A 144,179-nucleotide genomic window follows, 5' to 3' on the forward strand; every position below is an offset into this window, starting at 1 on the left:
TTGACAAACCCACATCGTACCATGAAACCCAAACTATGCACGCTGCAGAAACAATAATGGTTGAAACAGACCCGGCTGTCTCTGGTATGATTTTTCTTTACAAAATTAAAATGTCTTTTGGCTAATACACTGTATATTTCAGTTATGAAAGGCCATTCTTGGGAGATGAATAGAAAAGAAAGGGGAACTGACAGATTTAGCTGATGCGAGACAAAAATAAGTTGCCATATACAGTAGTTAAACCCTCCAGTTCCTCATTCTTTGGGGAAAAATATGTTGATTTTATCATTTTTCCTTTAGTTACATTAGCAGAGAGTTGACAATTCTCCTCTGAATGACTGCGAGTAGACACGTTCGTATCTATTACATCTGGGAACACAGACTTTCAAAAAATGTAACTTTACTAGACACTCAAAAAGAAAAAAGAAGCAAGTCCAATGCCATTGAAATTACACACATTTTCACATTACTGACACAACACTATTGATACCAAATGACAAAAGAGTTTCTAACCTCGATTTTCACTTTGTTCATTTTTAAAGATGTTTAAATTGGCGTTGTGGCACATCTAAGTTCCTGTTTTAAATTTCTGCGTATATCTGAAGGCAGAGGCAGACTTTTCAAAAATGCACGAGCAGGCACAACTGTGTTCTGACTACTATCATCCAAAGGCGATGACAGCGCTGACGAAGCCCCTGGATCCTGCCAAATTTCGTCCCAGAGACGCGTCTCTCAGCCCCCACTGACCTGCAGCCTGCTGGTTCCAGATTCAGGCAACCAATGGTCTCCCTTAACGTTCAAAGAGGCAAAGATAAATCATTCCGGCTACCTGATTCTCGGCACCACCTGTTCCAAATTATTCTTTGCTCTCCAAATGTTTAAAATCTAACCCCGAAACAACACCCACCCATAGCGATCCAGCACCTTCCGGTAAACTTGACTTGGGCTGTGCCTACCGTAATGTTTTAGGGCCTTTCCACTGCCGGTAAATTTATTGACTCTTTTTAGGACCTGAAACGCGTAGCGTTAGTATCGAAGGAATAAATCAAATTAGCCCTTAAATAAACCGTCATTTTCCTTTACAGAACCCAACCGGCTAAGGGTCATGGCTCACAGAGGTCTGTATCTGTGTTTCTAAATATTTAATATGATTCTGTTTCCCCATTTCAAATGACAGTGGCAAAAAACGTCAGGGCAGGTTCAGAAAATAACTGTGTTCTGCACATTTAAAACCATCCAAATTCAGCGTCTTCCTTCAAAGGAAATGATAGCAGAAATGTTTTGAGCCAAAGCTTGTACTGCACATGGATAAGGCATATTTTGCAGAGAAGCAAAAGCCTAGATTTCATTTTCACTCAGCCTGGCCCTGTGATAGTCACTTGACCTGCGACTCAGTTTCCTTGTTAACAAAGTTGAAATGATGATAATAATACTCAAAGGGTTGCAGCAAGAATCGACTTTAAAAATACACGTGAAGAGCTGACTGCAGGCCTGGCATACCAGTTCTCAACAAACAGCAGCTATTTTCATTGTTACTATTAAACAGAAGGATACAATTTGCAAGTCAGAGAAATGACAAAGGAACCCAATAGGATGAAAATGAACAGAAAGAAATATGCACTAAAAATAAATGTATAAGCCTTTGGCTTCCTTCATGACTTTTCCTCTAAATACACCTGGCAGGTACCTTGAAATTGATTTTAAATAACATGCCGTAAAGAACAAGGTCCTGCCCCTCTAATTCATTTACAATGACACAAGTGGGTCTGCAGCCTCAGTCACTGTCACTTCAAGTTTTTGCCACCTGACGAGGGGGCTTATCCTGCTCTGACTAGAAGAGGGTGTTAGTCAAACACCATTAGGCCAGTTACGATCTTCAAACAGTGAAAATGAAGCATTGTCTCCAGCGAATTCTCTGCTAATTGTTTTCTTACCAGAATCTTCTTTTTGTTTTGTATGTTTAGGACCCTTTGAACTGCCACAAATGATGGCGGGGGGGAGGGGGTCATTCAGGAAGTTGTTACGATATTGGGGGATGGAGATCAGGGAAGAGGATTGGGAGTGAGCGAGGAATTGTGGTGTGTGTGCGTGTGTGTGTTTTCAGTCAACAGGTTGTGTTTTCTTAACTCTGGGATTAATTCTCTGTAAAGAGATTCCTTTTGAGCAGAGTCTACCAATTCCTTTTTCAGAACAGTTAACTAAAAAAACAAAAACAAAAACAACAAAAAACAAAACAAAACAAAATAAAAACCCAAAAAACCCGGTTCCTTCCACCAACAAAACACAGTCTTGGTAACACTCAGAAAGTCCAGCCTTTGGAGGTAATAGACTAACCAACTCCTTCGCCCTCACAAACCTCACAGATGAGGAGAACCACATCATTAGGCAAATTCTCCCTTTATCAAAAGTCTCTGGGGAAGCAGGTTCTCCTCTCTCCCAATGAATTTACGTCTGGCCAGGCAGTCTTTCTTTTCATCTTGCGCCCAGGTGGGAAGCAGTTAAGTTTTTTACCCTGCCCCACACATGACACCAATCTTTCTCCCCAAGCCTTTGCACACAAGCACACAGCATATACCTAAGACCTGAAGACACTGCCTAATACTTCTAATTTATTCTCCCCCAAGCATCTTTGTGTGAAGAAGGCCTGCCCAGTAAAGACAAAACTCTACCCCAGTCACAACTTCCACTCCTCCACACTGAGATCATGTGCATGGATATTTAGGAAAGGCATGTGTCTAAAGAAGGCACCTCCACTCCCTTCATTTTCTCCTGACAGCCACAGGCTCTCTTCTCTTCGCTGCCCAGAAAGGCATCTGTCCTAAGCAGCTTGGAACCTCACTTATTCACCATTACAGCCTGCGATTTTATTATACAAGGAGTTTATTGCTGGCCTAATTAGTTTCAAACTGGGCATTCCAGCTGAGGACACCTAAAAAACATCTGGTGGAAGGAGCGAGAATGAGTCCTCGCTCTGAGCTGGTTACGGTTGGATTTCTGCATAACTCTGGTCTCTTGCGCCCGGCGCAAGTTGTCTTTGGAAAAGTAACTGAAAAAATAAGGAAACGGTTTCTTCTTTGTGGGAAAGGAGTCATCTTGTCACGGAGGATCCAACAACGTCTTAAAGTGGACGTGCTTGGACTGTGTATATTTTTTCACAAACGCCTGGGGTCTCCATAGCTTGCTCACCCTAACTCAAAATGTGCTTAGTTACAACACAGAGCCTTTTTGCTGAGGGCTTTTCCATTCTCCCAACAGCAGCTAGCATTTTATCAATTTATCCATCTGGAACAAAGTTTGCAATCTCTTACATGCAATTTAAAGCAGAAGTAATACCACATATTTGAAACAGCGTGTCTTGGGCGTTTTTGCCAAATGGTAATCCTATAACAAGTCAACAAATCATACCTCTTTATGATGTGTTTAATGCAACACAAAAGACATGAAAAGAAGATTCTAAAACTTACGCGATTAAAACTTTTTAAAAAATCCTAAAGTATTTGAATACACATCTTTTTATTTTATTTTATATTTCCTATAGTTTTCTGATATTGGAGGATTGATTTATGTGTTGATAGAGTATTCTTCTACACATGGTCACTACACCAGGTGAGCTATTTTAAGACAGAAAAGAAAACTGCCAATTCCTTTCAGATCAAATAGTGAATAATATTGTGAAGCTAAAGTTACAAGAGAATGGGGACATATAAATTGCTTTAAAGTAAAAAACGTTCAGGCTCTTTTGGACCTAACCACATTGGTCTATTCACAATGGCAAAAGCTAAGAGTTTCCTACGAGGCAAGGAGATTTTTTAATACCAACACGATTTAATGCTTAGTCAAAAGCAAGATTCAAACCACTATCATTTGTTATTTGTTATATAAATTATAGAAGAACTTACCCAAGCGTGAGAGTGTCTAAATGCAGAGATATGTAAAGGATGAAGGGGATTAAGGTGATGAAGAAAGAAAAGTGGAAAAAAATGAACATTTATCGAGTAAAATTGTGAAAGATTCTTTCACAAAGATTATTTTGAAAAAGAGGTTCTCTCCCTCCTCCCTCTTTCTCTTTCTTTGTGTACCTCTTTTTTGTGTGTAAGCAGGATGGTTATACGTGTATGTTAGTTGGTAACAAATGGGTCATAGTCTGGTAAGGTGCTTACTAGTTCTGTATCTATTATGGTCACAGACATTTCACTCAATCAAGAAACGGCTCATGAAATTAATAGATTCGGCTTGAAATACAATTGTCTACTGGTTATAATTTCCTTTGTAAGGGATCTCCCTAACTCAAACATAATTCAGTGCTCAAATTCTTACATGATGTTTGTAAATCATCCTCCTGCCCCTCCGCCCTCGCTAACAGCTAGACTCCGATGTTCACCTCTTCCACTGCACCTCGTAATTAAAAGGTACCTCTTACCAGGGGTGATTTATACCTCCACGTTATATTTTAAAAAGTAATTAAAGATTACATAGCATTTCGGGGAAAGGGGAAAGAAAAGAAAAGGGTATCCATAAAAAGACCGATCCGGCATCGGTCTTGCTTTTTAAAAAGAATTCGGAGCGCGGCAGGGTGCACGCTGTCAACTCTCAGTCACGGCTTCGGGGAAGTAGGAACCTCGCACTGCAAAAGGCGCTTCCAGTTCAACAGCTGAGAAAAGCGCACTGAGGATTTTGCGATAGGGGTGGTACGTTCACCAGTCACGCTTTCCTAGTATTCTTTGAGTTTATAAACTATTTATCTGGGGGAGGGGGGAGAGGCAGGAATATATTGAAGGGGCTTGGGCCAGCACGGCCGGCCGTTTAACCTCCAGACTTCATGACTAAAAAACAATTCCATTTCCCACTTTCTCCCATTACAACGAAACCCTTGCCGCCTTCTAAACACCCTTCGGATGCAAACTTAAGTTTCAACTCTACCCGCAGCAGGCGCCAGGATTCCCTCCCCCGGTTCAAAGCCCCAGACCTGGACCAGAGCGGGCCGAGCGCAAATGGACTTTTGAAAAGAAATGTATCAATAGCCAGAAGGCAAAGGCTCAGCGGGCCGTTCCAGCCCCATCCCAGGATTCCAGCGGTTGGCTCTGCTTCTTAGTTACCCCATAACCACCACCTAAGGGCTTGAGTTTGTGGAATGGGGGAGCGCCCCTTATCGCGAACCTCCGGGACCATAAATCGAACAAAACGCCAAGGACCCAGCCGCGTCTACACCGCCTGCGCGCCATGCACTTGTCCCGCGCGCGGGAGAGCAAACTTCAGGGTCGTTGCCCCAAAGCGCAAGGGGAAACCGGGGCCCGGAGCCTGGGAGAGCCTTTCCCGAGGGGGGCTCTGCTGCTGTCCTCTCTGCCCTCATGCCTTCGTGGCCCTGGGAGGCCCGTGCGCCCCAGAACGCTCCCACAGCTGCGGAGGCCCCGCTCGGCGAGTGGCGGAAAGAGGCGCAAGGCGAGGGGGTCCCGGTGAACAACCCCCACCCCGCCCGGCGAATCCCGGCGGGCGGCCTGGGGTGGGCGCCGCGGGCGGTACTCACCGCGCGCAGTGGAGAGAGCGCCCCGACGCGGTGCAGGCTGGCGGGCCGGTGCGGGTCCGACGAGGCCGGGCTGACTGCGGCGGGCACGTTGCTGTCTCTGCCGCTGCCGCTGCCTCCGCCTCCTGGGCTGCCGCGGCTGCTGCCTGCGCGGGGAGGACCGGCCCCTTCCCCTCCCTGGGCCGGGCCCTCCCTCTGCCCCCGCCCGGGTCCCCGCGCCGCTGCGTGGGCGCGTGGGGGCGCCGAGGCGAGACGCTGGGCTCCGCGGGCGCACACACCCGGCGGCTGGACGCGGGGCGCGGGGCTCTGGCCCTGCAGCTGCCGCCGCGCCGCTTCCTGCGCCTGCAGCCGAGCAGAGCGCGCTCGCTCTCGCTGGTCCGGGAGGCCAGGGCCCAGCCTCCTCCCCACCCACCGACACCCCGCACCTCCTCCCTCCCCGGGGCAGCACATCCTCCCTGCAACCCAGGCATGACCCCTGTGAAAGGAACGACGGCTCGGAGAGGACCTCGATAGTGACAATAACATTCATTCACTCAACCACCCATTCATTCATTCAAAATATATTGAGCATCTACTGTGCCAGGTACCACTCCTGAGAGACTCAGCTAGAGCAAGACAGACTAGTTTTCTGCCCTCCCGGAACTTACATTCACATGGAGAGACAAACCGTAAACAACCAAGTAAACAAGCAAGACAGTTTCAGAAAGTTACAGTTACAAGGAGAAAAATATATATACATATCTGCTGTTGGGGAGTGGAGGAGAGGCGGTCATTTTAGCTAGAGCAGTCAGGGAAGACCTCTCTGAGGAGGTGACATCTGAATTATGAGGAAGTGCCACTGGTGTGGTATTTAGGTGAGAACGGTTCAGGGGTCTCCCCTATGTTTCACCCATTTTACAGCTAAGGAAACTGAGGTCTCAAGAGCTTAACTGGTTTAGTGAAGGTGAGAAGTATAGCCCCCTCCACCTACATGCCCAAATCAAGGCACCCCACTTACTCCATCCTCTCAAAGCCACCCCCCTTTTGGTCTCCCTGACAATGAACTGTGTTAATTGGAGTCTATGCAGCCTTTCCTACCCCGTCACCCACTCTCTAATGTCTATGAATTCCACTGTGGGATACTCAGGATGCTTCAATCCAAAGGCAAAATCAACCACTGTCATTTGTTAAGCGCAGTAAAAAACAGGGCACCCAGGTGAATTTGAATTTCAGGGAAACGAGGAATCAGTTGCAGTACATATCTTATGTGATAGGTTGTATGTACTTATATTTACAAAGCATTTCTTGTTTCTCTGAAATTCCAGTTTAACTGGGTGTCCTATATTTATACTTGCAACCTTAAGCTCATCCAATGCCCAACTCTTCCTTAACTCATGTAATCCCCGAGAGGGACCCCAAGGTAGCTGCTGTCAGCACACTCATTGAACAAATGAGCAGGTCCAGGCTCAAAGAAGGCAGAAAGTGACTGAGCCAGAAATGAAATTCAGGCCTGGCTGACTCCAAAGCCCTTGCTCTTGAGCCGTAATCTTCAATTCCAGTTGTAAGGTTACAGGGAAGCTGATGGAGGTTAAGTTCTTGGGCCCCTGACTTGCTTGGACCCCTTTCTAAGGGGACTTAGAAAAGTGTTCAGATGGTTGCTTGTTGATGTAAAGCTTACAAAAGTCCTTTGCTTTGGACCTTTGGCTGCAGGCAGTAGAGATTGCTCTCTTTCCACTCCGATTCCGCACCCCCAACTTGCCCTTGAGTAGGGTGGTGTCGGGTGGCTGCTGGCATTTTGGAGGAAAGTTGAGTTGGGAATTTTGTGATGTTTGTGGTAATTTTCAGCTTCTTAAAATTTGAATTTGTTGTGTGTTTTTTTTTCTTAATTTAAAGAAATAATCATTTTTTTATCTAATCTTGGACTCATAATTTTGTACTCTTTTTCTTGAATAGGGGCTGCAAATTGCACATGTTATCAGGCCTCACCATTCCTGGACCCACCTCTGGTCATAGCTTACTCCTCTTTCTACTCCCCAAACTTCAAACAGAAGCAAATGTATTCAGTAAACATGGTTGTTCTCTTCCTTGGGCCTGCTGCGGTAGGCTTGGAGATGGCTCTGCTTCTGGCTTCTAGAAGCGGAATGTACATGTGTACTTGGCCTTGATTTTCTCATCACCAAAGTGAAGATAACAGTACTCATCGTATACTATTATTGTGAAAATTCACTGAGCTCATGCTTATAAAACACTTTCTACTATGACTGCAGCTGGCACTAGCAATTGCTCAACAAATATTATTACTGTACACACAGCTTCACTTCCCATAGTATCTTTGCTAAGTGCTCCAAGCCATTATAAATTGAGCCCTTAATGACCTCCAGAGGTGTTTAATTTGTCTTGGCCTATGGACTTTAATTTTTTTTCTAAAGGAATACACTGGAATAGAAAATATCAAGTGAATTGTATGTGATAAGAATATATACACATACATATACATGTATAGTCACATGTATACATATGATCCCCTATATATAGTTACATGTATGCATATATTCCCCAATTTATGATGGTTTCACTTAATGATTTTTTGACTTTATGATGATGTGAAAGTAATGTGTGTTCAGTAGAAACCATAGTTGGGATACCTATATGACAATTCTGTTTTTCACTTTCAGCAAAATATTTGATAAATTTTGTGAGATATTCAAAACTGTATTATAAAATGGGCTTTGTGTTAGATGATTTTGCCCAACTGCGAGGTAATGCAAGTGTTCTGAGTGCATTTAAGGTAGGTTAGGCTGAGCTGTGGTGTTCAGTAGGTTAGGCGTATTAAATGCATTTTGAACTTAGGATATTTTCAATTTACAATGGAGAGATATATATGTATATATGTATACATATATCATATATACATATATACACACACATATATCTGTATCTATATCTATATCCATATCTATGTCTGTATCTTTGGCCAGTATGTGAAATGTTTCTTCCTGTGGCTCATGGGGAAAAATCTTGAACACTTGTTAACCAAAGGTACCCCATAGAATGCAAAGGGTTAATCTATTTCCTTCATACCATTTTACTCCTTCCCCAGAATCTGGCCCATTATTTCATAAATTGCAGACACACCCCAGCGCCCCTGAGAGATAAGCAGGAGGCAGGTGCTTATTAATTTTATTTTTCCTTCTTTTAGTGCTGTGATTCTCAACTCTGGGTACACAGAATCTCCAGGGAGAGCTTTTAAAAATCCCCATGCTGAGGCTCCATCTTAGACCAATTAAACCAGACTCTGGGATGGAAAAGTGGCATCAGCCTTTTTTTTTTTTTTTTTTTGAGATGGAGCCTCACTCTGTCGCCCAGGCTGGAGTGCAGTGGTGTGATCTTGGCTCACTGCAACTTTTGCCCCCTGGGTTCAAGCAGTTCTGCCTCAGCCTCCCAAGTAGTTGGGATTACAGGCATGTGCCACCATGCCCAGCTAATTTTTGTATTTTTAGTGGAGACAAGGTTTCTTCATGTTGGCCAGGCTGCTCTTGAACTCCTGACCTCAAGTGATCCACCCACCTCGGCCTCCCAAAGTGCTGGGATTACAGGCATGAGCCAACAGGCTTGGCGGGCATCATCCTTTTTTAAAGCTCCCTAGGTGGTTCCAATATACAGCAGAGAAGAGAATCCCCATCTTTGGGAGAGTAAAACCTTGACCACAGAGTCACAACGGATGAGCAGAAGCTGATAGGACTTAAGGTCCCCAATCCTTATTCACAACCCTGAAAATTCAGCCACCTTCCTATGTAGAAGTACCCCCTTTCTGTCTCTTCCCTTGCTATCTCCTTGTTAAGTATTTGTCCTCATTTGATAACAACCAGCAAAATAATCCCAAACAAAATTTGAAAGTGCTAAGCCATAAAGCAGATTCTTTGTGGTGTAGTCCACAGGCATGCCTACCTTGGAGTAAAAGACATTTCCCCCCCCCCCCCCAGTCTTCCACATAAATGCCCTCTAAAGCCAGAAAACCACATTAATTTTGAAAACTATGAACCTCACAATATATCCAATGTATGTATATTCATTGTAGGATATGTATATACATATCCTACAAACACACATGTGAATTCTATGTGACAAATCATGCCTTTTTTCTAAACACATTCCTTTCTCACCTGCAAAGATCACCTCTACAGAAAAAGCATTCAATTTTTAAAAATACATTCACTTAAACCTTGGCTCTTTCCAAAAAGGATTTGAGGCAACATACAAAACCATATATATGGCAGCAGAATAAAGAAAACAAGAAAAGCAGGTAACTGGGAAACAGGAAAGAAAACGCAAGAAAGTCAAGGTAAGGTTTGCACACAAAATGTGGACTAGAAGGTCCTGGACACTTGTCATTGGAGAACTAAGAATTAGATGCTGAGCTTCCAGGCAGCCAGTGCAAGGACAGAAATGTGATCAATTACATCAGTGGCTTTCAAACTTTCTTTTATTTAAAATCTAGCATGTATAGAAATTCAGTATGGAAAAAGGAGGTGAAGGATCCCAGCCACAGCCTTATGCCTAACCCCTTTCTCCTGTAGGTAGGTGAAAAGGTCTTGAAGGAACCCGCAAAGCTCTGCAGAGTCAAGACTAAAAATCATGGATTTCAAAGTGCTCCATAGTGTTCATGATTCTTTTTGTTTTGTTTTGTTTTGTTTGTTTGTTTTTGAGGCAGAGTTTCACTCTTGTTGCCCAGGCTGGAGTGCAGTGACACAATCTCGGCTCACCACAACCTCTGCCTCCTGGGTTCAAGCGATTCTCCTGCCTCAGCCTCCAGAGTACCAGGATTACAGGCATGCGCCACCACGCCCAGTTAATTTTTGTATTTTTAGTAGAGACGGGGTCTCACCATGTTGGCCAGGCTGGTCTCGAACTCCCGACCTCAGGAGATCCACCTGCCTTGGCCTCCCAAAGTGCTGGAATTACGGGCGTGAGCCACCACCGTGCCTGGCCAGTGTTCATGATTCTTAATTCCTCTGTGAGAAAGAAATCAAATGACTTGGGCAAATCAGAGCTTTGCCTGATATTGATACGGGAGAGAAATTTTCTCATGGGTCTTTACAAAAAAGGCAGTATATGATACCGTGTGCATGTGGGGACGGGCAGGGGCTTTTTTGCAAACATTAAAAAAAAAAAGTAAAAAAGACAGACACAGAGAGAGAAATCTCACATCTTTCCTAACCCAATAAGACAAATACAGGGATGCTTCAAATGTCTCTTCAGTAAGTAGTTTCCCAATAAAATGACTTTGTTTTTAATACTCAAACTTCCTAGAAGGCACATTTCTCACAATTAATAGATGAATATTTATAAAGAAAAACTGATATTTGTATCCCCCAAATTAGATTCAGAATCTCCATCAAAACATCATGCAGGAAAAGCAGCATGTCAACTACCATTGAGAGAATATCAGAATCACATTTAGAAAAGTACACCAAGAAGCAATGAAAGGGACATGCAATCAGATGTAGGGGTGTTGCCACAAACAAACCAATTATTTGTTGAAAACTTTCCTGATGATTTGGTGATCAGGAAGCTATGTTTTAAACATTTTATATCCTAACACACTGCCTTTGATACTTGTAGACATTTGCTGTGGTTTGAATGTATCCCCTCCAAAATTCAGGAGTTGAAACTTAATGACCAATGTGATGGAATTAAGAAGTGATTCCAGGCCGGGCGCGGTGGCTCACCCCTGTAATCCCAGCACTTTGGGAGGCCGAGGTGGGCGGATCACGAGGTCGGCAGATCGAGACGATCCTGGCTAACACGGTGAAACCCCGTCTCTACTAAAATATACAAAAAATTAGCCGGGCGTGGTGGCGGGCGCCTGTAGTCCCAGCTACTCGGGAGGCTGAGGCTGGAGAATGGCGTGAACCCGGGAGGCGGAGCTTGCAGTGAGCCGAGATCGCGCCGCTGCACTCCAGCCTGGGCAACAGAGCGAGACTCCGTCTCAAAAAAAAAAAAAAAAAAAAAAAAAGAAGTGAGTCCTTGAAGAGGTGATTAGGTCATGAGGGTTCCTCCCTTGTGAATGGGATTCAGGCCCTTCTTAAAGAGGCTTGCTTCCTCTTCTCCTTTGGAGGACACACCAACAAGTCGCCATGTTGCAAGCAAACAGCAGCTCTCACCACACAACCAAACCTGCCGGCACCTTGATCTTTAACTTTTCATCCTCCAGAACCATAAGAAATAAGTTTCTGTTCTTTATAAAATACCAGAATCTCAGGTATTTTGTTATGGCAGAGCAAACAGACTAACTAAGACAGCTTTTTAAGTGCTTAGTTCTATTTTAAGAGAGTGAGCTGAGATTGTGCTACTGCACTCCAGCCGGGACAACAGAGTGAGACTCTGTCTCAAAAAAAAAAAAAAAAAAAAAAAAAAAAAGATAAATTACACTTCATCAAAGTTAAAAACTTTTTTGCTGCAGAGAACATTATCAAGAAAGTGGGTCAGCACTTGGGGAGGCCAAGGCGGGAGTATCTCTTGAGCCCAGGATCTCGAAGAGGTGATTAGGCCATGAGGATGGGGGTGTTGGGGGCTTGGGTTGACCTGTCACGCATTATCATTTTTCCCATTTAAAACAATGGGAAATCTACTCTTGGGTGCATTTTCTGGCAGAGCATCAGAACTTCAGGATCACCAATGTTCAGTGGGAGAGGTTTATTCACTCATGTGATGAGGGACGTTTGAGACACCCAGGCATGTTGCTCCTTCTGCCTGCACCACCCCTTCCTGACATAGTCCTGTGGTTTTCACCCTCACTCCATTCAGGTCTCTGCTCAAATGCCTCTACCCCAGAGAGGCCCTGACCACCCTGTTTAAAACAGCATTCTCCTCTAACTGTTCTTCCTCCGTGTCCTCCTCACCCAGCTCCATGCTGGCCCTCTCAGCTAAGCACAAGAATCTCTACCCCTCACCTCCTGGCCATTTCCTTCCAAGATCTGTCACGTTTTGCATTCTCTTTTCCCAAGAGAGTAAAAGCAAATAGAATGAAGCCGGAAGTCTTATTAATACATTTGACTTGTCTTTTTGCTTGGCTTTTAGCTGGATATATGTCTTGGATGGTGAATGGAGTCAACTGATCTCAGCGTGCATCAGTGGAATTATCTTGGAAGCAAGGACTGAGAGACACCAGAGATCTCCAGAACTCAAACGGATATTGTTCTAAATTCTAGAAGAGTTTGTGGTCCTGAAGATGTAAGGAGTACCTAAAGAGACTATAGGAGTCCCTCAAGGTCAGAGGTCTAGAGAGCTTTGGAGAATGGGACACTTTTGAGAGTGAAAGGAGCATTAATAACAGCGTAAACTAAGATTGTCCCCAGCAAACTGGGACAGATGGCCCCTCTGCCTGGAACCGCCTTTGCAAAATTATGACTGAGACAGTGAAAGAGATCTAACTTAACCATCTTGCTTCTAACCTCCAATTCTGTTATAAGGAATCTATATTATAAGGAATCTATCTGTATAACAGAATCTATAACAGATATATGAAAATGTGTCTGATACATGTGGTGGATTTCTGCCAATCTATAGCTTGCCTTTTATTTTCTCAATTTTGTCTTTTGAAGAATGATAGTTTTAAATTTTGATGTCATCCAATGTATCAATATTTTCTTTCACGGTTTGTACTTTTTGTGTTTGAAGAAATCTTTGCCTACCCCAACGTTGCAATGATTTCTTCTTATGTTTTCTTCTAGAAGATATATATATATATATATATATATATATATATATATATTTTTTTTTTTTTTTTTTTTTTTTTGAGACAGAGTCTGGCTCTTTTGCTGAGGCTGGAGTGCAGTGGTGTGATCTCGGCTCACTGCAACTTCTGCCTCCTGGGCTCCTGGGTTCAAGCGATTCTCCTGCCTCAGCCTCCTGAGTAGCTGGGATTACACCTACACATATTATATACACACATACAAGGAATCTATTTTATAAGGAATCTATCCTTCTAACAGAATCTATAACAGATATATGAAGATGTGTCTGATACATGCATTGTACATGTTCTGAATACCAAAGACATGTGATGTATCAGAAGTATCTTCTGAATCTATAAGGAATCTATAACAGATCTATGAGGAACTTTTACAACTCAACAATTAAGAAGACTATTAACTCAATTTTTAAAATGGGCAAAGATTTCAAACCAGCACTTCAAAAAGAAGATATACAAATGACCAACAGGCACATAAAGAAATGCTCAACATTAATAATCAAGGAAATGCAAATTAAACTCTAATAAAATACCACCATGTATTCAATATATTGGCTAACAAAAAGATTGGCCAGACCAAGTGCTGGCAAGATGTAGAGTAACTAGAACTCTCATTCATGGCTAGTGGGAATGTCAAATGGCGTAACCACTTTGCAAAACAGTTTGGCAGTTTCTTTAAAAGTTAAACATCCCTCTGCCATCTGACCCAGCTATTTGACACCCAAGAGGAAGGAAAACACAAATCCACACAAAGACTTGACTTGTACACGATTGTTAATAGCAAGTTTGTTTGTAACAGCCCAAATCTAGAAACAGCTTAAATGTCCATCAGCAGGTAAATGAATAAACAAATTGTGGTATATCCATGCAATAGATGACTATCAAATGATAAAAAAGAATGAACTATTGATACACATATAATGCGGATGGATGTCAAAACCATGATGTTGAGTGAAAAAGGCAGAGCCTTTCCTACCAAAAAAAGAATCATGATTCCATTTATGTAAATTTTTTTTTTTTTTTGAAACAAGGTCTCACTCAGTCACCCAGGCTAGAGTACAGTGGCGTGATCTCAAGATCTCAGCTCACTGCAACCTCTGCCTTTTGGGTTCCAGCGATTCTCCAGCCTCAGCCTCCCGAGTAGCAGGGGCTACGGGCTTGTGCCACCACACCCGGTTAATTTTTGTATGTTTTGTAGAGACAGGTTTCACCATATTGGCCAGGCTGGTCTCGAACTTTTGACATCAGGAGATCTGCTCACCTCAGCCTCCCAAAGTGCTGGGATTACAAGTGTAAACCACTGCGCCTGGCCCATTTATGTAAACTTCTTAAACATGTAAACTAACATATCGTGACACAAAGCAAATCAATGATCATCTGTGGGTAGGAGTGGAGGGACAAATGGATTACAGAGGGGCACAGAGAAACTGGTGGGGGTGACGGAAAAGTCCAGTGTCTTGATTGTGGTGATGGTTTCATGGTGTATATGTCAAAAATGATAAAAAACTTAACACTTTAAGTATTTCTAGTTTATTGTACTTTAATTATATGATCAATACAAATATGAAAATATTGTGATATGGTCATATGAGTTTCTTCATTAATGCATTAAATAACAGGATCTAGCAGCAAGCTAATTTTAAAGTTAGTGCTGCCTAGAAAAGTTATTTTGAGATACAACAACCATAATGTGACATAAAAATCACCTGTCATCCCAGCACTTTGAGAGGCCGAGGTGGGTGGATCACCTGAGGTCAGCAGTTGGAGACCAGCCTGGCCAATGTGGCAAAACTCTATCTCTATAAAAAAATACAAAAAAATTAGCTGAACATGGTGGCACACACCTGTGATTCTAGCTACTTGGGAGGCTGAGGCAGGAGAATCGCTTGAACCTGGGAGGTGGAGGTTGCAGCGAGCCGAGATTGCGCCCCTGCACTCCAGCCTGGGCAACAGAGCAAGAAATCCATCTCAAAAACAAACAAACAAAACGAAAGCAAAACCTGTCATTTCTATTGGTGACAGAGTCACAGGTCCTGCTAACACAATTGTGGTTTGTTGTTTGTGTTCATATGTGAAGAGAATGCCAAATTTCAGTTAGAGGTTGGTGAGAGTAGAAATACTTTTTTTCCATCCAAGTTCACGAACCCTCTTAATTGTATTCACAAACCCCACATTAAAAAGTCTAGTTGGAAGCAACCTTAGGTACCCAGAAATATGATAATCTCCCAGTAGGGAAGCACCTTTAAACTCCAGGAATATTTAAAGTTATTTATAGGAATGTCCTACATGGGAAAGTGATTTTTTTTTTTTTTTTTTGAGACGGAGTCTCGCTCTGTCACCCAGGCTGGAGTGCGGTGGCCGGATCTCAGCTCACTGCAAGCTCCGCCTCCCGGGTTCACGCCATTCTCCTGCCTCAGCCTCCCGAGTAGCTGGGACTATAGGCGCCCGCCACCTCGCCCGGCTAGTTTTTTTGTATTTTTTAGTAGAGACGGGGTTTCACCGTGTTAGCCAGGATGGTCTCGATCTCCTGACCTCGTGATCCGCCCGTCTCGGCCTCCCAAAGTGCTGGGATTACAGGCGTGAGCCACCGCGCCCGGCCTGGGAAAGTGATTTTATCAGTAAGCATGTGTAACAGAGATAAGATTCGGAACTAAACATGGAAATATTTGACAGATTCAGCATCACTGAATTACTATTCTTTTTGTTAAAAAGGAAGCATTTATATTTAATAATTTACATACTTTAAGAGCCTTATGTTTAGGAGGCTTCGGTCTATAAGAACAACATGTTGGTCAAACATGTTAATCGTAATTTAAAACGGAATCAAATCATTGCTCAAATGTGCCGTTTTAAAACAGAAATCTCACTAAGTCAACATGTAACCACTGGAACATTTAAGAGTTTAAGATTTGTAGAAACGTGATTTATGAGATTTATAAGTGCTTACCTGAGAAAGCAGAAGTGTTGGACAGTTGAAGTACTTGAAAACAAAGTCCAGAATATCAAATTTAGAAATGCAGTTTAAAATATTTGAAAGCATTTAAATGTTAAATGTTTGAAGGCTAAGTTTATAAATGAGACCAAATATGAATCAATGACATTCTCAAACACGGTGACTGATTTTTGTTATTCTATTCTTATAATTGGAACCACAGATTTGAAAAGGAAACATTAAAACTCAAGAGGAAAACTAGGTTTGGTAAATTGCAACTTTAGTCATTCAAAATCATTTCCTAGAATGTGTGTATAGCTTATGCTGTATACAAAACCACCCAAACTCATACACAACAGTGTGGATGATTGAAAATGAACAAACGCACGACATTCGGGGTCCTTCCCTCCTCCTGTGTTTATTTTTGACCTAAGCAGCCTAAGCGTCCCTCCTGTCCCCGTCTGGGCCTCTGCCAGTGAGGAATTAGCCACAAACACAAGAAAATTCTTTTCAGTGACCTAAGAAGACGAAAGGTCATTCATTATACTGGGCTTAGGAGCAAATTTAAAATACTGAACCACTTAATTTTTCAAAACAGAGGAATCTAAACAAATGCTCAACTGGTGAACAAATGTGCATTCATTGCCAAAACCCCAGTTGGTTTGGACAGCATTTTTTCCCTGGTTCCTTCAGCAGAACTGAATCCCTTGGCCTGCCCTCTCCAACAGTGTAGATAGATCCCAAAGGGGGAAACATAGCTGTACCGTAAGCATTTTTTAGCAACCTACAATATTAATGGCAGTTAAACACCAACATGCAAACTTACCTTCTTACAAGATTATTGAGAAGATCAAACCAAATAATCTTTTTATGATCTCCCGAATTGGAATGATTTCTTCTTTTACCTAGAATTCTCTTTCAGCATTCGGTGACTGAATTCATGAAGGTGTCAGTTTGGTCACTGTGAAGAAGGACATCTTTAAAAAGTGGCTTTTATATTGCTCTGGTTTGAGTGTTTGTCTCCTCCAAAACTCATGTTGAAACTCGATCCCATATTCAGAAGACTAGGTTGGGGGCAGTGGCTCATGCCTGTAATCCCAACACTTTGGGAGACCAAGTTGGGAGGATCACTTGAGCCCAGGAGTTTGAGACCAGCCTGGGGAACATAGCAAGACCCTGCCTCTCCAAAAAATGGTAAAAACAATTAGCCAAGTATTGTGTTGCCTGTGTGTAATACCAGCTACTTGGGAGACCGAGGAGGGATGATCACTTGAGCCTACTGTACTACAGTCTGGGCAACAGAGCCAGACCTTATCTCTAAAAAAAGAAAAAAATTTCAGAGGACTATTTGAAATAGCTTGTACATTAAAAAGATCTGGAAAAATTTATATTTTAGAAAATAAAACATATATACATATAAAATATATTTTCAAAAGAAAACAATTATATATTCAATATATAGTGTATATAATACTATATTGTATAATATACTGCTATACTGTTATATAGTATATACTATACAATACTACACTAGTATAGTATTATATAGTATATACTATATTATACTATATAATGCTATACTATTATACTATTAAATACTATACTATTGGCCGGGCGTGGTGGCTCAAGCCTGTAATCCCAGCACTTTGGGAGGCCGAGACGGGCAGATCACGAGGTCAGGAGATCGAGACCATCCTGCTAACACAGTGAAACCCCGTCTCTACTAAAAAATACAAAAAACTAGCCGGGCGAGGTGGCGGGCACCTATAGTCCCAGCTACTTGGAAGGCTGAGGCAGGAGAATGGCGTAAACCCGGGAGGTGGAGCTTGCCGTGAGCTGAGATCCGGCCACTGCACTCCAGCCTGGGCAACAGAGTGAGACTCTGTCTCAAAAAAAAAAAAAAAAAAAAAAAACTATACTATTACATTATTTCATAGTATAATATTGGTATAGTATATATGTGTATGCTATACAGTATTACATATTATATGATATATTATTGATATACCAGTTATTTTGCAGAATGTGCCTCATTTAGATTAATCTGACATTCTCTCATGATTAGATTCAAGTTATAGGTCTTTGGCAAGAAGATCATTGAAGTGAAGGTGTGTTCTTCATAGCACGTTTTCGATTTGTTCCCTTAATGGTGACATTAACTCTGATTCTAGTTAAGGTGGTGTCTGCCAGCCTTCTCCACATCAGGTTCCTCTTTCTTCCTTTGTAATTAAAAAGTGTTTTGTGTGACCAGTGGGAGCCTCTTCCTGCTGGCTTCCGTGTCCTCTAGACATGTCCCCATCATTCTTTGAGTACTTCCTCTAGACATGCCCCCATCATTCTTTGAGTACTTCCTCTAGTCATGCCCCCATCATTCTTTGAGTACTTCCTCTAGACATGCCCCCATCATTCTTTGAGTACTTCCTCTAGACATGCCCCCATCATTCTTTGAGCACTTCCTTCTTTTTTGACTGAATGGGTACTCACGTTTATCTTCTACTCGTCTTGCCCCAGATCTGGAATTAGACATTTCTCCAAAAATCTCCAGTTCTTTTTAGCAGAAAATAATTTTTAGAAACTGGCCAGGTGTGGCGGCTCATGCCTGTAATCCCAGCACTTTGGGAGGCCAAGGTGAGAAGATCACTTGAGCCCAGGAGTTTGAGACCAGCCTAGGCAACAAAACAAGACTCCATCTTTACAAAAAATAAACTAATTAGCTGGGTGTGATGGTGCACACCTGTAGTCCCAGCTACATGGGAAGCTGAGGCAGGAGGATTGCTTGAGTCCAGGAGATTGAGGCTGCAGTGAGCCGTGTTTGCACTACTGCACTCCAGCCTAAGTGACAGAGTGAAACCTTGTCTAAATAAACAAATAAATAAATAAATAAAATTATTTTTAGGAGCCAAGGTCCGGGTGCTAAGCGTGTTTGTTGTTCCTACTGTGCAGCTGCTCTCAGGATCTCTCCGTGGACAGAACTAGATGCATGCAGATGTACAGACACATGTACACATGCATACACTTACATCAATATTTATTTCTGAATCAATTTAAATATATTGAAAATCATGTGTTTATACCAGGACTGGCGCATTATTTTCAGGGTCCAATGCAAAATGAAAATATGGGGGACCTTGTTCAAAAAGCAAGAACGAAGAGCTGATAAAGGTACTAAAATACAAGCTCTTCCCTTCTTCCACGGTCTCTCTCTGGATTTGTCACAGTGGCTTTTATTTGCTACTTCACATCTTGCATGAGGATACTCCTGGGGTAAAGGCAGACACTCACAGGTGCCCAGGGACCCTACACTGGGACTCAGAGCAAGTGCAGCCTACCAGCTGCAGTCTCTGCTGCCAGTCCCCAGACTGATGTGCTGTGCCTCTGCTGGGGCAAGAAAATTAAGCAAGGCATCCACTCTTCCCCTAGACCCACTCCTCTAACCCATAGCAGGTGGGCAACCTCAGGGGTGTTGCAACCTCTGAGCCAGGACACGGCTAAGTATCTGGATTGTGGGTGGGGATGGTATAGACATGCTCGCTGTAGGCACTGAAGGCAGAAGATGGCAGTGGTTGCTGGGTAGGGAGGGGAACAAGGAGGCTGGCAGGAGTCTGAGGAACCATGGGAATTGAGAAAGGTGGCTGAGACCCTGATCCTGGGGAGGCAGGGAGATGGTGGGACATGGGACCGCTGCTGAGCTGAGGCTCCAAGTCCGTGTGCATGCTCCATTGTCCCGTTACACTTGACTTATGAAATACAAATTCAAAGATTAAGTTATTAAGAATTTCAAGACAGTCATGGTGCAGCATAAACACCCAAGTGTATGACCTGGCACGGGGCCTCATGCAGATGCACCGATCACACGTCCATGATGTCAGCCCTGGCTCAGACCGGTAGTTCAATACCAATCCAACGTTTTGGGATCCACTCTGTTTTCTCCCTTTACATAATTAGTACTGCTTTTTCCAAAAGTGAGAAAGCTGGATCCTTGAGATAGTTACTCATTTGCTCATTCCCCCTGTTTGCAATCCAATCCATCCTCCATTCAGAAGCTGACTTCACCCTGCCGGGGTTCTGGCACCGTGTCCAGGAGCTGCCACCCTCCAGCAGGCATACCCACCTCTCAGTCTCAGGCAATGGGCACCCACCCTGTGCAGGGTAGCATCCCCGCACAGCCACCCTCCTCACTCCCGAGGACTCTGCCTCCCCTGCCAGGCTCCTGCTTCTCCTGCGGGGAAGCCATCTCCTGTCTGGGGGTCAGGTTTTCTGTGTTGGACACTGCCCCACCATGGCTGCCTATCATTTTTTGAATGGCTTTTGCGTTGAATTGATCAGGAATGGAAGAGAAAAGAAGAAAGGCAAAGGGGAAAAGGGAAAAAATGGCAGAGGAAGAGCCCCAAATGATTTTTCAAGGGTGACAAGCTGATTCTATACTTCGTCAGAAACAGGAAATATCTGACAAGGACATTTTAAAAATGAATAACAAATTACCTGATCAGATATCAAGACAGATAGGGGAGCTATGATAATTAAAATGGAAAAGTGTTGGCATAAAGAGATAAATAGGCCAGGCATGGTGGCTCGCGCCTGTAATCTCAGCACTTTGGAAGGCTGAGGCGGGTGGGTCACCTGAGGTTAGGAGTTGGAGACCAGCCTGGCCAACACGGTGAAACCCCATCTCTACTAAAGATACAAAAATTAGCCGGGAATGGTGGCACACGCCTGTAGTCCCAGTTACTTGGGAGGCTGGGGCAGGAGAATCGCTTGAACCCAGAAGGCAGCGGTTGCAGTGAGCCAAGATTGTGCCACTGCACTCCAGCCTGGGTGACAGAGTGAGATTCCATCTTGAGAAAAAAGAAAAAAAAAAGAGAGACAAATAGAGCAATGTGCTAGAATATGAGTTTAGGAGTATGCACGTATTTATGCACATCTGTTTTGCTTAGTTGGGGAAGGTGTGGATTATTCAATGCTGTTGGAACAATTGGCTCTCCTGGGAAAGGTTAATTCTTACCCCACCTCAGTCATGAAAACAAACTCCGTGTGGAATAAAAACTACACATTTTAAAAAGGAAAGAAGAGCTAAAGACACTAGGAGAAAGCATGGAACTATTTCTGTAACACGAGGATGGGGAGGCCTCCTCTGAGCAAGATCAAGCAGCAACAACTGAAACGAAACAGTCAACCAGCAAATCCAAATCCATAATGAAAGTGATTGATAAGTGTGACTACAAAAGGCTTAAAACTCTTTGCATAGCAAAAAAAATCTCAGAAACCAAATTAAAAGACAAGGGAGACCAGGTGCAGTGGCTCATGCTGTAATCCCAGCACTTTGGGAGGCCAAGGTGGGTGCACTGCTCTAGTCCAGGAGTTCGAGACCAGCCTGGGCAACATGATGAAGCCCTGTCTCTACCAAAAATACAAAAATTAGCCAGGTGTGGTGCTGCACCAGTAGTCCCAGCTACTTGGGAGGCTGAGGTAAGAGGATGGCTTGAGCCCAGGAAATCAAGGATGCAGTGAGCTATGGTTGTGATTGCACCACTGCACCCTAGCCTGCATATCCAAATGAATCCTACCTCTAAAAAAAAAAAAAAAAAAAAAAAAAAAGACAAGGAACAACTTAGAAGAAACAGTTGCTAAATTTAAACAGCTAAACTGTTTATTTGTTTTGTGGATTTTTGCTTTTTTGTTTTTTGTTTATTAACATATGGGGTGTCAATCTATCATCCAGGCTATAGTGCAGAGGCAGGATCATAGCTCACTGCAGCCTCCCACTCGTGGCCTCAAACAATCCTCCCACCTCAGCCTCCCAAAGTGCTAAGACTACAGGTATAAGCCACCATACCTACCTCCACATAAACTACTAATAACTCAGGACACATTTATCAAGAATTCTTACAAATCAATAGGGAAAACAAGCCAGTATAACCGTGAACAAAGAATATGAACACGCAGTTAATAAACCATGAAATAGAACTGGCCAATAAACATTAAGCAAAATGTTCAACCTGATTAAAAATTAGGAATGGCTAAAATGAAACACACCAAAATATCCTTTTGTACCTGCAGATTGGTAAACAGGAAAAGGTGAATAGTAACCGATTTGTGTGAAACTGTGAGGAAATGGGTTTGCTAGCCAAGTATTGTGAGATATGTAAATTGTTCAACCTTTTTTTAATGGGAAGATTCAACAATAATAATATATGTATATATTTACACATATTATATTTTAAATGTATATATTTATAAATGTATTCATATGAAAAGGAGACAGAGAGTGATCTATCTATATATATGGAGAAAGAGAGAGAAAAAGAGAAAAAGTCAATACCAGTGGTTTCTTACAGGGAAGAAGCTTGACATTAGAGACAGGGTCAAAAGAAACTTGTTCCTGGCTTTGTCACTAACTCGCTCTGTGACTCTTTCTATTTCTGATTCTCAGTTGTTCACATGTAAAACAAAAGGGTTGCGCTAAAAAGTCTCTCTCTGTTAAAATTCTATAATTTGATAAATTTTGCAATAGCCCTTCCAAATAAATTTTGTATTAGTTTTCTGTTGTGGTGTAGCAAATCACCACAAACTAAGTAGCTTAAAACAACACACATTTAGTATCTCACAGTTGTCATGGATGAGGAGCACAGGCATGGCTTAACTGGATCCTTCTGCTCAGGGTCTCACCAGAATGCAATCGGGGTATGGCCAGGCTGCATTCTCTAGGAAAGAAACCATTTCGAAGCTCATTTAGGTTTTGCTGGCACACTTTGTTTCCTCGTTTCACCTTTTCCTGTTTACCAATCTGCAGGTACAAAAGGTGGTTATATGGCTAAGGGCCCTGCTTCTTTATGGTCGTCAGCTGGAGGCTACCATCAGATCCTGGATGCCACCTGCCAATGCCACGTGGTCCTCCCTATAAGCAACTCACAACATGGCTGTTTGCTTTTTCAAGGCCAGAATCTCTCTCTTACTCTAGTGCAAGATTATTTCATACACACACACACACACACACACACACACACACACACACGTGTAAGATTATATATTAAAAAGCCTGGCAACTGTAGTCCCAAGAGGCTGAGGTGGGAGGACTGCTTGAGCCCAGGAGTTGGAGTCCAACCTGGGCAACATAGTGAGACCCTGTCCCTAAATATTTAAAAAATCACATATATAACATTTTACATTATATAACATTTTACATAATATATATAATATATATACACACACATATATAATAATAATATATATAATAAACACACATATATAATAATATATATAATAAACACATATATATAATAATAATATATATACACACACATACACACACACACACACACACTCATAGGTGTGACATCCTATTGTCTTTGCCAAATTCTATTGGCCAGAAGCAAGGCAGAAGGTGTCACCCACACTTGAGAAGAAGAAATTATCCAGGGCATTAATATTAACATCTTTTGTTTTTGTTTTTGTTGTTTTGAGACAAGGTGTTGCTTTGTCACCCAGTCTGGAGGGCAGTGGTGTGATTGTGGCTCACTGCAGTCTCTGCCTCCTGGGTTCAAGTGATCCTCCCACCTCAGCCTCCTGTCTTCCACCTCACCCTCCTAAGTAGCTGGGACTACAGGGGCACACCAGCACATCCAGCTAATTTTTAAAGTTTTTTGTAGAGATGGGATCTCACTATGTTGCCCAGGCTGATCTTGAATTCTCGGGCTCAAGCGATCCTCTTACCTCAGCCTCCCAAAGTGTCGGGATTACAGGTGTGAGCCACACGCCTGGCCAACACCAGCATCTTTGAATGCTGCTTGCCACAAAATCTCTAAGTTGTACTTATTAAAAGCCAATCCTTTATTTTTGTATTGGTAAAATTATTTTGGCAGGGGAGGAAAGAAGATTTACCAGGAAGGTAGAATTTCATTTTTGAAATGAAGTTTTGCAGAAAAGAAATGAAAAACTTAACTGTAAGAGTTTTTATGATTCACAGGCTGCTATATACACTAATTTTAAATCGTCCCTTCAAGCCATAGTGCACTGAAAAATACATATTTAAAGAGCATGTGAAATTGAATCACCTCTAGACAATTATTTTGAAACATTAATTCCTGCCTGATTATTTTTAAAAATCAAGTCCATTGTTTAGATTCCATTTTTTCCATAATTTTCTGTGCAAATATATTAAAAATCGAGGCCCTGGGTGAGTCTGGAATGCTTGGAGGGCAAAGTTAAGTTTGAAGGATCAAATTTTAAAAAGGGTCCCTTTTGAAATGTGCACGTAGGCAGCGATTATTTGCATGAAATCACGTGAAGCAAAGAGGATAGGAATTAACCTGATATTCTTTCATAAATATGGCAATGTCAACCAAGATGCAGGCCCAGCTAACGGAGATGGGTGAGAGAAGGAGGAAGAGAGGTTATGAGTCTTCACATGGCTGCTGAGTGTTAGGATTGAGTGGAACTTCCACTGTGATTACCCAGGGCTCCTCATCAGATGCTGGATCTGCAGTGCTGGGATGGAAATTCGTACCCCATCCACAAAGATGGGCATCTTCCCATCCCAAGACAATACTGGGCCCTGTTACAGAGAGAAACAAACCAATCTGCAAAGGCTTTCATAAGCTAGCCTAAAGAAATGTTTGTGGGGGGAAAAAAAAGGCTAAGCTGTTCTTTTCCACCTCTCCCAGCAAATGGATGATTTGCCACAACAGTTAAAACAAATGTTTCTGTTAGGGAACCACTTCCCAGGCAAATAAACATCTTTGGCAGTATAAACGTAAAGGTGTGAGGACCGGGCAAAATGAAGAACTTTCCAGCAATTGTTGCCAATGAAGTTGAAATGTAGTGAATGCGTTGAAGTCTTCTGAAGCAATGGGTCATAAACTGGTTTCGTGGGAGATTTTGTTTGTCTAGCATAGTGTTTCAAAAATGATTTTTTAAAAATAAATGCCATCATTAGTAATATGGAAAATTTATATAACATCTGGATTCCTGACTTCTAAAAAATGTGGAAGAAACTGTCAACACTACAACACTAGGCTTATATTTCTGCCTAAACGGCATCAGCTGGCTGCAGCTGAGTAGGGGCTATATCTCTAGTTCACCCCAGTCTCCACCTCTCCTTATTGTCTCACACCTGACCCCTGTCACTCATTTATCTTTACTCCCTATCCCTGATAAGAATTTGAGTGTACAGCCCTAAATTTGATTCTGAGTTTTCAACTTGGAGAGAATCAAGTCTAACTCTCTGATTTTACAAATGGGGAAACTGAGGCAATCACACAATTCAGAAGGCAATGAACGGAAGCTGGCTCTCAGTCTCCTGACTTCTAAGCAATTCCTCTTTCTTCTGTGACTCTACCTCTATTTCTCCACATTTATTATCAGAAGTTGAAATTCTCTAAATTTCTTTTCAACTATGTGACCAACATGTACTATTAACTTTTATTCTTTTCCTGGAGAAATCTTGATTGCCTGGCATCTGTTTTAGCAGAAAGTCTTTTCCGAGTCTTTTTAGCTACCCCTAATTGGAATTCATAATTTAGGGGCGTATTGCCAAGGTAGAGTAAGTCGGATTATCCATTGACACTGAAGAAGACAACATAAGCACTTTTATTTCTAAGTATGATTTTAATCTAAAATAATACAAAAGACATTAAGCTTCACTAAGATTTACTATTCCAGTTGGCAGTGGTGCCCCCTCTGATTGTGTGTCGTAAGTCTTGGGGCTTTCAAGGTGTTTGAGACATCCAGAAGGAGTTGCTGGAGTTTTCCAATGGTGAGAGGTTGGAAACAAAACATTTGACCTCATTCATTGACTTCTGTGATGCGCTGAAGTTACATCAGTTAACCGATGCTTCTTAGAAATGACAGGTCTACCTTCTCCATTCTAAGGACAGCTTTTCATTTCCCCTCCACATTTTTGGAATACCTTTCGCATTGGCAGGTGGAAGTCAGCAGAGCAGCCCTTGAAATGGGTGTTTAGATTTTGGAAGGAGCTGAGAACTTTTCCCTTTCCCAGTTCCCCAGAGCAAATCATCTCCTATTGGTAGCTCTGAACTTTCAGATTCACACCCAACTGAGCATTCGCTGGATCAGTCAGCACCATGGCCTCTACCTGGGAGAGCATAAATCCTGGTGCACCATCTTATTGCAAGCTAGGAACTGCCTAGGGACCTTGCAAGAAGAGTTCAAATGAGAGTTTGCTGGACACTTGCATGAGATAAAAAGAGGTTCATCAAACGACCTTCAGAGGTGGCTGCCCACAGAGAGGAGGCAATTGAAAGACAACAGCAGGTGACAAGCCTGTCCCAATCAATTTGCAGGACCCAGAGCAGGAGTACAAAAGGTCCACTTATCGTATGACTAAATATCAAAATATTCAATAAAACATGTGCTAGTCTTCTCCTTTTGCAAACATGGCTTCGTAGTGACCTGGTGAGCCAGGCTCAGATTCAGAATTCTTCAGAATTTGGCCCATAGCCCACTTCCCTTTTTTATTCCACCTGCAGCTCCATCCTGCACCATGAAGGTCTTGTGCAAAAGTGTTTGTACTTGCCAGCTTATGTCCAAGCCTTCTCACCACCCTTTGGCCTCTCCTTGGATTGCAGGGTGTGTACGTGGGGGTTGTAATCTGCTCTTGGGAGGACAGAGAATAGCCCTGGGGAAGAAGCTCACACAGCTCTGGGAGAAAATTCCAGGATCTTAGGGTGCATGGTCTGGGAGATTGGATGTGGGCTGTGGATATGCACAATCCCTTAGCCTTGTTGACTCCGACCCCATGGAGAGGGCACAGCCAGGGAGGACCAGATGACAACTTTGTGGCCATACTACATTGAATAGAACCAACCCTTCCCAAATGGAAATGGACAAGTGGCCAAAGAGATTCCTTGGGAGGAAGTGGCAAGAATAATGCACAGGTCAGGAAGAAGGCGCCATTAATGTTCCTCTAAGTGTAAATGGTTGGTCAGCCACACACTTACTCAGGGCCTTCAAAGTAAAGGTGACACTTTTAAAAACGAGAGAACATGATTGCTTTTTAAAAGAAACTTGGGCTATAGAGATAACATTTCTCTTTCTTTCTTTCTTTCTTTGTTGTTGCTGTTTTTTTGTTTTTTTTTGTTTTTTGTTTTTGAGACTGAGTTTTGCTCTCGTCATCCAGGCTGGAGTGCAATGGCGTGATCTCAGCTCACTGCAACCTCCGCCTTCCGGGTTCAAGTGATTCTCCTGCCTCAGCCTCCCAAATAGCTGGAATTACAGGTGTGCACCACCACAGCCAGCTAATTTTTGTATTTTTAGTAGAGACAGGGTTTCACCATGTTAGCCAGGCTGATCTTGAACTTCTAATCTCAGGTGATCTGCCTACCTCGACCTCCCAAAGAGCTGGGACTGCAGGCATGAACCACAGCTCCTAGCCTAGAGAAAACATTTTAAAAACAGATGTTTGGAAATGTTCTTGTTGAGGAATTATTGTTGACATATTTACATTATTCAAAAATATGTAAGTTCCCTATATAAATGCTTCAATAGGCACACACTTTAAAGTCCTGGAAACCAAATATTCTAATATAACTTAAAATTATATCAACCTAGCATTTCAGTGAATTTTAAACTCATGCTAAAAGTGCAAAAATTCAACACTTTGTATTTAGTTTTCAACAACAGCTTAACCTCAGGGAAGATAAAAATAACTAGACAAATTTCAACAAAAACCTTTGCAAAATTGGTATAGGGAATTGGAAGATGAAAAGCATTTTTAAAAATAGGTATAGCAAGTGATACCCTTCATCCAGTTGGAAGATATATCTCTATGTGGTTAGTTTTTCATTTATGACAATCATAAAAATCAAGTATTGATATAAATCATACTGCACAATTTCAAACCATATAAAATAAACCAATAATTTTAAAATAATAAAGGATATTCGGTATCCAAATAGCAATAATCCTTAAGCGAGAGTAAGGAAATTTTTTACATCACTGAGTACATTTTTTCAAAGTATCACTTATTTCTTCTCTATCACTTCCTCTTTACAGCTGTCCTTTTATATGCTTTACCACCTACATGACAGGTTAATATCATGGTAAATGTATATAATTAGCAAGTAAATGCATAAACATTAGAGGAATTGTCTCAAAATATTTTCCTCATATGTGTGCCTGATCAGAAGTTTGCAGACCATTGATTTAGGGGAGAATGAGATCCTGGATAAAACCAAAAATGGCGCCTTTGACATCGACGCTTTGGCTGGTCAATCCAAGAATAGATGTCTTCTTCATTTTCCTCTAAGACCTTTTCAAGTAAATTCTGCCATCTGCTTCCGGGGGTAGAGGGGCGGGGTTGTGAGTCTGTTCCATTCAGCACTCAGGAGCACTCTGGTTTCTGTTTTGTAATCAGAGTAGTACAGTTTGCTGTTGTTTAAACTCTTGTTTTCAGGACTGATTTGCAGAATCCTGTTTATTCAGTCCCAAATAGAGAACTCACTGACGAGGGCAAGAGACAGAGAAAGCCCCTGGGCAGCAGTGAGTGTGTGGATGCTCCATGAGTGTTTGATAACAGATGTAAAGAAGCTCGCAGCAATGCTTGCTATTGTTTACAGAATGCTTATTCAGCACGGCACTGCGGGCTTGAAGGATGCTTAATCCGCACACCATCCTTGCACCGTAAGAACTGGTATTCAGCCCAATTTTTAATTTTGTATTTTGGAATAATTTCAGACTTTCAGAAAAGTTACAGGAATAGTACAGAGCTTTCTTATTTACCCTTCACTCAGCTTCCCCAATCTTAACAACTTATATAACCATGGCACAGACATATATAATCCAAGAAAATTAACATTGGTGCAATACCATTAACTAAACTACAGACATTATTCACATTTCATCAGCTTTTCCACTCATGTCCTTTTTCTGCATCATAATCCAATCCAGGATTCCACTTTGTGTTGAGATGTTTTGTCCCTTAGTGTCCCTTAGTCTGTGACAACTTCTCTGCCTTCTTTGTTTTTCATGACCTTGACTCTTGTGATAAGTAGCGGTCAGTTATCTTGTAGAATGTCTTGCAATTTGGGCTAGCCTGATGTTGTCTCATGATTAGATTCTGGTTGAGCATTTTTGGCAAGAAGTGATATTGTATCCTCAGGAAATCACATCAAGGGCTACATGATGCCAATATTTCTTATTACTGGTACTGTTAACCTTGATCACTTGGTTAAGTTGGCATCTACTGTGTGTCTCCCGTGTAAAGTTACTTGGTTGTCTTTTGTAATTAATAATATCTTGGAGGTGATACTTTGAGGCTACATGAATATCCTGCTTTTCCACAAACTTTCACCCACTAATCTTAGCATTCATGGGTGGATCTTGCCTGTAGCAATTATTACTGTGGTGTTTGCCTACTAGGATTCACCCCTATTTCATAGATGGGGTAAATGAGGCTCACAGAGCTGAAGAGACTTGTCCAAGGTCCAATTCCACGTCCCTCTTCTACTCAGAATCTGGCCATGGCTCTCATTTCCCTTGAGGGGAAGGCCAACGTCCTGACAGGTTTCCCCAAGGCTCCCCATAATGTGGACCCCGTGATGCCTCTGACTTTGTTCATATCCCACTCTCCCCCTCACTCACTTTCCCTGGGCCACACTGGCTTACTGGCCCTTCCTTGAAAATGTCCTCACATCTGAACCTTTGCACTGGCTGTCTCCTCAGCCTGGAACCTCCCCCATGCACCCCTATCTGTTTTGCTCACTTTTTCACTTCTTTGGGTCTCAGCTCAATGTCACCTTCTCAGTGAATCCTTCCCTGATGACTATTTTTATCCCACCCACAACCCAGGCATTCCGCTCCCTATCTTCCTTCCTTGCTTTAATTCTCTCCACCTGACATATTATTTTGAACTCCTGATGTATTATATATGTATGCAAATAGGTGTTATGGATTACCTGTCAACCCTCTTAGCTATAATTTCCATGAGGACAGGGAGTTTGTGTGTTTTGTTTATTGGTGTATCCCCAGTGTGTAGGATAGTGCTGAGCACATAGTAGACACTCAATTAAATGTTGTTGAATGAATGAATAAACTTTGGAACATGTTCAACCACATGAAAGACTTAGGAAGCCTCACCTCCTTTGTAAGGAACAGAAAAACACAACTCAAACTGACTTTTTTCTCAAGGGCAGTTAGAGGGTCTCCTAACTAACTGCAAGGCCAGAGGAGGGCCAAGCTGTGGAAAGATGTTTTCAGGACTCTGGCTTGCTTTCTCTGTGCTCCTGTCTACTTTCTGGGTCTTCTGTCTGTTGGCCCATTCTTGGGCTTCTTCCTCAAGAATCTCTAGAATCATCTCTTTCCTTGGGCTCTACTTTGCCTACTGAGCTTTACTTTTAGGGGGGCCTTTGCCATGTGGTGGCCCCTGGGCTACTGTAGGCTCATATTACCCTCATGGCTAGTGCTTCCAACAAAAAAGAGGACTTCTCCTTCCCAAAAATTTCCAATAAAATGCTGGGCCTCGGTCTCAGTGGCTCAGGTTGCACTGAATGCCCATCCCTGAACTAATCTCTATGGACAGAGGGATCAAATTCTCTGATCAATCAGGTTTGGGTTATGCGCTCATTCTTGATAGGGGGATAGGATTATCCCCTAACCACATGGATTGAAACCTGGTGAAACGAGTTTCAGAAGGAAAAGTGGGAAATGAAAAGGGGGCATATATGCTGACTGGGCAAAATTATTACCATTCTACACCTAAAATTTTATATGCCCTCCCTAGTCACAACCTCTCAGATTCTGCCTCTTTAGGTCTGAGGACGGGTCCAGGCATCTGTATTTTTAGGAAGCAAGCCAAGGGGATTTTGATTTACAGCCAAGATTGGGAACGACTGGCTTTATGGAATTTGCTCTAACCTCCCTGGAGGAAAAAAAAGGGTCCATTTCACAAACATGGTTCTAAAGTTTCTCTGTTGAAAGGCACGAACAGGAGTTCACATCCATTATGTTGAAGATTGTGGTAGAAGTCATCTGTTGCTTTACGTGCTTGGCAATTCTTCCTTCCTTATCCATAGGGTCTGTGGATTTCATGGCCCTGCCTCTCCTACCTCAGGGCTGACCACATGACTCCGGATGTCTAATCAGAGCAAGTCATCTCCCTGGTTATAGTGATTGGTTGAAGAATAGACACATGACTAAAGCCAGGCCAATAAGAGTCCTTTCTGGGGCTTTGGGTAGAGCTGCCCAGGATGTGTTGCTCTATTTACTTTGAGAACACACGTGTGAGAACCGTATGAGCTCAGAACTGTTGACAACAGCGTTTATCTCAAAGTGGGAAGACGCCTGCCTGACAATAAAGCCAACCTAAAAGAAAGTAGAGCTTAGAGATGGTGAGAGATGGTGCTAGTGAAGTTGTGTTGGTGCCTTGGATTCAGCTGTGACCCAGGCTGGTACAATCATTGGACTTTCAGTTGCATGGGTCAACACATTTTCTTTGTTTTGTTTAAGTCATTGAGTTGTATTCCTATAATAAGAAACCAGAGGAGTCCTAATTAACTTGAATGTGAACTACAACCACCTAAACTGTAAGACCTGTTGATGAGGTAAAGATTAGCATAAGAGATGCCTTTTGAACTAGGGAGGATAAACAATCCTATGCATTAGTGTGAATATCACATGCATATCAACATGCATATTGAGTACCTTCCATGTGTAAGGCATGGAGTGAGGTACTACAGAGCAATTTAGGAGCATCCAACAGATCAGTAAGATGTGGTCCTGCTCTTGAAGCCCATAAAGTCCTGTGCAGGAGCTCTCAAATTTTGTGGTGCATAAAATCACCTGGAGAACTTACTACAGCACAGAGTCCTCAGTCTCAGTTCCAGACACTGAGTCAATAGATCTGAGGTAGAGCCCAAGAATCTGGGTATTGATAAGCCTTCTCTAGCCCTCCCCTTGCAAGTAATTCAAAAGACACTTTGAAGTCGATCTTGTGGGAGACAGGGGCAGAACAAGGGGAGAGCAAAAATGAGGCAGAAAAAATAGTTGAGGAAATAATAGCTGAACATGTGTCAAATCTTATGAAAGACACAAATTCACAGATGCAGGATGCTCCATGAACACCAAGAAGAATAAAGATGGCAAAGGTCATGCTGAAGTTGGACTCAAGAAAACATCATGAAAACAACAAGAAAAAAAACATATTACATATAAGGGAACAATAATTTGATTAATGGCTGATACCTCATGAGAAACTACAGAGGACAGAAGAAAGCGGAACAACATCTTTAAAATGTTGAAAGAAAAAAAAAACCTGTAAACCTAGAATTCTATATCCAATGAAAATATTCTTCAAGGATGAAGGATATTATCAGATAAAAGAGAATGAAGAGAATTTGTTTTTAGCAGACCAGTACTATAAGAAATACTAAAGGAAGCTAAAGAGAAATGACACTAAATGAAAACTCAATGCCTCAGAAAAGAATGAAAATCACTGCAAATGTTAAACAACTGGATAAATAAGAAAGACTATGTTTTTGCTTTTTCCCTTTTTTAAAAAAATAATACATATGACTGTTTAAACAAAAATTGTAACTCTTTGGCTTATAATATATATTGACTGAAAACATATAACAATTATAACATAAAATATGGGAGAGTGTGGACCTGTGCAGTTATAATATTTCTACATTTTACGTGAAGTAGTACAAGACTAATTGTAAGTGGACTATGGAATGTTAGGGATATATATTGTAATTCCTGAAGCAACCACTGCAAAAAATGCAAAGAAGTATAGCTGAAAGTTAATAGAAAAATTAAAATGCAATTATAAAACCAATAGTCATGGGCTGGATTATCCTGCCCCTCCTTCAAAATTCATTTGTTGAAGTCCTAAACTCCAGTACCTCACAATATGACTGGTGTCCTTATAAGAAAAAGAAATTTGGACACAGATGGGTACAGAAGAAAGACCATGTAAAGACACAGGGAGAAGATGGCCATCCAAAGAGAGATGCCCCAGAAAAAAACAGCCCTGCTGACACCTTGATCTTGTACTTCTAGCCTCCAGAATTACGAGAGAGTAAACTTTCATTGTTTAAGCCACCCCAGCCTGTGATAGTTTGTTATGGCAGCCCTAACAAACTAATATATTAATTGATACTTTTATAAAGGCAAGAGAAGGGAATAGAATAACCAAAAAAAAAAAAAAAAGAATGAGAGGAGATTAATTGAAAACAACAATAATATAGCAGGCTGAAACCAAATCATATAATTAATTACATTAAATGGTAATGAAGCAAATGCTCTAATTAAAAGGCAGAGATTTTCAGATAAAAAACCAAGACCCAAGGTGCCCTATCTATAAGAGATACACTTTACAAATAAAGACACAAATAAGTTGAGCATAAAAGGATGGAAACAACATATATAATATGCAAACAATAAGCATAAGAAGGCAGGACTGACTATACTAACATGAGATAAAATAGATTTCAAGTATAAAAAAGAGGAACATTTCAAAGTGATAAAAGGATGACTTCAATAGAAAGATATGACAATCATAAATGTGTAAGTGCCTAATAACAGAGCTTCAAAATAAATGGAGTGAAATTTGACAGAATGAGTTCATGTCCTTTGCAGGGACATGGATGGAGCTGGAAGCCATCATTCTCAGCAAACTAACATAGGAACAGAAGACCAAACACCTCATCTTCTCGCTCATAAGTGGGAGTTGAACAATGAGAGCACATGGACACGGGGAGGGTAACATCACACGCCAGGGCCTGTCGGGGGGTGAGGGGTAAAGGGAGGAGAGCATTAGGACAAACACCTAATGCTTGAGGGGCTTAAAACCTAGATGACGGGTTGATGGGTGCGGCAAACCACCATGGCACATATATACCTATGTAACAAACCTGCACGTTCTGTACGTGTATCCCAGAACCTAAAGTAAAATTAAAAAAAGAAAGATAAGCTTTGCCTAAAATTATCACTTTATGGTCATATCCTAAAAGCTTTCCCCACATATCAGGAACAAAGTAAGGCTTTTTGCTTTCACCACCTCTATTCAGTGTATAACAGTGGAGTCACACTTGTAGTAAATGGATTTTTGACACAGGTACCAAGGAAATACAATGGGAAAGGATAGCAACTGCAGCAAATGGTGCTGGAAGAACTGGGTATGTATGTGAGCAAACAAAAGCAAAACCAAGCAAAACCACACACATTATGCATAAAAATAAGTCAAGGTGAATCATAGATCTAAATGTAAGAGCTGAAACGATAAAACTTTTGGGAGAAATCACAGGTAAAAATCTTTGTGATCTGGAGTTAAGCAAGAGGACTTAGTTCATTTAAAAGTGCAAATGAAATGGGCTTCATAAAAATTAAAAACTTTTGCTCTTTGAATCACAAAGAAAATGAAAAGGTAACCCGCATCCTGGAAGGCAATATTTTCAAAACATATCGGACAACATGTATTTAGAATATATAAACAGTTGTTACAGAGGCTGGGCATAGTGGCTCACACCTGTAATCCCAGCACTTTGGGAGGCGGAGGTGGGAGGATTGCTTGAGCCCAGGAAGTTTGAGACCAACCTGGGCAACATGGTGAAGCCCTGTCTCTACCGAAAATACAAAAGTTAGCTGGGCTTAGTGGCAGCCACCCGAAGTCTCAGCTACTCAGGAGGCTGAGGTGAGGAGATTGCTTGAGCCTGAGGAAGTTGAGGCTGCAGTGAGCCAAATTCACGCCATTGCACTTAGCCTGGGTGACAAAGCAAGATCCTGTCTCAAACAAAACAAAACAAAACAAACTTACAAATCAACAATGTAAGGACAAACCAACTAAAAACGGGAAACACAGACATAACGATTCTTTTTAAGGATGTGAAATGATGCTGTCTTAGTCATCAGAGAAATGCAAATTAACACCACAGTGAGCTAACACTCACACTAGGATGGCTAAAATGAAAAAGATTGACAATATCGAGTATTGGCAAGAATATAGAGCTTCCAGAACTCACACAAAGTGGTCCAGCCACTATAAATGGAAAAATTTGACAGTTTCTTGTAAAGTTAAACAGATACTTACCATACAACCCAATAATTCTACTCCTAGGAATTTATCCAAGAGAAAGAAAGACTACATCTGCACAAAGACTCCTCCTCAAGTGTTCTTTGCAGCCTTGTTCATAAGAGCCCCTAATCGGAAGCAACTGAAATGTTATTCATTTTTATTGCTGAGTAGTATTGCATGGTACGGATATCACAAAATGTCCATCAACCTTTGGACATTTTGTGATAAATATACCACAGAATACTACTCAGCAATAAAAATGAATAACAGAGATACATCGTCAGTGTGGATATGTCTCAAGAACAATATTCTAAGTGAAAGAAGACAAACGTAAAAGACAAATACTATGATTCAATGAATATGAAATTCTAGGAAAAATAAAATCATAGTGACAAAGAGATCAGAGGTGCCTGGGTCTGGAGGTTACAAGAAGGACTGACTGCAAAGGCGGGATATGACAGAACTTTTTAGGGATATAAAAAGGTTTTCCATTTTGATTATGGTAGTGATTACATGACTACAGATCATTGCCAAAGCTCACTAAAATATACATGTAAAATGGGTGAATTTTGTTGTATGTAAAATATACATCCACAGTAAAAAAGAAAAAATCTAAAGACCTCCCTTTTCCGTGTAAACTAATTAAACATTAATTATTTTATATTTAAAAATTAGGTAATTTAGCCACCCAAAGCTAAGAATTGGATAGGAGCATTAACAGGAACTCTCCCAAGGCATTCTGGACCTTGGTGAGTGTATAAGGCAGTAGCTCTCCAAGTCCCAAGGGAGGGCAGCATGGCAGAGAGAAAGCTCTAGAGGCTCTGAAACCCAGGAAAGGTCCTGGAACAGGAAGAGAACTCCCCAGCAACTGAAAACCTTGTAGCAGGGCTGCAAAGAAGACTGAAATCTTGGCCAGACGTGGTGGCTCATGCCTGTTATCCTAGCACTTTGGGAGGCCAAGGTAGATGAATCACTCAAGGTCAGGAGTTCGAGACCATCTCGGCCAACGTGGTAAAAACCCCATCTCTACTAAAACTACAAAAATTAGCCAGACATAGTGATGTGTGCCTGTAATCCCAGCTACTAGGGAGGTTGAGGCAGGAGAACTGCTTGAACCCGGGAGGTGGAGGTTGCAGTGAGCCGAGATGGTACCACTGCATTCCTGGGCGACAGGGCAAGACTCTGTCTTAAAAAAAAAAAAAAAAAAAAAAAAAAGGCTAAAATATCCCATAGTGTAGAATGTTGTTGAAATCACAATAAGATCTCCAGAATCTCAACAGGGCTCAGAGCCCAAAGTCCTGACCTATCCTCAACATATTTAAAACCAATGGTGAACTGAATGAAGCTAAAACTGCAATAAAGCCCAGACACGGTTCAACTAACATCAGAGAGATTAAGACCCCCTTCCCACTCCAGCAGTGGATGGAAGAAAAAACATGCCCTTTTCTAGAGACAAATACTGGTTACTTTTTTCTCTACTGTTCTTTTATACAAAATGTCTGATATATAGAAGAAAATTATATGATATATGAAAAAGCAAGGGAAACAAGTTAAAACATAACACATTAAATGAAAACAGACCCAGCAATGTCTCAGAAGTGAGCATTATCACACAAAAATGCTGAAGGATACCGCAGAAAAGGTGGGCGATATGCATGAAAAGATGGTCAAGACATATACACTCTAAAAAGAACCAAAAAGAGCCGCTCTGCTCAGCAGTTCTCCTGTGGAGTAGGGTTGTAGGCAGCCACCATGCCCAGCTGGATGGCATGATCCTGAAGACTCACTTCCACAAGGATTGGCAGCAGTACATGGCTACTTGGTTCAACCAGCTGGCCTGGAAGATCTGCAGACTCAAAGCCAGGCAAGCAAAAGCATGTGCTGCATCTGGACCCATCCAGCCCATAGTAAGGTTCCCCACGGTAAGGTATCACACCAAAGTATGAGCTGGCAGGGCCTTCAGCTTGGAAGAGTTAAGGGTGGCTGGTATCCACAAGAAGGTAGACTGGACCATCGGCATCTCTATGGATCCAAGAAGGTGGAACAAGCCCTCTGAGTCCCTGGTATCCAATGTGCAATGGCTGAAGGAATATTGCTCTAAGCTTATCCTTTTTGCCAGGAACTCCTTGGGCCCCAAGAAGGCAGACAGTTCTGTGAAGAATTCAAATTGGCCGCCCAACTGACAAGACCACTAATGCCCATACAGAATGTCTACAAGAAGGAGAAAACCAGAACCATCATTGAGGAAGAGAAGAGCTTCATAGTATTTGCCAGTCTTCACATGGCCAATGCCAATGCCCAAATGAAAATGCCAGAAATTAAAAAAAAAAATACAATTATCAGCAATGAAGAATTTGTTAGATATACTTAACTGAAAGCTGAGCAGAACCTAGGTAAAGACAAGTGAACCTGGAGATAGGTAAAGAAAAAAATATCTAAACTGAAACACAAAGAGAGAGGCCTAGAGGCCGCAGAAGATGAGGTGAGAGTAAATGTGTCAGAAGAAATATTTGAAGAGAAAATAGCTAATTTTTCTCTCCAAATTAATGAAAGACATTAACCCAAAGGTTTAAGAAGCTTAGTGAGCACCCAGCAAAATAAACACAAAGAAAACTATATGTAGGCATATCAGAGTTAAATTGCTAAAAACCAAAGATAAAGAGCAAATCTTCAAAGCAACTAGAGAAAAAAGGACACATTGCATACAGGAGAACAATAACACAAATAATTCCTAATACTGTACCACTGGAGAACGAAAGTCAGTGAAATGTTAAAAGTGGAGCATCTTAAAAGTGCTTAAAGTTAAAAAGAAAGTCTACCAACCTAGAATTTTACACCAGTAAAAACAGGTTTCAAAAAGGAAGGTCAAATAAAGGCATTTTCAGATAGAAAAAAACTGAGATAATGTATCTCCAAAAGATCTGCACTAGCCAAAAGAAACACTAAAAGAAAATCTTTTCAGAGGGAAAATGATACATGATGGAGCACCAGAAAGTTTAAATATTCAGATAAATGTAAAATATCCTCTTAAGTGTCTTTATTTTATGTAATTTTTTAAAAGTTCATTGAATATTTTTAAAATAGCAAGATATTGTGGAGTTGATAACATATACGCAAGTAACACACATGTATAAAAGGAATTATAGTATAAATTTATTATACTAATGTTAGATAGTTTAATATTATTAGAAAGTAGATTGAGATACCTTAAAATGTATGCTGTGGATCAGTCACTGAAAATAACATAAGGAAATATAATTAAAGTCAATAGTAGAAATGAAAGGGAAAGCTGAAAAATATGTGATTTACCCAAAAGAATGTAGAGAAGGAGGAACAAAGAACAAATGACATGAATAGAAAACAAATACCAAGGTAGTAGATTTAAAGCCCGTCATATCAATAACGACATTAAAAGTAAATGAACTAACCACTCCAATTAAAAGGCAGAGATTGTTATACTGGATTCAAAATACCAGATTCAATATAATTTGTTCACAAAACACATTTTAATTATAAAGACAGAGAGACAAGTAGGAAAGGACATATACTAACATAACATAATGAAAGCTGGTATGGCAATATTAGTATCACAGAAAATATACTTCAAGACGAAGAGCACAACTAGAGTGCCCTAGTCTTGAGTGGATAATTCACAATAAAAGGATAAATTAATCAAGAAGATATAACAATCACTTCTTAGCCCATTGGCTAAGATCAAGTGAAGAAGATATAACAATCCCAAATAAGTAGGCACCTGACAATAGAGCTGTGAAATATATGGAACAAAAATTGACCGAATGAAAGGGAGAAATAAACAAATCCACAATCATGACAGATATTTTAACACAGTCATTCAGTAATTGATAGGAAAACTGGACAAAAAAGTCTATAAAGAAGTAGATGATGTTAAAAACATCAACCAACTTGACCTAACTGACATTTATAGAACATACACTGAACAACTGCAGACTACATATCTTTTCAAGTGCACATAGAACATTCACAAAAATGAGCTATATCCTAGGCCATAAAACAAAAGTCTCAATAAATATCAAAGGATTGGTTTACATAAAATATATTGTCTTACCACCAAGGTATTAAATTACAAATCAATTACAAAACGATATCCATAAAACACCAAAATATTCCAAAATTAAGAAGCACACTTAAATTAGTCATGAGATAACTAATAAATAACAAGAGATATTTGAACATATTCTTAAATGAGTGATAATAAACACCATACTTCTGAGATTTGCTACAAAATGTTTACAGAGAAATTTATAGCTTGAAATGTATTAGAAATTATATTATAAAAGGTATAAAATCAGTCATTTAAACATCTAACTTAAGAAACTAATAAAATAAGAGCCAATAAAACCAAAGAAAATACAAGAAAATTTAAAAATAAGAGCAGAAATAAATGAAGTAGTAAACAAATAATTGAGAAAATGGACAAAATCAAAAGTTTATAAAGAGACAAACCTCTAGGAAGAGTGATCAAGAAAACTTAAAGGAAAACACAAATTGTCAATATTAGAAATGAAAGCAAGGACATCAGAATTATCCGGCAGATATTAATGAGATATTTGATCAACTTTATGTTAATACATTTGACAACTTATATGAAATGGACAAACTTATTGTAAAATGCAAGTTAACAAAAATGACACAAGAAAACTAGAAAATCTAAATAGCTCTAAGCTACAAGAAAATTGGATTCATAGTCAAAAGCACTTCTTTAAAGAAAACTCTAGGCCCAGATGGTTTCACAGGTGAATATTATGAAAAATTAAGGAAGAAAGAATATAAATGGTTCACAAAGTCTTTCAGAAAACAGAGGAGGAGAAAATACTTCCCAACTCATTTTATGGGGCTAGTATTACCTGATCCCAAAGGAGAAAATGATATCACAAGAAAAGAAAATTTCAGGAAGATGGCCGAATAGGAGCAGCTCCAGTCTCCAGCTCCCAGCGCGAGCGACACAGAAGACAGGTGATTTCTGCATTTTCAACTGAGGTACTGGGTTCATCTCACTAGGGAGTGCCGGGCAATCGGTGCTGGTCAGCTGCTGCAGCCCGATCAGCGAGAGCTGAAGCAGGGCGAGGCATTGCCTCACCTGGGAAGCGCAAGGGGGAAGGGAATCCCTTTTCCTAGACAGGGGAACTGAGACACAAAACACCTGGAAAATCGGGTAATTCCCGCCCCAATACTGCGCTTTACCAAGAGTCTTAGGAAACGGGCACACCACACCAGGAGATTTTATCCCACACCTGGCCGGGAGGGTCCCACGCCCACGGAGCTTCCCTCATTGCTAGCACAGCAGTCTGCGATCTAACGGAGCCTCCCTCATTGGCAGCAGCCAGGCTGGGGGAGGGGCGCCCACCATTGCTGAGGCTTAAGTAGGTAAACAAAGCCCCTGGGAAGCTCGAATTGGGTGGAGCTCATAGCAGCTCAAGGAGGCCTGTCTGTCTCTGTAGACTCCACCTCTGGGGACAGGGCACAGCTAAACAACAACAACAACAACAACAACAAAGCAGCAGAAGCCTCTGCAGATGCAAACGACTCTGTCTGACAGCTTTGAAGAGAGCAGTGGATCTCCCAACACGGAGGTTGAGATCTGAGAACGGACAGACTGCCTGCTCAAGTGGGGTCCCTGACCCCTGAGTAGCCTAACTGGGACATCCCCCACTAGGGGCAGACCAACACTCCATACCTCACACGGTGGAGTACACCCCTGAGAGGAAGCTTCCAAAGCAAGAATCAGACAGGTACACTCACTGTTCAGCAATATTCTATCTTCTGCAGCCTCTGCTGCTGATACCCAGGCAAGCAGGGTCTGGAGTGGACCTCAAGCAACCTCCAACAGACCTACAGCTGAGGGTCCTCACTGTTAGAAGGAAAACTAACAAACAGGAAGGATACCCACACCAAAACCCCATCAGTATGTCACCATCATCAAAGACCAGAGGCAGATAAAACCACAAAGATGGGGAAAAAGCAGGGCAGAAAAGCTGGAAATTCAAAAAATAAGAGCGCATCTCCCCCTGCAAAGGAACGCAGCTCATTGCCAGCAACGGATCAAAGCTGGATGGAGAATGACTTTGACGAGATGAGAGAAGGCTTCAGTCCATCAAACTTCTCAGAGCTAAAGGAGGAATTACGTACCCAGCGCAAAGAAACTAAAAATCTTGAAAAAAGAGTGGAAGAATTGATAACTAGAATAATTAATGCAGAGAAGGCCATAAATGAACTGAAAGAGATGAAAACCATGATACGAGAAATATGTGACAAATGCACAAGCTTCAGTAACCGACTCGATCAACTGGAAGAAACAGTATCAGCGATTGAGGATCAAATGAATGAAATGAAGCGAGAAGAGAAACCTAAAGAAAAAAGAAGAAAAAGAAATGAACAAAGCCTGCAAGAAGTATGGGATTATGTAAAAAGACCAAATCTACATCTGATTGGGGTGCCTGAAAGTGAGGGGGAAAATGGAACCAAGTTGGAAAACACTCTTCAGGATATCATCCAGGAGAACTTCCCCAACCTAGTAGGGCAGGCCAACATTCAAATTCAGGAAATACAGAGAATGCCACAAAGATACTCCTCGAGAAGAGCAACTCCAAGACACATAATTGCCAGATTCACCAAAGTTGAAATGAAGGAAAAAATCTTAAGGGCAGCCAGAGAGAAAGGTCGGGTTACCCACAAAGGGAAGCCCATCAGACTAACAGCAGATCTCTCAGCAGAAACTCTACAAGCCAGAAGAGAGTGGGGGTCAATATTCAACATTCTTAAAGAAAAGAATTTTAAACCCAGAATTTCATATCCAGCCAAACTAAGTTTCATAAGTGAAGGAGAAATAAAATCCTTTACAGATAAGCAAATGCTTAGAGATTTTGTCACCACCAGGCCTGCTTTACAAGAGACCCCGAAGGAAGCACTAAACATGGAAAGGAACAACCAGTACCAGCCATTGCAAAAACATGCCAAAATGTAAAGACCATCGAGGTGGCCGGGCACGGTGGCTCACGCCTGTAATCCCAGCACTTTGGGAGGCCGAGGCGGGCGGATCACAAGGTCAGGAGATCGAGACCACAGTGAAACCCCGTCTCTACTAAAAATACAAAAAATTAGCCGGGCGCGGTTGTGGGCGCCTGTAGTCCCAGCTACTCGGGAGGCTGAGGCAGGAGAATGGCGTGAACCCAGGAGGCGGAGCTTGCAGTGAGCCGAGATCGCGCCACTGCACTCCAGCCTGGGCGACAGAGCGAGACTCTGTCTCAAAAAAAAAAAAAAAAAAAGACCATCGAGGCTAGGAAGAAACTGCATCAACTAACGAGCAAAATAACCAGTTAATATCATAATGGCAGGATCAAGTTCACACATAACAATATTAACCTTAAATGTAAATGGACTAAATGCTCCAATTAAAAGACACAGACTGGCAAACTGGATAAAGAGTCAAGACCCATCAGTTTGCTGTATTCAGGAGACCCATCTCACATGCAGAGACATACATAGGCTCAAAATAAAGGGATGGAGGAAGATCTACCAAGCAAATGGAGAACAAAAAAAAGCAGGGGTTGCAATCCTAGTCTCTGATAAAACAGACTTAAACCAGCAAAGATCAAAAGAGACAAAGAAGGCCATTACATAATGGTAAAGGGATCAATTCAACAGGAAGAGCTAACTATCCTAAATATATATGCACCCAATACAGGAGCACCCAGATTCATAAAGCAAGTCCTTACAGACTTACAAAGAGACTTAGACTCCCATACAATAATAATGGGAGACTTCAACACCCCACTGTCAACATTAGACAGATCAACGAGACAGAAAGTTAACAAGGATATCCAGGAATTGAACTCATCTCTGCAGCAAGCAGACCTAATAGACATCTACAGAACTCTCCACCCCAAATCAACAGAATATACATTCTTCTCAGCACCACATCACACTTATTCCAAAACTGACCACATAATTGGAAGTAAAGCACTCCTCAGCAAATGTACAAGAACAGAAATTATAACAAACTGTCTCTCAGACCACAGTGCAATCAAACTAGAACTCAGGACTAAGAAACTCAATCAAAACCGCTCAACTACATGGAAACTGAATAACCTGCTCCTGAATGACTACTGGGTGCATAATGAAATGAAGGCAGAAATAAAGATGTTCTTTGAAACCAATGAGAACAAAGATACAACATACCAGAATCTCTGGGACACATGTAAAGCAGTGTGTAGAGGGAAATTTATAGCACTAAATGCCCACAAGAGAAAACTGGAAAGATCTGAAATTGACACTCTAACATCACAATTAAAAGAACTAGAGAAGCAAGAGCAAACACATTCAAAAACTAGCTAACATATTCAAAAGGCAAGAAATAACTAAGATCAGAGCAGAACTGAAGGAGATAGAGACACAAAAAACCCTCCAAAAAAATCAATGAATCCAGGAGTTGGTTTTTTGAAAAGATCAACAAAATTGATAGACCACTAGCAAGACTAATAAAGAAGAAAAGAGAGAAGAATCAAATAGATGCAATAAAAAATGATAAAGGGAATATCACCACCGACCCCACAGAAATACAGACTACCATCAGAGAATACTATAAACACCTCTACACAAATAAACTAGAAAATCTAGAAGGAATGGATAATTTCCTGGACACTTACAGTCTTCCAAGACTAAACCAGGAAGAAGCTGAATCCCTGAATAGACCAATAGCAGGCTCTGAAATTGAGTCAATAATTAATAGCCTACCAACCAAAAAAAGTCCAGGACCAGATGGATTCACAGCTGAATTCTACCAGAGGTACAAGGAGGAGCTGGTACCATTCCTTCTGAAACTATTCCAATCAATAGAAAAAGAAGGAATCCTCCCTAACTCATTTTATGAGGCCAACATCATCCTGATACCAAAGCCTGGCAGAGACACAACAAAAAAAGAGAATTTTAGACCAATATCCCTGATGAACATCGGTGCAAAAATCCTCAATAAAATACTGGCAAACCAGATCCAGCAGCACATCAAAAAGCTTATCCAGCATGATCAAGTGGGCTTCATCCCTGGGATGCAAGGCTGGTTCAATATATGCAAATCAATAAATGTAATCCAGCATATAAACAGAACCAAAGACAAAAACCACATGATTATCTCAATAGATGCAGAAGAGGCCTTTGACAAAATTCAACAGCCTTTCATGCTAAAAACGCTCAATAAATTCGGTATTGATGGAACGTATCTCAAAATAATAAGAATTATTTATGACAAACCCACAGCCAATATCATACTGAATGGGCAAAAACTGGAAAAATTCCCTTTGAAAACTGGCACAAGACAGGGATGCCCTCTCTCACCACTCCTATTCAACATAGTGTTGGAAGTTCTGACTAGGGCAATCAGGCAAGAGAAAAAAATAAAGGGTATTCAGTTAGGAAAAGAAGAAGTCAAATTGTCCCTGTTTGCAGATGACATGATTGTATACTTAGAACACCCCATTGTCTCAGCCCAAAATCTCCTTAAGCTGATAAGAAACTTCAGCAAAGTCTCAGGATACAAAATCAATGTGCAAAAATCACAAGCATTCTTATACACCAGTAACAGACAAACAGAGAGCCAAATCATGAATGAACTTCCATTCACAATTGCTTCAAAGAGAATAAAATACCTGGGAATCCAACTTACAAGGGATGTAAAGGACCTCTTCAAGGAGAACTACAAACCACTGCTCAGTGAAATAAAAGAGGACACAAACAAATGGAAGAACATACCATGCTCATGGATAGGAAGAATCAATATCGTGAAAATGGCCATACTGCCCAAGGTAATTTATAGATTCAATGCCATCCCCATCAAGCTACCAATGAGTTTCTTCACAGAATTGGAAAAAACTGCTTTAAAGTTCATATGGAACCAAAAAAGAGCCCGCATTGCCAAGACCATCCTAAGTCAAAAGAACAAAGCTGGAGGCATCACGCTACCTGACTTCAAACTATACTACAAGGCTACAGTAACCAAAACAGCATGGTACAGGTACCAAAACAGAGATATAGACCAATGGAACAGAACAGAGTCCTCAGAAATAATACCACACATCTACAGCTATCTCATCTTTGATGAACCTGAGAAAAACAAGAAATGGGGAAAGGATTCCCTATTTAATAAATGGTGCTGGGAAAATTGGCTAGCCATAAGTAGAAAGCTGAAACTGGATCCTTTCCTTACTCCTTATATGAAAATTAATTAAAGATAGATTAGAGACTTAAATGTTAGACCTAATACCATAAAAACCCTAGAAGAAAACCTAGGTAATACCATTCAGGACATAGGCATGGGCAAGGACTTCATGTCTAAAACACCAAAAGCAACAGCAACAGAAGCCAAAATTGACAAATGGGATCTAATTAAACTAAAGAGCTTCTGCACAGCAAAAGAAACTACCATCAGAGTCAACAGGCAACCTACAGAATGGGAGAAAATTTTTGCAATCTACTCATCTGACAAAGGGCTAATATCTAGAACCTGCACATTATGCACATGTACCCTAGAACTTAAAGTATTATAATAATAATAATAATAATAAAGAAAATTTCAGAACCGTATTCCTCATAAAGATGCAAATCCTTAATAAAATTTTTCAAATTAAAGAAAGTAATATATGAAAAAGATAATATATCACGCCTAATGGGGATTGACTTGGGAATGTAAAAGTAAATTTCACATTAGAAAAATCAATGTAATTTGCCACATTAACAGAATCAAGGAGAAAATTCATGTGATCACCCCAATATATGTAAAAATCATCTAATTCAACACTCATCCATGATAAAAACTCTCAGCAAACTAGGAATAGAAGGAAACTCCTCAATCTAATAAAAGGCATCTATCTATAGAAAACCTACAACATTCACCACATTTTGTGGCGAAAGACTGAATGCTTTCTTCTGTGATTGGGAGCAAGGCAAAGATACCCTTTCTCACTACTTCTAATCAGCATCATATCAGATGCCCTAAGCAATGGAATAAGACAATGAAAAGAAGAGAAAAAAAGGCATAGAGATTGGAAAGGAAGAAGGGAACTGTTGTTTTTATAAGTAACAATTGTTTACATGGAAACCTTTATGGAATCTACAAAGGAGCTACTGAGACTAAAATGTAAACTTAGCAAGCTTAAAGGATAAAAGTCAATATAGAAAAATATACTAGCAACCAACAATTGAAAAATAAAAATTTAAAATACAATTTATAACAGTATGGAAAAACAGAAAGTATCTAGAAGTAAGCCTAACAGATTTGTGAGAGGTCTACCCTTAAAACTATAAAGAACTTAAAGAAGATCTAATTAAATGGAGAGAAATATATAATATTCATGGATTGGAACACTCACTCTATATTGGAACGCTCTATATTGTTAAGTTGTTTATTCTTCCTAAATTGAGTAAATACAATTCTTATCAAAATTGCAACAGTCCTTTTTAGAGAAACTGGGAGACAAATTTGCAAATGGTCCTTTTTGGAGAAACTGAGAGACTGATTCTACAACTTACATGGAAATACAAAGGCTCTGGAATAACTAAGACAATCTGGAGGAAGAATGCTAGAGAACTTACACTGGTTAAATGTAAAGAAAGTTATGGTAACCAAGACAGTATAGTATTGGCATAAGGATAGCTAAATAGATTATTGAAACAAAATAGAAAATCCAGAAACAGATTTGCACTTTCATGGTCAATCAATTTTTTACCAAGTTGCCAAGTCAATCCAATGGAGGAAAATAACATCTTTTTGACAAATGGTGCCAGAACAATTGAACATCTGTTTGGAAGAAACAAATGGAACCTTGAGCTCTATCTCACTCCATACACAAAACCGAATTCTAGCTACATCGTAGACCTTAATGCAAAACCCGTAACCATAATGCTCCTGGAAGAAAACCTTGGGGAGGAGGGAAAATGATTTCTTGAGAGCTTGTTTGGAGGCTTTAGCAGGGGAGCACAACAACTCATATACCCTTGACCAAAGACTGGTCCTCCTCTATGGGGGATGGCCATCCTCTTCGACTGAGCATGCAGCTTCAGGAGGGACACACATGGAATGGTGAGGGAGGAAGCGGACACTTGCCTAGCCAGCCAGATCAGCCAAATCAACCCTGTCAATCAATGAGGTGACAGATGTGACAGTCAGATCACCCTCATATCTGGGAACATAATTTCTTGTGCAGAACATGAAAAGCACTAATGGTATTTTAAAAATAGATACATTGAAATACATCAAAATTTAAAATCTAGGTTTATTTGTAATACTCCCAAATTAGAAACAACTTCAAATGCCCATCAACAGATTAATGGATTAAAAAATGGTGGTATGCCCATGAAGTGGAATGCTATTCAGCACAAAGGAATGAACTATTGATACACCCATGGTTGAATTTTTCTAAAAATTAGGTTGAGTCAAAGATGCTAGATACAAAATAGTAATCTGTATGATTACATTTATGTGAAATTCTAGAATAGGCAAAACTCATCTTTGTTGATAGAAATAGTGGTTGGCTGGGGTCGGGGGACATTGACTGAAAGAAGCATGGAAGAACTTTCCAGGTGGGGCCTTGGAAATATTCTATATCTCATTCTGGTGCTGGTTAGTTATGTGTATATAAATGTAAAAATTCATTGAACAGAACATTTAAGAACTGTGCATTTGATTACATAAATATATACCAGTATAAATCTTGCCTTAAAGTTTAAAACCTATAAAACAGGTAGCATTATCTATCATTTTCATGGTGAAGAAACTGAGCCTCAGAGAGGTTAGGTAATTTGCCCAAGACCCCACAGTTAGGAAGTCGTAAGGGTGGAACACAATTCCTAACTTTCCTGAAACCCAAACCACCGCCCATGTACTTATGTTTCCTGCCGTTTCTCTCTTCCAGTATAAACAAAAGCATAAATAAGTGACCAAATCCCTTAAATCCAAGGGTATGTTTATTTCATTTTACTATTTTTTATTTTTTTAGAGATGAGGTCTCACTCTGTCACCCAGGCTTTAGTGCAGTGACATGACACTAACTCACTGCATCCTCGAACTCCTGGGTTCAAGCGATTCTCCTGCCTCAGCCTCCCAAATAGCTGGGACTACACCAGCATGCCCAGTCAAATTTTTAAATTGTTTTTGGAGAGATCTCTCTGTGTTGCCCACCCAAGCTGGTCTCAAACTCCTGGGTTCAAGTGATCCTCCTGCCTAGGTAGGCCCCAAAGTGCTGAGATTTCAAGCATAAACCACCACACCTAGCCTCCAAGGGTCTTTAATATATCTGTGTTTGAATATAACATGCATCGAGACTGATCTCCGGGGAAATTACATGGACTTTACAGACCCTACATTTTGATGCATTTTATTCTAATAAGCGTAACTTCTAAATTTTTGTAACTGAAGGAAAAGTGCACATTAGCCATCAGAACTCCAACTGGGGGATCAGAAACAAACTATTTCTAGCAAAGCAGCCACCAATACTTCTGAAACATCAAACCAGATAGCTCCCAACTTGAGCTGAATGCACTCAGACATAACCCTTGGCGGAGGCCAGAGTCTGCCAACAGATCTGTTATGCCTCCTCTGGCTTCACCTTTCCACATCTGGCTTCTGTGAGTCCAGGAAGAATTGTTCAGAGAGAACCAAATAAAACAATTGCACATGATGTTTTAGACACGAAGATGCAACACCTAGAAATTACCCTCGCTCAGTCCCTCAGGTGTTGCTAAAAGGGTATCACCTGAATTAATTTTGCCCTTTAGCATGTTTACGATCTAGCAAAAAAAAACTTCTTTCCTTTTGTCCTCTCTACACCACTTCTCCCTGACAAAGATCATGAAATGGGGAGATTTGGACCCCATAGGATGTGCTGGGAATGCACTCCAGTTTGGAGAAAGAACTTCCGGTACTTGATTCCTCATAAGCTAGCAACAGCTGGCATTTGTGAGATTTACTCATCAAATGGTAAGAAACGCCCCTGTAAGAGCTGAAATTCAGGACTCAGCAATGTGAGATTCTCAAAAGGATCAAGGAAACGAGCCTTAAACTATAAATCTGAAATCCAGAGTCCTGTGAAGAGTGAATTACCTTCCACAATGCTAGAGGAAGGGAACTTTTTCAGGCAGAGCGAAAAATGCACCTAGCAAAAGCTGGAAACAAAGGAAGCAGGAAAAGAAAACGCACAAACACCCACAAACAGAAAGCCCCTTGTTTTATCTTCATGACAGAAGTCAAACCAAACATGACAGTTGTAACAATACATCCAAGCAATGGATATTAAAAATAAACTTTTCAAAGACTCTTTAATAACAAGGAAAGAAACTCTTAATTTAATAGTAAGCCAAACAGCAAGCAATATGCTTTAAAAAAAGAGAAAGACTTCTCCCTATGGTTAGAAGAAACTAAGAAAATATATCAAAATATTTAATAGTGTTTATCTCCAGGTAGTGAGATTTTGGATGATGTCCATTTTCTTCTTTGAAACATTGTGTAATTTCCAAGAATTCTACAATCAGTCTGCATTTGCAATACTTTTGGTCTCAAGGTAATGGAAAGTCAGACCATTGGTGCCTTCAAGCATGAGGCTATTTTTGTTCATTTATAAGAAGTCTGAAGGTTAGTGGCCTCAGGGCTGGGCTGGCCCCTCAACAGTGTCATCAAGGACACAGGCTCTTCTGTCTTTCTGCTCCATCCTCTTCATTGTGTTGGCAGTTGTCATCAGGCTTCTTGTCTCATGAACATAGAATGGCTGCCACAGCTCCTGGCATCATGGTCTCGTTCAAGGACAAGAAGGATATGTGCGACCAGGGCTGGGGCAGAACTTCAGTCTTGCTTTTTATCAGGATGCAAAAACTCCTTCCTGAAAGTTTCCACATCAAACTTATTTTACTTTTTTTTTTAATTTTTATTTTTGAGATGCAGTGTCGTTCTGTCACCCAGGCTGGAGCGCAGTGGCGAGATCTCAGCTCACTGCAACCTCGATCTCCCAGGTTCAAGCGATTCTCATGCCTCAGCCTCCCGAGTAGCTGGAATCACAGGCATGCACCACCATGCCGGCTAATTTTTGTGTTGTCAGTAGAGATGGTGTTTAACCATGTTGGCCAAGCTGGTCTCGAACTTCTGACCTCAAGTGATCCACCCACCTTGGCCTCTCAGTGTTGGGATTACAGGCCCAGCCTATTTTTACTTTTAATTGGCCATAGCTAGATCACATGGCTACCCTATACATCTTCCCTGAGATCAAGAGAATTCTGGCCAATACATAAACAAAAATGGGTTATGTTGCTAGGGAAGGAGAAGGAATTGCTTCAGACACTTACAGAGTCTGCCCCAAGTGATAATGAAAAGGGTAGAATACAAATAGTAAGCTGGGAGATGTTTCTCATAGATAGACAGACAGACAGACAGAGAGATGCATAGATTCACGCCCCTCCTCTGAACCCTCTCACCCAAGTATGTGTGAATGCCTATTGCCAAAAGAAGACTGGAAGGAAAGTCATTAAAATGTTACAGCGTTTTCCAGGGTAGGGAGATCTGGGGACATGTTAATTTTGTTTTCTTTTGTTTTATATATATATATATGGATATATAATATATAATATTTTTACATAATATATAATACATATCTTCATATATAATATATATATCTTAATCTATATATGTCTATAATTTTCAAGGTCTCTATGATGAGCATAATTCCAAAATTACTTTTTTAATTAGAAAAAAATCTTCATTTAAGACAGTCCTGAGATTGGTGGTTTTACTGTCACCTCTTTATATATCCTGTACATCTAAATCTTATAACTACACGGCTGAGTACAGTGTTTTATACATATTATTTCCTTTAATCCTCATGAAAACCCTGTGAGGTTGATACCATTATTGGTCCCACTTTTCATATAAGGAAACAGAAGCTCAGAGAAATTAAGTCCAAGCCAGGATTCAAACCAGTTCGTCTGATTCCAAAACCCGACCTCTTAATCACAGCACTGTCCCATAATGTAATCTTTATACTGGTAACTTCCTTATTCCCATTCCTGTTTTTTATAATTTTGCTACTTAAATATGCAAGTGTACAGAATGTATAATACTATGTTCCATGTTTCAGAAACCCATTGTAAATGATATTATCCAATACGTATCTTTCTGAAACTATAAAGGTTATTATCCAATACGTATCTTTCTGAAACTTGCTTTTTATATTTGACAGATTTTGAGACATGTCTCTCTTGATACACGGTCCTTCTTCTCTGCCATTTAATGGTCATTTACATACAATGGTATATTTTTCCATTCTCCTGGACATTCAGAGTCTCCTCCCACCCCCAGTTTTTTGCGATTATAAACAATGCTGCAATGAACATCTTCATGCAGGTATCCCAGGGCCCACGTAGAAGACAGAACTAGGAATGGAGCTGCTGGGTCCTGGATACAAGATAATGACAGACTGATCTTCCACCAGTGGCTTGTGACACCTGCTGTTAGTCCACATGCTGTTGAATATTTGGTACTGTCAAATAAATCATTTTATATTACTGAATAACTTTAGAGTTAAAAGATAATCTTGAAGTTAAAAAAACCCAGAAAATTCTTACCTTTAAAAATATTTAGGGCTTGTTACGTTATTGAATGATGCCCCTAATCAGGCTGAGAGCTTGTTGAAGTAGGCAGTTTTTGAAAATCTTACATATAATAAAATGTGCACATTTAAAGCTATGGTTCAATGAGATTTGTTTGTTTGTTTTGAGACAGAGTCTTGCTCTGTAATGCAGGCTGGAGTGCAGTAGCGTGATCTTGGCTTACTGAAACCTTCACCTCCCAGGTTGAATAGATTATGCTGCCTCAGCATTCTGAGTAGCTTGGACTACAGGTGTGTGCCACCAAGCCCAGCTAAATTTTTTTGTATTTTTAGTAGAGATGAGGTTTCACCATGTTCACCAGGCTGGTCTTGAACTCCTGACCTCAGGCAATTCACCTGCCTTGGCCGCCCAAACAAAGTGCTGGGATTACAGGCATGAGCCAGGGTGCCCAGCCTTGTTTTTTTTTTTTCTTTTTTCTTTTTTCTTTTTTTTTTTTTTTTTTTTTGAGACAGAGTTTCACTCCTGTTGCCCAGGGTGGAGTGCAATGGTGCCATCTTGGCTCACTGCAGCCTCCGCCTCCCAGGTTCAAGCGATTCTCCTGCCTTGGCCTCCTGAGTAGCTGGAATTACAGGCACTCGCCAACACACACAGCTAATTTTTTGTATTTTTAGTAGGTAGAGTTTTGCCATGTTGGCCAAGCTGGTCTCAAACTCCTGGCCTCAGGTGACCTGCCTGCCTTGGCCTCCCAAAGTGCTGGAATTACAGGCGTGGGCCACCGCGCCCAGCCAGTTTGATAAGTTTTGACAAATGCCTACATCTGTGAAAACACCACCACACTTAAGATACAGAATATTTGCCTTAGCTCAGAAAGTTACCTGCGCCTCTCCCAGCCAATCCTTACTGCCATTCCTGGTCCCCAGAAATCGTGGTCTGGGTTCTGTCACTACAGCTTGGGTTTGTCTTTTCTAGAGCTTCATAGAAAAGGAATCACACAGTATCTAATCTCATGGGTCTGACTTTTTCATTTCAGGATGTTTTTGAGATTCATCCATGTTATTACATGGATCCAAAGTTCTTTCCTTTCCATGGCTGAGTGGTATTCCATTGTGTGGATATACCACTGTCCCCCTTTATCTGCAGTCTCAGTTACCCGAGGTCAACTGAGGTCCAAAAAAACTAAATGGAAAATCCCAGAAATAAACAATTTCTAAGTTTTAAATTGCACTTTGCTCTGTGTAGTGTGATAGAAATCTCACGCCACCCTGCTCCTTCCCATCCAGGTTGCAAATCGTCCCTTTGTCCAACATGTCCACACTGTAGACATTACCCATCCATTAGTCATTTAGCAGCTGTGCTGGTTATCAGATCAGCTGTCGCAGTAATGCAGTGCTTACGTTCAAAGAACCCTTATTTTACTTCGTGATGGCCCCAAAGCATAAGGGGTAGTCGTGATGACAACAATTCAGATAGGCAGAAGAGAAGCCAGAAAGTGCTTCTTTAAGTAAAAAAATTTTTTTAAAAAAATTCTTGACTTAGGAAGAAAAGAAAAAAAAAAAAAAATTGTGTGCCGAGATTGCTAAGATCTAGGATAAGGATGGATCTTCTGTATGTGAAATGGTGAACATTATATTATTATAATTGTTCTATTTTATTATCCATTGTTGTTATCTTACTGTGTCTAATTTATAAATTAAAATTTATCATAGGTGTGTATAGGAAAACACAGTGTATATAGGGTTCAGGACTAACTGAGGTTTCAGGCATCTGCTGAGGGTCTTGAAATATATCCCCCAGGGATAAGGTAAGACTCCTGTGCCACAGTGAGCTTGTCCGTTGACTAGGTGATGGACATTGGGCTTGTTCTACTTTTGATTACTGTGAATCATGCTGCTATGAACATTTCATGGGCAAGTCTTTGGGTGGATGTATGTTTTCATTTCTTTTGGGTAAATATTTAGAAACAAAATTGCTGAGTCCTCAGGGAGAGGCGTGTTTAAAACAAGGACTTTGTAACATTTATCATAGTAGTTGCATGGCCTGACACAGGACGTGCCTGGCCTCTGGTGGGTAGACAAATGAAATCTTCCTGAAGAGAGAGGAGAAAGGGAAGAAAACTTGGAAGAAAGGTGGAAGGAAAAAACGAAGGAAGAAAAAGGACAGTAAGAGGGAGGAATATGGATTTTCGTCTAATAGGAGGAGACATTCTAAGAGAATTATTCAAAATTGAAATGAACTCCCTTGAAAGGTTTTAAACAGAAGCTGAGTGACCATTTGGTTGGGGGATGTTGAGAGAAAGAGTCCTCAAAATTTGCCAGAGCTAAAGAATGCTTAAGATCCCTTTCACCCACATCCCCCTGAACAGCTGAATCATCACTTTTACAGATGTGTGGCCAGAGTGAGCGATGAAGCCTCCGAGAAAGCCACATGTCATTTGATTGCAGTTTTGATTGTGGGCCATGGAACCCCACTCTTGGCCATCTCCAGGAAAGGAGACTTCGTAGGACATCAGGACTCACGGAATTGTCAGGAAGGCTGCAGAGCCAGGGAGAGAAACAGGCAGCGCCGAGGAATGAGCTCACCTGTATTTCAGTCTTTTGGTCACTCTGAGCTCAAATTCCACTGAGGAAGCCCCAGGTCATCCTAGCTTGGGTCACTCCCGTGTCCTCTCCCAGGCCAGAGGAAGGTCACACCTCAGGAACAACCCCCTGCGGTCCCTGAGATGCATGCAATGGGGGAAAGAAGTTCTGGAATTCTTGAATTGGATACGGGAGGAGAGGGTACAAAGTCATTCATTCATTCATTCATTCATTCATCCAGAAAATGTTGATATTTGTGCTTCCCAGAAGCCATGCTTTGTGATGGTCAACTGGCCAGACTCAGGTAGGAAAGGCAGGAAGAGAAAAGCCCCGGCTGCTGAGGACCTGTGGCTCAGTTTGTCCCCACCTCGAGGCTGGCAGGGGAGTGCAGTGGATGCCAGACAGACAGACTTGGGCCAGAGTTCCGGCTCCGCTCCTCTCTAGCTGTGTGACCTTGGGCCTCTCTGAGCCTGTTTTCTCATCTCCAGCATGGGAATAAGAAGCCCTTCTTCCCAGGGAGAATCCATTTTTTTGTGGGGGCTGAAGCTTACACAACTTTGGAGTCCCTTATAAGAATAAAGACAGGAATAGGTCTTAATGGCCGGATGTGGTGGCTCACACTTGTAATCCCAGCACTTTGGGAGGCCAAGGTGGGCGGATCATCTGCGGTCAGGAGTTCAAGACCAGCATGGACAACATGGTGAAACCCCATCTCTACAAAAATACAAAAATTAGCCACACCTGTAGTCCCAGCTACCCTGGAGGCTGAGGCAGGAGAATTGCTTGAACCTGGAGGCGGAGGTTGCAGCGAGCAGAGACTGTGCCACTGCACTCTAGCCTGGGTGATAGAGTGAGACTCTGTCTTGAAAAAAAAAGAAGAAATGACCTTACTTTTGCAATTATTACAACACATGCCTTTGTGAACTTATTTCTGGGCCCTTCCAGAACTTTGGAAGAGGCGGTGAAAGTGAAGACCCTGACACTTAAATTTCAGCAGCCTCATGGTAAATCCATCTTCACCAACCCACAGCGTTTTTCTTTGTTTTTTAAATTATGAAATGAAATCATGCATATAAAGAACTAAGTGCCACGCCCTACCATAAGTAGTGCTTTCTGAAAGCCAGGAACTGTTTAAAGCACTTGATATATATTAACATATTTAATCCTCGCAGTGAATTTATGAGGCAGAGACTAACTGAATGCTCCATTTCACAGATTGGAAAATCGAGGCCCAGAGAGTGAAGTGATCCCTGCACTGTCTCCCTACTTGTGACCGATCTGGCAATCTGGCTCCACGGTCTCTGTTCTGAACCACCGACCTTTACGACTCTTGTTGAAAGGCAGGGGTTTTTATTACCCTTTCTTGAATATCACAAGCATACTCGTTGCACGAAAGTCTCTGTAAGGAAAATGAGACCTTTATCCTGTAATGTAGGTGAAAGCCCCTCTGGAACCCCAGAAGCCTGTTTTCTGAAGATCGCACTCCTGGTGAAAGAACACTTTTCTCCCCCAGGGAGGTCGTGTGCAAACACTACCCTCAGGACACACGTTACACACGACCTGCTTGCCAGAGCCCCGCTTCCCTGACATCACCCAGCGAACTCTGAACTCAATTAACTTCCGCCTCCACTTTATATTATCCCTAATGGGAAAACCGGGGACAAATCCAGTTGTACTTTCTGTGTAACTTAACTACACGTAGAAACAGACTTGCAGACATTGATTTATGAGCGGAACTGAGGCTTGCCCCATATGGTTTTTTTCCAGGGCAGGATTTGTCCTGCTCTGGAGGATGGCTGTGGCCTTCCTGCTGGGTGAGGGCTGAGGCTGCTGAAGGGTTAACTCTGCGCATTCTCTCAAAGCCTCAGGCTTGAGGCTATTGGTCAGTAGGTGCTACAAGAAGCCTATTTTAAAAAATTGTAGCCGCTGGTGTTCAGTGGCCCTTGCTACAAGCAGCCACTTCTTTCAACTAAGGAATGAAATCACTTGAGTGAATTGCAGCAAAGAACATGATGACTCAAAGGCCATCTTGTCCTGGAAAAGCGTCTCTGGGCTGTTACACTAATTGGAGGAGCACGTATTACCTGAAGGAGTTTCAGTGGAAACCGTGATTGCCAAATTACATGGTTTGCTTTGACAGGGGTTATTTTAAGGACTGATCTTGAAAAGTAATGCTTCTTCCCTCTCTCCCCACTTCCCATAATGCTGTTAACTCATCAAAAGTGAAGGCGATTTAGAATTTTCAGTCTCCTTAAATCCCTGAAATGGCTTCTCACCGTGCTTGGGATAAAGGCTGATCCCCAACGTGGTTAACAGGCCCCATCTGACCTGCCTCCTGCCACCTTCCAGATTCATCTCTCAACTCCACACTCAGATGTTGCACATCACATCCTGAACTTTTCCTCGGATGCATCACAGCTTCTCTGCCTGGAACTCTCCTTTGCTTCCTTCTTCCAAGCAGAGATCAAGTTTTTTCATCTCCCTTTTCCTGGCCTGGCATAGTTACCTCTTTTCCTGGTAAAAGCACCTCAGTCTCCTTGGGAATCTCCTCTATCCGCATACTGTGGGTAGGTATGACCAAGCTACAGGATGGAACAGGATCAAGCCTGGACAAAGTAGAGTCAACCTCAGGACTTTTTCTGGCACTATTGTGAGGTGCCTTTCTTTTTTTTTTTTTTTTTTTTTTTTTTTTTGAGACAGAGTCTCGCTCTGTCGCCCAGGCTGGAGTGCAGTGGCGTGATCTCGGCTCACTGCAAGCTCCGCCTCCTGGGTTCACGCCATTCTCCTGCCTCAGCCTCCCGAGTAGCTGGGACTACAGGCGCCCGCCACCTCGCCCAGCTAGTTTTTTGTATTTTTTTTTTTTTTTAGTAGAGACGGGGTTTCACTGTGTTAGCCAGGATGGCCTCGATCTCTGGACCTCGTGATCTGCCCGTCTCGGCCTCCCAAAGTGCTGGGATTACAGGCTTGAGCCACCGCACCCGGCCATGAGGTGCCTTTCTATGGAGGTTTTAAGCAGACAGGATGTCAGCCTGGAGCTGCACAGGAATGTCTTTGCCACCATGAATGTGTACGCTGATTGAAAATGAAGCTGTAGAGAGGCATGCAGACTCAAGAGATAGAGATGGATTCCTAATGACATCACTCAAGCACCTAGATCCAGCCATTCCTGAAGCAAACAACTCTGGGACTTTCCAGTTACATGAGCCAATGTATTTCAGTTACATGAACTCATGTGTATTTCTCTGTTTGTTTAAGGCAACTTGAGCTAGGTTTCTGTCAATTGCAACTAAAAAGTTCCTCAAGAATACACTTTCCCTTTTATTTGGTTAATTTTTGTTTATCCTTCAGGTATCAGCCTAGGGTCCTCCCTGATTCCCAAATCGGGGTTGCATCCCTCCTCTGTGCATTCACAGAACCCTCTATTTTCCACATATTAGCATTTAAACCACTGCATTGTCGTTTTCTGTTTGCTTCTTTGATTCTCTGCCTAGACTCTGAGCCACAAGCACAAGTCTTCCTGTGGTAATTACCACTGTGTCTGTGTCTGTAAATGGTGCATAGTAGGCTGTTAGTAATTTTCACTGATTAGACCAATTAGTTAACAAAAATTACTGAACCTCTCTATAGTGGGCTACATCTATCAGTTTTGAGAAATTAAGAGTAAATGTCTGAATCACTGTGTTAAGAATTCTGTGATTGAATCCAGATTCATCAAGAAAGAAAAAAAGCTCTGATTGATTAGTAATGCCTGCTATGGGTCTGGGAGTGGAGAGTTGTGCCACATGCTCACCACCTTTGGTGTCTATTACCCCTAAATTCTTTGTTCTCCATTTGTTCTGTGAGTGAAGAACTTATCTCTTCAATTAGATTGTAATCTCTCTGAAGGCATGGACCAGATATTTGACTTTTCAAGCATTACTACTTTCTCTGCATCTGATATCCAAGTGCTCAGTAAACATTTGCTGGAAGACAGGGCTATGTCCTTTCAAAGTGAAAAACTGGAGACTTCACAGCTATAACCTTCCGATCAGCCCCACCACTTCTCCATGGCCCAATAAGGGAAGAACCAGGATTTGCTCCTTTCATTTTGTGTATTAGGAAAGGCAGAGAGGCATATAGCCACCTTTCCCTACTGTTTCCACTTGATGTTCGTGCTATTTCATGGCATTCAGCAGCATAACTTTTCCAATCAAAGGGTCACAATGTTCCCTAAGCATGAAATAAACAACAGGCTTCAAGAATCCCTAGGAATGACATCAGTGAGTGAGCTGGATAACGTAGGTTTGCCTCTCAGCTCTACTTACCCACACTAAACTCTTCTTTACTGCTAGGGCTTTTGGAAAGCTGCCAACCACATTTCCCAGATACCTGTGCACTGACATTCTGTCGGTTCTACCAATGGGATACACGGGTGGGACAATGGAAGGTGCAAGAGAGGAGAAGCCATTTCTCCAGCTCCTGGCGATGCTTCTGACAGTATGACAGCGGCACCATCAATAGCACCAGCAGTGGTGGCAGGGTGGGGCGGGTGGTGCTGGGGGAGTGGCGTGTGGCTTCCAATCCTGTTCAGAAAGCTTGTTCCCTTTAGCAGTACCCTCAGAGGCAGCGTACCTGTGGACTCACCTCGAAAACTTTGTCTAGTGAGAATTAATGAACCACAGCTGCATGCAACAACATGGAGAAATCTTAGACATAGGATGTTGACTTTAAAAAGCACCTGTCTCTTTAAATTGCGTATAATATGATATCATTTTTACAAAGCCCCCACAAAAGCAAAATTTTACCAAATATTGCTTAGGGATGCATATGTATTTGACAAATTATAAAAGAAAAAGCTGAACTGAAAGCACAAAATTGAGAATCGTGGTCCCCTTGGGACAGGGTGTTGGGGGAGGCAGAGCAATGGGAGAGAGAGGATGGAGTCAATGGTATTAATATTTGGGAATTTAAGTTAGGTGCTGGGTTCACAGGTTTTTGATTTATTATTGCGACATAACATATCTGACATAATTTTTGTATGAATCAAATATTGTAGGGGCCAGCAAACTGCAGTTCATTGGCCAAATCCAGCCTGTAGCCCATGTTTGTACAACTCACGAACTAACAGTGGTTTTTACATTTTGAAATGTTTGAAAAAAATAAAAAGACATTTCATGATGCATAAACAGAATATGAAATTCAAATTTCACTGCTGATAAAGACTTATTAGACCATACTCATTTGTTTGTAAATGTCTATAGCTGCTTTTGCACCACTGAGTCTTCACAACAGAAACCCTATAGTCGGGAAAGCATAAAACATTTACAATTTGGCCCTTTATGGGAAAACGTACTGACCCTTTCACTCTTACATTAAAGAAGTTTCTTTTAAAAAAACTATCTTTAAAAACGAGTCTAATCTAGTGATTCACATAGTTCTTCCAGGTGATGCTCAGCCTGTGGGTCAACTGGGTCTCCTATTTCTGTGTCTGCTCTGCCAAGATGACCTCCGGGGGTTTGAGGGTGGGTGAGCTCAGGCGACCTGGGTGGCCTGGAGGGAAGGTATCTTTGCATCTGTAGCTTGTTCTGCTATCATGGATCCTTGAGTTGCTGCTCACCTCTGTGGTGGAAGCTGATGGCTAACTGGACTTCTGCTCTTTAGCTCAGACAGAACTCGACCACTGGCTCCCTCTCTCCTTAGCTTTGGGACTCTTTGAGCGAACCCCCTCCCCGCAAGTGACTGCCACACCGTCCACCAGCCTCTGGCCTGGGCAGTCCATCTTTCACCACATGTTCTGCAAAGGGTTATGCTGTACCCACTGCCACAGGCCCTCATATGGTTTGGATCTGTGTCACATCCAAATCTCACATTGAATTGTAATCCCCAGTGTTGAAGGTGGGGCCTGGTGGGAGGTGATTGGCTCACAAGCCTGGATTTCCCTCTTGGTGCTGTTCTCATGATAGTGAGTGAGTTCTCGTGAGATCTGGTTGTTTAAAAGTGTGTAGCACCTCCCCCTTCTCTCCTGCTCCAGCCATGTAAGACATGCCTGCTTTCCCTTCACCTTCCACTATCACGGTAAGCTTCCTGAGGCCTCCCCAGAAGCCGAGCAGATACCAGCATCATGCTTCCTCTATAAACTGCAGAACTGTGAGCCAATTAAACCTCTTTTCTTTATATATTACTCGGTCTCAGGTATTTCTTTATAGCAGTGTGAGAATGGACTAATGCAGGCCCCGTGCTAGACAGTACTAGATTTCAATTTAGCCATCTTCTGAGTCCCACCTTCTGAAGCCATGTGAACTGTCAGGTGGCATCCTTACCGCGCAGGAACCGGGAATAGCAGGGGAAAGCAGGAAGCCAAGGCCACCCTTGGTCTCACCAACTTGCCACTCCAAGTTCACTTCCATGTCACTGCTCCTGGGGGTGGTCAAATCAGCCAGAGAGAAGGATCCGGACGGAGCCTTCAGTGGTGATCAAAGTGTGGAGAACTCCTCTTTCCTCAGGCTCCCCTACCTCTGTCTGATGCAATCCCCACATCTCCTGGCCAAAACCCCCATCTCCTAGCCAATAGCCAAGGTGAGAATTTAAGACACAAACAAATGCCTACTTTTCTTTCCTCCTCTCAGTCAAGGGAGTGCTTACCATCACCATGTGACAATAAGTTTCAAGGTGGGGATCCAAGGAAGGAGGCTGCACACAGAACAAGATTTAAAGGGTGAGATTAAAAGGTACCTGAGTATTAGACCATTCTTGCATTGCTACAAAGAACTACCTGAGACTGGGCAATTCACACACAAAAACACAGGTTTAACTGGCTCGCAGTTCTGCAGGAACAGTGATGCTACAGATGCACAGCAGCATCTGCTTCTGGGAGGCCTCAGGAAGCCTCCAATCATAGCAAAAGGCAAAGGGGAAGAAGGCATGTTACATGGTAAACGAAGGAGCCAGAGAAAGAGTTGGGAGGAGGTGCAAGACACTTCTCAATGACCAGATCCCATGAGAACTCACTATCACGAAGACATCACCAAGCCATGAGAAATCCACCCCCAAGGCCCAAATGCCTCCTACCAGGCCCCACCTCCCCCACTGGGGATTAAAATTCAACATGAGATTTGGGCAGGGACAAATAGCCAAACTCTATCAACCTGTCTCTGCAGGGAATTGCAGACAGGACAGACTGTGTGGTACGAAAACGAGAGATACCATTGTCTTGGCCCAGTGGAAACTTGACCTCTTGCCCCAATCACTTTTTTTTTTTTTTTTTTTTTTTTTTGAGACGGAGGCTCGCTCTGTTGCCCAAGCTGGAGTGCAATGGCGCTATCTCGGCTCACTGCAACCTCTGCCTCCTGGGTTCAAGTGATTCCCCCACTTAGCTGGGATTATAGGCACCCGCCATCATGCCTGACTAATTTTTGTATTTTTGTAGAGTGGGGGTTTTGCCATGTCGGCCAGGCTGGTCTTGAACTCCTGACCTCACGTGACCGCAATCACTTTTCATTCATTATCCTGTACCTGCTAAGACTGGGCTGCATTTTTGGATTTTACATTCCATAAAACACCCTTGACTTCCCTGCAGCAAATCCCTTTGTTTTGTTTAGAGGTGCACCATTGCAATTTTAAGTTTCTCTTACCTTCAGCAAAGAGCTTACCTAACCCAGCCCAGCTCTCAATGAATTCTGAAATACGTTCATGTCTTTGAGTAGGCTTCTTGGTTGCGGGAGGGGAGAAAAATTCTTCCCAAGCAAGTATTTCACTGTTGATTATGTCTTTAAACACCCTCCCCTCCCCAAACACACGCACACATTTATTCAGACAGTCCAAAAATGAAAATCAGCTTCTTTTCTTCATCCTCGGTGCTTGAAGGGTGTTGAATGATTTATAAAGTAGACAGTCTGGGAGAAATAATGAAGCAGATTAAAGTGTATTTACTCAATGGACTAACGTGCAGAAATGAAAGACAAACAAGAAGCTTGGCTCATGATAGCAAGTAACGTAGCATCCACTGTTTTTACAGATTCTGCCGTGCACAGGACCTGGGCTGTGTTTGTTACACACCTCAGTTCATCTAATCCCAACACTGGGATCTGGTTATTATTAGTCCTATTATACAGATGAGGAAACTGAGGCAGAGAGATGTTCTACAATTTGCACAAATAGACCCTACAACTAGTGCTGGAATGTCCAAACTTGGAAGCCAGGCTCCCCTGATACCAAGCCGTCAGCCCCTCACCACAGGGCTATGTTGCATAAAGGTACAGGATACCAGAGGCCTGCAAACAGTGACCCTGGGCCACTGTTTTTGTAAGAATTTTCCTTTGTTGGCCGGGCACAGTGGCTCACACCTGTAATCCCAGCACTTTGGGAGGCCGAGGTGGGTGGATCACAAGGTCAGGGGATCAAAACCATCCTGGCTAACACAGTGAAACCCCATCTCTACTAAAAATACAAAAAAAAAAAAAAAAAAAAAATTAGCTGGGTGTGGTGGCGGGTGCCTGTAGTCCCAGCTCCTGGGGAGGCTGAGGCAGGAGAATGGTGTGAACCCGGGAGGCAGAGCTTGCAGTGAGCCGAGATTGCGCCACTGCACTCCACCCTGGGCAACAGAGCAAGACTCTGTCTCAAAAAATAAAATAAAATAAAATAAAATAAAAATAAAAATAATAAAAAGAATTTTCCTTTGTCCACAGACACACCCATTCATTAATGCACCGTCTCTGGAAGCTGTTGTGCTACAGTGACAGACAAGCAGTGCAACAGAAACCATGTAGCCTGCAAAGTCTCCAATATTTACCATTTGGCCCTCCACAGGAAAAGCTTGCTGACCCCTGGTACATCCAATATTTTATGAAATGTAAAAAAGCGAACTCCAAAACTGTAAGTATATTGTATCCCTCTACCCCCATAACAATAACATAACACTGCTAATGCTTAAACAGGACTAGAAGGGTATATGTATATGTTTAAGCAAATAGATTAAAGATGCACTTTTCTTTCTGAAAGATGGGGAGTTGTTCTAAAGTTGTTCTAACAATAAACAAAACTCTAAATTAAAAAGTTAATTGATTGAATATTTTAAAAACAGATCAAAATCAGAACATCTCTGATTTGAATGGTGTTTACAAGACACTGAAACCCAGCCCTTCTGAGAGATCAGCCAGCTCTTTTTTGTGTTGTTGTTTTTAGCATTTTTTATTATGGTAAAATATATATAATAGGCCAGGCGCAGTGGTTCACACCTGTAATCCCAGCACTTTGGGAAGCCAAGTTGGGCAGATCACTTGAAGTCAGGAGTTCGAGACCAGCCTGGCCAACATGGTGAAACCCCGTCTCTACTAAAAATACAAAAATTAACCCAGCCTGGTGGTGCATGCCTGTAATCCCAGCTACTCAGGGGGCTGAGGCAGGAGAATAGCTTGAACCTGGGAGGCGGAGGTTGCAGTGAGCCAAGATTGCACCATTGTACTCCAGCCTGGGCGACAGAGCAAGACTCTGTATCAAAAAAAAAAAAAAAAAAAGGTATACACACACACACACACACACACACACACACATATATATGTAATTGCCATTTTAGCAATTTTTCAATGTAGAATTCAGCGGTATTAAGTATATCCACATTGTTGTACAACTATCACTACTATCCATCTTCAGAACTTTTTCATCTTCCCAAACTGAAACTCCATAATTATTAAGTAAAAACTCCTCATTTTCCTCTTCCCCAGCTCCTGGTAACTGCCACCCTACTTTCTGTCTCTATGAATTTGACTATTCTACGTACCTCATATAAGGGGAATCACACTATATTTGTCTTTTTGTGTCTGGCTTAACATAATATCTTCAAGGTTCATTCATAATGTAGCCTGTACCAGAATTTAGTTCCTTAGTAAGGAAGGCTCAAGAACATTCTAGTGTCTGTGCATGCTACATTGTAAACATCCATTCAGTGTTCCATAGCCCTTTTGGTTGTCTCCATCTTTTGTCTCTTGTAAGTAATGCTGTAGTAACATGGGTATACCAGTATCTGCTGGAATCTTTCCTTTCAATCCTTTTAGGTATAAACACAGAGTGATATTTTTTAATCTTCAAAACTTTTTGTCAAAATATACGGAATGGTACCCAGATCATAAGGGTACAGCTCAATAAATTGTCTTTCAGGTAACACACCCATCTAAGCAGAAGGCAGATCAAAAGGCAGAACATGGACTAGCACTTCGAGCCAGATCTTACTGACTTGTTAGGACAGAGAAGAATTCGGGGCAATTCAAAGGAAAAGTTATTACAAATTGTGGGTAACACTCAGGGTAAAATCTTCTGTCCTCTGGGAAATTTGGAAACTTTTATTGCCTTGAAATTAGGTTATTTGAGTTTCCCAAGTATAACCTGGGAGCAGGGCTGCAGCATGAAGGTTCAGGAGGACAGACGGGCAAGACAGCCCCAAAGGCTTCCTTTGGATTGCTTCCTTCTTAACCTCTATCTCTGGAGCTTGGGAGGAGGGTAGGTGTGTACAGAGAGATCAACATAAGCAAAGTTCTTGAGAACACAGATTGCGCTCCTGACGGGAAGTGATGTCTCTATTGCTGCATTCTAAATAAATAAATAAATAAAGGGTCGGGGAAATGAAAGGACTTTTTTGCTGAGTTGGTCAGGAGAAATAAGTGGGATCATGTGGGTATGTGGGTGAGATGCCCAGAACGAAGTCTAGTGCAGATATTTCTTTTTATCAATTTTGAACTTTGATATCAATCTCCAGTCGCAAACTGAGGTGAACAACAAATGCCACATTCCTTTATGTTCTGTAAATCAGGGTGTCCTAAAACATAGCATGCTAAAATGATTTTAGAGGCCAAGGTAGGAGGATCACTTAAGGCCAGGAGTTTGAGACCAGCCTGGGCAGGACAGCGAGACTCTCTCTTTATATTAAAAATTAAAAAATAAAAAGTGAAAAAGATTTAGGTGAGAGCAGTACATGGACCTGAGGTTATATAGCATTGACTCACACAGACAGAAATTCCTTCCACTTCCATCCTCCTTCAGTCCTTCAAATAAAAAGTCTGCCTAGACTGCTAGCCTCTCTTTAGCATTTCTCTAACACTCCCATCTTTTTGTAAGAGAGAGGGTGGGCCTCAGGGAGGCAAAAGAACATAGCTAGAGCTTCAAAACATTGCTTGGCTCTGAACAAATATCATTTTTACAGTAACTTCTGTTTAAGGCAATTAATGCCAGTTTTCCATTTTTATTAGTGGAATCAAATTCCCTTAAAAATAACTTTACCTAAATGAAAAAGTCATATGGATTTAAAGAAAATATGAACTAAATGTTAGAACAGTTGGTTTGTTCTCATAAAGTCTCAAGTCTATGAGGTAGTGTGTGGTTATGGTAAAAATCTTGAAGCTAGGGCTGCCAGACTTAGCAAATAAAAAATACAAGACACCCTGTTAAATCTGAATAGTAGATAAACAACAAATAATTTTTTAGTATAAGAATGTCCAAAATATTGGAAAGGTGGGGGTGGTCAGGAGAAAAGACAGGCTGAACAGCTGGGTATTCTGCATTTATCTGGCCACTCTACCTGCAGGGAGTTTGCAAACAACTGAAATTTGGAAATGCTGTACTAAATCTACCTTTTTACTAGTCTGAGCCCTGAACCACTGTCATGGCTGGGGCTCATTGGGCCCCTCCTTTTGGGCTGTACCAAGATTTTCAGTTCTGCAGTTTTAGGGAGTACCAGTCAATGGTACTCACTGGTGACCGAGGAGAAGCCCATTGTCCCAGTCCACAGGGCCCCTTCAGATGCGGTGGTTCTGATGTCCCCTTCCATGCCTGGGGCAGGAAAACGTGGCTGAGACAGGAAACTAAAGTGACTGGGGCAAGGTGGTGGGGTACAGCCTGCAATGAGCCCTAATATGTCCTGCCAGAGAACAGGGAGTAACAACCGCACCCCCTAGCCCTGCCTGCTTTGGGGCTCCAGAACCCACAGAACTCACTTCTCCGTATCCAATTCAGGGAAATTTCTTCTTATTGTAGGAAAATCCCAGTCTTCTGCAAATGGACTATGGCTTTGGGAAATAGAAGCCGGGAAGCCCTGACACAAAAGTCTCCAGAAACAACGGCCCACAAAGCCTGATCCCCAGTTGAACAGAAGGGAAAGGTAAAGGAATGCAGGAAGGACAGAAGTCAGTATCTGACGCAGCCAACCTTCCAGAGACAACTGACCTTGGTTCCATCTCCAGCCACCACCAAATAACAACCACATGGAAACCCTCTCTCACATTAAAGCAGGGTACAGCTTTTTCTGCAATGTCCAGCTGTCCGAGGTGTCTCTTTGGATGTGCCTGTCTTCTTTTTTTTTTCCTGAAATGGAGTCTCACTCTGTCGCCCAGGCTAGAGTGCAGTGGTGTGATCTCAGGTTACTGCCACCTCTGCCTCTTGAGTTCAAGCGATTCTCCCGCCTCAGTCTCCCAAGTAGCTGGGATTACAGGCACCTGCCACCACGCCTGGCTAATTTTTGTATTTTTAGTAGAGACTGGGTCTCACCATGTTGGCCAGGCTAGTCTCGAACTCCTGACCTCAAATGATCCTCCCGCCTTGGCCTCCCAAAGTGTTGGGATTACAGGCATGAGCCACCGCACCTGGTCGTGTCTGCCTGCCATTGTCTCATGGGAACCAGGGCTCAGGAGCCAGGTCACCTGGGCTTGGATCCCAGCTCCATCATTTCTTAGCTGAATGACATTTGAAAAGTTCTCAACCTCTCTAGGACTCAGTTTCCTCACTTGTAAAACTTGGTTCCAACCATGTACACTTGCTTATGATGAGTGGGTTTCTTTTTTTCTTTCTTTCTTTCTTTCTTTTTTCAGAGACAGTGTCTAGTTTTATCAATCAGGCTTATTTTAGCTCACTGCAGCCTCGATCTCCTAGGTTCAATTGATCCTTACAACTCAGCCTCCTGACAGACTGGGATTACAGGTGCCCACCATCATGCCTGGCTCACATTTTATTTTTCACAGAGGCAGAGTCTTGCTTTGTTTCCTGGGCTGGTCTTGAACTCGTGGACTCAAGAGATCCTCCTGCCTTGGCCTCCCAAAGTGTTGGGACTGCAGGTATGAACAACTGCTCCCAGCCATGATGAGTGTTAAATGAATTAGCACAATTACAGAACTTAGAACAGTGCCTGGTCTGTGCCCAAACACTCTATTTGTGTTAACTGTGCCAAAATACTGTCAGATCACCTTTCCAGGGGCCCAGATTTTATTTTACCCAATATATTTAGGCCTGTTAACAATAAACACATGCAATTTTTTTTATAGATTGCAAGTACGTTCACATCTAGTAAATTGGTTAGTGTGCAAAATAACTCTACTAGTTGGGGACTGCTATTCCCATTTCACAGATGAGGAACATGAGGCTAAGAAAGGTATATCCATTATCTGTCATTGTGTACAAATCACAAAACAATGATTTCTTCTTTCTCGTGATTCCAAAGGTTGGCTGGGCAGTTTCTCTGCTGGTTTTGCTGAGGCTCACTCATGTAGCTGCACAAAGCTGGGAGACTGACTGGGGCTGAAAATGCCCTGATAGCCTCCCTCTTATGTCTGGCTGGTTGTTGACTAGAGGTTGCTTCCATTCTCCTCCACAGAGTGTCTCATCCCCCAGGAGGCTGCACCAGCTGCCTTCTATGGTAGTCTGGAGTTTCCAAGAAGGTGAAGGCATAAGCTTCAAACCTCTTAAAGACTTAAGCTCTGAAACTCACACACTGGCATTTCTACCACATAATATTGGTTAAATCAAGTCACAAGATCAAGCCCAGAATCGAAGGGTTGTAGGAACAGAACCCAGCTCTGGAGGGGAGGAGCCTCAGGGTCACCTCGCAAAGGGGCGTGCCTACTGGATGGGAGGGATGTGTACTCATTAAGCAATCTATCAAGACAGGTGAGGTGAGCTCTTTTCACTGGGTCCCCCTGCAACAAAGAGGTAGAGAGAAACATAAAAGCAGGAAGCAGGCAGAGTCAGGGGAAAATACTTTAAAGAAGAGGCAGAGGCTTGTGACTGGGTTACAGTTCTGAAAGACATATCAGGTGTAATTTTGTAGCCAGACCAGGTGGTTTGCCCTGGCTTAGATGCCTGTGCACAATCCCTGCTCTCAGGCTAGGTCCCAGTGGGGTGATACCCTCTGGGCTCCACTTTTTCTTTGCCTGGCCTGAGAAGACCCCTTTAATTTCTTCCTTCCTTCCCTTCCTTCCCTTCCTTCTTTTCTTTTCTTTTTTTTTTTTTTCTTTCCTTTTCAGACAGAGTGTTGCTCTGTTACCCAGGCTGGAGTGCACTCACTGCAAACTCCGCCTCCCAGGTCCAAGCTATTCTCCTGCTTCAGCCTCCGGAGTAGCTGGGATTACAGGCATGTGCCCCACCCCACCCAGCTAATTTCTGTATTTTTTGTAGAGCTGGGGTTTTGCCATGTTGCCCAGGCTGGTCTCAAACTCCTTACCTCAAGTGATCCACCTGCCTCGGCCTCCCAAAATGTTGGGATTACAGGCGTGAGCCACCGCACCTGGCCTCTTTTAATTTCTTGAGAAGCTCTAACGTGTTAATGTTCAAATTGGCTTTTAGTGAAAAGTTTTCCTTCCCTCAGCAACCTTCAGTCATTCAGCAATCACTTTTGGAACTTTGAATATAATTTCTACTACAACAGCTCTCAGGGTTTACTATCCCTGCATTCTGTACCGCGTCCATGTCATCTAGTTAACATCTCCCATTGGGTGTCTAAATGGGCATTTCAAACTCCACACAGCCCAAGTTAACTCATGGTCACACACACACACACACTCTCTCTCTCTCTCACTCACACATGCATACTTGTACACACAGTCACATACACACACACTTTCACACTCATACACACACGCGTGCACACACACACACACACACACCTCCCTTGGTCTTTCTCTTAATAAATGCCAACTCTTTCTTTCAGTGACTCAGACTAAACACTTTGCAATCATTCTTGGCTCCTCTCTTTTCCCCACACTCACATCACTTTAATCCACCTTCCAACATCCAATCCTGGCCTTCTTACCACTCCCAGGACCCCCACCCTGACCCAAGCCAGCATAATTGCTCACATGGCTTATTGGATACAATCCTCACTCTTCCCCCACTATTATCCATTTTCAACTCAGCTTTCTGAGTGATATTATTCAACATAAGACAGAATATGCTGTTTCTTTTCCCAGAACCCCCCAACTGCTTCTGGTCTTATTCAGAATAAAAATCCAGAGTCCTGACAATGGAGAATGAGCCTCGAATGATCTTTCTTTCCCTACTCCCGTCACCTCCCTGACCTCATCTCGTTCTGCTCCCTCCTTGCTGCCCCTCAGACACTTAGGGAGGGTCACTCTCATCTCTAGATCCTCATCCTTGCTGTCCCCTCTGCCTGGATGCTCCTCCCCCAAAAGATGACCCTGCATAAAAGCTATGCCCCGTGATGATTGTCCCTTGGGGGAATTCGAATTTGGAAGTAAGACTATTGATCAGTTGGGAACAATTAAAATTATGAAATTGTTCAATTCAGTCTTGAATGAAAGTAAATTTATAATCAGAAGCCTCTCATTTTAATAGCACGTTAAGAGAAAGAAATGTAGAATTGTTGACCCAAGTATTTCAAACTACAAAGCCCTGTGCCAACCATTACATTTGATTATCGAAATATGGGTGAAAACTGTTGAGTGTTTACAAGTCAGACTTTGAAAACTAAAATATAAATGTAAGCTGGGTAGATGGATTTTTTCTATCAGGAAAGAATTATGCATATTCTACAACTTGTCCTCATAAAATTTAATTCAACGGTATATTTTGTAAATGCAAACTTGAGTTTGAATTGACAAATCAGCCTCTTAATATTTAACTCAATGACAATGACTTCATTGATCTTCTTAGCGTCTTGGACTTAGCAGGGGAAACCTGCTTTTTTCCCATGTGTAAATTACAAAGCTAGTGAAAATAAATTATGGCTAAAACATGAGTAATTAAAACAATCTCAACTTTTCCTACCATGCTTAGTAGCATCAGCAGAGGAGGTAGAAAGAGGAGGTGAGATGATGGGAGTGGTGGCTGAGTGGCCACTGCTTCCCTTCCTGTCCCCATGAAGATGGGCAAATGCAGCCAGAAACAAAATAGATTCACACCGAGATGGACTTGGGTTCAAATCCCTGCTCCTGCACTTTCCAAATATGGAAAGTGAGACCCTATCTCAAAAAAAAAGAAGTTGACATTTATTAAGAGGAAGACCAGGTCATTGCCCTTTCTCTCAGCCTTTCTTTCTCATCTGTAGAAAAAAAAAAAAGGTCTTTATTTCAAGACTGTTGTGAGCCTAAAATGAGATAATGCCCACAAAATGTTTATTTGCAGAGAGTATGGGACAGAGCTATTGGGCTCTTTCTCCTGAGGTCATTTGGTGTTACCTCAGATGTCTTTGATCCTTGAAAACTCTCAGAGCCCAAAGGAGCAGTGAGTCCTCAACACGGGCTGAGTCACTTGCCCAAGGTCACAAAGACAATGGGTGGCAGAGTGGCAATTTGAATCCACATTTGCCTGACTCCATTGAGTGTTCATTCCAGAACACAAGTATTTCTGGAACTTAACCCCTTGGGAACTACCTTCATCTCACCCTTTTTGACAGATATACACACCACCTGTGATATTATTTTCGTATTTCTTTACAGCAACTCATTTGATTATTGCAATAAACTTACTTAAATAAGAAATGTTATGTCTCCATTTAAAATGATGAAAACATAGCATCATTGCCACACATAAATAGCAACTGTAACATTTTATATATGTACATATGTATAAATATATATTTATTCATATATATGAATCCATATTCATATTAATTCATTCATATTAATTCATATATATGAATCTATATTCTTATTCCATATTCTTATAATCCGTATTCTTATTCATATATATGATATATATGAACCCATAAATACATGTATGTATATATACAGACACATAAAAAAACACTGTTTTGGATTCATATATATATATTCATAAATATGTATATATAATACTTAAGAAAATATATATATTCATATATATGAATCCAAAACAGTATTTTTATATATGTGTATATTCATTTGAATTTACATATCAAATATATATTTTAATTCATATATGAGTATACATATCAAATATATATTATATCTAAATCCAATATATATGAATTTGGATATCATATGTATTTGGATTTATATATATATGTATATATATGTGTGTATATGTATGTATGTGTGTATATGTGTGTGTGTGTGCATATATATATATATATATATATATGAATCCAAAACAGTGTTTTTGGAGCCCACCGAGACATTGCTGACTGCTGAGAGTTCTGAACTTCAGACTTTGTCCCGATTACCAAGGGAGATTAGCAAATATTAGAGAATGTTAAAGAGACCCTATTCACCAGGTGAGATTTCCTCCTGGATGTAATCAGAGTAGCTGAATGACAACTGAACAGGGATTATTAATGTTATTTAATGTTAATGTTAATATACTATTGTTGTTTAATATCATATGCGTATGCAGTATGCAACCAAAACATTGTTTCCCATACCACTAGGAGAAAATGCCCCACATTTTGCTAAACTTTGCCTTACCCTGAGAAATCTCCAAAAACGGTCTTCTATTATACTGTTTTCAAAATCTTCTGACCACAGCCTATAATAACAAATACATTCCCACATTCACATTATTATTTATATCTACACCTATATCTACATCCTTCTCTGTATCTGGAACAATGTATAACAAAAAGATTTATTGTGATATGCACAGTCTTTACTAAGAGTCTGTGCTTTGCACACTGATTGTTCCCTTCCTTTCTTTCTTTTTTTCTTTATGTTTTTTAGAGATGGGGTTTCACTCTTTTGCCTAGGCTGGAGTGCAGTGGTACAATCATGGCTCACTGCAACCTCGACCTACCAGGCTCAAGCAATGCTCTCACTTCAGCCTCCTGGGTAGCTGGCACTACAGGCATACACCACTGCCACATCTTGCCAAATTTTTGTTTTCTGTTCTGTAAAGATAGGGTCTTACTATGTTGCCCAGGCTGGTCTTGAACTCCTGGGCTCAAGACTTCCTGCCTTGACCTCCTAATTTCTTTTCGTTTCCTATCCTTATCTATTTAATTTTTTAAAATGTTAACAAGTACCAGTAAAGTAAATACTAAAGTTATACCAAAAAGCCAATGGTGGATGAAAGAGAAGAAGGCTTATGTGGAGACAGACGAAGATAGAGATAGAGACAGAGATAGTAAGTTACTGAAAAAGACAGAGAAAGAGGTAGAGATGAGAGAGAGACAGAGAAAACCTGGTGCCGCTAAATAGCCTAAGGCAGTAATTCTCAAAATATGTTGTGGTGACCCTTCAGGGAATCCACCAGATCAAAACTATTTTTGTTTTGATATGACACAAGATGTGATTTGCCTTTTCAAACTCTCATCTCTCACAAGTGTGCAGTGGGGTTTTCCAGAGGCTTCATGACATGTGGTGATGTCATCCCCCGATATTAACATGTAATGGGTTTGTTCTTGTTCTTTTCAGGTGAATGAAGGAATAAATAGTTTTAAAATTTCTCAGGGTAAATTCCTAATATGGTAAAAAGCAATAGATAAAAGCCACATAAACAAAAACTCTTTGAGGTACTTTATAATTTTTAAGAGCGTCAAGCCAGTAATGAGGCCAAAGGCCTGGAGAACGCCTTCCCTAAAAATGACCTATTGCATTCATGAGTGAAGAAGTAAATTGCGTAGCAAGTTCAGGGAGAGAAATAAAACTTTGTTGAGCCGTGGTTTTTGAGGAAGGTTTCTCATGGTTGAGATAGAGCTCCACCTGGGTATTGAAAGTACAGATGAGTTTGTTTGGCCATGGGAAGGAAAGTGTTCCAGGAGGGCAGCTCAACACTTGCAAAGGGCAGGCAGTGGGAGGGAATGGGATGAGGTGAATTGGGGTAGAGAGGAACCCAGCCCAGCTTGAATGCAAGGTAAAGCTTAGAGGAGAGATTTTGGGATCAGTGTTGATGACACTCCCATCCCTCAGTGGTCTCTGAAGCCAACTTAGAGGCCCCATTGGCCAGAGAACCAAATAGTTTGGTTTGCACTCCCTGAATGCTCCCTCCCCCTGTTCCCAGGAGCTGGGACCTCACCCACGGGTCCCCCATGGAGTGGGAGTCCGTAGTCAACCACAGAACTGAGCAATCTAAACTGTTTCTTTTCTTTGGAAGGCCTCTAGAAACAGGAAGAAAGGCTGTTTTCTAGGATTTGCCAAGAGTTAAGTCATTCCTCACTGATACAAACAATTTCTCCGGTTACTCTTTGGGGCCCAGGAACATTCATGAACTGTGCAGGGTTTGAACTCTTCAACTCTGAACTTCAGTCCCCTGGGTTGTCTGCTGGGGCTGGGGCACAGGTCTCTGGCCCTGCCTGGGTTTTAGAGACATGGCCAAGCCACATGGGCGAGACAAGGCCTCCTCCATGGAGTCCTCAGAGAAATTCTCATCCAGAGCTGTGGTGAGGGGTAGTCTGAGTTCAGTCTTTCTCCTGAGTCAGCTCACTGGATGCCAGGTTTCCAGATGCATGTAGCCAGGCACTTCATAGGTAAGGTTATGCACAGGTATAGAGGCAAAGAGAGTGCATGAAATCAGGAAAGCAACATTTATTGAATTTATATGATGTGCCATTCCCTGTCCTGAGCACTTTGCATGTGTTATCTCACTTAATTCTCACAACCACCTATAGAGCGTAGGTAGTGGTTAACAACAATGTCTCTGGAGCCATCTGCCTGAGTTTGTGTCCTGGCTCTGCCCTGTGGCAGATCATATTGTCCAGGATGACTGCGACAATATCTTCCATTCCTTGTGCTCTTCTGCAATGGAACCTCCTTCCATCTAGAGTTAGGGTCTATGTCCCCTTCTTTTGAATCTGGGTGACTTGCTCGTAACCAATAGAAGGTGGCAGAAGTGAACTATGGGACTTCCAAGGCTAGGTTAGAAAAGGTAGTTCTGTTCCCCTTTGTTTGCTGGAACATTCTTGCTGGAGTTTGAGCCATCATGTAAGAAGTGCCCTGAGGCTTCCATGTTTTGAGGAAGCCCAAGCACATGGAGAGGCCATGGCCAGTTGAGGAGGCCATGTGTAGGTGCTCTGGTCGGTTGGCAGTCCCAGCTGAGGTTAGTGTTAGAGTCATCTTCGTTCAGGTGCCAGATTTGTGAGTGATTTTTAGATTCTTGCTGTTAACTCATCCCTAGCCTTCAAGTCTTCTCACGTGAGGTCCTGGACACTGCAGAGCACAGAGAAGCCATCCCTGCAGTGTCCCTTCTGAATCCCCAACTCATAGTAAACTTAAAGACAATGGAATGGTTGTTTTATGTCACTAAGTTTGGTGTAGTTTTTATACAGAAATAATAACTAAAGTGTGTCACTAACTTGCTGTGTGACCTTGGGTGAGTTACTTTACCTTTCTGAGTCTGGGGTTGCTGATCAGGAAAATGAAGACGAGTATGTGTACTCCAGAGAGATCTGGGGACAGTTAGACTAGCCAACGAAACTCAGTACAGTACGTGGTGCACAGTCAAGTGTTCAATAAAGTTTTTATTGTTATTTGTTGAAGACTCCTTGATAAATAGATATAAGGATAGGAAAGAAATTGCGTTCCATCCCATAGTTCCTTCCTTCTTCTCCGCTTCAGTGCTGGGCCAGACAGGGAAGGCAAATAAGTGAAATATGCCAGTCTCAGAAAAAAGAGTGGAATGTAATGAACTGATGGATGAAACTGACACCTGAGTTCAGTACTAGGGAGCAATAAGGAGGGGTGGGGGTCTGTGGCTAACCAAAGTGGTTATGCAATTCTGAATGGGGCAATCACAAATCAACCCTACACAATTGTTTTGGTGGTGGTGGTGTTTCCCCTTCCCTCCCTTCCCTTCCTTTCCCTTCCCCTCCCTTCCCTTCCTTTCCCTTCCCTTCCCCTCCCTTCCCTTCCCTTCCCTCCCCTCCCCTCCCCTCCCCATCCCATCCTCTCCCTTTTCCTCCCCTCCCTTCCCCTCCCCCTTTCCTCCCCTCCCCTCTCCTTCCTTCCCCTCTCTCCCCTCACCTCCCCGTCCCCTTTCTTTCTTTCTTTTTTCTTTCTTTCTTTCTTTCTTTCTTTCTTTCTTTCTTTCTTTCTTTCTTTCTTTCTTTCTTTCTTTCTTTCCTTTTTTCTTTCTTTCTTTCCCTTCTCTCTCTTTCTCTTCTTTCTTTCCTTCCTTCCTTCCCTTCTCCTTCCTTCCTTCCTCTCTCTCTTTCTCTCCTTTCTTTCCTTCCTTCCCGTCTCCTTCCTTCCTTCCTTCCTTCCTTCCTTCCTTCCTTCCTTCCTCTCTCTTTCTCTCTCTTTCTTTCTCTCTCTCTCTTTTTCTTTCTCTCTCTCTCTCTTTCTTTCTTTCTTTTCTTTCTTTCTTTCCTTCTTTCTTTCCTTTCTCTCTTTCTTCCTTAGTCTTGCTCTGTCACCCAGGCTGGAGTGCAATGGTGTGATGGCTCACCGTAACCTCCAACTCTGGGTCCTAGTGATCCTCTCACCTCTGTCTCCCTGGCAGCTGGGACATCACACCCTGCTAATTTTTTAAATATTTTAATAGAGTCTCATCATGTTGGCCAGGCTGTTCTCAAACTCCTGGCCTCAGGCAATCCCTCTGCCTTAGCCTCCCAAAGTGCTGGGATTACAGGTGTGGGCCGCCATACCCGGCTATGTTAATTGTTAATGTGCAGAAATGTGGCCCCAGTGTCATTAGGTCTTCCAATTTTTCAAGAGAGTCATAAGTCCATATTTTATGTGAAATTTCCAAATTCTTTAAAAAAAAAGTTCAGTTGTTCAAATAAGCATGTCAGTGGGCCACTTTGAGGTGTTGGCTTTAGTGAGAGTGTGGTTCTGGGTTACCCGCTATGTTCAGGGCCAGTGGGAGACAAGGTCCCTGTTTCCCACTAGCGCCCCTCTAAGACACTACCCATCCCTGCCATGACACTTGCCACACTTCTGATCCTATGTGGGCCCCACTGGGCAATTCCAAACCACCTGTTTAGATCACAGTTTCTCAACCTTCTATAATCTTTTAAAATTTATTGCTCTCCTAAGGAGGTTTTTTAGACTTTTTTTCTTAATCACTTCCCACCATGAAATATTAATCCACCAATATTTTGCATATTTCTTTAGGTACTGAATGTATATCTGTACTTCAGACATAAAAGAATGTGATTTTTTTTTACCTCAATTGTGCATACTCAGTATGTGTGGGGGGGGGCCAGAAAGGAGTATGGCCCCCAAGGGGTTAAAAGCTGGTTCTTGGGGCCATAAAAAGACACCTATTCTTTTTATGTATAAAACACAAGTGTACATTTCATAAAATGAGATACAGTATATCTGTGGTATTAAAATTTCATGGTGGAGGAGGTGCAACTAGGGAAAAAGAAGTCTTAAAAGGCTTTTTAGGCTGGGCACGGTAGCTCATCCCTGTGATCCCAGCACTTTGGGAGACTGAGGCAGAAGTATCGCTTGAGGCCAGAAGTTTGTGACCAGCCTGGCTAACATGGTGAGACCCTGTCTCTAATAAAAATACAAAAATTAGCTGGGCATGGTGGCGCGTGCCTGTAGTCCCAGCTACTAGGGAGGCTGAGGCAGGAGAATTGCTTGAACCGAGGGTGCGGAGGTTGCAGTGAGCTGAGATGGCACAACTGCAATCCAGCCTGGGTGACAGAGTGAGACTTCATCTTAAAAAACAAAAACAAACAAACAAACAAAAAACCAAAAGGAACCCCCAAACATTCAAAACATTTTATTTATGTTAAAAAATAATACATTCATGTGGTTCAAAATTCAAATAGTAAGCTCTTTTTATTCTCTATCATCCTACCCCTGTCTCCCAACTAAGTAACTATTCCCTCTCCCCAGAGACTACATTGTTACCGGTTTCTTGGGAATCTGTTATTTTCTTGTTGTTGCTGTAACAAACTGCCACAAATTTAGCAGCTTAAAAAAACCCACGTTGATTTTATTTATTTATTTTTTGAGACGAATCTCGCTCTTTCGCCCAGGCTGAAGTGCAGTGGCACGATCTCAGCTCACTGCAACCTCCACTCCCTGGGTTCAAGTGATTCTCCTGCCTCAGCCTCCCAAGTAGCTGGGATTACGGGCACCTGCCACCATGCCCAGTTAATTTTTGTATTTTTAGTAGAGACGGGGTTTCGCCATGTCGGCCAGGCTGGTCTCAAACTCCTGACCTCAGGTAATCCACCTGCCTCAGCCTCCCAAAGTGCTAGGATTACAGGCATGAGTCACCGCGCCCGGACTATTATTTTTTAGTTGTGTAGGTTAGACGTCTGACATGGGTCTCATCGACTAAAATCAAAATGTCATCGGAGCTGTGTCCCTTTGTGGAAGCCTGGCAAAGGACCCATTTCCTTCTCTTTCCCAGTCTGTAGAGTCCACCTGCATTCCTGGGCTCATAACCTGCTTCCATCGTCAAAGCCAGCCCTGGCCATTTGAGTCTTCTTCACGTTGCCTCCCTCTGACATTCTCTTCTACCTCCGTTTTCCATATATCCTTCCAGTTACCCTTGTGATTACACTAAGCCCACCTAGATAACCCAGGATAATCTCCTAATCTTCAGGTCACCTGATTACCAACCTTAATTCCATCTGCAACCTTCATTCCTCCTTGCCATATAACCTAACATTTTCAAAGCCTCTGTGGATATCTTTAAGGGGCTGCTGTTATTCTGCCTGCATCGTATCTTTCAAGAGATAATCTGTACATACAAGTATGTATTTTCATTTAAACCCTAATAAAAAGCAGTACTGTAAACTCATATGTGGTACATACCTAATTTTAACCTACTGGAACGTATAGCCTATTAACTGCCTTGGATCATGACCATCATTTATTTTAAGGAAATAGAACGCACAGCACATAATAAAACTAAGTATTGCTTCATGAAACTTTCGTTTCAGTCTTTTGTGGGTGAGTGCATATGTGTGAACTGCGTCATGATATAAAAAGTATTTTTTACAATGAGTCACAGTAAAAAATTTTGGGAAGTTATTATTATATAGTTTAGTGGTTATATGAGGTTTTTCTGGGGTTAGACTGTCTGGCTCCATCGCTTACCGGCTGTATGACCTTGAATAACTGACTTAATCTTTCTGAGTCTCAGTCTCCTTGTCTGTAAAATGGAGTTAACAACTGTAGCCCACCTTATAGGGTTTATGGGAACATCACATGGGCTGAAATGTGCTAAGTGCTTAGCACAGTACCTGGCAGTCATAGGCATGTGTTATTATTATCTTTGCTTTTCTTATCCTTATTATTCTTTTAAAGGCATGGAGAGGATGGATTTTCAGTGGAGAAAGAACCAAGGTTACGTAGAGATTTTTGTAAAAACAGGAAGTGTGGGCTTTGCTCAGAGGAGTGCAAATGAGTTTGTAATCCGAGGGGAGCTGATCATCAACCCATCAGAATCCTCCAAATCTGAGCACAAATTCGTTTATGTTATTCATTCAGTAGGTCAGTAAGTATTTGTGGAGTTCTATTGTGTGTCAGGCTTATTCCAGGGTGAGGCTATGGCTGGAAAGCAGCATGACATCTCTTTGTCCTCATGGTATGCACAATCTAGAGGTGTGCAGGCACTCAACGGGTGGGTCATTACAGGTGTGTTGGGTGATATTAAAGAGAAGTACAGAACAGTAAGAGCGGACAAAACGGGGGATTCTGGTGTACCAGGTGGGGTCACCCAGGGAATTCCCTGTGGAGATGTATTTGGCCAGCCGTCTGCATGGTGAGCAGGGGTTACAACGGTCAAGCGCTTTGGGGTGAGGAGGAGAACTTCAGGTGGATGACAGGACATGTGCGGACTTTGGTGTGAGAGACGATGTACCCTGATATGGGGACTGAAGCAGGTTCAGTGTGTCCTGAGGAACTTGAAGGAGTAAGACATCTAACAGGAGTCGAGAACATGGAACTCGGGACAGGGGAATGTTGAGAGTGAGGACAGAGAAAAGAGGCTGAGGTCTTCTGGGCCCTTGATGGGGAGAATGTAGCATTAAGACCTTGAGGATTCCGGAAGAAGACCTCCCAAAACACAATGAAACCAAGTTTCACAATGAAACTTTAGGAAGGCATCCCAGAGTGGAGGGCAGGGGGCGGCTATTCGGAACAGCAGGCCAGGGGGCTGCAGACTGAATTCCTGCAAGAAGAAATGAGAAGGAGACCCCTGGTCAGTTTTGGACCAGCTACCCAAGATGTTCCAGGTTCTGCGGGCGGTACATTCTGGAAAAATCAGAATCTGAAGGCTCCCCAACGCCAAGGTCTGTGGGAAAGAACGAAAGCTAAAATGTCATTAGGATCAATGTCAAACTCAGCCTATGGGGTTATTTGTTTATTCAACAAGCGTTTAGCAAATGCTGCTTTAAAGTCAGAGAGGCCTGGGTTGAAATCTGGAGTCTGTCACCTATTCAGTTCCTAAGAAATGTTGACTATGTGCCTCAGTTTCCCAACCTGTAACTTGGGGATGGCAATGCCTACCATCCCCAATACCGAAGGGGGTGGGAAGCATTAATGTTGAGAAGGGACTTACCACATTGTAGGATCCCAGGAACTGTATATTCTGGATTCTAGACTAGACTTAGAGGACACAGAAATGAAAAAGCCAGGTTTCTGGCCTCAAGTAGCTGCAGTATTTGGGAGAAGACAGACAAGAGAAGAGATAATTCCTGTACACCAGGATTAGGGACCCAGTAATGGAAACACTGGAGGCTACGGAAACAGAGAGGGGATCTCTGGCTCAAAAAATCAACTGCCAGTGAATTCATAGGTTACTCCTCAGAGTTACTTGGGTCCCTTTGAGTTATAAGTGATAGAAACTCAACTACAACAGACATGTGGTGGTTCATACAACAGATAAACCTAGACGTAAGGGCTTCAGGCCTGGCTGGATCTAGGTGCTTAATCCTAAGGACTTGCCCTCACTCTGTCTTTCTGATCTGTTTACCTCTGCATTGGCTTCATTCTCAGGTAGGCTTGTGGTGGGAAGATGCCTCCAGTAGCTCCAGGCTTATTTCCTGCCAGTCTAACAACTCCATTGGAAAGAGAGCTTTTCTTTCCCTAATAAATCCAGACAAATTCCAAGTATTGAGTCTCATTCCATTGGTTGAGTCATGTGTCCATCCCTGAAATACTCCCCGGGACTAGAGGAATAAACTATGCTGATTGGACCTGCCTGAGTCACATGCTCAGTCTTAGAGCCAGAGTAGGAGGGCTTCTGGGCAGGGTTCAGGCCCACAAAATCACAGGCCTCTGCTATCCTCTGTTAGTTTTACTCTGAAGGATGCTGTCACCAGGAGGTGGCAAATATACCCTCCTGTTTGTTCTTCTGCTTTCCAAAGAGGAGAGAAGACAGTGCTGCCTGAGTGATTTATCAAAGCGGAGGAGGGGCACATACACCAATAGCAGGAACGGCACAAAGTAACTGAGAGGTAGAGTTTCAGGGTGCTGAAGTATAGAAGAACACAAGAAACTTATAGTAACAGTTATCAATGGCTAAATACTGCCTCCCCACATTCAAAATGTGTTAGCGTTATGAGGGAAGATTGATATTTCTGCTTGGGTTATACTTCTTCAAATGAAACATTGATTGTTAAATACAGGAGTTCATAGATGTGTATGAGTTACATATAAATTTAAAATTCTTCTCTCAGTTTCTTTTTCTTAACTTTTATGTTTGGGGGTGCATGTGCTTGCCATATAGGTGAATACATGTCACGGGGGTTTGTTGTACATATTATTTCAACACTCAGGTATTAAGACCAGTACCCAATAGTTTCCTTTCTGCTCCTGTCTCTCCTCCCATCTTCCCCCCTCAAGTAGACCCCAGTGTCTATTGTTTCCTTCTCTGTGTGCATAATTTCTTATCATTTAGCTCCCACTTATGAGTGAGAACATGCGGTATTTGGTTTTCTGTTCCTGCATTAGTTTGCTAAGGATAATAGCTTACAGCGCCATCTATGTTTCCACCAAAGATATAATCTTGTTACTTTTTATGACTGCAGAGTAGTCCATAGCATATACGTACCACATTTCCTTTATCCAATCTGTCATTGATGAGGCTGATTTCATGTCTTTGCTATTGTGAATAGCACTGCAATGAACATTCATGTGCTGTGTCTTTGTGGTAGAATGCTTTGAATTCCTCTGGGTATATATCCAATAATGGGATTGCTGGATTGAATGGTAGTTCTACTTTCAGCTCTTTGAGGAATTGCCATACTGATTTCCACAATGGCTGAACTAATTTACACTCCTACCAACAGTGTACAAGTGTTCCCTTTTCTCTGCAACCTCGCCACTGTCTGCTATCTTTTGACTTTTTATTAATAGTCATTCTGGGCCAGGCGTGGTGGCTCACCCCTGTAATCCCAGCACTTTGGGAGGCCGAGGTGGGCAGATCACGAGGTCAGGAGATCCAGACCATCCTGGCTAACACAGTGAAACCCCATCTCTACTAAAAATACAAAAAATTAGCCGGGCGTGGTGGCAGGTGCCTGCAGTCCCAGCTACTCGGTAGGCTGAGGCAGGAGAATTGGCTAGAATTCGGGAGACGGAGGTTGCAGTGAGCCAAGATAGTGCCACTGCACTCCAGCCTGGGCGACAGAGCAAGACTCCATCTCAAAAACAACAACAACAACAACAACAACAACAACAAAAAAGTCATTCTGACTGGTGTGAGATGGTATCTCATGGTAGTTTTGATATGCATTTTTCTAATGATCAGAGATACTGATCTTTTTCTCACATGCTTGTTGGCCACCTGTATGTCTTCTTTTGAGAAATGTCTGTTCATGTCCTTTGCCCACTTTTTAATGGGGTTGTTTATTTTTCTCTTGTAAACTTAAGTTCCTTGTAGATGCTATATATTAGAACTTTCTCAGATGCATAATTTGCAAACATTTTCTCTCATTCTGTAGGTTGTCTGTTTATCCTGTTGATAGTTCATTTTGCTGTGTAGAGGCTCTTAAGTTTAATTAAATCTCACTTGTCAATTTTTGCTTTTGTTGTGATTGCTTTTGGTATATTTGTTATGAAATCTTTGCCCATTCCTGTGTCCAGGATAATATTGCCTTGGTTTCTTCCATAGTTTTTTATAGTTTTGGGTTTTACATTTAAGTCTTTCCATTTTGTGTTGATTTTTGTGTATGGCATAAAGAAGGGATCCAGCTTCAATCTTCTGTATATGGCTAGGCAGTTACTCAGAACCATTTATTGAATAGGGAGTCTTTTCCACATTGTTTGTTTTTGTCTGCCTTGTGCAGCCTTATTTCTGGACTCTATTCTGTTCCATTGGTCTTTGTATCTGTTTTTGTATGAGTGCCACACTGTTTTATTTACTGTAGCCCTGTAGTACAGTTTGAAATCAGGTAACATGATGCCTCCAGCTTTGTTCTTTTTGCTTAGGATTGCCTTGGCGATTCGGGCTCTTTTTTGGTTCCATATGAATTTTAAAATAGTTTTTTCTAGTTCTGTGAAGAATGTGATTCACAGTTTGATACGAATAGCACTGAATCTGTAAATCACTTTGGGCAGTATAGCCATTTTAATGATATTGTTTCTTCCTATCCATGAGCATAGATGTTTTTCTATTTGTTTGTGTCTTCTTTAATTTCTCTGAGTAGTGTTTTATCATTCTTATTGTAGAGATCGCTCACCTCCCTGGTTAGCCATATTAACAGGTATTTTATTCTTTTTGTGACATTTGTGAATGAGATTGCCTTTCTGATTTGGCTTTCAGTTTAGCTGTTGTTGTTGTATAGGAATGCAAGTGATTTTTGTACATTTATTTTGTATCCTTCAACTTCGCTAAAGTTGTTTATCAGCTGGAGGAGCTTTTGGGCCATCTCTCAGTTTCTTATCCCAAGCCACATGCTTCCACTAGGGCATTTATAGCGGAGAAGACTAACAACAAACTAGCAAATATAACAACATAAGACAAAATGAATACAAATAAAACAAATAAAGAATGTGCAGTGCTCAGATAGAGAGGCACATGTGCCTGTAGGGGCACACAGTCCAGGCTGGGTGATGTGTGTGGTGACTATTGTAATGGTTCATTTTACATGACAACTTGACTGGGCCAGGGGTGCCTAGGTATTTGATCAAACATTGTTCTGGGTGTTTCTGTGAGGCAGTTTTGAATGAAGTTACATTTAAATCTATAGAATGAGCAAAGCAGATGATCCTCCCTAATGTGGGTGGGGCCCATTCAATCAGTGGAGGGCCTCAGTAGAATAAAAAAGGCTGGTTCTCTCTGTAGTAAGAGAGAATTCCTCAAGCCTGACTGCCTGTGAACTTGGACATTGGTTTTTTCCTGCCTTTGGACTTGAACTAAAGTGTTGGCTCCTCCTGGATCATGAGCCTGCTGGCCTTTGGACTGAAACTACACCATTTGCTACCCGTCTTGGGCCTGCAGCTTGTAACTCAATTTGCAGATCTGGGGACTTGCCAGCCTTTATAATCACATGAGCCTATATTTATATCTCCTATTGGTTCTGTTGCTCTGGAGAGCCCTGAGTAATACCACTATCACCGCTGAGGTCTTACTGTGTGTTACGAGTTATGCTGGGTGCTTTATAGGCTTTTTCTTTTTTTTCACTACTCACTACCCTGGGAGTGAGGCATGTTCTTATTTGCAGATAAGAACTGGAGGCTCACCAAGGTGAGTAAATGATTTGCCGATGTCCCTGGCTGGTAAGCAGCAGAACTGATAGTTGACTCCAAATTCCCTTCCTAACTTGGCATACTAGAAGCAAAAAGCCAAACTCTGGGAGCGAAAAACCAAAGTTGGTTCTTTGCAGGGGGAAAATGACCTAGATAAATCCCTTGTGAGGAAAAATAAAGGGAATCATGTGCATCAGTATGAGAGAGGATATATAATTACAAATATAGAAAAGAGTAACATAATTACAAGAAAAAAGTTGCGGAACTTCAAAGCAAAACCATGGAAAATGTAGGGAATATAGCGATCTTTAAGCAAAACATAAGTGGTCAAAATTGACTCAAGAAGAGGTGAGAAATATAAAAAGACAATTAACGAGAAGAAGCAGCAAAACATTATTAAACGTTTACCAATATGGGCTGGGCATGATGGCTCGTGACTATAATCCCAGCACTTTGGGAGGCTGAGGCAGGAGGATTGTTTGAGGCCAGGAGTTTGAGACCAGCCTGAGCAATATAAGGGGACTCTGTCTCCATAAAACAAACAAACAAAATAGAAAAACTGGCCATAGAGGTGTGTGCCTGTAGTCCTAGCTACTTGGGAGGCTGAGCGGGAAGGATTGCTTGAGCTCAGGAATTTTAGGCTGCCATGAACTATGCTCTTACCACTGAACTCCAGCCTGGGCAACAGAGCAAGGCTCTGTCTCCAAAACAAAACAATAACAACAAACAAACTGACAAACAAAATTTACCAAAATATTATTTAAAGTGTTCCAGTCTGCAAAACTTGATGCCAAGTTATTCAAATCATTTATCCAAACCAAAGAACAACCTTAATGCCAAGGTTTGTCATTCCTAATACAATTAGGAAAACTAATTGTTCACTTATGAATAAAGATCATGTTCACTCATGAATAAAGATGCTAAAAATCTCAATAAAGTGACAGCAAATATGATTCAGCAGCATATTAAAAGAATGATATATTATGAGCAAATAACATGTGTTTCAGGGAGGCAAGAATGGCTTATCATTACAAAAGCGGGCAGAATTCATTACATCAGCAAATTAAGTGAGAAAAGCCAGACTTCATATTTGAAAAATGCTGGAGCTGCATTTGATAAAATTCTACAGCTGTTTCTAGAAAGAAACTACATGAATAAAATAAAAATATGTAGTGCAAGCTAACAGTAGACATACTATTAGGTTGGTGCAAAAGTAATTACAGTTCTTGTCATTACTTTGAATGGAAAAGATCACAATTACTTTTACACCAACCTAATATTTTACTGTGAAACATGAATCAGGCCCAAGAAAATAATAAATAAGACAGGATGGTTACCGTCTACACTGTCCTTTCAAAGTTTATAGCTAATACAATTATATAAGGAAATAAAATAAGTAGTATAAATATTCAAAATTATTCTTTTTTGCAGATGATATAATTGTAAACACAGAAAATTCAAAAGAACCTACTTACAAAATAGTATTCACATGAGTTTTTAATCTTTGTAAATGGCAATTTATAGATTGCTCGAATATGTACTAAATATGAAGACACCAATAGCTTTCTTTTTATTAGGAACAGTCAGTTAGGCATGAACACTGAAAAATATTTCATTTATAATAGTGATCAAAACTATAAAATACAAATGAATTTAACAAGAAAAGTACAAGACCCGTATGGAAATGATTGTAAGATTTAATTAGAGAGTAAAAAACAAAAGCCTAAATAAAAGGAATATGTGGAAAGACATGTACTTTCAAATTGTAAATTTGAAAAAGACTTTAGAGTTTTAAAATTTTATATCATTTGAAATTTGTGAAATTTTGAGTTTCATAAAATTTCTATCTTTCCCAAATTAATTTTTCAGTTGTATAAAATTCCAGTCCTTACCTCAATGAGGTTTTTTCTGGATGTAGATAAAAATTAGTAAGAAAATTGTAAAAATGAAGCCTTGGGTGGGGTGGAAAATGGTCTTGGGCTGGACGTTTCCATCTGTCTCTGCCCTTCTTTACGCTGCCCTGAAGCTGACCCCTGTGACTGCATACCCATCTCACTTGTCCTCTTATACCTGGTTGGATTTGGGCAGTGGGAGGTACTGTAAGGAATATGGGGGGTAGAAGGAGATCAAGTCAGAATGTTTCCTCCCCAGCTCCTTCCCTGGGGGGTTACAGTGGATTGCCTGTTTCCTACTGAAGATCACAGTTCCTGGCAGACAGCCCTCTCCATAGAACTCTGCGCCCCAGATTCCAGAAAACGCTTCCTCCCAGAGGTATCCTGGTAACTGCTGAATGGCAAGCTCTGAAAAAAGGGGGACGTGAAGCTCTGACGTACAGCATTTGCCCATTTCCTTGGTGTAAGTATTCCCACCATGGCTGATTTCAAGCTACTAATGTGAAGCTGCGTGTTGCTAATGACTGGCCCCTGCCAGCTAGTGTGAGCCGCCTTCAGCACACCCTAGGGACAGCTCCCCCTGTCACTGGCCCTGGTGTAGTGCCCTACTCCTTGTTGGCTTCCGTAAAGCTTGTCCATCCCTTCTCTGTTGTACCACTTGAGTAGACGGTTTGCTTCCTGCTAGGACCCTAGCTGATGAATTACTAGAAAGTTAGTTCAAAGAAAAAGACAGAAGAACAAATAGATTAGTAGGACATAATAGGAACTCCATAAATTAATCTGAGTATATTTAGGAAATTTATGTATATGTATTTATATGTATAAATTTATGTATGTATATATATTTTTAATATATACGTAGGTGGCACTTAAACTCAACAGAAACAGACTGCTTCATTAACAAATGATGTCCATTAATAAGAAGGTAGGTTAAACTCTATGTTGTACTGTCGTATATACCAAAATAATTCTAGATGGATCAATATCTAAACGTAGAAATACAACTATCACATTTGAATAACACTTCAGAGAATATTTATATACACTCAGGATCACCTCGGGGGGGATTTGGAATAAAAACATAATAGGCAAAGATACAATGTCCCTAATCTACAGAGAGCTCCCAGAAATTGACAAGAAAAAGATAAACATTTAAAGAGCAAAATGGACAAAGTGTGCTCACAGAATGACCTATATGCATGAAAATTTTGTAAACTTGCTCATGGTCAAACAAATCTAGATGGTAATAGAGTATTTTATACTCCTTTGTTGATAAAAATTGAGAAGATTAACAATACCCCGGGTTGGTGAAGATGGAAAGGAACCGTCATACATTCCTGATTGAAATGTGAATTGCTACAATGATTCTTGATGTATTGTTAAAAAGCATTATTAAATTAAAAGTGTCATGAAAGTGTTATTAAATTTAAAATGCTTGACTAATTTTTGTATTTTTAGTAGAGACGGAGTTTCTTTTTCTTTTCTTTTTTTTTTTTGAGACAGAGTCTCCCTCTGTTGCTCAGGCTGGAGTGCAATGGCGCGATCTCGGCTCACTGTAACCTCCGCCTCCCGGGTTAGAGCGATTCTCCTGCCTCAGCCTCCTGAGTAACTGAGATTACAGGCGCACACCACCATGCCTGGTTAATTTTTGTATTTTTAGTACAGACAGGGTTTCACCATGTTGGTCTCAAACTCCTGACCTCTTTACCCACCTGCCTCTGCCTGCCAAAGTGCTGGAATTACAGGCATGAGCCACCTCGCCCAGCTGTGAAGGAGTTTCACCATACCAGCCAGGCTGGTCTCAAACTTCTGACCTCAAGTGATCTGCCCGCACTACAGCCTTGACGACAGAGTGAGACTTTGCCTCAAGGATAAATAAATAAATAAATAAATAAATAAAATGCTTGGAACCTTTCACCTAGAAGTCTCACATTTGGAAATCCATCCTACATAAATAAAATGATCAATATGGGATATATCACTAAGGATACTTACTGTAGCATTGATTATATAGACAAAAATTGAGGACCATCTGAATGTCATGATGGACATAGTGTAACAATTTAAGAAATTATATTGTATTCATATCATGACTTATCTGTTGTAGTCTGAATTAGATCAATATATGTCAACCTGCAGAGGGGTCCACAATGTATACGATTAATCATATTTTGGAAAGGGTGAGAAACTTCTTTATGTGACTATTTGTTGGCATTTATTTGTATAAGCATGGGGGAAAAAAAGTGTGTGGGAAGATTCTCACCCAACTATTAAAACTTAAGGTGTGAATTGTTTTCACTAATCTCTGGTGATTGATTTGTTTCAAACAACGTGGATTTCTTTTGTTGCTAGGAAGAAAAAAACAATTATACATACAGATATGCTTACACACATATTTATGTTAAAAAGAAACTTGAAATAAGTGTTGCATAAACTTCCAATGTACAAGTGTAGTATATTGCATTTAGCCAATTTTCTACTGTTAGACATTTAGTTGATTTGCAAATTTTTACTTTTATAAACAGTAGTGCAATAGATTATCTTTGCCCATATATCTTTGCACTTGTCATGTATCCATTCAAATTATCATTCAATTTTGTGCCCGTTATATACCAGGTGAGGGGAAGACAGCCCCCATCGGATTGTCATTCAGGTTGTGAGGCACAATTTAATATATAACTAAATATTTATAAATACTACGTCCAGCAGTGAAGAATAATAAAAATGGGTAAGAAAAAGAGAGTGATGGGAGAGAAGGAGCAGGAGTTTGCTCTTTTAGATAAGCTGGTCAAGGGAAACCTTGATGACAAGGTGACATTAGAGCAGAGACCTGAAGGAAGACAGGGAGTGAGAGCAGTGTTCAAATACATAAAGAAGAAAGTAGAAATAATCCATAGTCTTACTAACCAGATATATATATATATATATATATATATATATATATATTTTTTTTTTTTTTTTTTTTTTTGAGACAGAGTCTTGCTCTGTCACTCAGGTTGGAGTGCAGTGGCATGCTCTTGGCTCAATGAATGCAACCTCTGCCTCCCGGGTTCAAGTGATTCTCTGCCTCAGCCTCCTGAGTAGCTGGGATTACAGGCGTCTGCCACCATGCCTGGCTAATTTTTGTATTTGTGGTAGAGATAGGGTTTCACCGTGTTGGCCAGACTGGTCTCAAACTCTTGATCTCAGGTGATCCATCTGCCTTGGCCTCTCAAAGTGTTGTGATTACAGGTGTGAGCCACCACGCCTGGCCACTTCTGTGCAACATTTTGATGTTTTCTTTTCAGTTATTTTCTATGCAGTTATTTTTTTTAAAAAACTTAAAATTACAATAATGCAGTACATAAATATTTATATTCTTTTTCTCTCCTTCCCTTGGACTTTATATTGTATTTTTTGTGCTCTAAATATATCTTTCTGATTATTTCCTTAGGATGACTCCCTGAGAGTGACACTGCAGATTCAAAGGACATGCCCTTTTAACATTTTGATAGCTACCCTCCAGAAATATTGTACTATTTTACCTTCCCACCAGCAGTATAGAAGACTTCCTATTTCTGCATATTTTTGCCAACACTGTGTATGGGCTCTTTAAAATTTTTGTCATTCTCACCATTACCGTTTTTATATAAAAAAGGAAACAAACTTTATGGTTGCTTTCCTTCTTTCTTTGGTTATTTGTAGAAGTTAATAACCCCTTCATTCCCTGCAAAAGAAAAATACAGACAAATTTAGGAAATCATTTCTTTCTTCTGGCAACAAATATTCAGAGCTTCCTTTGTGCCCGGCATTGCGTTCCTGCAGATGGGGTCATAGACTTGCAGTGCTAAGAGAGAATGGAGAGATCTGGTACAACTCCTTAGTTTTGCAGAGGAAAAAATGAAAGCCCAGAGTCCAGTGATTTGCCCAAGTCACATAGTGAATTAGTTGAAGATCTGGGACTAGAACTTGGTTCTCAATGCTCTCTTTACTATAAAACACTGCTCCAAAAAACAAAACAATGCTCACTGTGGACTACTTAACTGGAAAATTATGATTTGGTGGGGGCGTGGGGGAGGGTTGGAAGTGAGGTTGGAGGGAGGGAAAGTGGTTGAGTTAAACCTCAGTAGCTGTGGGGACCAGGCTCTGTGATGCAGAGGGACGGCTGCAAATGTGACGTTCTGCAGTTGATCCCCAGAGTTTGGGGAGAAAAGTAAACGTCAGGAAATTGGCTCTGTTGGCTGTCTTTGTCATTCTGAACCTCTCACCCTACTCCTTCCCCCCTCCCCAGACCCATTTCAGAAATCCGGTCCCATTTTTCTTGCCTCTGACCCTGGTGGCTGAAGTTTCTCTCAGTATCATAAAACCTGGGGTTGTAAAATTCATATTGTAACTTTAAGAGCCACATCTGTTTTAATCATTTTTTTTTTCCCGTTTTAAGAACACAACGGGATTTTAATGGCGGCAATAAAATGGAAAAGTTGAAGGAAATTATCACAGATTTGTAAAGCTGTAACGCAGGTTCCTGGGCTCATGTGAGCAGTCAAATTACAAAGAAGTAACCCAATTGCTTTTATTGCAGGCAGATCTCTGGTTTAAGCATTTCTCAGTTTAATCTATTGATGAGGATTAGCATTTTATTCACTTCGGTGCTCATAATAGCCTTGGTACATATTACCCGATAGGCCAGATTGGTGGGAATCGTGAATCTCAGAGATGCAGAGAAATCCGGAGAAATAGCATAAGGCAAAAATATTGGGTCTTTCAAGTCAGACAGATCTGGTTATAATCCTGAGTCCACCATGTTTAGCTGGATGTGTGACTTTAGCTAAAGTCCTACTTTCTCTAAACATTGCCTTCTTCTTTTTTTTTTTTTTTATATAACAATATAAAAGCAAGTTTTGCAGTGAAATTATATAAGGAAATCACTCAGCGTGAAGCCAGGCAAACAGTAGGTGCTTACTAAATAATCACTGTCATCTGGTTCTCCTTCTGATGAGTAAGCTATTTGAAGCAGCCACTGGTGCTGCTCCTTCTCCATACTCTTGTAGTGTCTTCCTCTCACCCAAAACGCTTGTTGCAAACACCTGCACTTCTCCACCTGAGGCTCTTTTTCTGGCCCTGGGAGCATGCTTGGCCCAGGTTCAGAGCAAGCCAGAAGTGTTGATGGGTTAATGCCCCAGAAGCAGCCCTCAACCAATCACAAATCGGGGGTGGAGGATAAATACCTCCACTCCGTCTCCCCACAGGTGGGATCACTCTGAGGCACATATTTTGTGCTGCCTCCCCAAGCACCCCAGTGAGATTTAGCTCTATTTGCTTACAGTGAAAACCTGCTTGGTAATATACTCTGTATTGATTTCCTTTTCTTCTGAGTCTTATGTACAAGAAGAAAGAGATGAGAAGGAGTAGGTGAGGGATGAGGAAATGGTCTCTAGATGCTCTAGTGACTTTTAATTGCCAGTATCTGCATCTTTACCTGGGTTTCTTTCCCTGAAACTGGAAGGACTTGCTGCTGGCTGGCAGAAGTTCCCACGATTTAACACTGCACACCCCTCTCCAGTACATCTCAACCAATGACTCTCAGGAGATAGTGTATCAATATCCTAGCTCCCTCGAAGTGTAGGCAGAATAATTCTGAGCTGTGTGCTTTGCACTATTTCCCAGAGTTTGTTGGAGGGATGAAGCTGTCTGTGGTCACCTGTTGCAATGGCTGACTTGATAAGGCACACTGTATCTGCTGACTTTTCTCCTCCGTCTTCTTCCCTGCTTCTCCTTGAACCATCCCCTCTCATCTCTTAAATAAACTACATACCCTTGAATCCCTTTCTCAGTGATTGCTTTCAGGAAAACTGAAATGTGAGGTCTCTCTGATATTTGAGTGATGACAAGAAGTCGGGTATGAAAATAATTGGGTAAGAGTGGAATAAAAATGGTACATAGATGTTTTTATTTATTTATTTATTTTTGTGAAGCTATTTTCTGAGATATGGAAGATGGAGGGGGAATGGGAAGGAACTGAAGATCACAGGGTCATTGTTAAGAGCACGGACTCTGGAGCCAGACCCTTGGGTACATATCCCAGCACTGCCATTTAACATCTGCAGGAACTTAGGCAAGCCACTGAGTCCCTTAATGTCTCGATTTCTTCATCTGTAAAATGGAGATAAAAGCTGTACTTCAGAGGGTCCTGATGAGGACTGAGTGAGTTACAATGTGTAAAGCACCTATAACAGTGCCTTGTGCAGTAAACACTTATTATTACTACTAGCAGTTTTGTTATTAGTATTACTGCTTTAGACATGTTAAGATTGAGATGCCCATTGACATCCAATTATATCTGGCCCAAGTGCTCCCAAGTCTCTGGGGACAATGTGGTGAGATAATAGCAGACATGAAAGAGTCTTGGAAACTCTTTGTTTACCCGTCTGTCTGCCCCTTTGAGCTCCAGAGACCATGACTAACTCGCCTGGTCCCAGCGTTTGACTCAGGGCTGCTTAGAGCAGTGACTCAGGGTAGCCACTGAGGATGTAAATAAAGGAAGGAATGGAGCAGGTCTTGCTGGCCACAGGTAAGGAACATTCATGAGATTATTTCTGCAGGGGTCCCAGATCTAGTCCATCGAGGAGCTGCTGTCATTGCCCCCAAGGCAGCTCTAGAGTTTTTGGAGTTTGTCTACCCCAGAGTTAAAAGGTTTTCCTGAGAATGAAGTGCTGGACTCTGCAGATCTGAGATAAGGCAGCTCTCAGAGTCTGCAGTAACCTGAGCTGCCCAGGCTTGGCAGAGGCATCTGGGAAGCTCTCACAAGAAAGGGAGGATGGAAAGCCAGCCCGGGTAGGCATACCAGCTCCTGGCTCCTCCCGGATGAGGGCCCAAATGTGGGGATAATGACCCTCTGCTGAAAGCAGCCTAATCCCAAAAGGTGCTTGAAAACAACGGAGCCTGCTGTCAGTGGAAGCATCAATTGGTGCCACCCTCTGCAAAGGCAAATTAATGATACCAGCGCCTTGTTGAGTCATTTTGGAGCCTGAGGCCAAAGGGAAAATGTGCAGCCTTCATATATGACTTTACAAAATTATTATTATTATTATTTGAGACGGAGTCTCACTCTTGTCGGCCAGGCTGGAGTGCAGTGGTGTGATCTCAGCTCACTGCAACCTCCACCACCCGAGTTCAAGCAATTCTCCTGCCTCCCACCTCCTGAGTAGCTGGGATTACAGGCGCTTGCCACAATGCCCGGCTAATTTTTTTCTTTTTTTTTTTTTTTCCAGTAGAGTCAGTGTTTCACTACATTGGTCAGACTGGTCTCGAATTCCTGACCTCGTGATCCACCCGAAAGTTCTGGGATTACAGGCATGAGCTACTGCGACCGGCCTTATTATTGTTATTTTTGAGACAGGATCGCACTGTGTCATCCAGGTTGGAGTGCAGTGGCTCAGCCATAGCTCACTGTAGTCTTGAGCTCCCAGGCTCAAGTGATCCTCTTGCCTCTCAGTCTCCTGAGTAGCTGGGACTATAGACATTCACAACTATGCCGGGCTAGCCTCATATATAGATAGATACAGATACAGATACAGATATAGATGTAGATATATTTATTTATCCATTTTTTCACAGTTAAATTATTTCCAGAAGTAGATTTTGAAAATATTAGGGATGAGTTTGCTTCTATTAAAGCCAGCAAAGTAAAATTGATACAAATTCTGTTTGGGGTATAAATAAAATAAAACATAAATAATGCTTTGAGTTTTAATACACTTACTTTTAACTTTTCAGTATATATTTTTCAACTACTTCAATGATCTGGGAGAAAATTACCATTAAAGAATACATTAAAATATGTATATGAAGGCACGTTTTCTCTTTGGTCACAGGCTCAACAAAGCCAGTATGACACTGTCAGATGCTGTCTTTAAAATTTTGATATTTTGCTCATTATGGATAGCTTTTAGCATTAATTTTGATTTAGAAAAATACTGCATTAAGATACAATTTATCTTGATTACTGAGTTTTGGGGGCATCCTCTTAAATTTTGTGCCTGAATGCTTCACTCACCTGACCCTACTTCTGATCCTGCTTGTGCCAAACCATATGGGGCCTTTTCCAGCAAATACCACCCCTAGGGCTTGACGCTAGGAGAACTGTCATACCAGGCACAAAAGAGTGTGCTCAAGAGTGCTCACTGCAGCATGGGAAACCAGCCCCAGCCCTTCTTAGAAGACGGCTGCTTAAATGGAGCCATAGGGTGGCATATTCTACAGCCATTAAAAAGAAAGTTATTTTAAATTTTCCAACACAGAAGAACATCTAAGAAATATTCAGGAAGAAAGTTACACAACCACACCTACAATAAAGCTCATACTTCTATTTGCACTGTTGGAAATGTTTTGTGTTAATCTCACAACTTTCCTACAAGATTATAGAAGAGGAAACTGGGGTCCAGAGAAGTTGAGTAGTTTTCCCAGGGACACACAGCAGGGAAACAAGAGTCAGGTTTTTTAGTGCAGGAAGTCTAGCCCCAGAGTCCAAGGTTTCAGCCTCTAAGTGAAACTGCTGCTATTTGATTTTGGAATCTACATTTATGCATAGATCTATCTGTATTTATTTATTATACATACAATGTAGAAGAAATCATGGGGCAGCCGGGTGCGGTGGTTCACACCTGTAATCTCAGCACTTTGGGAGGCCGAGGAGAGTGGATCACTTGAAGCCAGAAGTTCGAGACCACCCTGGCCAACATGGTGAAAACCCATCTCTACTAAAAATATAAAAATTAGCTGGGCATGGTGGCAGGAGCCTGTAATCTCAACTACTCAGGAGGCTGAGGTAGGAGAATCGCTTGAACCCAGGAGGTGGAGGTTGCAGTGAGCCGAGATCGTGCCACTGCACTCCAGCCTGGGTGACAGAGTGAGACTCTGTCTCAAAATCAATCAATCAATCAATCAATCAATCATGGGGCAAGACACAAAACTGTTATCAATGATGATCTCAGGTAGAGGTGAAATTATAGTCATTTGGCTTTTAATCTTACATAATTAGATAAAGTGTGGATTCTTAACAGTGACTAGTATGTATTACTTATATAATAAGAAATAAGAAAAATACTAGGGGTTTCCTAGTATTTTCTTATGCCTAGGCTACGCAGTTTCACACATTGTCTCATTTAACTCCTGCAACAGCTCTCTTATTATGCCATTCTACAGATGAGAAAACTGACATTGGCAAGGGTGAAGTGACCTGATCAAGCTCAAAAGAGATGGCACCAGAGCTCAAACTCAGATTCCCCGAATTAAGATTACACTAGGCTGTACACAGTGGCTCATGGCTGTAATCCCAGCACTTTGGGAGGCCCAGGCAGGAGCATTGCTTGAGTCCAGGAGTTCAAGACCAGCCTGGGCAACATAGGGAGATCCCGTGCCTACAAAACTAAAAAAACCCAGCTATTTGGGAGGCTGAGGTGGGAGGATCGCTTGAGCTTGGGAGGTAGAGGCTGCAGTGAGCTGTGATGGCGCCACGGCACTCCAGCCTGGGTGACAGAGGGAGACCCTACCTAACAACAACAACAAAAAAAGTTACACTCAACACATCCCTCTTCCCGACTTGCTTTTCTTTAGTGTATTTTTAATGGCTGTGTCAGTGCCCTGCAGAATCGCAGCACACGTTTTCTAGTCAATCCCCTATTGCTGGGCATTTAGGTTACCAAGCTACTATCCAAAAAGAACCCCCTCCTTTCGAAATGAGAAGGACTAAGGCATGGCTGGGTCCCGCTGCCCCTGGTCATTTTCTCGATGGCCCCTTCCCAGGTTCCAAGTTCCGACAGGAACCGCCTCGCGGTGAGGGCCCCGCCCGCACCCCGCTCTCTTCCCGCCTCCCGGTCCCTGGAGGAGCCTTTGGTGCCTGCTGTCCCCCCGGCGCCATCTGCGCCGCGCAGGTGTGCCCGGCTCCCTATCCAACCTGGGGGCTGCGAACACTGGGCCGATTGTGGCCCCCGCGAGCCCGGCGGGCAGCTGCGCCCGAGCTGCCATCTGCGAGCGCGGCTCTGCCGGGGGAGGCCGGGGGGCGGCGCGGGGACGAGCCGGGACGCGCCCTAGCCGGGCCCCATTCAAGCGCTGCCAAGGCCTAATTGATGAGAAATGGCCCCGAGCAGGTGCGAACCTGTCTCCCGAGGCGGCGGGGCGGAGGGCGGGGGCCCGGGGGATGGGGGCGGCTGCTTCGCGGGGAGCGCAGCTGTCGAGGGGTCATTACCGTGGTGGCCTCCCTGGGGCTTTCCAGCCTGGAGCTGGGGCGGGGTTGGAGAAAGAGCGCGAGGGGGAAAGGTGGGGGCGAGGGCGGGCAGTGGGGAGCCCCTCCAACTACTTTGTAGCACCCCAGAGTCTCCACTGGCCAGGACCCTAGAGCACCAGGGGGCCCCTTAGCTCCTGTCATTGCTCTCCTTGGAGAAGATTGTGACCAGGCAAGACCAGCCGCGCACCCAGGAACACCCAGCTAGAGGCAGCTCCACCAGTGACTCCCAGTCCAGGGCTGTCCCCACGAGGCTCTCAGTTGTGGGGAGCCAGTCCTTCCACCTCTTTTTTGTTTGTTTGTTTGTTTGCTTTCCGCTGCTCCAGTTACGGATATATCAGGTTGGTGCAAAAGTAATACTCGGTTTTTGCCGTTACTTTTCATGGCAAAAACCGCAATTGCTTTTGCATCAACCTAACAAAATGTAGTGAGGTTTTGAAATGTTAGCCTGTTTTACATGTTTACATGGACTGCATCGATCTCTCAACAACTCTCCAACTAAAAAAAAAAAAAAAAAAAAAAAAAAAAAAAAAAAAAATCAAGGCGCAATAAAATTGTGCTTTTGCCTAAGATGTTTACAGGACCAGTTCGTTCAATGAGAGCTGCCTAGAGCCCTATATAAAGAGTGTGTGGCTGCAGGGGGTGCCATCAGTCTCCTCTCTGTACATGGTCAACCTACCGTGTTTCAGCAGCTCCTCGCTCTTTGAGACTGAGAAGAGAGCTCATTGAGATGTCATTTGCAAAGGCCCAATGTGAGACTTTTCTCAGCAGTGAAACTCCATGATAAGGGGTCCTCCAGGTCCCATCCTTCCCCTCTCAAAACACCTTCTCACTCACTGCCCCAGAAACTGCTGGACTGAACTCCCCTTCTTCCTGTCAGACGCTTCGCCAGGCTTTCACCTGCCACAGCATCCGCGGTAGCAGCCAGAGTAATGTTTGCAAAATCACAATTGGAACTCATCCCTCCATGGTGAAAACTATCCAATAATTTCCTATTCCTAAAGAATAAAATGTTGATCCTCACCTATGGCCCTGAGTGGTCTCCCTGGAGGGAGGCTTCTCTGCCCTCATTCCATACTCCTGTCTCCCCGGAGCAGGCAGATCTTGCCATGTTCCGGCAGCATTCAACAAACAGGTGCGAACTATGTACCAGGCACGTCTCTAGGCTCTTAGGAAAGAGCAGTGAACAAAATAGGCAAACATTTCTTCTTCATGGGCTGACATTCTAGTCGGGGAGACAGACAAGAAATAGACAAACGATTAAAATGTATACCGTGGCTGAATCTCAGGCCTTCAAAATCATCATAGTTGCTTTTTCTCTCAGGCCCTTCCCACATGCTATTCCTGCTGCCAGCGACATCATTCCTCAGAAACTTCCAGGCTTGGAATCTTCAGATCATTTTTCAATGTTGCCTTCTCAAGGGTGCCTTTTCTGACCATGCTATTTAAAAATCATGGTTCATGCTAGATCCTTAGCTATTCATTTTATTCAGCTTTGACTCCACAGTGCCCATTGCCATCTAACATAGTACATATTGGTTTGTTTTCGTTAGCTCTACCAAATATTTGTGTTAAGCACACTGCTTAACTGCGTTTTCCAGCATCCCTTGAAACGAGGCATTACCCTGTCATCGAGTTCTGAAAATGGTAGAAGTGATGGATGCCACCTTTTGTCCTGGGCTACAAAACCTCCTGCAGGATCCTCCATACTTGTTCGCCTCCCTCATCACCTGTGGGTGCAGAGGATCTGGGAGAGAACCCCCGCGGCCCTGGATTAGGGTTTTTTTCGTTTGTTTGTTTGTTTTTGAGACAGAGTCTTTCTCTGTTGCCCAGGCTGGAGTGCAGTGGTGTGATCTTGGCTCACTGCAACCTCTGTCTCCCAGCTTCAAGTGATTCTTCTGCCTCAGCCTGCTGAGTAGCTGGGACTATAAGCGTGTGCCACCACGCCTGGCTGATTTTTGTATTTTTAGTGGAGACAGGGTTTTACTCTGTTGGCCAAGCTGGTCCCAAACTCCTGAATTCAGGTGATTCGCCTGGCTCACCCTCCCAAAATGCTGGGATTCAGGTGTGAGCCACTGTACCTGGCCAGATTAGGCTTTTTTAACCTGGACTTTCTACCCTGGGATCAGTCCTGAGAACCCCAAGAGATCTGTGACTAAAAGGCAGAGGAGGGATCTCTGAGTTTGGATTTTTTAAAAATTGCGTCTTTATTTCCACTCACCTTGAATTGAAAATTATCATTTTCTTCAATAATGAATGTAGCCAACAAGCCACAATGGTGGCAGGAAGGCCTGTGACTTTTTCCCGAGAAATCATAAATGCCTTTGTATTACTTGACAGTTGCTGCAAATGTCTCAAAAATACTGTTAACTGCAAACTTTTCCTGTGAAGACACAGATAGTAAATATTTTAGGCCATACAGTTTCTGTTGGAACTATTTGATTCTGCTATTGTAGAACAAATGCAGCCACAGACATTTTACAAATAAATGACTATGGTTGTGTGCCAATAAAACTTTACAAAAATAGGTGGCATGTCTACCCAATTTGGCCCATCTGTAGTAGTTTGCTGACCATAGATTTACACTCATTACTACTTTGAAATTACAGTAGTTATCAGACCTGCCCCTATGTCTTGTTATTTAGCGTGTTAAAAAGAAGAATTCATATTACTAAGTGATGAATTGAAAAAGTACTGGATAATTACGTTTCAATATAACTGGTATTCTTCATAGTCCTAGGTGTTTTATTTTTTAATGACAATTGAGGGATTTTAAAATACTATCCCACAAAGAGGTCCAGAAGCACACAATGGGTTAAGAATGCCAGGCTCACGATGGCAGAGCCACTGAATGGAAGAACTCATAGGGTCCTTCAGGCCCTTACCTGCCAACCTGCAGTGGGCTGTGACGTGAATGAGAAATAAATTTTTCTTCCTTTTAAAATTAAACAGCTGAGATTTAAGGCCTGTTGGTGGCAGCAGCTGGCTCACCCTAATACTTTCCAGGGAATGTCACCTCTGGGAGGCCAGGACTTTGGCTTGTTCATTGTCATATCCCCAGTGCCTAGTGCAGAGCCTGGCAGTCAGTTCACAGCAGCTGTGATGAAAGGGGTGAGTGAGGAACGCTCCAGCTCCACTCAGTTTTTGGGCCAACCTGTAGCATCCGATCCAGCCTGAGGGATCAGCAGGGGGACTTTGGGTGAGGGCAGGGAGAAGCTAAGTTGGTGAAAGGGGAATTTTAGGTGGGCAGCCAGCGGCAACCTAGGCTGTGTCAAGCATTGATGGGGAGGGGCTAAAGGACCAGCCTCTAAAGGAGTTCTTTCCCAGGGCAATGGGGGGTGGCTGTGACCCCCTCTGCCCTCAATAAAATCCCTTCATCTTCATCTTGAGTCTCTACGTTGAACAATGGAGGGGAGCTCTGATCTATAGGACAAACCTCTGGCTCATCGTGATGGATGGAATACAGTGCCTGGCAATGTCAAGACTTCTGCAAAGTGAGGACCTGGTGACCCTTCTCCACTTCTGGGCTCAGGATTTATTTCATCCCTTGAAACTCCACTTCCCTTCTCTCCGTGCCCCCTTCTCTTCTCCTCCCCCCGTTCTCTCCCTCCCGCTTCCCCGTCCACCCTTATACACCAAGAGCCAGCCTGCTGTCTGTTTTCTCCTTCCTCTGTCCCTTCCCCCGGGGCTCTCCATTTTGTCCCTTCTTACCTGGCTCAAGTTACCGGCCCTTTCTCTACCTCCATTTTTCTCAACTGTAAAATGGGGGTGGTAATAACAGTTCCTTCTTTGCAGGGCTGGCATGAGGATGAAATCACCAGGACTTAGCTATGACACAAAGGCAGAGATCAATACATGCAAACTGCAGTTGTTCAAGTATGTATTGGAAAAAATAGAAGTGGCACATCAATGCCCTGATTTCAAGGGCATTACTGCTTAGGATGAGGCTGAATTTTTAAAAATAAATCCGTTGGAAGGAGAACATTAAGTGGATGGTAAAACATTAATGAAGTGGTTTGTGGATATGAAAATCACCACGAAGTTGAGAAATAGATTGAAGTTTGGGCAACTCCTGGGTGGGAGAAAAGCCTGTCTGCAGAGCATTTGCTTCCAGAGCGTGCAGGTGATGGATAAAACCAGCCTTGACGGGAGTCATAAAGGTGGGATTTTTAGGCACGAGGGGGTGGCCTTCCCTTTATTAAGCCACTGAGGCCTAGGCCTGTTCTCCGTAAAGGTCATGAGTGATGAGAACATTGTGAACCTCTCTGTGGTGAGTTGGTGTCTTCCCCAAAAGATGTGTCCAGGTCCTAACCCTGGTACCTGTGAATGTGACCGTAATTGGAATAAGGGTCCTTGCAGATATAATTAAGGTAAGGATCTCAAGATGAGATCATCCTGGATTAGTGTGGGTCCTAAATCCAATGACCAGGGCCTAGCGAGAGAAGAAGAAGAGAACAAGAAGAAGACGCACAGAGACACAGAGAGAAGGCCACATGCGGATGGAGGCAGAGATGGGAGTGATGTGATCACAGCCAAGGAACACCAGGAGCCTCCAGCAGATGCAAGAGGCCAGAAAGGAGCCTCAGCTAGAAATTTTGGAGGGCGCGGCCCTGCCGAAACCTTGATTTTGGAGTTCCGGCCGCCAGAACTGTGAAATAATACATTTCTGTTGTTTTAACCCATCAACTTTGTGGTTATTTGCTGCAGTTCAGGTGGGCAGTGGCCTTAAGAAACACAACACCAAAAATGCCCCGTTTGTTCTCTCTCATTTTGGAACTCTGGCCTGGCCAGGGGTTGCGTGGGGTTGGAGGAGAGGACGCTCATAATCTGGACCCACCTGGAGGCAGATTTCCTGGGAAGTTTATAAACTTTAAGCTTCAGGAGCCATCGCCTGCCCAGGGACATTCCAAAGCCCTGGGAAGGGCCCTAACGCTATGTTCATGAGGCACATGTTAGTGAAATTTGTAAAAGAAAGATATTTGAACTGCAGCCCATTAAGACCACTGTTTCTTTCTGCTTTGACTTTCCCTACACTTTCCCTTGCATGGAGTGGTGCTGGGGTGACGGCGGGCACTGTTGGGATCTGGCCAAAGCGGGGTTTGGTTGGGATTGCATTCATTCTGGCTACCATGACATATTGTATGTGGCTTGCAGTTGTCTCTGTGGGTAAATCATTGCTGTCCTTCAAGTGTTAGAACGGATTTCTAGAAAATGCCACCTGCGCACTCTGATCCCGATGCGGCATCACAGCACAGGGATGTCATTGACAAACTGATTGAGAAGAGTTACCAACGCATCAGGTATTTTTGGTTAGTTGCTGTGCTTAGAAGATGTGAAATGCCTCAAAATGTTTTAGCTCATGTAGGAAAGAAACTTGATAGTGGTTTCCCAAATTTGACAACTGTCCTATAAATGTGTGTGCTATCAGCTGAGTTATGTCTTCCTCCCCCAAATTCATGTGTTGAAGTCCTAACCCTAGTGTCTTAGAAAGTGACCATATTTGGAGATAGGGAGGGTCTTTAAAGATTAAGTGTAAATCAGGTCATATTAGTGGGCCATAATCCAAAATGACTGGTGTCCTTAAGAAGAGGAAATCAGGACACAGAAATGCACAGAGGGAAGACTGTGTGAAGAGGAGACAGCCATCTACAGATCAAGGAGCGGGCCTCAGAAGAAACCAACGCTGCCAGCACCTTGATTATAGGCCTCCAGCCTCCAGCACTATAAGAAAATAAATTCCTGTTTCTTAAGCCACCCAGGGTGTGGTCCTCTGTAGTGAGAGCCCTGACGGGTTACAAAGCCAAAATAAACTTCTAAATGGTCAGGCTTTTCTTTTTTTCTTTTCTCTTTTTCTGATCAACCTTTCAAATAATGAATGACCTTTCTTTTCTCTCTGCTATCTATAGAAAATGATATTGATGAGAAAAGATAATCAAAGAGTCTGGCCAAAAAGGGAAAATGACTATCAAGTTTTTTCCTACAGGAGCTAAAACATTTCAGGGCATTTCAAATTTTCTAGTGAAGTAAGTAACTAATTTTTTTTTTTTTTTTTTTTTTGAGACAGAGTCTCGCTCTGTTGTCCAGGCTCGAGTGCAGTGGTACAGTCTTGGCTCACTGCAACTTCCGCCTCTTGCCTCAGCCTCCCGACTAGCTGTGATTACAGGCACGTGCCACCATACCCAGCTAATTTTTCTATTTTTAGTAGAGATGGGGTTTCACCATGTTGTCCAGGCTGGTCTCGAACTCCTGACCTTAGGTGATGCGCCTGCCTTGGCCTCCCAATGTGCTGAGATTATAGGCGTGAGCCACCGTGCCTGGCCATGAAGTAACTAGTCTTAAATACTCACTAAATTGATGACACTTCAAGTATGCCAGGCAGTTAGTTGATTAATAAAAATATTGTGTTGTTTTTGCAGGATTTTGTGATTTTTGTCATAACAAAGTAATTGGTTGTTATTTAGTTTTTATAGATAAATGTTTACTTTCATGCCTAACTTTTTATAACTAATTTTGTCTTTTGCAAGATGATGCTTCAGATAGAATAAACTTCAGGCCCTAGATTGAACCTAGCCCCTTTTCATTCCTCTCCATCTGTCCCTAGCAGGTCACCATTCAGGGAGTAACTTCACCCCCTAGAGGAACCCGGGCTTGCCTCCAGTCACTCCCAGCCTCTCCCCTTTGGACCCTATTTTCCTGGGAGGTGAGTGTTGAGTGCAGACGGCAAAGATGCATAATTGATGAGCCTCTAAGCCTGGCTGGGCTGAAGAGGTCAATTAATTATTAAATACAGGCTCAATGGGAAGAAATTTCATTATGGGGTCATTTAATTAAATAGCAGGCCAGAGGGACATTTGAGATGAGATTTCAAGGACTCTTGTTTCTGAGTTTGTTTTTGGACCAAGTCTGAGGGTATGAATAAAAAAGAAGTGACCCCTAAACCTGAAGCATTTGAGTGAGTCCATCCTCCTCCTCCTCCTCTCCCTGCCCCCGACTTACCTCCCTTCCTCCTTTGCCTCTCTCCCCCTCCCTCTCTTCCTTCTGCCCTTCCTTCCTGCCTTCCTTTCTTTTCTCTCTTCCTCCTAATCTCTTCATTCGTTCATTTATTTCACGTATATTTAAGGAGTATCTTCCATGAACCGGGCATCCGCATAAACACTGGGGTTGCAGTGGTGAAAAAACGGCTTAATTCTGGCAGAGGAGACAAGCAACAGCCAAGTAAAGGACCAAATGCACAAGGAGGCATTGCCCAGGTGGCTGCTGTGCTGAGCTGCAGAGCAGACTGACGGTCGCGCCGAGAGGGGCTTGCCAAGGAGGTCCCATGGGGGGGGCAACACTTGAGCTGAGTCCTGAGACATGAGAAGGAAACAATCAGGCAATTCGGCAGAAGGACACTCCAGGCAGAGGGAACAACAGCAAGTGCACAGGACAAGCTAGTGTGCTCCCAGAATAGCCAGGAGGCTGGTGCAGCTGGAACACAGTCAGGGAGGGGAAGCATGGTAGGATATGAGTTTGAAGAAGTGGGCAGTTGCCTAACAGGTGATTGATGAACAGGGTTTTGTTTTTGTTTTATTTATTTATTTATTTATTTATTTATTTATTTCACAGGCCCTGGGAGAAGCTCTCTACCACTCACTCACCAATGCATGCTGCATGTTCAGCGGTGAGGGGTGGAAATCCAACTCAAGCTGTCTCATTCAAACAGGGGATTTTATTGAGTCACGTAGTGGAAACAAACAGGTAATTGGGCTTCAGCCATGGCTGAATCCAGTAGCTCAATGATGATGTAATGAATTGTTGGCTCTTTCCCTTTATCTCTCTCTCTCTCTCTCTCTCTCAACTCTGTCTCCCATTTCAGGGAGTTCCAGGCTATACTCTGCAAGCTTAGAAATCTTAGCAAGACAGAACACCTCTTCCTGAAGAGTTACAGCTAATGTGCTGGTTCAACGTTTTATCAAATGGCCTGGGTCGACTGACCACTGCTGAACCAATTGCTGTGGCTGGGAGTGTGGATATTCTGATCGGCCAGGACTGGACTTGGGGAGAGACGGAGCTTCGCAGAAGCGGGGGAGGGGTAGATCCCCAGACAAAAACTATGGTGCCATGGCCAGAAGAAGGAATGGATTCTCGGCAGATGTAAACAACAGATGTTCACTTTACCTTTTGGACAGTCTGTCTCTTTTTCTTTGCTGGCAAAGGCTGTTGTTTTGAAGAATCCATCATGAGGCATTATCCCATCTTAACAATGGGCATGCATGAACTGCAGGCATTGACATAAATCTTGATCATACAGGATTAGCAGGCACGAGCTTTGAGTCAGAAAGGCTGCATGAAAAATTGGGAAGTGCTCAAGCTCTGAGGCCCAACTAAATGGAATTCAAGGTGAAGAGCTTTGAAATGGACAAAGAGAGAAATTGCACGTTAACAACAGGAAAATCCCACGAAAGAAAGCCTTGAATATGAGTCTACCTAACAAGGGAAACACAAAGTTCAAAAGGCAATAAAAAATGGATGAAATTTTTTCTGATGGGAGGATAGCCTGATGTAGCCGTTCTAAAGAACAGCAGGCACCGATGAATCTAATTAAGTACATGTAGAAGTATGGGACCCTGCCATTTCTCTTCTGGCTATCAACCCCAGACGGGTTCTCATTAGAGTTCATAAGAAGACCTGTACAATGATAATCATTCTAGCATTAGTGGTGGTGAGGATAGAGAAGTTACGTGGGAGTCCACCACAAGGAGGATGTACTCTGGGAACTCTGAGCAGCAGTTAGAACAATGAATGAGACATACACATTGCAACATGAATAGATTCCAAGAACACATTGCAGAGTGCAAGAAGCGAGAGATATACGGTACAACACCATTTACATAAGATAAAAATATATGTGCACACAAGACAATGCCAATCACATAGGAATGTCTGAAAATCAGAAATAAGTAATATATTACATGCATTAGAATGGCTGCCTATGAATGGGAAAGGAGAGAAAGTAGGGAAAGGGAATAAAAGGGAATCAACCAATTAATCAATCTCTCAAGATTGTACCAATGACGATGTGCCAGGACTTGAGGAGTAGGATTAACTCGTCATTCTGCCCTGGGGATTAAAAAAAAGAGAGAGAGAGGGAGACATTGACAAATCCTCAATCGTAAGTGGGAAACAAACCCACTGTTTCCATCAGGAGTGTGTTTGGCTTCAGGTAATACTATCTGACCACTGGTGGCTTGAATAATAAGGGTCATGGCCCACATAAGAAGAAAACTGGAGGAGACAGCTACTGGCATTGGTTCAGTGGTTCAGTGTTGTCAGATGTGATGTCACAGTGTTTTAATCTCTTGGCTTGTCTTTCCAACTTCTTGCCTCATGGTTGCAAGGTGGCTGCTACAGCTCCCAACATCACACCTGATGACAAGGCAGAAAGAAAGCAGGAGGAAATGAAGAGTAACGACAGTTGTAAATAAATCTTTTGTCAGGAAAGCCCACGTTTTTCCAGCCCTCCCCCATCTGACTTTCCCTGAAGGACCCATTGACTAGTGACTCACCCTGTGACTTTTAGGTATGAGTGAAGCAACAGTCTGCGAAGACAGGCTCAATCCAGTGATGAGCTAGCCAGCTGTCACTCAGAGTGGGGAACATTGCTCAACTAACAAGACCCACCAGCAAGGAAGAACGGGAACATAGCTCACATTGCAGACTGGACTCTGTTCTAAGCACTTTACACATTGCCCTGTTTACTTTTTACAGTTTTAAAGGTGGGCCCCATTATTGATCCCATTGTAAGCTGGGGGTACTGAGGGATCAAGATAAGTCTGTGTCTTCCCCAAGGGCACACAGCTCGCAAATGTCAACCCAGGGCTCAAGCGTAGGCAGCGCGGCACCTGGGCTGCAGGCGCACAGCACACTGTGCCCTCCGCATCCGAGAAATGACAAGCTCAAAAGCGGCCAGCACGAGTAGAAGATATGGGGGACTTGAGTAGCACAATTAACACGCTGGATCATTACATATATGTGTACATGCCTCGACCCCCTCAACCTATCTATGCAAACAGTAACGGGGCTCATCTTTAGAGCTGTTGCAAAAAGGAATTGGGCTAAAATGTGTAAAGCACTGAGAACAGTGTCCAGTCTGTGGTACATGCTATGTCCACTGTTCTTCTTTACGGAGGAGTACACACATACAATCACAAAGTTGTTAATTGTGTTAATTACTTGTTAATTGTATATATAATAATGTTAATTGTATATGTGTATGTGTATTTCTACATATATATGTAGAGAGAACAAAGGAAATATATGTTTATTGCAAAAAAAAAAAAAATTTAGGTGACTTTTTGGGTAGAGTTTGGTCTGTATCAGGCACTGGGGAGAGGATGGTGAGGGACACAGGCGCTGTCCAGAGTCAGCTGTCCCTGGGCTCCACACAGACTCAGCAGGGCTGGTGGCATTTCGTTTCCAGTTCTGCACTTTCTAAATTACAAAACCAGTACACATTCATTATAAAAAACCAAACATATAACAAAGCCAATGGAGAAGCAGAAGGTACAAATGAAGTTCCCTCCATCCCTTCTCTCTCTCTCTCTCACTCTCTTTTTTTTTTTTTTCTATAAGACTGTCTTTCAAGGACATCCCTTCTCCTACCTCCCTTGGGTACTGATTATTGACAGTTTGATGTTTGCTTCCAAACAAGTCTCCATGCCTGTATATCCGTGGGTAATTTGACTTTTTCTAGCTAATGAGATCACACTCTGTGTGTGTGTCAGGACCCGTCAGGAAACAGATGGCACAGTCAGCCTGACTAATACAGGGACTTTAATGAATGAAATATTTACAGAGCTGTGGGTAGCCGGTGGGAAGGCCCTAAGAATGGTGCAGTGGTCCTGGGGAACCAACAAGGGTGCAGAGTGGAGAGAGCCTTCTGTGGAGACATGGTGAAGCCTCGGTGCCTCGCGGGGAGCCAGCAAAGGGGGATAAAGCCCTCACTGTGCGCCTGTCTCCTGCTGGGGCCTCTCCCTAAGTGAACCTACAGGAAGCTGGAGGAAGGGGAGCTTAACCTGCATGAGCCAGCTTCCAGGCTGGACTTGGAGGAGGCAGCGGAAGACCGCCACATTGCATTGTAAGCCCCGCCTAGGTCTCAGTGAGACCCTTCTCCCCTACTTTATCTGCGTGGAGACCAGCAGGACTAATCTCATCATGCTCTTTGACTCGCTGACATCGGTCACCCCTAGAAGCCCAAACCCTGCTCCCCACTCTTCCCAAGACCCTCATCTCCACCTGACACCCTCCCTTTTCCCTTTCCTGTTTTCCTTTTCTCCACAGCACTTATCAACCATCTGGCATGTTATTTCTTTAAGTTTTTTGTTTGTCTTCCCTGACTCTAGCAGATATTTTTGTCTTCTTTGTTCCCTGTTAAATCCCAAATATTTAGAACACTGCCTGGCACATAGTAGGTGCTCAATAAATAGCAAAGTATCCAAGAACATGACAGTCAGCCCATACAGCCCTCTGATGATTTTAAATTGCCACATAGTATTTCACAATACTGGGAGGACTATGGCACGTGTAGCCATTCCTTTACAATTTAGCTTTTAGGTAGGTTCCAATTTTCCCCCAGGACAGACAATGCAGCAGGAAACACCCTCTATATGCATCTTTTCCTCACCCTTGAGTATTTCCGAGGTATGAAGTCCTAGAAATGGAAGGATAATGTCAGAGATGCTGCACGGTTTGATAGACGCTGTGATGTCTTTGAGTTCATATGAAGTAAAGAACTGAGCCTTCCTTTGTGCCAGGTGTGGTTTGATGCTGATGCAGGGCTCTCCATCTGCTGCATATCCAGCACTCATGCTATGGGGGAGACAGCAGGATCTAGGTCAGGCTCCGTCCTTGACGAGTCTGGCGTCTAGCTGAGGAGGCGGGCATTCCCAGAGCGTTCTGCTCCCCTCAGAGCTGGCTCAAGGTCAGTCAGGGTGATGGGAACCCAGAAAGAACAGAAGTCCCAGGGACTGGGGAGGCTGGGATGACTCCTGAGTGAAGGGGCCACTAATGAGCTTCATTAATTTGAGGACAATTTATTGAGTACCTGCCATGTGCTGAGTATCATATTCTAAGTGCTGAGATACGGCACCAAATAAGTTAGAAATGGTGCCCCTTCTCCCAGACAAAACATTGTATGAGGGGAGGGAAGTGGTAACCAAGTAAAGAAATGAAGAAAAGAGAACAGGATGGTGCCGGGGTGGCTGATGGGATGGGCTGGCTACTTTGATAGGGGTGCTCAGGAAGCCTTTGAGAAGGTGGCATTTGAGCAAAGATATGAATGACAAGGAATGAGCCATGACAAGGTCTGAGGACAGAGGATTCCTGGGTGAGGGAGGAGGCGGCAAATTCTGCAGTTGTGAGGTGGGACTGAGTTTGCAGCGATTAGGGAGAGGAGGGGGCAGCCCCTGTGACTGGAGTGGGCTGAAAGAGAAGCAGGGGGCAGGAGATGAGGTTAGTAAGACCCCCTGGAACCAGGCAGTACAGGGCTTGAGAGGCCGTTGCCAGGAATTCGGATTTTATCCTAAACACAGCGATTCATCATTGGTGGATTTGAAGCAGGTCAGGGCCCTGATCTGATTTCTCTATTAGAAGATCCCTCTGGCTGCTGTGCGAAGAGTGGCTTGAAAAGGAGGCAAGAACAGAAACAAGACCAGCAAGGAGGCAATTGCGCTAATTTAGAGATGGTGGTGGCTTAGATAAGAGCAGTGGCCACGGAAGTGCTGAGAAGTGGATGAGATAGATAGATTTTATTTTTTTAATTTTTTTTTTTTTTCTTTCTTTTATTTATTTATTTATTTTTTTTTTTTTTGAGACAGTGTCTTGCTCTGTTGCCCAAGATGGAGGGCAGTGGCTATCATAGCTCACTGTAGCCTTGACCCCCTGGGTTCAAGTGATCCTCCCACCTCAGCCTCCCAAGTAGGTGGGACTACAGGTGTGCGCTAGCCCACCCGGTTAATTTAAAAATTTGTTTTTGTAGGGACGAGGTTTTGCTGTGTGGCCTAGGCTGGTCTTGAACTCCCAGCTCCAAGTGATCCTCTCACCTTGGCCTCCCATCGTGCTGGGATTACAGGCATGGGCCACCGTGTCCAGTCGATATATTTTTAATTAAGAGCCAACAGGGTTTACTGCTAGAAAGCTGTGAGGCATGAGAGAAAGAAAGGAAATAAGAATCACCTGGAGATTATGGAACCGGGTACTGGTCAGATGTCCTAGGTTTGGGGCGAATACAGAGGAAGGCTGAATCAAGAGGGCAGTTTGTCTGAATGGGAAGGGTTATCTGCAGCTTGGCAAACCTTCATCTGCATAAACATCTTCACCCAGACTTGTCTCCTGACAAAGGCTTAAGAGGGATTGAGGCTGGGCAGAGAACACCCCCAAGCCTCTGGGTCATACTCTGAGGACGGTTTACCATGTTGATTCTCAGTGGTGAAACTGACAAGGTCAGGTGCGTAGATGCTGTAAATATTAGAAGAGACACATTCGAAATGACAGGCATAACCAAACCAGAAAATCCTCATTTCTAACCAGATACATTAAGTATCTGTTTTTCGTCTCCGCCCCAAAGATGTGCACAGCTGTCTGGCATTTGTGGACCAGCTCAGGTTGCTTAACTCCCACCTGCCTTACTGGGGTCAGGCCTCTTTAGTGAACTTGGGATGTTTGCTGCTTCTACAAGCAGCGTAGGTCTGCAGGGCCAGCAAGAGATGTCTGGTGGGAAGGAGAGAGGGCCTGGGTTTGTTAAAGGGACACTGGAAGGGGAATCCAATTGACCTGGGTTCCAAAGCACACCTAGGACCCAATGCAATCTGATGGGGGACAGTGGAAAGACTTTCCCTCTTTTCTCCAGCAAGCTGAAGAAGTGGAGTCAGATCAGCAAAGGTGGATTTTGGGGTGGGAAGTAATTGGAAGAGCAAGGCATTTTTTTATCCCTCTGATTTGTTTTGGTGGTAGAAACCATCAGAAGAGAAAAAGGAAATAATTCTCAATGTCAGACACTGTTGGTCAAGTTGACTGCCCAACAGCCATTCCCTCTTCTTTGCTCATATAAGTCTAGACCCTTGAGGTGAGTCAGTCAATCCAAGCCAATCTGAGCCACTCAGTCTTTCTTGGACAGTGATTAGACTAGGGGTGAATATGTGACCCAGCGTGTGTCACTGGCCATATTTTTCTCTGTGAAAGAGAAGAGAGAAAGAGGGAAGGGAGAAGGAGAAGGGGAGGAAAAAGGAGAGAGAAAGCCAGATATTTGTTTTTCTTTGGAATGATGAGTGTGATGCCTGGAGCTATGACAACTATATTGCAACCAGGAGGGGAAACTCCAAAAGAATCAAAGAGGTGCTCAAAGTCTATACATTGCTGAGCTGCTGAATCAACCCTGAAACTGCTTCCATTTAGACCAGGGTTTCTCAACCTCAGCACTATTGACGTTTTGGACCAGATAATTGTTGTGGGAAGCCATTTTCCTCATCGTAGAATGTTGAGCAGTATCTCTGGTTTCTACCGACTAGATGCCAGTAACACCCACATCCCACTCACGACAATAACAAAAGTATCTCCAGACTTTGTCAAACATCCCCTGGTGTGGCAAATCATGCCTGGTTGCAGACGACCGCTCTAGAAATCTTGTTAGATGATATAATTGTGTCTCTGCTAACTGCTAGGATCAATAACTTCTGTACCAAAGTTGTGGCCCCCAAACTGGGAAGCCCAAGGTAGTCCATTGGGGCACGGGAAGAAAATATTAAAAATTCGATTTACATTTCTTATCTAATAAATAAGAAATTAAGCCTAATTTATATTTATTAGTAATAGATTGTCAGGGGCCCCCTCACTTTGTCAGAATCTACGCAACACAAACCTACTGAAGACATCTGAAGCTCGGAGGAACATCACACCTCATGGGAGGGTGGCAGTGGTGTTCATTCGTGTGTGTTTGTTTTCAGACCCTGCACTGTACATGTGCCCAATTACAAGGATTTACATGTTACATCATCTATCTATAACCACCAATAGATTTCTCAATGGAGCTGTCATTGGCAGTTTGGATGAAACAACTTGTTAGTGCGCTGACAGTCCATGCATTGCAGGGCATTGACCATCTCCAGTCAGTGCCCACTGAATTCCAGCTATGGCCGCCACTCATCATGGCAACCAAAAGCAAGACAAGGGAGGGGGAGACAACACACACTTGTTACATCCCAAGCACTGAGCCAAGCCTCATGGTATATACAGCACATGCGTATGTGTATGTACATATATATTTTTATTATTTATTTATTTTGAGACAGGGTTTTGCTCTGTTTCCAAGGCTGCAGTGCAGTGGTGTCATCATGGCTCACTGTAGCCTCCAACTCCTGGGCTCAAGTGATCCTCCTGCCTCAGCCTCCTGAGTAGCTGGGACTATAGGCACTTGCCACCCAGCTAATTTCTGTATTTTTTGTAGAGATGGGGTTTTGCTATGTTGACAAGACTCATCTTGGACTCCAGGGCTCCTGTGATTCTCCCACCTCAGCCTCCCAAAGTGCTGGGATTGCACCCACGGGGCCTAGGCCTACATGTATTTTATATATGTAATGTAATGTGTGTATGTCCATATGCATATGTATGTATGTATATTACCTCCATCCTCAGGACGACTCTGAAAAGTGGGTAACCCTATTAGTTATCGATTGCTGCAAACAACTCACCACAAATTTAGCAGCTTGGAACAATGTTTGTCTACGATCTTACAGTTTCTGTCGGTCAGGAGTTGGTGCACGGTTCCTCGCGAACTGAGCTTTCCCAGTATGGCTGCCTCCTTACCGCAGCTCATCTCTTCAAAACCAGCCAGAGAGAGGGAGACCCATAAAATAGGTGCAGTGCTACGTGTCCCGCACCGTCATCACGTAAGCACCTCTGTAACACGCAGTCTCACACGTCTCACCAACTTGGTGCCTTCTACTGGCTAGAAGCAGGTTGCAGGTTGCACCCATGCTGCAGAAAAAGGGTTGGCAAGGGCCACGAGCACCAGGAGAAGCCGCCTTAACCACCTGCCCACGCAGGGCCAAAGGCTGTGCAGTGCCCGAGTGGTAGAGTTCAGATGCCGCCATGGCCTGTCTGATGTAGAGCTGGTGTTACCTCCCTTGCCACTGTGCTGGGCGGCATGCATGGAAGCTGGGCCAAGCAGGAAGGAGAGATCTTCCTGTGGGGTGAGGAGGTGTCATTGCAGGTGTAGGGCTCAGGGAATACATGGAGGGAGGCTGAAGGCATGGGAGCAGCTGGAGAAGGCAGGCTGGGCAGTGCGCTGGGAGGTGAGAACTCAAGGGCAAGCCAAGGTCATCGGGCCTCCAATGCCTAGGTCCGAGCTCCAGAATCACAGGCAGCCCTCGTCTTCCTTCACTCACATCTGGCAGAGATGGAATCATTCATTCACTCATTCATGTTTTTGTTCATGTGTTCATTTATTCTAACATTTATTGAACATTAATTATGTCCTACTGGCTGTTCTGGGGGCTGGGGATATCACAGGGAACAGAGCACCACTTGATCTATCAGGGACCCTACATCTCAGCGAGGCAAACAATAAATACAGCAGACAATTGGTCAGGGGTGACAGTGCCATGAAGAAGCAAAGCAGGGCGGGGAGATGGAGGGCTGTGGTGGGGCGTTACTGCATGTCCTTATGGGCAGTCAGAGGGATCTTCTCGACAGGGTGACATTTGAGAAGCTGGGGAGAGTGCAGGTGCCATGGACTGGGACAGGGAAAATTTGGAAGGGAACCAAGTCTGCAAGTGGAAAACTAATAATTTATTTTCAGCTGTGTTAATTTGAGACATTTACTAGACATCTAGTAGAGATATGGAGCAGGCATTTGGAAACAGAAGTCTGCAGAGACATGTACTCTCCTGCAGTGATTCCCCAACAGATTGCTCCTCTCTCCCCAGAGCCTCCGTAATGCTGTTCCTTCTGTCTGTAGTGCTGTCCTCCAAGTTATTCACCAGGGCTCAGGTTCAACGTGGCCTTCTCAGGTAGATCCTACTATCCTGGCCAGCCTCAGGCGCTCACCTTGCAATCACTCAGAGCTCCTGTTCAACTTAAAGCCCGAACCCGTGCCACAACTGAAATTAAACAATTACATTTGTGATTCTGTTTCTTACTTGTTCCTCCCATTCCCCTTCTTAGAATTCCAGCTCCACAAAGAAAAGAACTGTGTGTGTCTAAATCATCACTCCATTGGCAACACTTTATGTTGTAGATATGCAGGCTGATGGAATGAATGAATGACTGCATTTGTTCATTCATTCGTTTATTCACCTGGCAGACCTTATCGGCTCCCACCTGTGCCTCCTTGGTCTTTACCCCAGCGCACCTCAACCTGACTTCCAGCCAGCAGCACCTGCATCCCTTTGCCTGCGGGCTTTCACAGGACTCTGAGGTGAGCCCTGCTGTGCCTCTGGAGGGCAGGAAGCACCTGGAAAGAATGCCTCCTCCCTTCCAGGGAACAACACGGAGTGGTCACTGATGACAGAGGGAGTTTGAAAATAAATACGCCAGCTATCTCACTGCCCAGACAGGGTAGCTTCAAGATGTGTCACCCAGCTACACAGTCACCCAGAGGGCCCCAGTGGGACTAAGCTCCAGCTGCTTGATGGCGTCCTGCATGGGCTGCCTGCCTTCCCCACGTCACTTGCCCTCTCCTATACTGATATTTCCTGCACCTTCTAAATAAACTTCTTGAGCTTGAATCCTGGTCTCAGGGTCTGCTTCTGGGGAGGCCCAACCAAAGACACTCAACAATTATTTTCTAAACACCAACTTGGAGCTGGGCCTGGTTCTGACCTCCAGAAACATAGAAGTATCCAGGTCCCTCTTACTCTTTTTCCTCCAGTTGGGGTGGACAGATCATGAACAAGCACAAAAGAAGCAACTGACAAGAAAATGATCAGATAATGCTGACGCCATGGAGGAAATGAGCAGAGTGAAAATTTAGAAGATGTCTAAGGGGCAAAGTGCATCTTAGACAAGGTGGTCAACAAAGCCTTCTCTGAGGTGGTGACGCCTGACCCAGAGCTGAAGGACGGGGAAGCAGGTAGCCATGGGAAGGTTTTACATTTTTGAAGGAAGGGGCTCCAGGCAGAGGGAACAGCAAGGGCAAAGGCTGGAGGCGGGCTTGCAGAGGCAGGAAGGAGGGAGGTGACAGAGCCCAGTGAGGTTAGAGAGGTTGCAGGGGCCACAGTGAATAAATCAATGAACAAGTAAATGAATGAGTGAATTAGCAGATAACGTAAAGCTTTGGTCATTGGAGAGGGGGGAATCATAGGCAGATATGTCCCAGCCCCTGAAGGGAGAGGAGGATCCTCTGTCTATCATGGCACCGGTAACCCATCAGAAAGGCTACAGCTGGCTCAGGAATGCTGCTTGTGACGTTAATAACCATTTAGAGGTTGGAAGATGGGGAACGGAGCCAGATAAGGTGAGGAGGGAGGGGAGCCCCGACTGCCTGCTCCACCGTGGCCTCAGGATCTGGCAGCACCTGTCACCAGGAGGGATAAAAATCTGGTTGGGTTTTTAGGAGCTTAGGGCCAAGCAGAGTGGGTGGGTGGGTAGCACTTGCCTGGCTGGCCCTGCCACACTCAGGTTCCTTGTAGGGGGAAGAGAAGCCTCTACCATGGGATGGGGAATGCCTAGAGGCTGCCGGCCGGGGTGCAGGGGCCCAGCCACTCCCAGGTGCAGGTGGAGTGTCAGGAAGGGCTTGTTTGTTGAGTGAATCTACCTGTGGATTTGTGGGAAAGCCTCCTGCGTGTCTGGGCCTCAGCACCTACCACTAGAGGTGCACTTTAGGATTCGAAGCACTCCTTCCAGAAGTCTCTACAAATACACACAAGTGTTACCCAGAAAAGAGCAGCACATTGGTGCCTGCCAAAACCTTAGTCCAGATATTTCTTTGGTTGCCAGTGGAACCCATGAGGGGATAGGACACAGGGCAGATATATTTAAATATGCTTGGGTATTTTTTAAAAAATAAATAAATAAGCTGAAGGCATATCATTAGTGTTACCTGGACTTGTGGTTGTAAGAGTAAAACCACAATTCAAACAGACTAAACAAAATTGGAATTTATTAAGAGCTTTTTGTAGTTTTTAAAAGTGTGGTAAGATATACATAACAAAATTTACCATTTTAACCATTTTTCCACGTACAATTACTTCAGCGGCACTAAGTGCATCTACGGTATTGTGTAGCCATCGCCACTATCCATCTCCAGAAGAGTTTCATCATCCCACGCAAAAACGCTGTATCCATTCAACAACTGCTCTCCATCCCCGCAGGGACTGATTGGGTTTTATAGTGTGAAAGCCCAGAACGATTGGCCAGCTCCAGGTACCACTTGTTGCAAATGCTCACATGATTTCGTCTTTCAGGGCTGCCTCCCCTGGGACCCTCATGGGATTTTCCTTTGTGATGTCAAGATGACTGACTCACTGATATGATTTAGATGTCTGTCCCACCCAAATCTCATGTTGCAATGTAATCCCCAGTGTTGGACGTGGGGCCTGGTGGGAGGTGATCGGATCATGGGGTGGGGGGTTTCTCACGAATGGTTTAGCACCATCCCCTTGGTGCTGTCCTTGTGATAGTGAGTGAGTTCTCGAAAGATCTGATTGTTTAAAAGAATGCAGGCCCTCCTCTTACCCTCTCTCTTGTTCCCTATCTGGCCATGTGAGATGCCTGCTCCCCCTTCACCTTCTGTCATGATTGGAAGCTTCCTAAGGCCCCACCAGAAGCAGATGCTGGCACTATGTGTCCCGTACAGTCTGCGGAACCATGAGACAATTAAACTTCTTTTCTTATAAATTATCCACCTTAGGTATTCCTTGATAGCAATGCAAGAATGGCCTAATGCACTGACCTTCGGCTGACACCCTCACAACATCAAGTCCAGAGAGGAAAAGACTCTAACACCTTTAACTGTGGAAAGCAAAAGCCATGGGTTCCCCTGAATTGGCTTGTCTGGCTTGGCTGAAGCCATAGGACCCCCCTGAACCAGTCACTGTGGCCAGCGACACTGATTGCCTGGTCAGCTTGTGGACTGCGAGTTGGGGAGGTGAATTGCCGCAGGAAACTCAGGTTTCTGCTATCTGGTGAAAGCATGCTGGGTTCCAAAAACAGCAGCTGCTCACTACACCCTGTGCCTGGAGCCGTCTTTCTGCTGGGAGCAGATGACTCAAGCCAGGACAATAAGCGTCGTCTCAGAATTCTTGCTTCAGTGATATGAACTAGGGTTGCTAAGCTAATTGGATAAATGCCCCAACGTTACTCAAGGCCACCATGCAAAGACGGTCTTCAGAGGTCTAAAGCCAACACAAAGGAAAACAGTTGAGAGATGGAGAAGGACCCGTCCTGATGGACATGCATTCAGTGTAAGTCACTGAGTCCAGCCAAGCTTGAAGCTAGTTCTACTTTTGAAAGTGCATTACCCAGAAGTTATATACGCCAACAAATGCACTTTTTGCCTTCAGCCAGTTTGAGGTTTTATATTTTTGTTACTTGTTACCCAAAGAAAATGAATGCGAGTTCACAACCACAAATCAGTAAAGAAGCATGAAACTAGATGATTTCTAAACTCCCCTGTAGCCAAACGTTCTAAAGAGACTTCCCAACAGCAAACAATTTTATGTGACCTGAGTTGTCTTGTCAAGCCAGTGAGATTCTACTGAAGTTACCAACTTTGGTCACCACCCGCACTCCCACCTCCTGGTCTGCCTTTCTGTCCTGCCACACCCAGGGGAGGACGATGGGGGATTCCGGAGGAGGGCAGCCGTGGCTGCAGCAGGGCGCTCTGGTAAGATGACACGGAGCAGAGCCAGGAAAAGGTGAGACAGGAAGCCATGAGAGACTCTCAGGCAGGGATGAACCTGCTGTGCTCAGGGAGCATCAGGGAGCCCGTGTGGCTGGAGGAGCGAGGATGAAGGGGAAGGTGGTACCATAAGGTCAGAAGGGAAGTGGGACAGCTGCAGACTGTGTAGGGACCCTGGACCACTGGAAAGGCTTTGGGTATTGTTATGATTCATATTAACGTGATGTTCAGAGTTACATACACACTTCACCAAAAACTCACATACCCAAACTCCCATTGGTCCACATATGCATATTCACACCCATATTGGCCTGTATGCACATAAACACACACTGGCACACTGACATACTCATACCCAATAAACACACACCCGCACACCCACACATTCACATCCAATAAACACACACCCGCACACCCACACACTCACATCCAATAAACACACACCCGCACACCCACACATTCACATCCAATAAACACACACCCGCACACCCACACACTCACATCCAGGCATCCAGGCATTTCCTCACACTGCACATGGACCTCCAAACCTTTGCCTGACACATAAACTCTAATACCCACGTTCTCTCTGACATGTAGTCATGCACGCATGCACACACACACGCACAGTCGCAAACACACACGTGCACACTCACACATGCTCGTTTCTTCACTCACATATTCACACACATGTGTTCGCCTATGTGCACACACTTTCAGTGTAGGCAGTGCCGGTCAGATCCCCCTCCCATGGGCCTGATACCCCTTACACAGACACACGCGCGCTGCACACACCATCACACACACTTCCAGGTGTCTGTGCACATCCTCAGACACCAACAGCCCCAGTCTCCACACCTCCTCCTCCCCTGCGGTTTTTTCCTGGGGATTCTTCCGTCACAGGGTTGAGACAGACATTTGAAAATCATCCTGCTGGTTCATTATTTCAGGGAAAGCTGGGGGCGGTGAGATATGTTAAATTTGGAAGCGCTGCTTCTCTGGAGAAACTTTCTGAAGAAGGAGAAAAAAAAGAACCCTTGACTGATGATAGAAATCCAGGCTTAGAGCGAGGGATTACGGGGATCAGCCGAGGTCATCTCGCTGCTTTCATTAACCACACAGTTTATTTTTTTCATCTCCTTCTTGACAAGTACGTGGGAGACTGACAACCACAGCCGCTGGCCGCCAGCTCCACCTCTGAAAGCAGAGTTCCTTGTGAGGCCCCCCTAGGGGCTGCAGTTGGGAGGAGACCTGGAATCTTGCCAGGTCTGCCTCTGTAGGAGGGTGCCTACTGTCCCCCAAAATTCAGGTCCACCTGGAACCGCAGAACGTGAGCTTATTTGGAAATAGGATCTTTGCAGGCATAATTACCTAAGGATCTTGAAATGAAGTCACCCCGAAGATAGGATGGGTCCTAAATCCAATGACTGATGTCTTTGTAAGAGGAGGGAGAGGGACACAGAGACACAGAGAAGGCCCTATGAAGACGGAGGCAGAGCTTAGAGAGGTGCAGCCACAAGCCAGCGAACACCTGCAGCTGGAAGAGGCAAGCAATGAATTCCCTCCTAGAGCCTTGTAGGGGAACGTGGCCCTGCCGATACCTTGATCTGGGAGTGCTGGCCTTCAGAACTGTGAGAGGAGAAATTCATGTTGTTTGGGCAGGAATTTACGGCACCAAGATTGCGGCTATTTGTCATGACAGCCCTAAACAATCGATGTAGGCTCTAGTTGATTGGAGGGACATGGGCAAGTCCCTCCCTCCGCTGGTCCTTGATTTGCTCACCTGTAAAAGGAGAGGCTCTTGGACATCAATTTATTAACAAATGTGTGTTGGACATCTCCTGGCACCTGGCATTTGACACGCTGCAGGAAGCTGAGGAAACAGAAATCCCTGCCCCTGTGAAAGTGACCTCCCAGAAGGTGGAAGCAAATATTCAATGCAAAACTAAGTGCAGCGCCTGGTGTTAGGACGTGACAGGTGAAGAAAGGCCTTACTGAGAAGGTGATGTGTGAGCCAGGGCAGGAGGGGGGCAGTCACGTTCTGGGTAGGTGGCTGGGCAAGCGCACAGGCCCAGAGGGTGGGTCCGTACCTGGTGTGATGGGAACAGCAGTGAGAGTGGAATGGAGGGAGAGAAGGGGAGAGTGGGTAAATGGTTTCTAAGTGCCTTTCAGGGCTGGATTTATTTATTTTATTTATTTTTTTGAGTTGGAGTCTTGCTCTGTTGCCTAGACTGGAGTGTGGTGCGATCTTGGCTCACTGCAACCTCCGCCTCCCAGGTTCAAGCAATTCTCCTGCCACAGCCTCCCCAGTAGCTCAGATTACAGGTGCCTGCCACCAAGCCCCACTGATTTTTGTGTTTTTAGTAGAGACAGGATTTCACCATGTTGGCCAGGCTGGTCTCGAACTCCTGACCTCAAGTGATCTGCCCACTTCGGGGATTACAGGCGTGAGCCATCACGCCTGACCTCAAGGTTGGATTTCTAGAGGTCTCTGCTTTCATGTCTCTGGTATAGCCAAACTTGGATTGGGTACATCATGGGAAATTCAAACAAATCACAAGTTGTTTATACGTTTGGCTTCTCTCAGGGAGGGAAGCCTGGTGAGAATACACAGGCCTCCTGGCAGCTCCCCCAAAGAATGACTCTAACAGGGGGCAGTAATCTGGTAAGGGGCGGTAGTGTGGACTCTGACCACTGAGGTTGGCAGAGACCTAAGATTCTTATACATTCATTAGTCTGCGAGCCTCAGTTCCTCTCCTTTCCCCAGAGGTAAGTGTCCTTTCCCGGTCACTTTCCCTGGCAGAGCCATGCTCCAGGGACACTGAGGGTAGGGTGGAGTGGGGTTGGGGGCAGTTGAGGTGGGGGTGAAGCCTCAAGGACACAGGACTCATCTACTGGATTATTTTTTAAAAAGCTCACCTGGACTGTTCGTTTATTTGTTTATTTATTTATTTGAGATGGAGTCTTGCTCTGTTGCCCAGGCTGGAATGCAGTGGCACGATCTTGGCTCACTGCAATCTCCGCCTTCCAGGTTCAAGCTATTTTCCTGCCTCAGCCTCCCAAGTAGCTGGGATTACAGGTGTTCGCTACCATGCCTGGCTAATTTTTGTATTTTTAGTAGAGACAGGGTCCCACCATGTTGGCCAGGCTGATCTCGAACTCCTGACCTCATCACCTGGACTGTTTAAATATTTTTACGCTGATAAGGTATCAGTATAGCATCACTTAGTAACTATTGACTGAGCACTTACTAGGCAGGCCCTGTTCTTAGTGCTGGAGCCACAGCAGCAAGCGTGAACAAGTCCCCCGTGGCTACTGGACTTCAGCGAGGGAGACACGAAAAGCAAATCAATAGACTACGAAATACGTCATCTAGTAGCAGGTAGTGAGAAGTGAGATGAGAAGGAAAATGAGACAAGAGAAAAGACACAGAAGTGCGAGGCAGAGAGGAGGCAGCAGATATTCTAGACCTGACCATCAAGGGAGAGCACCTCTGGGGAGTGACATCTGAACAGAGTGAGCCAGCCGCGGAGATGTTTAAGGAGAGGGCTCTCCAGGTGATGGAACCAGCAACTGCAGAGACCCCAGCGCAGGACTGTTCTCGCCTGGTTGGAGGAAGAGCGAGCACACCAGTGGGGTTGCAGCCAAGAGGGAGATATGGTAGGAAATGAGGTCTCAGAGAGAGCTGGGGTCAGCTCAGGTGTTAACGTGTAAGACCGTAATTTTGAACAGTAATCTTCAAGAAAGTTATCAGTAGAGACATTTCTGAGCTTGCCTTTCCAACCCCCAACTTGTGTCTTCCTTTCTGGTCTCTGACACATCTCTCCAAGCCCCATTCATCCTAATACCGGATCCCCACCGCAGCTCCTTCCACAGTTCTCTGGGACGAGCTGGCTTGCTTTGGCATAGACAAGGCCTTCAGCTCAGCTGACCGGAAAGAGTCACCTCCAGTTTCAATTCCAAGTGAAATCGGATCCACCCAAGCTGGGCATTTCCTGTGGTCAGATGAATAAACTCAGGAGAAGGAAGCTGCAGAGGCCGCTGAAGGCAAAGACAGATGGGGGTCTGGTGAAACGGGACAGGGTCGGGCGCAGGAGGTCCCCCAAACCTTCCCACACAGAGAGAAATTGGGGCAGCAAAGAGGCCCTGTGCAGGTTCCAAACCCGCCACGTGTCTCCCCCAAGGCCCACCTCCTTCCCTCAGGTCACCGGGACACCGAGCTGGGAGGACATCTGGAGCCCATTAGAAGGGCATCACTCCACATGGGGATGTTTTGACTGGACCCTTGGATGGGATTTCTTGTACATTAACGGTGTTTATTTTCCAATAAAGATTCTTAAGACAAGACTGCAGCCCTGGACCCTTCTGAGGGTACGACCAGCCGGAAAGCCTGATCCTGAGACCCAGGGGTCCTTGGGTGACCCAGGGGTCCTTGGGTATTCCAGGGGGGCAGTGGAAGCTTCCAGACAGGGTACGTCACCTTGTAGACAGTCAGAACCCAAGGTCCCTCTTACGAGACATGTAACCAGGTCAAAACCTCAGTTCGTACTCCACATAAAGAAAAATGTAATTTCCCTGATTTTTTAATAGTAATAATATTCATAACAGGCCGGGCACAGTGACTCGTGCCTGTAATCCCAACACTTTGGGAGACTGAGGCAGCCGGACCACTTGAGGTCAGGAGTTCAAGACCAGTCTGACCAACATGGTGAAACCCCAACACTACTAAAAAATACAAAATTTAGCCGGGAATGACGGTGTGCACCTGCAGTCCCAGCTACTTGGGAGACTGAGGCAGGAGAATTGCTTGAATTCGGGAGGTGGAGGGTTCCTGCACTCCAGCCTGGGAGACAGGGTAAAAAAAAAAAAAAAAAAATTGAAATAGTAGCCAACACTTACTGTGTTAGGAAACGTTGTCTGACTGGTAACTGGGGTGGGGTGGATGGAATGAAGATGGCTCAGTGGGGTCAATGGGCAAAAGGGCTCTGGTTTATCGAGAGCCCTAGAAGTCACGGCAAAGACCTTGAAATTGATGCTGATTGGAGACAGGAAGCCATTGATGCTGATTGAAGACGGGAAGCCATTGATGCTGATTGCAGATGGGGTGCTGATTGTAGGGGGGTTAGAGAGCAGAGGAGTGGCAGAGACGACTTCCATTTTTTAAGGATTATTCTGGCTGCCCAGGGCTAATAGACCTTGGGAGCCATGGAGGGCAGGTTGCGATTAGAAAGACCAGGAAGGAGGCCACTATCATGGCGCAGAGAGGGGACAACGATGGCTTGGAGTGGGGTGGTGGTAGTGGCGGGTGATGAAAAGCAGACAGAGGTGTGAGTGTGCCTGGAGACATCTGGAACACAGCACTGTGTCCAGAGCATGGGGAGAGCCGTGAAGAGGTAGCAGGAGACCAGAAGACAAGCAGCTGTAGGCACAGGTGTGTGCTCCACGCAGTCTGGCCCTCACCAAAGTCTTCACCCCACAGCTCGGAAGGGAGTGGTTGAATATGGTTAATATCTGCAAGCTGAGAGCAACAAGGATCCAGCAGAGGATCTCTGGATCTGCAGGTGCCCTGAGGATGGGAACCCCACAGTTACTGTGTGGACAGTGACTGAGGACCAAAGCATGGCAGATGGCCAGGTCACCCCAAGACCAGCCCCCATCCACTTCCTTCAAATACTTGGCCCCGCATGAACTCAGAATTCACCCAACTCGATGAAACTAAGATTTAAACATTCCCCAAAAATGGAGACTCAAATTGCCCTGCAGAAATACAGAGAGGTTCATTTCCTGCCTGCCTATGTTTGTGGAATGATATTTGGGTACCATTTCCACCTCTCTAGATTGGAACCTCATGCCTAGTTTATTTCCTATTGTAGGGGTTGGCAAACTTTTTTTTTTTTTTTTTTTTTTTGAGACAGAATTTCACTCTTGTTGCCCAGGCTGGAGTACAGTGGCACGATCTTGGCTCACTGCAACCTCTGCCTCCCAGGTTCAAGCGATCCTCCTGCCTCAGCCTCCTGAGTAGCTGGGATTACAAGTGCCTGCCACCACACCTGACTAATTTTTTGTATTTTTAGTAGAGACAGGGTTTCATCTTGTTGGCCAGGCTGGTCTCGAACTCCTGACCCCAGGTAATCCACCCACCTTAGCCTCCCAAAGTGCTGGGATTACAGGCATGAGCCACCATGCCTGGCCGGCAAACTTTTTGTAGAGAGCCAGAGAGTAAACATTTTAGGCTTTGCAGGCTGAGGTAAGACTTAGGCTCCTGCGACTATTCAATACTGCCACTGTAATGTAAAAACAGCCATGGATGATACATAAACAAATAGGGTTGTGTTTCAATAAAACTTTATTTGCAAAAACAGGTGGTGGATCCCAAGGTCTTTCCAGTGTTTACCATGAGATCTTGGATGTGATATGGGATCAAGAAATATTTGCTAACCTGATGAGTGGTTCTTGCTGCTCACCAGCTTGGAGACCTTGAGCAGGTCCCTTCTCTGAACTTCCATTTTTTTCACTGGTAACATAGAGAGACTGGGCCAAATGAGCTTTGATAGTCTATGAGGGTGAGCTATGGTTTGAGAATTTCAAGGTGTCCACAGTATTCCTGTATTACTTTCTTATCTTACAAAGGCATGGTGTGGGTGCATGTGGTGCAAGGATGTATAAGTTTTCTTGGTCCTCTTCTTTGATTCAACTTTATATAGCTATTCCATTATCTAAAACAGGGGTCCCCAGTGCCTGAGTCACAGACTGGTACCAGTGGTATTGCCACCTGAGCTCCGCCTTCTGACAGGTCAGCTACAGCATTAGATCCTCATAGGAGTTTGAACCCTGTTGTGAACTGCGCATGACGGGGATCAAGGTTGCGCCCTCCTTATGAGAATCTAATGCCTGATGATCTGTCACTGTCTCTCATCACCCCCAGATGGGACCACCTAGTTGCAGGAAAACAAGCTCAGGCTCCCACTGATTCTGCATTATGGTGAGTTGTATAATTATTTCATTATATATTATAATCTAATAATAATAGAAATAGAAATAAAGTGAACCATAAATGTAATGCGCTTGAATCATCCTGAAACCATTCCCTGTCCCCATCTCTGGAAAAATTGTGTTCCACCAAACTAGTCCCTCATGCCAAAAAGGTTGGGGACCATTGGTCTCAAAGGTCTCATCATGAACTACTGTGGGTCTCTAATTTTCCCAGTTCGCCAGGGGAAGCCTGGCCTCCCTTCCCTCCTGTCCCCTGGTCTGTCTTCCACAGCAACCGTATTATCAGGACTCTTCCTACAAATGACAGGAATTTAAACTGGCTGTGGCATAAAGCAAATTTTTTAGTTTATGAAACTAAAAAGGCCATGCATAATATGGCTTCTAGCACATTCCAGCAGGAAACCCCAAGGAGCCCAAAATCTCTAAATTTTTAAATTTATTATTATTTTTTCTTAGACAGAGTCTGGCTTTGCCACCTAGGCTGGAGTGCAGTCACTTGATCTTGGCTCACTGTGACCTCCGCCTCCCAGGTTCAAGTGATTCTCCTGCCTCAGCCTTCAACTAGCTGGGATTACAGGTGTGCACCACCATGCTTGGCTAATTTTTGTATTTTTAGTAGAGATGGGGTTTCACCGTGTTGGCCAGGCTGGTCTCAAACTCCTGACCTCACGTGATCCACTTGCCTCGGCCTCCCAAAGTGCTGGGATTACAGGCGTGAGCCACCATGCTCCGCCCAAGATCTCTAAATTTGAACCTGGGCTTCTAGGTGTTTTAGTCAAGGTAGGAAGATTAAAAAAAAAAAAAACATGTTTAGCTTTGTTTATAACTTTTAAATATTAGATACTTGGTACGTGGGGCTCCATTTATACTCTTGTCCTGGGGCTCAGAGATGAACTGGACGTGGGTGAGCTGGCCTTGCCAATCGTGGAAGGACAAGAGGGAGGATCTTGATGGCTCTGCCACACATTGGCCCTGGAGCAGGTGGCTCAGCCGTGCTCTCCAAAATGGGACTCAAAATAAAATCTAAGTCGCAGGGTTAATGTGAGGAGCGAGTGAAATAACGTGTGCAAACGTGCTCTGAGAAATCCTATACAACGATAAGGAATTATTATTATTACTGGAAGTGATTAGACGCAGACATGGTTTCATCACCCTCCTGAGAGATGGTGCCTGGAACCCAGAGGATTCTGGGAAATGTCTGACTGAAGGTGAATGGAAAAGGGCTGTGTGCAGACGTGAGATCAAGCAATGGGCTTAACGTGGTGGGAAATCTTAGGAGCTCCGTAAATATTTAGCTTGTCGACTAGACGTCAGCTGAGATCTACCTGTGCTACAAGTTTCCTGAAAAGGCAAGCCGAGCGCCCGGGTAGCTAGCCAAAAGCCCTCTTGGGCACTGCCACCCCATGGAAAAGGGGGAACGGTCCTCTCCATCCTGCCCTCCCCCATTCCTGGGAAATCATGATCTAGACAGAGGCTCGGAGCAGTGTGCAGAGGTATGTGAAGAGTCCAGAGTCCAGGGGTGTTCAGTCTTTTGGCTTCCCTGGGCCACATTGGAAGAAGAATTGCCTTGAGCCACACATAAAATACACTAACACTAATGATAGCTGATGAGCCTTTTTTTTTTTTTTTTTTTTTTTGAGACGGAGTCTCGCTCTGTCGCCCAGGCTGGAGTGCAGTGGCCGGATCTCAGCTCACTGCAACCTCCGCCTCCTGGGTTTATTCCATTCTCCTGCCTCAGCCTCCTGAGTAGCTGGGACTACAGGCGCCCGCCACCTGACCTGGCCTGGCTAGTTTTTTGTATTTTTTTCGTAGAAATGGGGTTTCACCATGTTAGCCAGGATGACATGTGGCTTAGAGAGGTCCCGACCTTGCGATCCACCTGTCTCGGCCTCCCAAAGTGCTGGGATTACTGGCTTGAGCCACTGCGCCGGGCCTGATGAGTTTTTAAAAATTTGCAAATATAAATCTCATAATGTTTTAAGAAAGTTTACGAATTTGTGATGGGCCACATTCAAAGCTGTCCTGGACCGCAGCTTGGAGAAGCTTGGTATAGACAGAAGGAAAGAGGACAGATACAGATGGAGGAGAAGGGGGGAAGAGGAGAGAAGAGGGTTGCAAGAGAGAGCCGAGTGGAGATTCCTAGCATTTCAGAGTTGAAAGAGAATCCACAGATTCTGCCCAACCTCCCAGGAAGTGGAGGCTCAGAGAGGCCAAGCACCCTGCCAAAGGTCACACAGCCAAGCATTAGCCTCAGAAAAGAAAGATGAGCTCAAGTGGTCTGTTGCGAGTGAGGGATGTGACCAGTTAGATGACTGCACAAGTGACTCCAAACAGACCCCCACCCAGCAGGGTAAGCCCTAAGCGAGGCAGGGGCGTGGGTGGTGATGGCATGGTCAGGAACAAGGTGGGCACTAACATTTACTGAGCACCCACGATGTGCCAACCTCCATGCTGGACACTTTTCTTACTGACCAAGTATTGTCCTTGGATTATTCTTGCTTCATAAACTCAGGTGATTTTTGCTTTGTTTTGTTTTTACTAAGCACTTTCTTTTGGTCTCCAAGCCACATGTCAAATCAGTGAACTGCTGGGGAGGCCAAAGCCAAACTCAGTCCTTCTTGGGGCTCCCATCCAATGCCTGTGCAAATATCCTGGGTAACCCAAGTCATGGGAATGGTGGGGAGGAAGCACTCTTATCAGTGCAAAGTCCCCACATAATGAGTTGTCTAGTTCCCACACGGTCCCTCCAGGACAGGAGGCCCCAATCATCCATGCTGTTTTTAGAGCACAATACCTTTGGTGGGATTAGGGGCCCCCGGGGCTGAGGACTAAATTTCCCTGGTGCAGCACAGAGCCATCAGCTCTGAGGGACAGCTGTCAAGAGCACAGAATCTGGAGGCAGACTATGTGGGTTCAAATCACAGCTCTACCACTAGTTAACTGTGCAAACCTGGCAACTGGCTTAACCTCTCTGTGCCTAACTACGAAGTGGAGATTAAAAGTAATGGTGAGGATTAAATGAGCAAAACCAAGTCAGGTGCTTAGAACAGGGCCTGGCACACACTATGCATTCAATAAATGACAACTTTTACCACCAGGTCTCCCTTCTGTCTTTCTTTCTCCTCGGCCTCAAAGGTTCTCTTTTCTCTCCTTTCCCTCTATGACACCTAGCAGTGGGCTGTCCCTCTGGGCTAATGACGATAAGGATACAGTACTGCTGGGAGGATGCAGGCCATGATGCCAGTGTACGGCTCTGCACAGCATATCATATTTGTTTCTACATTTTTATATGTATTATAAAGACCAGTCTGAGTCTCATTAGCCCCAGAATTGGGCCCAGAAGCATCTATTCATAGTAAATAGAAAAGTGCACAGCAAAAGCACAGGAAAATGAGGTGTAAGACCCCAATGCCTGGTGCAGAGGAGGAAGAGGGAGGGAGGTGGAGGTTCAGCTCTCCTGGCCTCCTGGAGTCAGCTCTGGCCTTTGCAGGTCTCTGACCCATCTGACCACAGCTGACCTTGCCTCTTGCCAATCTAGACCCTGACTTGGCTGCCCCCTGGCATCTCTCTGACCCTTCCCTCTGTGACTGCCCCTCCTGGCCTGCTGCTTCTCACATGACCAAGGTCTTCAATGACCTTGACCAAACTTCTTTAGCCGAGCCAGGTTCCAGGTCCCAGTGTCATCGCACCCATTTGGCAGGTCAGAACACCCAGGCCCCACAAGGAACTGTGACTTTCCCTGGGCCACACTATGAGGTGGGGGCAGATCCAGGATGCAGGTTTCCTGACCTTCAGCCTCTTGCTACTGGCACTGGCAAAAGTGGCTGTTCAGGGTGATTGACGAGTACACAGCCCCGACCAGCACCTCTCAGCTGGGGGTGATTATGCCTCGGAGAGAACATTTGACAACGTCTCAAGGCATCTTTGGTCGTCATCCCTGGAGGTACGGGGCTGCCACTGGGGTCTTGCGAGTAGAAGCTGGGAATGCTGCTGACGATCCTGTAAAGCACAGGACAGCCCCCACCCCCGACTACAAAGAATTAGCTAGCCCCAAACAACAATTAGTTGAGACCCTGGGCTAGATTCACATGCAGGATTAAACCTTGGATACATTATTTAACTGGTTCTTCTGTGAAATAATGATAACGTTACTGAGCGCATAGAATTTGGAGAGGATCTAATGACCTAAGGCATGAGAGAGCTGAACACCGTGTCTGGAAAGCGAGTTTTCGCTCATAAACTGGGGAGGAGGTGAGTGCGTGGGCTGTTGTGCCAGCAGGGATGGCTACTGACAGCGTCCCATATTTAAACTCCAGAAAGTCCCAGGGAGGACCACATCTTCAAAACCAAGCTGAAGTGGCACACTTGTATCTAAAGGAATTTTGAGTTTCTTTCCCCCTCCCTGCCATAGGCATTTGAGAATTCGAGTGTTAATTTCAAAGAAGAAACTGCATTACCTGTTCTCCATGCAGATCTGAGCCTCCATTTTAATTTGGCTTCATTATCTCTTTCTCTTATTAAGAATGGTAAATCTGTTTTGTGTTTTCATTATTCCATTAGCTTGAGGAAGCTCATCAGTAATGTGGGGAGCTGCCAACATAAATAGCACAATTTTCATACAAGCGATGCAATAATTGACTTAAATCACTATTCTGCGGAGGCCGAGGTTCACAATTAGAGAAAGCAGTGTGATTTGAAAACGAGTTACAGTTGATTGGATTTTAGGGGAAACCAGGTTTGGAATGTGTTAATTGCATTCCGCCTAAACACCAGGTCTAAATGAAGCAGCCAGAGATTTAGGTAAATAACAAAATCTTCTCCAGAAATGGCCCCAAATTGCTTAATAGGATAGGAGAGATCTGATTAAGATGGGGAACTAATGGCCTCACTGTATTTCTGGGGTGACAGGCTGAAACTCTCATCTTGGAAACTCCTCGAGATAAGTGAGTGACTAACTTCAATCTGTTTTTTCAATCTGGCCTGGCTGAGTTTTTGGATCAAATGTCAATGGTGCCTCCTTCCTGAGCCTCTTTTCCTGTCCCACCCTACAAATGGTCCGTCGACAAATCCTGTGGGCTCTAATTTTAAAAACCATCCCGAATCTGGTGTCCACTGCCACCACCGTCTCTCACCTAAACTGCTGCGGTCACCTTCTCATTGGTCTCCTGGTTTCTGTCCTTGCCTGGGCAGGCTCTTCTCTGTACAGCAGCTAGAGAATCCTGTTAGAACCTAAGTGGAACTATGTCTCGCCTCTGCTCAAAACCTGGCTGGGCATGGTGGCTCATGCCTGTAGTCCCAGGGCTCTGGGAGGCTGAGGTGGGAGGATCCCTTGAGCCCAGGAGTTCGAGACCAACCTGGGAAACATAGTGAGACCCTGTCTCTAAAGAAAAAAATAAATAAATTAGCTGGGTGTGGTGGTGCATGCCTGTAGTCCCAGCTACTCAGGAGGCTGAGTGGGGAGGACGGCTTGAACCCAGGAGTTCAAGGCTGCAGTGAGCTATGACTGCTCCATTGCACTCCAGCCTGGGCAACACAGTGAGACCCTAGCTCTGAAAACAAACAAACAACAAAACCCCTCCAGTGGCTTCCATCTCATTCCAGGAAAAGCCGAGTCCTTACAATGGCTTTTAAGACCCTATGTGATCTGCCCATAAACTTGCTGAATCCCTCACTCACCAGGGATGCCCAGGGTCCTTCATGGTTGGCTTGGTTCTGTTTCCATTTCATCTCTCAGTATTTTCTCCTCCTATCTCTCAGTATTTCTCCAGCCACCTGGAATTACTTAAAGACCCCTGACGGTTCCAGGCTCGGCCTTGTCACAGAACCTTTGTGTGTACTGTCCCTACCTCATTCACTGGCTTAGTTTCTAAGCTCCCCTCAGATCTTACTTGGTTTATGCCCCCTTCCTTCTCCAATCCTTCCACTTAAGGTTCCTAGGAATGCAGAGAAAAAAGCAAAACTATTGTTTCATGTGACTAATTCCTCCACCCTCCAGGTTTCTGGACTTTTCTCCTCCTCCCCTACCTGCACAGATGAAGTGGGAACAGATATATTAATACTTACATCCAATGACTATGCTTCCTGGTCACAGTTGATTGGTCCAAAGTGAACCAATCAGAGTCCTTCCCTGGGAATGTGGAATGTGACATAAAGATTTGAATCTTGATCTCGCTTCACTTTTATGTTTCTCTCTCTATTTCTTAACCTTTGTAAAATATTTTTATACATAATTTTACATGAAGGAATACATGTAATGACGTGCATTCCTTATTCCCTTATTCCTATTTCCTCACTCTTTAATCTACATTATGCCTGTGACCCAGTGCTAGAGACCCAGGTTAACAACCCAGCATGTGTTCTTTCAAATTATGTTTATTTGTGCTTATATTTACATCTGTGGTTTTATGTGATACATATATAGACTCACAAATATATGCAAATTAATTGGGATTTTTCCATTCGTCTTTGTTTTATAAAAATGGGATTCTATTTTACACTCGCCTACATTCTATTCTTTTTTCTTATTCAAAAATATCTCATAGAAATGTCTCCAAGCCAACGAATAAAGCTCTAACTTATTCTGGCAAATAAATGGTAGCATGGTGGTGTGGGTTGAGTCTACACAAGAAAGGATGGCTATTATTCTGTGAGGAAAAGGAGAGAAAGTGGGTCCGAAGATGGAGGGAAGAAAGCAGAGACCCAGAGAGGAAGACTGAGAGAAGCCACAGAGATAGGTGCCCTCTGAGTCAAGCTGGCATAAAGCCCACCAGCCTCTCAGCCTCAGAGCTCTGGGACACCCCATGCCTTCTTTATAAGATAGTGGCCCTGTATGGGTTTCAGGCAATGTGGTGGGTATCACCTGGTTGTAACTAACAGGTCTTAACTAACACAGGTGAATCAGCCATGATGCTTTATGGCTATTTGGGAACTTTATAGACCTTGGGGAATGAAGGGGCTAGTCAAATTCCTCTGTTGGCCGGGGGTGGTGACTCACACCTGTAATCCCAGCATTTTGGGAGGCTGAGACAAGAGTATCATTTGAGCCCAGGAGTTTGAGACCAGCCTGGGCAACATGGTGAGACCTCATCTCTACAAAAAATTAAAAAATTAGGCAGGTATGGTGACACACTCCTGTAATTCCAGGTACTTGGGAGGCTGAGGTGGGAGGATTGCTTGAGCCCAGGAGGTGGAGGCTGCAGCGAACTATGATCATGCCACTGCACTCTAGCCTGGGCAACAGAGTGAGACCCTGTCTCAGAGAAAAAAAAAAGTCCTTCCAATTACATATTGTCATAATTGGTTCAGACAAGCTCTAACCCATGGTTGATTTGTTCATTTATGTGTTAATTTTACTTCATTCCATCCTTCACTTCCAACTCCCGCCACTGTCAACTGCCCAGATGTGTTTTCTATGTGTTTTATTTTGTATTATTCAGGATAACACATGTGAGCATTGTTTTGTGTGTGTTTTAAGTATGCCACATTATGTGATAGACTCCCTCTTGTTTATGTGTGTGTGTTTGTTTTGTTTTTCACCTTGGGAGCAACCCACAGCTGTGCTCGTGTTTATAAATCTATTTAGTTCCTCTAATCTCTATTCCCCATTCACCTTCTTCCCCCGGCATGCTTGAATTATCCTTTTGTTTGTAGGCGGTTTGCAAAACACCTATAATTGCTTTGTGTGAGTCTATTTTACCTTATGTAAAATGGTATTGAGCTGTGTTGTTAAGACCTCTCAGTACTGCCGTGCACACATCTGGGGCAGTGCTTGAAACCGTCTCATAAGATGCTTCGTGCACACCTGGCACATTTTACTTGTGGTCAAAGAATGGCTGAAACATTTAGCTAGTTACCTGCATGCTGTTTAGCTCTCACGTGAAGAAGACGCATGTTCCTAGATTGTTTCACGCCACAAAGGCAAACACGGAATTTTGACAGCGAAGAGGTCAGTTTGAAAAATTCAGTTTGAGTTGTTGACTAGAGGAGATGAGGAAGTGCATTGGGCTGTTTACGGGTTTGTTTTTGTGTTTTGAGATGGGGTCTCGCTCTTGTTAGCAGTAGTAGTTATCTGTACGTGTCTGCAGCAACCTCAGTTCTTGCCTCCTCAGAAGAAAGAACTCGACCGAGGGGCATAAGGCAGAAGGAGCAACTGAGGCAAGTTTTAGAGCAGGAGTGAAAGTATATTTAAAAGCTTTAGAGCAGGAATGAAAGAGAGGAAGGTGCACTTGGAAGAGGGCCAAGTGGGCAACTCGAGAGACCAAGCGTGTGACCTGACCTCTTGACTTGCGGTTTCATATGGTGGCATGCCTTTGGGGTCCTGCATTCCTTCTCACCACTCCTGAGATCTTATTGGGAAGCGGCTGGTCACCCATTTCAGGTGTTTTCTATCTATTAAGGGATCGCTGCCGTTCCCTCATGCCAGCTGTGGCCAATTACTACCTTAGCGAGCCCGTTAACAACTGCCTGACCATCACCTGATGCTTGCGTGACCCTCCTGGTGTGTGTTGAGGGGGGATCCTCTCCTGCTCTGCTCATACCTGACCACCTACCTACTGTAACACTCCAGCCCCCAGGCTGGAATGCAGTGGTTCTCACTGCAGCCTCGAACACCTGGGCTCAAACGATCCTCCCACCTCAGCCTCCTGCGTAGCTGGGGCTACAGGTGCATGCCACCGTGTCTGTTTAATTCTCTTTTATTTTTTGTAGAGATGGGGTATCACCATATTGTCCAGGCTGGTCTCAAACTCTTGGTCTCAAGCGATCCTCCTGCCTCAGCCCCCTAAAGTGCTGGGGTTACAGGTGTGAGCCATCGTGCCCAGCCCGAATTTTCTGAAAACTTGCAGAGTATGACTGTGTGGCAGTCACGACGTCTCTGAGCAATGACCAGGAGCATCTCTCCGCCAGCTTTTCCATCTGCGGTGGCCAGGTGGGCCCATTCTTCCTAAGAACTTCTCCTACCATCAAAGGGAGGGACTCCCAGGGTGCCTGCAGCTCTCACCACTCCCAACCATGTTGCTGTGAACATCCACACCTGTAGGTCCTGTGCAAGGATCTCTCAGCTGTGAATTCTCAATGGAGGTGATACAGCCCCCTAGGGGCCGAGAACTGATGCTTAAGGGGTCGAAATACTCTTACTCTTTGTTTAAAACTGTGGCAGAATACACGTGAAATAAAGTTGACCATTTTAGCCATTTTAAACTGTGCAGCTCAGTGGCATTGAGTACATTCACATTATTGTGCAACTGTCACCACTGTCCATCCACAGAAGTCTTTTCATCTTGCAAAACTGAAACTCTGTATCCATCAAACGCTAAATCCCCATTCCCCGCCCTCCCAGACCCTGGCAACCACCATTCTATTTATCTCTATCTCTAGGGTTTTGACTACTCTAGGTACATCATACAATATTCTACAAATATTGTAGAATCACACAGCATTTTTCTTTTGGGGACTGGCTAATTTCACTTAGCAGAGTGTCCTCGGGATGCATCCATGTTGTAGCATGTGTCACCATTTCCTGCCTTCTTAAGGCTGAATAATATTCCACACTATGTACAGTAGCAAAATCTGTTTATCTATTCACATCCATCAATGGACACTTAAAAATCTTACTGTTTTGTTTTGTTGTTGTTGTTTTATTTGTTTGTATTGTTTTGTTTTGTTTTGAGACAGAGTCTCTCTGTGTTACCCAGGCTGGAGCGCGGTGGTGCGATCTCAGCTCACTGCAACCTCCACCTCCTGGGTTCAAGCAATTCTTCTGTCTCAGCTTCTCGAGTAGCTGGGACTGCAGGCGCACGTCATCACACCCAGCTAATTTTTGTATTTTTAGTAAAGATGGGGTTTCACCATGTTGGTCAGGCTGGTCTTGAACTCCTGACCTCAGGTGATCCACTCGCCTCGGCCTCCCAAAGTGCTGGGATTACAGGTGTGAGCCACCACACCCAGCCAAATCTTACCATTTGTATGTATAAAGCACACATATGCCTACAGCACACAAACATGTATATGCAGTATCTCTGTAGTTTTCCAATTTCGTTAAAGGGATAACTAGAAAAAAACAATATGAAAAGGCTCCTTAAGAGATAATAACTGTTGACAATGTGGACCAGATAATTCTCACTGTGGAGCTGTCCTGTGCATTGGACAATATTTAGCAGCACCCTGAGCCTCCACCCACTGGATGCCAGTAGCACCTCCTTCCCAGCTGTGACAAACAAAAATGTCCCCAAGCATTGCCACGTGTCCCTAGGAGTTCAAGATCACCGAGGTTGAGAACTGCTGCCCTGGGCCCTGCCCCTGAGGCTGGGCTGCCTGTCTGAGGGCCTGTGCATTGTCACTTTCTCTGAGTGCTGCCTGGTGGCTCTCCTGAGGGGCCATCCTTTTACCAGCAGTGCCCACGCATTTCCATGGGGGAGAAAGTTTCACAGAGGAGCGTGGGCTGAAGCAAGGGGTGGCCCTGAAATGAGCCAGAGGAGGACAGGAGGCTTGCCAAATTCAGCACAAAGGCCCAGGGTTTCTTGGCACAGAGTCCTGGTGGCCTCTGGGTTACCTTACCCAGCAGTGTGACCAGAGATGGCCAACACCCTCGCCCTGTTCGTTCCTGGGCGTCAGGCTCCAGAGGGCACCTTGAATAGACAAAGCTCAGGTGTTTGCTTCTAACAATACTCCTGCCATTCCTCCCAGCCACTTCCCCACCTTTCCTGAGCACGTCCCCCACCCGACACCCCCAAGTCTTTGTATGTATTCATTCCTCTAATTGACAGGTATTTACTGAGCACCTACTGGATGCCAAGTCCAGTGTTGTGCTCTGAGATACAATCATGAATAGGGCTGGCCAGCTCCCCATCCCAGCCTCACCTAGGAGCTTTCGTAAGGCTGAGGTGCTCTCAGGGCTGCACCCCTTGCAGCCTGAGCCATCAGCAATCCTGGAGAAGGGACACCTAAGCTGAAACCTCAAGGGTGAGTCCGACGTGTTTCTACCAGCTTTGAATAACAGCAATGAATTCAATAATGCTGGTCCCTGAACTTACCACGTGCCAGTCACTGCTTCCAGCCCCTCTCCAGTGGGTCCCTGCCCATTCCTGGGCATCAGGAACTGGAGGACAAGCCAGGATCCTCCGCAGCTTCTAAAGTTGTGCATCACCTGCCCCTGCTCTTACTTCTCCCTGACCTCACCTTCCAGCACTTTCTGCTGACTCACTTTATTCCAACCACACTGGCATCCTGATGGATCTTTCCAACACACCAGGCATACTGCTGCTGCAGGGACTTTGCCTTTGCTGCTCTGGTCACCTGGAATACACTTTTCCTCACCTTCCTCAGGCGACTGTTCAAATGTCACCTTCTCGTCATTCCACTTTTGGAATTCCATCATAGTCCTTCTCCCTGCCGGCTCCCACCTGGGAGCACTGCTTTATTTTTCTTCTTCCCACTGAGCACCATCCCCCATTTCCTAGATTTTCTATCTTCATCTTGTCTGTTTGTCTGTCTCTTGTTTGTCTGTCTCTCCCTATGATATGCTTTGGCTCATCTTGAACTGTAGCTCCCACAATTCCTACGTGTTGCGGGAGGGACCCAGTGGGAGGTAATTGAATCATGGGGGCGGGTCTTTCCTGTGCTGTTCTCATGATAGTAATTAAGTCTCGTGAGATCTGATGGTTTTACAAAGGGGCGTTCCCCTGCACATGCCCTCTTGCCCGCCACCATGTGAAAAGTCCCTTTGCTTTTCCTTCATCTTCCACCATGATTGTGAGGCCTCCCCAGTCATGTGGAACTGGGAGTCCATTAAACCTCTTTCCTTTATAAATTACCCAGTCTTGGGTATGTCCTTATTAGCAGCATGAGGATGGACTAATACACCCTGTTAGGAAGTAAATTTCATGAGGGCTGGGATTCATCTGCAATGTTCAGCGCTGTACTCCCAGCATTTGCAACCAAGCCTGGCACATAGTAAGTGCTCAAGAAATATGTGTTGGATTGGCCGGGCACGGTAGCTCACAGTTATAATGCCAACATTGGGAGACCAAGGCAGGTGAATTGCTTGAGCTCAGGAGTTCAAGACCAGCCTGGGCAACATGGTGAAACCCCATCTCTACAAACAATACAAAAATTAGCCAGGCATGGTGGTGCACTCACCTGTAGTCCCAGCTACTCGGGAGGCTGAGGTGGGAGGACCACTTTAGTCCAGGAGGTAGAGGCTGTACTGAGATCACGCCAGTGCACTCCAGCCTGGGCGACAGAGCCAGACCCTGTCTAAAACCAACCAACCAACAAACAAAACTGTTGCATTATTGAACTGCACATATTCCTCCCAAAAGCCCTACGAGTTTGATCAAAACCACCTGGAGAGCTTGTGAAAACAGATTCTGAATCAGTGAGGCTGGGGCTGGGTTCGAGATTCTGTGGTTCTACAAGTTCTCAGGGGATGCTGATGCTCCCGGCCCTTGGCCACACTCTGAGCAGCAAGGACTTAGTGGCTGTGACCACCATCCACTTTACAGATAGTGAAACAGCGCACACAGGTTAATAACATTACTAAAGGCACCGGCTTTAAGGAACGAGGATGAGTTTGAGGTCTGTCAGGCTCCCAGAGCTGACGTTGATGACAGTGACCAAGCTGAAGGGTCCTTCAGGTGCCTGCAAAACTGAACTCTCCCTAAGTTTTCCAAGTGAGAAGATCGTGGATGCCAATTCAGGGCCTTTGTGACCAACTTTGGAGGCCTGTCCTGCAGTACAGCTCCCAGTCTGACTTCAGATCCTAGGCCCTCAAACTGTCTTCCTCCATGTGCCCTCCACGTCTCTCTTGTGCTGGGGTTTGCGTGTGTGTTGGGAACCATTCAGAACGCTTTCTTGGTGTGTTGACAATGAAGGGAGCTCTCTCTGGGCCAAAGCTTGCCCTGGGTGAGTGGGAGCTGGTAAACTTGATAAGCCAATTGGGAGGAAATTTGCAGCATCATCTCATTAGAAGGTCAAGAGCATGTTCTCGTGTTTACCCACCCCCAGAGCTCTAGAGGAAAGCCCAGAGAGGAGGGCAGAGGTGGTCATTTTATCCAGAGCCTTCTAATTCCTTGGTTCTGTCTGAATTCGATATCGCAGAGATGGACTCTTGGACATGCTCTCACATTGCCTCTCAGCTCTTTACCGCGGCTAATTAGAGGCTGCTATTCCCTAATCTAACTAACGTCGCCCACGATCAAAGCACAGTCTCTCTCTCCCCGGGCTGATCTATACAACGGCAACCCTGCTGCCCCAGCCCAGCGCAGCCGCCAAGCTCATGGCCATCCCCGCGTCTCCATTTCCTCAGTACTGACTGCCCTCTGAGCTGTGCCCCAGCCCAAGAACCCAATCCTACTTCTGGTTTCTCTCACAAGCAGCTCCATAAAGGCTGGTGAGACCACATCTGGAAGGCTTGAGAGGCCGTCATAAACCTGTTTACCAGGGCTGGGCATGTAACGCCAATGAGGAAGAGGAGTCTATGGGAGGGGGTACCTGAAAAGCCCTCGAAGGCCACAAAGCTCTTCCCAAGTGCTAAAAGTGGTCCTGAGAGAAGGCAAGCCCCATGTGGCCAGGGAGCCCCCACCATTTTGTTTTGTTTTGTTTTGCTTTGTTTTCCAGCAAAGCCAAAAATTTAGAATTTTTTGCATAAACTCTCTCAATGGTTAAAGGTTGCAAACTAATGTGAAAGGATTTTCAAGCACTGCACAGACCACGAGGCATGTGTCATGGCCCACTGGTTTGCAGTTTCACCTTAGAAAACTGAGGACAGAGTAAATGTGAGTGAATGGGGTCTCTATCAGTCAGGATCTGAGGAAGATATTGGGACACAGCTAAACAGAGTCACTGGAAGTGATTTTCTACTTACAAAGTATGGGCAGGGTGGAGTAAAGTCATGGGGACCGTGCCCCTGACACAGAAGTGCTCCTGGAACGACAGCCACCTGGAGGGGGCCACCTCACAGAGCCATGACCTTGGGCCGAGGGAGGCAGCCATCACAGGTAGCTCTGCAGGGCAGGGACAGGGAATACATTTCTACCTTGCATCGTATCTCCTCCCATCCTGCTAAAGGTCACCATTGGCCAAACCCAACCAGAGGACGCCCACCCATGGGAGCCTGTTGGCAGAGTCCATGCAGGTGAGCCTCTTGGGCAGACAGCAGGCTGGAGAAAAGTAAGGAGGTGGAAGGAAGGCATAAGCGCAAGACCCCATACCATGGTCACACCTAGCAGTGACCATGCCATCGAGTCTACCCCTCTTGGCCAAATGAATGGAGGCCTCCATGTCAATGTCACCTCTCAGCATTTCATATCGTTTACTGTGATGTTACCAGCCCATTCTTGTCCTCTAGACAATGCTGTGTCTTCCTGGCCATAGCCTTGGATCTTTATCACCTGGATTCTGATTTTTAAAAGATATAGAAATAGAAATGAGGCTTGATGTCTGACCTCCTGAGTTCAAATGCTGGCTCTGCTGCACGTTGGCTGTGTGATGCTAGGTGAATCAGTCAGTTTCTCTGAGCCTCAATTTCCACTTCTGCAACAATAATAGGGAAGGATAGTGATTCGTCCTTTATAAGGTTGCCAATGGCTTTATAAGGTTGCTAAAGGCTTAGCAATGAGGGTCATGTAGTACTGGTACAATGCCTGATACTTTACAGACACGGAGCCATAACCTTGGGCCAAGGGTTGTAAAATAATACCATATGTTGAAAAACTGGAAACAACCTCGATGTACAAAAACAGGGGATGGACTGAGTAGATGAGAGGATGCCCTGATGGCAGATATTGCAGCCGTTAGAGATATTTATGAAGTGTTCATAGTGATGTAGACAATGAGTACAATATAATTATGTGATGAGCAGAATTAAAAGTACTTTCATGGGTATAATTGGAGCTGCATATAGGAAAGCTGCCTCTTTGCACATCACACACATATAAATTCAGCTATATTCGCTTGCTCAAAAACATTTAAAAACAAACAAGAGAGAAAAAATCACTTAAACAATGCAGGCAGTTCCTCTCATTTAATGACTATTTGTCCTTGTTGAGTGTGAAGTGGGTGGCATGAATCTGGGGACCTTCACAGGGTCCTATCTCTCCTGAGAGTACCTCTTTCTGCTAAACACCTCTGGTGTTTCAAGACATGTCATTTCCATGCAACAGACCTCCCAAATGCAAACCAACTACTCTATGTACAGACAAAACCACTCAAGAGCAATATAAGAGGTATTCATGGGCGTTTTTGTAGCTTTCTCCGTAGACATTTATCTTTATAGCCTAACCCGGTGTATGGGGAACTCCACTGTAGAAATAAAAATGGAAGCCTATATCTAGAAAAAGATAAGAAGCAAATGCACCAAATACTACCAATGGCTGAATATGAAAAAGTGAGAGTGATTTTTTTTCTGCCCTCTTCTTCTAGTCATTGAAATTTTTATTGAGCATGTACTATGTTCCAGATGCTGTTTTATTCACTGAAGATGAAACAGTGAATTATAAAATGCAAACCCGCTTGGCAGGTGGAGACAGACGATGAACATCTACCTAAGTGAAATATACATCGGGCTGGGGTTGATGTGTGCTTTGGAGAACAAAATCAAACTGGGCAGGAGACAGGAAGTGCCAGGTTGCAGGTGCAGCTGTGGGTGGGGAAGGCCTTATTGAGAAAAAGATGCTCGAGCAAAGATTGGAAGGAGAGGAGGGAGTGAGAACATTTGGGGGAAGAAGGTTTCAGGTAAGGGGAACAGCAAATGTGAGGTGTGCAAGAAACAGCCAGGGGCCGTTGTGGCTGCAGCAGAGCCAGGGGCAGTGACCTGCTGTGGTTTCTCTAGTGAGAGTCTGTCACTTTGGAAGTCAAAGCTTTTTATTATCTTTACAGGAAAGTAAAATGTGGGGTGAAAGGAAAAAAAATCATCTTTTTTTCTGGCCCATGCGGAGCTGACAGTTTTCCTTTCTGCCCAGTTTTGCGTCTGCACAAGGCTGGCCTCCTGCAGGCATCCTTCAAGGCTGCCCTTTCCTGGGTCATCCTGTGATCAGCATGAGACATGCCATTCCAAGGGTTCAGAGCTGTGTGGCCTGTGGACCTGGGGGTGGGGGACACATCCCCTCCTTCTCTCAACCTCCCTCCCACTGCTTGCTGCCAAGGGCCACCGAGAGAAATGTTGGCAAACTGCACTGACCACTGCAGGCCTCCCAAGGGTACTTGGGGGTGATGCCCGCCCCAGGAAGGAGTCCTCAGTAAAGATCCAAGGTGCTAACAAGAAGATGTCAATCCATTAACTCCACTTGAAGGGAAGAAAAAAATGTCAATTACTGGTAACGTGAAACAAAAGAGTGGGAAATCGCAAATAAGAGTCTTTTTAAGATGACCCGAGGGCCACTTCCAGCTGACCCTGTGCATTAACCAAGCAGGGAGATTTTTTTTTTTACTTGGCTGCTCCCTCCTGCATCCCTAATAGCATAAAATAAAAAGATTTTAGATAAGATTTCATTCTGTGAATCAACGGGCAAACCACACTAGGCTTCACGGGGCATTCTGGTCTCAATCTAATGGAAATTATTATTTGTTTAAATGGGAATATCAATACTAAATTGGATCCTATAGCAGACAGCATATACAAAGGATTTTATTTCAGCTGGCTTCTCTGGCTTCCACGGAGCTTTGCTTAACCCAGTACCTGCCAGCATCCCAGGGAAAGGATGAGAGAATGGGGTGGGAGAAAAAAATCCCAAATCCTTGTTTCGACAGAATAGCCAGAAAGGTCTGGCCCCTATATTGGCACATGTGGCTGGTGGCTACCACATGGCACAGCACAGAATAGAACATTCCATTACCATAGACAGTGCTGTTGGCCAGAGCTGTTCTAAGGCATGGCACCCTGGGTTTGATCCCTATAAGGCCCAAGTCCTGACCACCATGGCTGCTAGACAAATTCAACTGCTGCGATACTGTGGCCTTTGCCCCTAGGAGCCTGTAATGCAAAGCATTTTCTGAGCCTCAGTAAGGCCTGAGATCTGGCAGTCCAGGAGCTTCCAGACTGGCTTGTGGAGCTGTTTTCCTCTGCTTGTTAATAAATTGTGGTTGGATGTGGTCTGAGAGGTGCCTTCATCAAAACCGGGATGCCAGCTCCCAGCTGCTCCATTTATTCTTGTAGTTATTTAACAAATATTTATTGAGCATCTACTATGTGCCAGATGCCTTTCTGAGTGTTGGGGACACAGCAGAGGACAATGCGGACAAGTCCTTGCTCTCATGCAGGTTGCATTTTGTGGTACTGGTGGGTGGGACAGACACCTGGGAAACAAACAAATGAATTAGACGTTGTTGGAGAGCGATAAACATTTTGAAGAAAATCAGGCAGTGTGCCAGGAGAGAGGGCAGCTTGGTAGGGGTAGGGTGAGCATCTGATGGAACAGAGGGGCCATCCATGGCAAAATCACTGTCCAGGATGCTGGAATTCCAGCATTCCAAGGTTCTCTACTGTCCCTAGATTCCCAGACCTCCAGATAGTCTAAGCGGGAAGAAAGTTCCACTGGAATTGGAAATTCCTTTGCCTGGCTCTTCTACTAACTTCCCATGTGACCTTAGCAAGGTCATTGGCCCAGCTTGGGTCTCCCTCCATTTCCCCATGTGTAAACTGCAGGCTTTGGACCTGCTGATTTTCAAACTGTGAGCTGTGACCCCTTAAGTGGGTTGTGAAGTCAAGTTGACAGGTGGCAACTGTCATTTTTTAAAGGAAAGAAAATAGAACCAACAGAAAATAACAGAGTACACTGCACAGAGGAAGGTATGGTTTCCTGTAACTTTCACATGTGTGTGTACGTGGCGTGCACAGGTACTGGGTCGCTGCGTCAACTGTATTTCTTCTTGTGAGCTGCTGTCAAAAGATCGGAGAGCTCTGCTCTGGATCCCCTTCTGGGCCTTCTGATTTCCACGTACTCCGAATCCATTGTTCTTAACCCATGGGACCAGACAATTTAACAACATACTCACGAACAGAGTGGAAATTGAATCAGGGAGTGTGCTCTGAGCAGACATCGCTTACATTTTTATTATTCCCAATATGCAAAAATCACATTAAGGCTACATTTAAAAACCTGTAATATTGCACGGAGGCCTGGTATTTCCTGGGGATCTGTTCCGACACTTCCACTCACCATGGTCTGAAACTCCAAAATCCCACTTTGGGAGCGCAACCTCTCCGTCTCCCTTCATTCCCATTCTCTCACTCCATGGGTTCTTCTTGTTCTCATTCATTCATTCGTTCATTCACTCATTCACTCATTCGTTCATTGAGCATCTATTCCTCGAGTGCCTGCTATGGGCCAAACACTATTTTGGGTGCTGGGAACAAAGTGACAAGACCTCATTCTCGTGGAGCTCACGGCTGGGTGGGTGAGGGGCATGCTTGATGGGGGGCGAGACAGACACACAAGACAGCAAATTGGTGCCAACTTTCAGTGGTGATGGAAGCCATGAAAGAAATAAACAGGAAGATGGAAGAGAGGATGCTGGGAGGCATCTGAGTTGGAGAAGCTGGCTTAGCTGTTAACCCTGTGCATGCTAGACCGAGCAGACCTTGGGACCCCAGAGGACCTCAACGTGAGGCTCAGGCTCATGGTTCCCAGCCCTGCCATTCCACTTTCCCGCACCCAGATAAATGGTTAGACCCATTTGAGAAGAAGCCCAGTGGTTCCCACTAATCAACAAACCAAGGAGTTGGCTGTCCTGGGCCCAACACTCAAAGAAGGCTCTGCTCAAGGATACTGAGAACCAAAAAATCTCTGCAATCAGAGCCTCTGGGGCTTGCGAAAGCCCAGATCACGGGGTCTACCCCAGCACCTGTGGCTCCTGGTCTTTCTGTGTACCACACCCTCGGGGTGCTCCACCCTGCCTTTCCAGCAAGGTGCTGGTGTGTGCAGAAACTGCTGGTCTGAGAACCACTGAGCAGCACTGACCCGGAGGCTGGCTGGCTGGAGGCAGGGCCTGACGCAGGGGCAGGAGACAGAGCCTGGCAGGCCTAGCAGTGGTGCGGCCCAGATATCTTGACCACTTTTGCTGGGTCTGTTGTCTCCCAGCAGCTTCTTGGTCACTTACTATGAGCCAAATGTTCAGCGAGGGCTGGGGGTCCTCGCCTTCAGGAGCCCCTGGGGTTCAAGCCCGTGCTGGGGAGTTTGAGACACACAGGGCTGCTGAGACTGCCTCATGGAGGACAAGTGTCCCTGGTGGCCCAGCATGGCCTTGTCTCTCCAGTGGGACTCAGCTTCCAGCAGGCACCAGCACCCCTAGGAAAGCGGGACCGCGAGGGTCCTGGGGAATTGTCTTTGGAGCTGCATCCTTTCACACACGGCCACTGTCTGTGGAGAAGGAGGGAGCTGGGTCGGGGGAGAGTGTGATGTATGGTTGTTAAAATTGATTGCTAAGCCTGAAAGATTGAGTTCAAATCCCAGTCTCCTCACTTCCTGGTTGTGTGACCTTTCGAAGTTCACTTAACCTCTATGAGCCTCAGTTTCCTCATCTGTAATGCTGGGAAACAATAGCCAGTATTTTCAGTGTTAGCCATCCTCTTATGGGTCATCAGCTCTGTGCCAGGCTCTGGTGTTGGGCACACAGCAGGGAACAAAACAGACCAACAGCGCTGCTCTTGGGAGACTGCTTTCTAGCAGGGGAGAGAGGACTTTTTTTTTTAATAAGAAGAATAAATTATATGGCATATTCAAAGGAGATAAGTGCTACAGATATGCGAAACGTTAGAGAATGAGCAGCCCAGTTTCTTCAACTAATACACTGCAAGGAGAAAAACAGAAGAAGGGGAAGCCATAGACTTAAAAAGATGTGAGGAACAGCTCAGCGATCATAAACAACCTTGTTTGGATCCTAGTTTGAACAAATCAAGGCAAAAACGAATTGAGAGAATGAGGGACATCCGAACACGGACTGGAATTCTGATAACACTAAGGAATGATTGGTAATGTTTGAAGTCAAGATAATGGCATTGA

The 144,179-nt window shown here is 43.7% G+C and overlaps 1 protein-coding gene and 1 pseudogene across 2 annotated transcripts in view; one reads left to right on the top strand and one right to left on the bottom strand.

Annotated features, from left to right (window-relative positions):
* The window catches only part of EYA2 (EYA transcriptional coactivator and phosphatase 2), a 300,174-nt gene extending 294,531 nt beyond the window's left edge, over positions 1-5,643 (bottom strand). For both annotated transcript variants that reach the window (XM_050745166.1, XM_050745165.1), the window contains exon 1: positions 5,525-5,643. The gene's annotated coding sequence lies outside the window, so the exon portion shown is untranslated. The remainder of the gene's footprint in view (positions 1-5,524) is intronic.
* Positions 5,644-35,093: 29,450 nt separating this feature from the next.
* Positions 35,094-96,133, top strand: LOC126964100 (60S ribosomal protein L13-like; annotated as a pseudogene).
* The last annotated feature ends 48,046 nt before the right edge of the window (positions 96,134-144,179 follow it).

This window comes from Macaca thibetana, chromosome 10 (genome assembly GCF_024542745.1).
Source record: "Macaca thibetana thibetana isolate TM-01 chromosome 10, ASM2454274v1, whole genome shotgun sequence".
Classification (NCBI taxonomy): Eukaryota; Metazoa; Chordata; class Mammalia; order Primates; family Cercopithecidae; genus Macaca; species Macaca thibetana.